Here is a 117,728-nt window from a genome sequence, read left to right on the forward strand (position 1 = left end):
AGGGCAGGTGTCAGTGGTGACAGGACGCTGCTCTCCGCAGAGGTGGCTCTTGGAACTTGTGTCCTCTCTTTCCAGTTGAACGAATTGTTGAGAAGGCTCACCTCGGCGAGGACCTTTCTTTTCCTTATTGGAGATGCTCACGACATTCAGCACATTCGATCCAACCCTGTGTCCAAAATAGTAACTCATCTCCCGGCCACACTGTAATTCCCTTTCTCCTTATGTAGTAACATCAGAATTCGGTTCTCAGTCTCAAGCTGTCATATATCTGGGAGCCACTTAATTGTTGGCAAACATGGTTCAGAAAATCTTTAAAAGTTTGTTTTTTTCTTGTTCCCGTATTTGGTGGTAGTTTTGTGGCCGGCCAGTGGGCCAAATTTGGAATCAGAAAGCTTGATTCCAAGTCTCCACTCTACCTCCCATTAGGCATATACAGTGGGGCCGTGACTTACGAGTGTCCCGACTAACGAGTTTTTTGAGATACCAGCTGTCCAGCTGTCTCTCCACCGATTTTTTGCATTGAGTTGATAGAGTAATTTGAGTTAACGAGCTCCTTAACGAGCTCAGTCTCGGACCGAATTAAACTCGTAAGTCAAGGCCCCACTGTACCCTTGTGCAAGTTACTTGATCTCAGACTTTCGTTAGGAAGCAGTGAAACAGAAATTAATACCTGCCTAGCAGTTATTATGAAGATTTTGTGAATGATGCAGCGTGCTTATTAGCACATAGTAAGGGTTCGTAGTAGCCATTATAAATGTGAATTTCCAAATTTAAGATTCACTCCGTTCCTCAGAGTATTCTTGTTAATTCTGTTCCAAATTTTCCTAGGAAACCTAGACTAATGGATTTTTAGGTATTCCCCTTACAAAGGTACTGATGACTCTTCAAGCAACTTGCAAAAAAATAATTTCTTGAGCTTTGAATAATCGATAAAGATGGCATCACCTATTATCCATTGCTTCAGCTTGCCTAGTCCAGACCAACTATGCTTTAATTGCAGGCTTAGAACAAAAGAGTCTGAGACCTACAATAGTACTGTGATAGGTATGCACTTGGAGATACTTTAAATTCCCAGACAAAATTTGACTCTTGCAAAGATTCTGACGTGTACAAATTGTTTCTTCTGTAAATTTGGTCACTACATGAGTTACCTTGTATATACAAAAACTCAGTCTCCAGTCATCTTCATTTCTTTTTCTCATAATGAAAACTTCTTTGTCTCTGTGTCTGGGTGTAAGGAGAATAAAGCTCTTAGGTTGTCTACCTCTGGGGTTTTCCCGCTACTTTGAAAATTAGTTTGAAGAAAGCTACTCATAGTAGTTGGATTTCTATTTCAGTGCTTACTCTGGGTAACTTCTAGCAAGAACACTCGTTGGTAGTAAGAGTAGGCACCAATATGGAGACAAAAATGGACCTGACCAAGGACAAACAAGCAGTAGAAAGAATAAAAATGTGGCTCAGGATCAGTGTGTCTAAAAGCCTGTTTTTTGGTGTATTACGCATTACCTTTTACAGATCTCATGAGCAGGCCACCTACCGGAAGAGGAAGGAAATCCTAAGGACCAGCATTTGCGTTCAGGCTGGGCAAGATCAGGGGTAGATGACTGTTGTTTTTTTAATTAATGGGATGATAATGGGCTAAAGCATCAATTCAAAATACAAGCATATGCCTAAGTTATATATTTAGTACTTTTTTTTTTAACAATAGTAGTACTTCTGTCAAAAGGGGGGGGGCGGAATTAAAACTACCAGCCCAGATACTGCATGGGGATAATTTATGATGCAGCTCCCTTTAAAGGTCTCCATGATTTAAGATCCAGTTCAGTAAGTAGCGACCAGTTGATTCTGTCTTCAAATCATATACTGCCATTAATGTTTTATACTGTTTCAAAGGTCACATATACATGTTCTCCCCAGTTCAAGGCTGTGTGCATTATGTATGCCAAGGGTTATGTAACTACAATTTCTGGAAATGGTCAACAGCTAAGACTAACCCTAAGAATAAATTCCTCTGGGATTTTTTGGTGCAAAAATCCATCTGCCCTCACTGCAGGTTCATTGTTACAAAAATCACTGTTTGGATCAAACCAAGGGACAGAAGTCATTAGACTCTTTCCTCTCTATATCCTATCCTTCCTATAAGTAGCTGGGCATACCTCTCTCTCCACCTGGGGACACACCTACACACTTTAATCTCAGGGGCTTTTCCTAATCCTCACTACAAAATGGAAAGAATATCTAAAGAAGGGGAAAGTTCATATCTTATTAGATTTTCATATAAGAACCATAAGCCAACTACATTGGCTTATTCATAGGTTGTCCCCACTCTTTCAATGATTACAAAGTCTCCTTTAGGCCTAAAACCCTTGTTATTCTATCATAAGTTGAGCAGACTTAGATATTCCTTTTTCTTTTTTTCGTTTTTTAGAGAGAGAAACATCAATTTGTTGTTCCACTTATTTGTGCATTCATTGGTTGATTCTTGTATATGCCCTGACAGGGGATCAAACTCACAACCATGGCATTATTAAGACGACGCTCTAAGCAACTGAGCAACCTGGCCAGGGCTAGATATTCCTTATTTTGGTTCCAAATAAACAAGCAGACAGTATTTACCTGGCTTCAAGGTTTGAAGAAATTTCTTCCTTGAGCGTTTTTGTACTTTTGGAACATGGGAAAATTGAACTAGGGGAGAAAATAGCATGGAAAACCCTTGAAAGTGGTAAAAATTAATGTGGTCTTTCTAGACTGAAGTTCAAACTGGAACACAACTCATTACATTTTTGTTTTTTTCTTTTTCAACTCATTATATTTTTAAGTAAATATCTAGAATCTATTACTTGCTAAACTTTTCTATTGTAGCATTTATATTTTCATTTAATTACATGTGGATGAAGTTAACAAAATTTAGTATTAGGAACAAAGATGTTAAGCCACATAGTAAAGATTATAGAAATGTCCCTTATCAAACAGTGCCAAAGGGCACTTCTGCATAGACTAGATAATTGACAGGGACTACATCTTTCTCCTCAATCAGGGGACTGTTAGGAATCATCTGAGTAAGAGAAAAGCTAAAGCTTTGAATCCAACCACTCTCACTTTTATGGAAGAGTGTGTATAAAATAGATCAGGAAGTAAAATTCATTTTGGCTAGTTAAGCCTTCCTCTTCCCAGTCACAGGTATACTTGAACAATTCACAAATTGTAACCAAAGCCCTATGACTACCCCTCATACATATTTCACCTTAATATGATTTCTTTGCTTTGTGTGAGAATTCTCCTTTGTATAGAAGATAAGCATGGACGTAATCATCTAGTTAAAATTTCCAATTACACTTTTCACTGTCTACAACTAGAAGTATGTTTTGTTTTGTTTTAATTGTTCAAATTCCTCTCTTGGTGAGATTTATGTATAAAAGGAACATCAACAGGTCAACAAGTTTAGCTCAAAGTTCTGGAATAGGAATTCATCCAAGGCTTCTGTAATTACTCGTAAGAAGCGAGAAAGCAAATTTTAAATCATTGAGTATTGACTTTTTTATTATTAGTCACTGTTCATAATTTGTTTCAACCAAAAGACAATACACACAGCAGAATTCTAATGCATCCCATGTAAATGTTTACATCCATTTTATTCCTCACTCGCCTCTAAGGCTTATCATTTAATTTTAAATTTTTTTTTACATCTCAAAAATATGTCTGCAATAATTAGAACTTCATTAGCTGTCCCACTTGGAAACAGCCTTTAATATTTTTACAGTAAAGAAGATGTGATGGGGCTTAATGAAAATGTAACTTACAATATTTTGAAAGAAAAGGGACTTTACAGGGACACAGTGGGAGTTCACAGAGGAAAGAGTTCAGAAGCTCTTTCCCATGAGGCCCCCAAATAGAAAACAAAAACAAAACACACAAAGCGCAACAGCAGGTTCCAAAAACAAAAACAAATAAACTCCAATGCTCCATCCCGAAGCCAGAACCGGCCCCGTGGAAGTTCATGAAGCAACTGTACAAGCTGCTTCAGCATTTTCTTCTGTTTAAATGTTCCCGGTCCTAGAACCCGTAGGTGGGACCCACTCACTGCTATTGCTTGAAAAAGTTACTCGCTTCCAGTTCTACCAGCAGCCCCACCCTCCTGAGCCAAAGCTGGTCAGAGTGTTTTAAACATCAACACATTCTGAGCAGTCTTCCCTTCGGTGATCCTTCCCACACCCCAGCGCATGAGAACGTGTACCACCTCTCCACCAACCAGTTTTTGAATATCCACTTTTTACTCTCCAGCTCTCAGTTTAGGACAATGTGGATAAAATACATTCACTAGAAAAAAAATATATACACATTCAATCGCTTTCCTTTAGTTCTCATGGCCCCCAAATTTTCCAATGCAGAAGATAATGATGTTGAATCTCAAAAACAGTATCCCCTAACTGCCAACTTCTAGAAGAACATAAAAATAGAAGGCATGTTATATAGATAGAAATACTCAAACCGTTAGTGCTCGACAGTTTTCAAAGTCTATTTTTTTATGTGAAGGGGACAAACAAGAGGTATGGACATCTTTAACCTAGCAAGAGGAAAGAATCCCCGCCCGAGTGTTACACTGAGGAATGTTTCTTTAAATGAGAAAGACCTTAAAATGAATAGATGGTCACCATACACAGCGTAAAACATTCCATGACTGTCCAAGTCACCTCAAGATAACAGCACCGGAGCATTATGGGAGAAGTTTCTCGGGCAGAGCACCCTCCCTACTGTTTTTTAAGATAACTTAGATGAATTCTCCCTTAGTATTACTGGGGAGGTGGGGGAGGGTTGGGAGGGGTTAGGACACAAACAACTCTAGAAGAGGAAAAAATGAGGTAAAAGTGCATGTGAAATTGTCCAAGTAAGTGTGTGTAGGCTCACTGCTATCACCCTGAAGTTATTAAAACAGCCACGGAAATCACTCTTTCCTCACAATGGCTCTAAAGTTGTAAATCTATCCAAATTTGCTCCCCCTTGAATGGTTATACTAGGGAAAGAAATTACTGAAATGTTTAAGTATTCATAGCAATTAAGAGATTTCTCCTTTTAGCAGCAAGGCCAAGTGAGGGAGAACTAGTTCCGATCCTAGAAACTAAGGCACGCTGAAGCTTTCAAAGATCCGATCATTTGAAACAGTCTTCACAACCATCAGTATCCTAGGCAGTAATCTGACCTCTAGTCCTTCAGTCCGGTGCTTGGTTCACTCTCTGAAATCACTTCATATGCTACACAGCACCCTTTGTGTTAAGGCCATGATTTTTATTCCTCCTAAACAAAGCTATGGATGATCATACAACGCTCTACCTTAAAACTATGATCACCCAAGGAGATGCTGTTACCAGAGCAGACCCTTTCCAGCTCCTTAGCTAGCACTGCCTTAGAACATGGTCTTCAGCAGAGTTCTGAAATTCAACTCCATTCAACTAAAGAAGCTTGAGCTGGTTAACTATAAACATGAGAGAGAAAATAAAGCCTCTACCACAAAGAGGAATGTTAGACAAATTCTAGTCAAGAAATCCACCAACTCTGTGTTAATCCTATCGTGTTTCACAGCATTAAGTATCCATCCAATGACATCAGTCTGCAAAGAAACCTTTAAAGGCTATTTTTCATTGCACAGGCAGAGCAGTTGTCTAAAATACATACTAGTCCACACTTACTTTACTGAAAACTACGCACAAGATAATATCCTGTTCTTGACTCAGTCAACCATTTACCCAGGGGAGTTAAATTTTAGCAAATCTTGCTCTTATATATTAGTAAAACCTGCAAGTTTCCCCTTTGGAGCCTTTATTTCAACTCCAGTTTGTCAAATGTAAGATATAGTCTAGCACCTGATACAGAGCTAGATTTGACAAGACACTGAAGATCTGAAGTAAAGGCTTGGTGAAATGGAGGGGAAATGGACATTTGTACCCAGGATTAAGACCGATGCCAAGGTAGTCATTATACTGTACTCAATACAGTAATGATTACCAACATTTTAAGAGCAAGGTGGGCCTGACTTTTCCTTTCTTCTTTAGTATATCAGACATGGCACCTGTGCACCTGAACGTACACAGTACATTCAACATGGGCCACAGGAGAATCACCCTACCTTATTCCTGCAACTGAGTGTTAAGGTTTGAAATCGCAAGGGTCCTTTCTAAAAAGCATTCGGCATTCTTCCTAGTTTTTAAAAAGCTCCAGATCTCAAGTCTTTGATGCAAATGTTCATGAGACTGGCCTCTCTCAAGAGACCAACTTCTCAGACTCAGGAAAGGATATCCCTACCCTATGGTGTCCATTCCTCTGACATAGGGGACAAGGAAGCTACAAGGCTTCGTTCCAACACCATAAAGTACAATATAGGAAAGATTTCTTTAACCGTGTGGTCTTTATTTCAGTGCCAGTGTTACAGATACAACACAAATGTTCCAGTTAGAAGAAGGAATTCAAACGGAATGCCAAGGTCCAAGCCAGGCTCAGGAAATAAAAAGGGACATTTGGAGTAATGGAGGATGACTCCAATATGCTCTAGGATGAGTCTGATACTCAACTCTTCCTATGGGCAAAGGTGCTTTTGGTAGAGAATCTAATCTTTAAAAGTGGTAAACCTCTTTCCACCCATTTACCATAGTTCATCAGGCAAGTTATAGGCTTAAGAGAAATTTAAAAATTTGTGGTGGAATAGGGGCATTAATAACTACTTATATATAATATCTTTTAGAAGTTGTCCACCTTGCACTTTAAGGGGAATCAATTTTGAAAATCATGGAGAGTATTCATCACTACAGCTCAAGAAGGGAGAAAGAAAGGGGAGCTGGAAGAGCCTTGGAAGTTTCTATTACAAATAGAGCACCATATCCTTCATGCCAAATCTCAACAAAAGCTCTTTTTAACTGCATCTGTCCAGTGTTTACAAATAACCTTTCAAAGTCTGACCAGTTCTTGGTAACAAGCATACATACATGTGTGTGTCTGTGTGAATACAGCAAAGCACAGAAAAGGCTACCAGGAGCCTATTGCCTTTCAAACATTGGGGGAACCAGTAGAAAAGGCAGGTCTCCCTAATGTCCATGGTGACATTTCCATTCTGAATGCCAGATGTAAAAAGCGCCTGATGATGGTGACCCAGCTAGTGAGGAACAAATCCCCACCTTGCCCAGTCCACAGAGAAACACAGTAGAAAGAAGGGGCAACTCTGCTGCAGAGACAGTGTGAGTGTTTTCTTGCCATGGATTCCAGTCCTCTCCTCCAGACCAGCTGCTTTTTCCTCAGGGGCCCAGGGAATGTTGATTCTGGCTGTTAACGTGGGAGGGGTAGAGAAGTGCAGAAAAAGGGAAGAGGAGGAAGAGTGCAAACTAGCCTCCAGAAGCAGCCGGCCTCAACGGTGGAGGAGAGGAGGTTAGTCTTTAACGATGCTTCAAGGTCAGCAATTACTTTAGGAAAATCCTCCTCAACAGTTCTCTTCAGCTCCTCGTGCCCATGGTACAGTTGGGGGGGACTTGCCAGCAATCACAACCTCCTTCCCAGAGTTCCTTTGATTGAGTGGGGTAAGAATGAGAATGGTGCCGGACCCTCATTGCCAGGACTGAGGGGGAAAGTTATTCACTTCTGCTAGATCTTGCATTGCTGAGCCCTTGTGATTATATGTGAGCTTGATCCGCATTCGTAGCTGTTGCTATGAGAAGAAAAGAGAATCACAAATTATACAATGAAATGAAATCTCTAGAATCTTTCCAGTCCACAAATACACTTTTTTAAAAAATACATATTTTATTGTTTTACAGAGAGGAAGGGAGAGAGATAGTTAGAAGCATCGATGAGAGAGAAACATCGATCAGCTGCTTCCTGCACACACCCGCACTGGGGATGTGTCTGCAACCAAGGCACATGCCCTTGACCAGAATCAAACCTGGGACCCTTTAGCCTGTAGGCTGATGCTCTATCCACTGAGCCAAACCAGTTAGGGCCACAAATACACTTTTAATCTTAGAGAAAACAAAATTATTTTAAAGCAAAGGTGTCTCTTAAAAATGACACACAGGCATCCAGCTGGTGTGGGTCAGTTGGTTGAACATCATCTCATGCACCAGGAGGGTCACAGGTTCAATTCCCAGTCAGGGCACATGCTTGGATTGCAGGCTCGATCCCCAGAAAGGGGTGTGCAGGAGGCAGCCAATGGATATTTCTCATCACTGATGTCTGTCTGTCTGCTTCTCTCTCTCTCTCTCCCTCTCCCCCTTCCTCTCTCTCCAAAATCAATAAAAATATATTTTTTTAAAAATTAAAAATCACATACTATAGGCAAACAGCAGCAGCAAAAACCACCTAGTACTCTAGCTATCAGCCACAGAAGCAACCTCATGCAGTCAGGCGTCTCCAGAACACATCGCTGGCTCTGATCCTAGAACTGCAGTAACAGGACAGAACCACGCAAGAGCATTTTCACGGTAACATTTGCTGAGTGCTTTTCAAAAAGATTCAACTCTTATATGTAAGTTTCTAGAAAAACGATGCAAACATATACTCATTTTATGCTCTACCTTCAGACATTCTATAAAACAAAAGTAAATGTGAACATAAACTTGTTTCATTCCCAAGGCATAAAGAAGGGGGAAAAAACAGAAAGAGTTAACTTATAGGTAACAGCAGTAGTTTTAAGGGAACTCTATTATAAGTGCTTTTCACTTTATGTGGCAGATTTCAAATATTAGTGCATTAAGAAAATTTTTATTCTATGTATCAGATTGTCAAAGGAATTTCTAATTGTGCTACAGGTAGATACTCAAAATACAGTGACTAGCAGAGAAAAGACAAGTGTTACAAGAGGATGAAATCATACTGGTATTTATGAGGCACTACCAGAAATCTTTCAAAGGAAGGAATTCCCTGAATCATTTCTAAAAACTGAAAACTAGTCAATTGATTAGTATTAAGTGGAGGCAACCTACTTCTTTGAAAAGATATAATAAAAGTATTGCTTAATTTTAGTTTCAGCAGCTATTTTTCCATTTGGCTGCTTAATTAAAATGTCTCCACTTTTGCTATGCATCCTTAACAATTACATGAAATATGGATTTTTGGTTCAACAAATGCTCTTACCCCCGACTGCAACTTGTGTAAAGGTTAGAATATCTAAGCTTCCCCACTCCTGCAAAAACTAGACCTTTAAACCTCTAAATAGAGAATTTTTTTAAAGCTGCATTTTATAAGATGCCACTAAATCATCTAATGTGTCTGGGCTCTGTTTATTATCTTCGAAAGAACAAGGTTAGACCAGACATTTTCACAGATTTCTTATGACTGTGAGTCAAAAAACTCCAGAGAAACAAAGCAGAATTTTATTTCAAGAAATATGCTTACACCTTTCTCAGATATTGTCTTCAAATGTGCTACTCACCTTCTGTGGGTTCAGAACTTTAATGACTTGTGTGATGGTCCCCGTATTAAATGCTGGGACAACGCTGCTGCTAGGAGACAGAAGCTGCAGCTGGAATGTCTGGGGAGAACAAAGGGCATCTTCAGAAAGAATAATACACTTAATATGAAGTCAAAGAAGGCAACAAATAAAAAAGTCAGTGCTAGCTGGTTTGGCTTAGTGGATAGAGAAATGGCCTTTCGACTGAAGGGTCCTGGGTCCAATTCCAGTCAAGGGCACTTACCCAGGTTTTGGGCTTGATCCCCATAGGGCAGTGGTTCTCAACCTTCTGGCCCTTTAAATACAGTTCCTCATGTTGTGACCCAACCATAAAATCATTTTTGTTGCTACTTCATAACTGTAATGTTGCTACTGTTATGAATTGTAATGTAAATATCTGATATGCAGGATGGTCTTAGGCAACCCCTGTGAAAGGGTCGTTCGACCGCCAAAGGGGTCGCGATCCACAGGTTGAGAACCGCTGCCACAGGGGATGTGCAGGAGGTAGCCGATCAATGATTCTCTCTCATCACTAACGTTTCTATCTTTCTTTCCCTCTCCCTTCCTCTGTGAAACCAATAAAAATGTATTTTTTTAAAAAGTCAGACACCCAGATGATGGTTCAAGTAACAGATTTACTTACTACTTTCTACTTGTTTTCCAGAAATCCATAATTCAGAGTATGTGGGTAGACTATCACTTCCTGGTATTTATAAAATTCCAGGAAGTCTTTGATCATGAAAACTAGCAATGAGCCATTCTTCCTTCCCTTTCTGGTAGAAAGAACCTTATCCTACTAGTTTTCAAAAGGTGACCAATTCTTGTTCTGGCAACCTCACTTAACAGTAACTGATGAACTATTCAGGTTAAAAACAGATGTCTGTGACTAAAAAAGAAGCTAAAAAGAAATGAAAAGAAAAGCTTTCTAAAAATAACAAACCAGCACATCAGTCACTAACTACAGGCGGGGATGCGGAGACTTGAACTTTTGCTTTCTAAAGCAAAATTGGACTGTGTCAAGGCCTACTCCTGTGTGACAGAGGTGAAGGAAAGGCTGGCAGAGCCAGTTTGTTAATGGATCGCTCCATTGGGCACACAAGGTCCTAATAGAAAAATCACATGCAGAACTAGTCCATAGAGGAAAAGACCTGGAAAACCAAAGCCATCATCTGTTGCATGCTGATGGGTTTTGTTTGTTTACAGGTAACAAAGGTGGAAGTGCTATGAGCAACACAAGTAAACCATAGAATTTAAAAATATCTTTCCTGAAAGTTCAGTCTTCTAAAATATTAAGGAGGGAGTAGAGAGAGGGAAAGAGGAGAGAAAAAGAGAGAAGTGAGAGAGAGAAGGGATGAGGAAAGAGAAAAAGGGGAGGAGGGAGAGAAGGAAGTCTATTCAGTCTTCTCTGAAGCCAAAAATTTTAAGAGTAGAGATTTAATCTCAATACACAGGCTTATTATTTCGTGTCATATTCATAATTCTATTGTCAAGATAAATTATGTAAGCTAAAATATTATTCACTTATTTATATTTATTTAATATAAGATGTCATCAATCATAATTCACACCATTATTTTATATACCACTGAGGGGGAAAAAACATGCTGCCAATTAAATTATGCCAAGGTATCAATTTTAAAATGTACCTCAATTTCAGAGATAATAAAAAGTAAAAATTAGTCATAGAATCTATGTACTATGTATGACATTTTGAAATTCAAGATATATCACTGTTATGCAAACAGGATAGTTTATTTATTCATTTAAAATATATTTTATTGATTTTTACAGAGAGGAAGGGAGAGAGATAGAGAGTTAGAAACATCGATGAGAGAGAAACATCAATCAGCAATGAGCCATTCTTCCTTCCCTTTCTGGTAGAAAGAACCTTATCGTACTAGTTTTCAAAAGGTGACCAATTCTTGTTCTGGTAACCTCACTTAACAGTAACTGATCAACTATTCAGGTTAAAAACAGGTGTCTGTGACTAAAAAAGAAACTAAAAAGAAATGAAAAGAAAAGCTTTCTAAAAATAACAAATCAGCATACCAGTCACTAACTACAGGCGGGGATGCGGAGACTTGAACTTTTGCTTTCTCTCCTGCACGCCCCCTCCTGGGGATCGAGCCCGCAAGCAAGGTACATGCCCTTGACCAGAATCGAACCTAGGACCCTTCAGTCCCCAGGCCAACACTCTATCTACTGGGCCAAACGGGTTAGGGCCCAAGTGAGTTTTTAAAAAATAAGCCAGTCAATCTTTATTCAAAAGAAAAAGGCAAAGAAGACATTGTAGTACCTTTGGTACCGCAGCCTGGAAAACAAAGTCCGTCATGTCCAGCTCTGTGCTGTTAGAGGCCTGTATCGTTATCACCGTGACACTGGGGTTGGTGTTTGACCGTTCAAAGGTGAATTCTATCTTCAAGCCATTCTTACTGTATGCTGTGATGGAGGGGATGCCTGGGAAAGTACAGGAAGCTTAGCCTAATTGTAGTCAGCCTAATACTTATAAAATTATTATTATTTTGCTTTCTTCAATAACTTTAATAACATCAGTAATTGTACCTGTAGTGATGTCATTGAAGAGAGGCTGTGATGAAAGCCCATCCAACAAGAAGGGGGGCTGGGATATCTGAGGGGCTGAGGCAGGGGCAGGAGCAGCAGTTGGAGCACCTACAAGAAACAGTCCAACGTTAAGTCAATATTACCCAGCATGACAAAACTCACCAAGAAAATATAGGAGAAAAATATTTTGACCTCAGGTTAAGAGAAAGATTCCTTAAATAAGATGAATAATGCATAAACCATAAGTGGAAAGAACTTAAAATTCAAACACTTTAAAATGAGCAATGTCTGTTCATTAGAAAATACTATAAAAAAATAGACCACATGCAGGAGAAAATGCTGCTACAAGACAACAAATGGAAGAGTATCCAGAACTATAAATATCTTCCTACAAGTCAGTAAGAAAAAATAACCCAATTTAAAAGTGATAAGAGATAGGAACTAGCTATTCCCAGAAGAAGGAATCTGAATGAAAAGGACATCTTATGAAAAAAGATGCTTAGTAATTAGGGAAATGGGATTTAAAGCCACATTGAGATACTATTCACATCCAGTTCAGTGGTGAAAATTTCAATGTGATAATACCAGATACCAGCAAGAACGTGTAGCAAGGGGGACTTCTAACCTGTCATAGGGATATACCCTGGCACAACCAAACTAGAGACAATTTAGCAACAATAGAGCTGAACATGAGCATATACCTAAAGTTCCTCAACCTCAAAACTCGTAACATTTGAAGCTAGATGATTCTTTGTTGTGGGAGGCTGCCTTGTGCACTGCAGCATGTTTATCAGCACCCCTGGCTTCTACTCATTAAATGACAGTAACATTCTCCAGTTGTGACAACTGAAAATATCTGCTAAGCAAGGTGGGCAAAATCTCCCCATTGAGAACCAGGGCCTTTTTCACAAACTCTTACATATGTACACAGGAAAACTTGTATAAAAGTGTGCATAGCAAGATAGTTTCTAACAGGGAAATGCTGGATACAACCAAATGTCCATCATCAAGATAATGGGCAAGTAAATTGTGGTACATTGATCAAAGTAAACACTACACATACACAACAGTAATACTGTTAATGCACTAGAAGTACAGCTGACCCTTGAATAATGTGGAAGTTAGGAACACTGCCATTCTGCGCAGTCAAAAATCTATGTATAACTACAGTCAGATCTCCATGTGAGGATTCCCAACAAAGGAGTTGACCTTTGGACAACTCGAGTTTGAACTGTGAGGATCAACTGCACAGGTCAATTGAAAAGAATCCACTTATAAGTGGGCCAATGCAGTTCAAACCCACGTTGTTCAAGGGTTAATTGTACATTTAACATGAATTATTCATAGATTATTCTCACAAATACAATGTTCAGCAAAAAAGCAAGGTGCAAAAGAACGCTCAGTTGGATATCATTTCTATAAAGGTAAAAATTGGCAAAACAATATTACACACTATTATAAAGAAATATACAGAAATGGTAAACACCAAAGCTAAACACTGCTTCAGGATAGACAATAGTTACCTCTGGGACCAAGAGGGAAGGAATTGAGGTGGAGGTACAAAGGGAATGTCAACTTCCATAATAATATTTTATTTTACAAGCTAAGTAGATCAAGGCATTTACTGAATTTTATAAATGTTAAATAATGCATAATAAAAATTTAACATATACACACTCTGGGAAAGGGTAGTATGAAGGAGGGGGATGGAAGGGGATTACCAGATTACCATTTTTATTTGATATTTCCCAATAAGAACAAGAAGGATCATACAACTGAGGGTAAATGATAGAATAATGGCCATGAACTGAGAGAAATCAGAATTCTAAGAAGAGGTATAAGAAAATTCTGCAAAATAAAGAATGCATTTTATATTTAAACAGATTTCAAATTACTTATAAAATTAACTGAAAATATACCAATAAAAAAACTAAAAAATAAAGGAAGGGTGAAATATCCTTTTAAAAAATACCCAACTACACTAAGGGAAAAAACAACAAGCATGCTAAAAATTAGCAAGGAAGGTAGAAAAACAGATGACTAAGCAAAGCACAAGAAGTTAAAAACAAATATGACACTGCAGAACATGCAGTCAAGCAGATTGCCTATGAAGTATACAAAGAAATATTCATATAGTTCTAAGAGTTTATATAAATCTAAACTACTAATTTTCCCACAATTACCATTTTCAAAACAATTTCAGAAACGTGTTCCCATGGAAATCAGAGGCTACCAAAATATATAGAAAACATATGGGTCCCTAGGTCCTTTAGATTTTGGCTTTTTTCTCTTCCAAAGGTACAATAGGTAGTACCTTTTGTACTACCTATTAGGGAAACCACAGAAACTTGCTGTACCAATTCCTCTAAGAACACACACTAAATTTATTTACAGATTTCCACTGATTTATACTACTGTGCTTTAGGATACAACTAATGATGGCTTAAGAATCTGTAACTCAAAAATGGGAAAATGTGTTTAAAACTCTAGACTTTCTGACACGTTATCATTTTGCTTTCATGTAACACTGGGAAAACAAGAAAGTAAGAACAAAAACAAAACAAAACATTAAGACTCCATGATAAATGAGTTAAGGACTCAAAAGGAATGTGGAAAAATAAAATTCATGTATAATGCAAAAATGTTGATATATATGAAACATGCCCTGTGAATGAAAAACTTGAAATTAACAAAATATTAGGGCCAATCTTTAATCTGCTAGGGCTTGTAAAAAAATGATAGTACACAATACTTATGATTTTATAGTGAAACTGGTGGCAATATACATGGAGATTAAGGTAAATAATATTTATCATGCAACTACCATGAGTCATACATGCACTAAGTCACCATTCCTCATAAATACTGAGGTTAAGTATTTGTCATCTTTATTTTAAACAGATTCAGAAAGACTAAGTAACTTAGTCAAAGAAAGTAATCCAAAATAAGGACAAATTTTTGTAACTATGTTGTTGAAGCATTAGTTATAAAACAAACAATAGTAAGGAATTGAATAAATAATGGTACAAAGTTCTTGATGAAATATTAGACAACCATTTAAAATTGTAAGTGTAATTGTAAAGACTACGTACTATTACAGAAATGCTAATATGTTAACAAATAAACTATACCGCCTACACACTATGTTTAAACTATAAGATTGTTTTTACTTTTCCATATTCCAGTATAGATTTGGCATTTGAGGACCTCAAAAGTACATAAGAAGTAACAGTTTAAAATTTTGTTTAAGAGCCCAGCCAGTGTGGCTTAGTGGTTGAATGTTAACCCATGAATGTAAAGGTAATGGATTCGATTCCTGGTCAGGACACATGCCCAAGTTTCAGGCTCCAGTCCCTGTAGGGGGCATGCTCTCTATCCCATTCCCTTCCTCTCTCTCTATAAAAATTAATAAAAACATTTAAAAAATAATAAAAATAAAAAAATTTAAAACACATATATAAACTCCGGGAGGCTGTTGTATTAGAAAAAAATAACTTAGCCTGTAATAGGCAGTCTACAGGATCATTCATCATCCTTATTCTATGGATAGTTTCTACTTGAGGTTAAAGTATAACTCTCCATTATACTTTTAAAGAAGTTATGTAAGCCAAAAACTATATACTACAGTGATACTCTCAGACTTAGGGATTCATAACATTGCTGAACACATCTACTACAAAAGTCTACTACTAAAACAAAAATAAGAGCCCTAACCGGTTTGGCTCAGTGGATAGCGTCAGCCTGCGGACTGAAGGGTCCCAGGTTCGATTCCGGTCAAGGGCATGTACCTTGGTTGCAGGCACATCCCCAGCAGGGGGTGTGCAGGAGGCAGCTGATTGATGTTTCTCTCTCATCGATGTTTCTAACTCTCTATCCCTCTCCCTTCTTGTCTGTAAAAAATCAATAAAATATATATTTTTTTAAAAACAAGAAAAAATTCCCAAATGAAAGTTATATTTGAATAATACTAGTATAATTATTAGTGATTTCCTCTTTCCATTGCTTTAATAATAAGAAAGAAGGGAGCTCTTAAAAACTAACCATGAGTAGAAAGAAACCTAGAGAAAGTGATGCCTTTGGACACTAATTAAAAGCAAAGGGATAGAGAAACCAAGATGGCGGCATAGGTTAACGCCGGAGTTTGCTGCCTCGAACAACCACTTCAAAAATACAACTAAAAGACAGAACGGACATCATCCAGAACCACAGGAAGGCTGGCTGAATGGAAGTTCTACAACTAGGAGGAACCGAGAATCAGAGGAGGCGCAGTGCTGAAGTAAAATACTAAGGTGCGGAGTGCGCGCGGCGCCGGCAGGTGGCTGAGGGCGTGGTTGTCTGTTTCAATCCGGAGGGAGCCTCAGACTCTGAGCTCCAGATCCGGGCAAGTCTCTAGGGACCCAGACTCAAACGGGAGAAGCAGGACTGTCTGGCTACGGTCCCTCCGAGGTTTGCAGCTGTTGCTGGGACAGAGAGGCAGAGCCCGTGGGGACGGACTGAGAGCAGCCATAACTGCTCCCTCCTCCGCCCAGTTGATCCCGTGGGACCCACCCCACCCAAGCCCTGCACAGAGGCATTTGCCTGATAGCCTCAGGCAAAGGCTAGATTAGCACCTCCCTAGAGGACACAAGTTCTTCCACTGCAGACACAGCTGATTATCACAGCCAGTCGGCCTGGAGGTCAAATCCCTCTAGTATTAACTATAACAATCAAGGCTTAACTACAACAAGACTGCGCACAAAGACCACTAGGGGGTGTACTAAGAAAGCGTAAAAAATGTGGAGACAAAGAAACAGGACAAAACTATCAAGGGAGGATATTGAGTTCAGAACCACACTTCTGAGGTCTCTCAAGAGGCTTCTAGAGGCTGTCGATAAACTTGATGAGATGTACAGGAAATCTAATGAGACCCTCGATGGTGTGATAAAGGACCATCTAGAAAATAAGCATACACTGACTGAAATAAAGAATATTATACAGACTCCCAACAGCAAACCAGAGGAACGCAAGAATCAAGTCAAAGATCTGAAATGCGAAGAAGCGAGAAACACCCAACCGGAAAAGCAAAATGAAAAGAGAACCCAAAAATACGAAGATAGTGTAAGGAGCCTCTGGGACAGCTTCAAACGTACCAACATCAGAATTATAGGGGTACCAGAAGATGAGAGAGAGCAAGATATTGAAAACCTATTTGAAGAAATAATGACAGAAAACTTCCCCCACCTGGTGAAAGAAATAGACTTACAAGTCCAGGAAGCGCAGAGAACCCCAAACAAAAGGAATCCAAAGAGGACCACACCAAGACACATCATCATTAAAATGCCAAGAGCAAAAGACAAAGAGAGAATCTTAAAAGCAGCAAGAGAAAGACAGTCAGTTACCTACAAGGGAATACCCATACGGCTGTCAGCTGATTTCTCAACAGAAACTTTGCAGGCCAGAAGGGAATGGCAAGAAATATTCAAAGTGCTGAATACCAAGAACCTACAACCAAGATTACTTTATCCAGCAAAGCTATCATTCAGAATTGAAGGTCAGATAAAGAGCTTCACAGATAAGGAAAAGCTAAAGGAGTTCATCACCACCAAATCAGTATTATATGAAATGCTGAAAGGTATCCTTTAAGAAGAGGAAGAAGAAGAAAAAGGTAAAGATACAAATTATGAACAACAAATATGCATCTATCAACAAGTGAATCTAAGAATGAAGTGAATAAATAACCTGATGTACAGAATGAACTGGTGATTATAATAGAATCAGGGACATAGAAAGGGAATGGACTGACTATTCTTGTGGGGAAAAGGGGTGTGGGAGATGCGGGAAGAGACTGGACAAAAATCGTGCACCTATGGATGAACACAGTGGGTGGGGAGTGAGGGCGGAGGATGGGGTGGGAGCTGGAAGGAGGGGAGTTATGGGGGGAAAAAGAGGAACAAATGTAATAATCTGAACAATAAAGATTTAAGATTTTTAAAAAAAAGAACTATACATAAATTATCATGTAATTTTAAAAAATATGTAATCAGTTGTAGAAAAATACATTTTTTTCAATGTAATATTCATTTTTTTCTATGTAAAATACATTTTTACATATGTAATCAGTTGTAGAAAAATACATTTTTAATAAAGGTCACGAATTCATTAAAAAAAAAAAAAAAAAAGCAAAGGTGACTTGGGATTTTTTTTTCCAGCCTGAAAGTTTTAAAATACAAGTAATTCTCCCCAAATTAAAAAAATGGACTTTAAGGAATCCCTAGTCTCTAGAGTGTTAGCATGGCACCTTATATCCCAGATGTTGTGAAGATTCTAATCTTGCTTCTGACTTAACTTCGCCCATCTTCAACTGATTGATGTGCTAGAAAGTCCATGTTCAGCGTAGTTTTTCCCCAAACCCTTATCCCTATCTCAGCATTAAATAATTCCACTCAGGCCTCACCTGTAAGGTTGATGTCTCCCAGCAAATCAAGAAGCTCTCCACCAGCAGAAGCTGGTTTGCTTGTAGGTACAGTTGGAATAACAGGTGTTATGTCATTTCCTCCCAACAAATCCAATAAATCATTGGCCTAAACAAGAAAATAATATCTCAATTTATTAATCATTTGCCTAGTCTACTTCTAATGCAAAGCTCTTTCAACACGTAAAAATGAAAGAATCATCAGTCAATCTAGGAACACTGAAGGGAATCAGCTAAGAGATTACAAGGAACTATTGATCATCAGTGTCCTCAGATAAGCCAGTAAAAAGCTACCTGGCTGGTAGGCTGTGGCCCAGAGGGTGGTGGTTTGGTCTCTAGCGGAGCTGGTTCTGTCTCTCCATTTGTCTGTACAATCTCCGTAGGACCATTTGTGGTCACTTTTTCCATGACAGGCATTCTCTCAAGCAGGGCAGACCTGAAAAAAATATCTGAAGTGGTTAAATTCCAGGCAGTTAATCTAGATTCCCTACCCAAAACAATCACTGTATGTACATTGGGGCCAAACATGAAAAGCCATCTCCCCTCCCCACGCAACACATACATTAAAATAGAAGGTGGATTATAACAATACATGACCTAAATTCCTGACTGGATTGAGGGCAGGCAAGAAACCTTGAATGGACAAACTATCCACCTAAATCCCAAGAAGTTGAGATTTCACAGTGGTAGAGAAGTTGGAATGAAATCAAGGTAAATCAGTAGATATTAACAGGTTCCAATTAAGATACTGTATAACAGAAGGGGGCGGTGACACCAAAATGTTCACAGTAATATCAGATGAGATTCTTTAGAGAAAAATACAGCTCTCACTTCTTAAACCAAATAAAATGGAAAATGAAGCTAAATTTCTGTATCAAAAGAAAGGGGAGACAAGGAATGAAAGACCAGTTAACTTCTTTCTTTAGAGATTAGGCAGAATAGGGAATGAACAAAACAGAAGCAGTCAAGCAATTAGAACTGAACAGGATAGTGAAGTCCAGTTAATAAGACATGAGGGATGAGTCTCCTTTATGGATTATGACAAACAGTTTGGGATGCTAAGAGGCACTGCATTGCTTAGTTTCTTTTACTTACCTCATATGGTCATATTTCTTAAAAAGTGCATTATATTCTACTGCCCTCTGCTGGAGTTCCACATCAATGCTGCTTCCATAGATGGAAACCACTTTCTTTATTCGGCTTTGGGATAAAATGACAAATGAATTCAAATACCCAAAAGAAAGTTCATAGATAAACAGAAAGAATAATTTTTAAACCAGAGTTTTCTGGTTAAAATTTTGAAATACCTTTTCTTAATTTACATAATCTTTCAAAAACAAAACATCTTTCCTTCATCTTCATTCATCCAACATATACACAACATATACTGAAGTGAAAACCGTCACAATCCAAGTTCCTCAGAAGAACTCATAAAGAACCACACTGGCTTCCTTGCTTATCCAGTGACCGGACGTTCCACAGAATCAACAACAAAAGAAAGAAAAGTGACCCCTACACCCAAAAAGTCTCAAAAGAGAAAGTCTCTCACACAATCTCTTGGATCAACAAAGGCCCAGAATTTGAATTCCTTTTGGGTGGGGATGGGGTGAAGAGGTTATAGTTTTTCAGAAAGAGCCTGGAATGTCTCATCCCATCTGTCTGATACCCTTTTGTAACTTGCCTTTGAGGGGGAAGGAAAGCCTTTGTTTACAGCTGTACTAACACTGAGGCCACAGCTAGCACCTTGTTTTGTATTCTGGGCTAAAACTCATTAAAAACAGTGCTACTCTTAAAAAACAAAAATCATATACATATATACCTCAACACCACCATCATCTCTCTCCCTCTCCCTTCCTCTCTGAAATCAATAAAAATATTTTTTTAAAAACTAAAAAACAAAACAAAATAGTAAACAGCAGAATTTAAAGACTTAAACACCACAACCCTCATGATTTTCTTACTATCCAGACATCTCAAAATATTATAAAACAGAACCTTTATGTGGGGAAATAACTTCTCAATTTGCTATCAAGTCACAGTTAAAAATGAAAATGGACATTAGAAATCTGATTTTAAAAACATCACAAGCTCAAAATAATCTACAATGGGGTGTGCAAAATATAGATGAAATAAGGATTAACCACAAAATGATGATTGTTATTGTGGTGTAATAGGTATATGCAATTCATTTTATTATTCTCTCTACTTTTGCCTTTGGTTGAAATTTTCCATAATAAAATGTTTTTCAAGATTACAAAACAATCTGTTCATCCTACTTTTTCTCCATACTCACTTTACAGTACAGGTGAATCGAGTAGAAAGCTTCATAATGGCAGTGAGGGCATAACCTCGTGTCACAGAGACGGACATATTAGAGATTAAGACACTTTCTAAAATATCCAACACTTCATCTTCTGTTACCTGAAGAGAAAAGAAAAAAAAAGACAATGTTCAATGAAATGTAAAAGTAAATATCTAAATTTGATATCAAGTCACAGGATGCCACCAGAAAGACAATCCTACCATCACTACCAAAGCTTCTAACACAATCTGTTCTTTGCCAGGATAACTGTCCAAACTGATCCATCAACCAGAAGCAGGTGGAAGGTATGTTTAAAAAAAAAAGTGGAAAATACCCATTGGGGGCTGAGAGGCATATTTAGCTGCAAGAGGCAGAAGTAGAGGAAGGGAAAAAAGTTACATAGAGTTCAAGTACTGTTGCCACAACTACTCCTAAAAGCTAGTCCTTTAATGAGCAAATGGAAATATGGCTATCGGTCTCATTTCTTCTTGTTTAAATCAACCAGAGAGTAAGAGAAACAATATAATTCCCTCTGACAAAGTGGGGAGTGGATCCCAAGGTAGTTTTTAAAGTCTCAAAATGGCTCAATAAGTTCCACTTCAAAAACTGACAGGTTTCCCAATATAATTCCAGTATTATTTCTTTTAAAAGTTTTTAAGAAATCAACCACAACTCCTCACTAAACATAGCCCGCTTATAACCGAAATCACTCTTTTCCCCATCTTTGACCAAGAGGAATAAGGGTTACCTGAATAGGCTCTTCCTCTTCACATTGGCCAGATATGAGAAGATCTCCATATTCACCTATACACCATGCAGCTACTTGTACCAAAGGTTGCTGTCAAAACAAAGTCACTGTTTGTCAAAGATTTTAATCCTGACAAAGAGTAATGCAAATCATAGGTCATCTCATCATAATCGTCAAACTGAGATACATCTAAGTGTTAGTAATAAGAACATACAAGAAAAATAAAGTGTAATTTCCTCCCAAAGCAGAAAAAAAAGGCAAATGAAGTACTTACTTGAGAATAATCACCAAGAATTGCTTTGTATAAGCGCTGGACAGTATAGGCATGCATCTCCACACTATTGGTTATTAACTGGATCAAGTTGGGAACTGCATCATCACGAACATAACTTCCTGCCTAAAAGGAAATGCAGACAGTTACCCCTAGAAACACACAATGATGATAAACGTCAGCTATTATTATCGCTGTTAAAAGGAGACTACTAAAAAAAACAAACCCTTCAAAGATAAAGTTGATTCCAATTCTTGGGTTCATAAGCAGCTCAAACTTCAAAGTCTTATTTAAATGAATATTCCAAATTTTTTAATTTTATAAAAAAATAAAATCTCCTCTTTGTCCAAAGTAAAAGAAAAATATAAAGACTTAAAAATTTCAAGAAGTTACTAGCTACATAAAGAATAGGTAAATTTTACATAGTAGCCTTCATTGTTATAATTCAGTTCCTTTTTTTTTTTTTAAAAATATATTTTATTGATTTTTTACAGAGAGGAAGGGAGAGAGATAGAGAGCCAGAAACATCGATGAGAGAGAAACATCGACTAGCCGCCTCCTGCACATCCCCCACTGGGGATGTGCCCGCAACCCAGGTACGCGCCCTTGACCGGAATCGAACCCGGGACCCTTCAGTCCGCAGGCCGACGCTCTATCCACTGAGCCAAACCGGTTTCGGCAATTCAGTTCCTTTTTGATATTGGTACTTTAGCCTCTGAGCCTATATCAAATATAGTAAAAAATAAATCCATGAAGAGTTTTTTTAAAAATTTCAAGAAGACCTTTTCTACACAAAGCAGATAAGGTACAGGGGTGGACAAAAGTAGGTAATTTATCAGCCATAATTACCTAAAAGATAAATCATAAGCAAGGATACAAAATAATAACAAAAAAACAAAAAAAAGAATAAAAAAAAAAAAGAAAAAAATAAAACAAAATAATAACAATAAGACAAATAAATACAATAATTAATAAATAATATAAGAATAAACTCTCTTTTGTGTGCTCAGAACTGTAAACCTACATTTGCCCACCCCATTTGGTATTTTAAAATTTAAGAAGTACATTCACTGGGAACTGAGTTACAACAAACTCTCCCATCCCACAACTCCCCGAAAAATGTTAAAATTATATGGACTAGCTAAAGTAGTCATGTTATATTGGAGGATGGCAAGAGAAGTGTACATGAATAGCTCAAATGGGGCATATTAAGAGTAACTTTTATAAAACTTGAGTTTATTTAAAACCTTGCACTGTTCTTTAAAGACTAGAATTTATAAATATTACAGAACTAACCATTAGTCCCAGGAGTAGGAATTATTCTGTATTTTATTATCCACCCTTTTTTATTACTTGGAGTTTTTAATGTCCTCTGGAGTTTTTAATAGTATCTCTGGAAGTCTGAGATACTGTTTGAATCTATGGAACAAAGTAAAGCTATTTAACCTATGAGGAACTAAATCTTGGCCTTGTCCAGGCATTATGACAGCCAGGCTCACAAGACATAAAACTGTGCCTAATATCAAGCGATCTTCATCAATCTCCAATTACTGGACAGAAGAGCGGATATGATTTACAACACTGAGCCAAGCCAAACCATATGTTGTTGGAAAGCACAAAAGAAAAGGGGAAAAAAATTCTCAGGTGATTGAGATACCCCACTTGTATTTTAAGAAATACAAAAACAGCCCTAACCAGTTTGGCTCAGTGGATAGAGCATCAGCCTGCGGACTGAAGGGTCCCAGGTTCGATTCTGGTCAAGGGCATGTACCTTGGTAGTGGGCACATCCCAGTAGGTGGTATGCAGGAAACAGCTGATCGATGTTTCTCTCTCATCGATGTTTCTAACTCTCTCTCCCTCTCCCTTCCTCTCTGTAAAAAATCAATAAAATATATTTTTTTTAAAAAATCAATAAAATATATATTTTTTAAAAAGAAATACAAAAACAGAAGGAGAAGTTTGGGAAAATGGTGAAAAAGAAAAGGTGAGAAGCTAAAAAGCAAAAAATTTGTGGTATAACTTAAATATTTGCATTCTTATGGGAGAAAACAGAGTGTCTGAAATAAAAGGATGCATCAACAGGATATAATTGACACTTATAGACTAATTCATCCAACAACAGCAGAATACAATTTCTCCAGTTCACATGCAACCTTCACCAAGACAGACCACACTGTGAGCCATAAAAAATACCTTAAATTTAAAAGGATAGAAATCATATAAAATTACACTAGAAAGCAGTAACACAAAGATAGCTGAGAAATCTCCAAATAGTTTGAGATTAAACATGGTACTAAATAACACATGGGTCAAAGAAAACATCGGAAAAATTATTAAAAACACCAGTTATCTCTCATGAACATAGATGAAAATATCCTTTAAAGATATTAGCAAATCAAATAAAATAATGTATAGAAAGAATTATATACCATAATCAGTGGGATTTATGGTTCAACAACCATAAACTGATTATAATAATCCCACACATCAACAAACTAAAGAAAAATCATATGATCATAGTAAGAGAATATAGGTCAATAGGAAAAATGAAAAGTAGGAGCATTTTTTTAAATGATTTTGAGTTCTGATAAACATTTTTCTTAAACTAATCAAATTTGTGAATGTTTACCTTCATGGTATCTACCTCTGGTAACATAATTACACACAGACAGTTATATTTCCTTTATATGCCACTACACTTTCATTTTTACTCTGACATCTCTAATCCCTATTAATCAAACAATAGAAAATCTCCAAAATTCTGGACAACTAACAAAGAAAAAATATCTTATAAAACTGTAATCTTAAATCCAGAACAAATGTAGTCATTCAAAACCTTCCAATGGCTTCCTAACACATTCACAATAAAACCCAAACTCCTGTGAGGCCCCACATAATCTCGCCCTGTGTTAATGTCACCAATCTCTGCCTTCACTTACCTTCTTGCTCTCCAAGCAGGCCAAGCTTATTGCTACCTAATGTCTTTGCAACCCCTGCTGTTCTCTCAGATTAGTATACTCCTTTCCCAAATCTTTGCATGGCTAATTTCACTAATTTCTCTACTCAAACATTAGCTCCTCTGAGTGACCTGCCCTGAATACTCCACCTAAAATACTTGGCCCATTGCCCCATATTCCATCCTCCTCGGCCATCATCGTAGTCCCTCATGCTGTTTCAGTGTTTCTTGTAACATTTTCCCTTGCCTGACAGTATAGTACATATTTCCCCATGAATTTCCTATCTCTCCCACTAGAACGTAAGCTTCGTGAGCATAAGGGCTTTCTCTGCCTTAATCAGCACATTCAGCAGTTAGTATATGTTGACTTAAAAAAGCTACTTACCGTTGTCAGAACACGCATAATTGTGTCTATATGCCACCGTTTGGAAGGTGCATACCTAAAAAAATAATGGCACTAGGTGAAGAAATTGGAACCTGTAAATTATACTGTGCTCAGTGACTTTCAAAAATCCTGCCTATTATCATAAGTGATTATATTTGGGGACATTTCACCTTCAAATCTAGCAGCAATACCCATTTCCCAGGGTGATGAAATGGCACACTGTCAAACTCAGATGGTCTACATAGCATTGCAATAGGAGTTGCTGAGCTAAGAAAAGAGACTGTTTGAGAAAAACAAAGTCAGATCAAGAGAGGATAGAGAAGAAAGAAGAAAAGGGATTGTTCCCAGACCCAGACAACACCAGGACTAGGAACTTGGTCCCTTAAATTCACAGTGGAAAGTATAGAAATAACCGTACAACAGAAATCTTTAGGTACTTCTTCCTAAAAGTTTTACACTCAACCACATTTAGATGCTGAAACATCTATATCCTCATAAAGAGGGCATCATGGATGAGAGGTTAAAGAACAGATTATAGGAGGATTATAAATCCCAGGTTTTATAAAAGAGGAATTTTTGGAGGGGGGAGAGGTCTTAGTATACTTAAATGCTGGCTATCATGGCCTCCTCAAAGCTAATTTCTAATTGGGAGCTTGAAATAAATGTTACATGTTTTAAACATGTTTACAACATTCTTCTCATCTTTTAAAAATGCTTTTAAATTCCAAGCATCTTTTATTAATGAAGGTAAAAATCAAATCTTACTTTTCTGCAGCAAGAAAGATTCCAGATGCACAGTCTGCTTTAAATTCTGGCTCACAGGAATCCAGAAAATAAAGTAACTCCTTCATCATGCCTCGGATATTATTCCCATTTACCAGGGCAAAACTCAATTCCATTGCACGCCTTGCAGGGGAGAAATTACAAAACAAAACAAAAAAGAAACCAGTTATAGTTACTGTGGGAATGAAACAAAGACCCAGGGGTTTTCTCTCCGAACACCAAGCACTGGCGGATGTGCTCATGTTCTTGCATGATCCTGTGATCCAATCTTTGCACACAAGATAACAAAAGTTATCAAAGTTAGTTTTTCTATTTTGAATCTTCGTCCAACACTTTCTTCAACACTAAGAGAGACACAACTGATCAAAAATGTAGTTTGGGTTCAATATTCTATTCTATAAAGCTGAAATTTAGAATACTTAAAAGGCTCAAAAAGAGTCAACAAAATTATTACCCAAAGATATCTCTCTGCATTTATTCCTTAAAAATGTAATATATAAAGTCATCATACTCTTTTATTACACTCACTTCTGTCCAAAGATGATGTAACACAGTTTATATCAAGGTATGTGGGAAATTTTCATAAACACAAACCTTGAGGGCATTACACTAAGTGCAGTAAGTCAGACCGAGAAAGATAAATACTGCAGGATATCGCTTAAATGTGGAAGCAAAAAACACACAGAAATAGAGACTAGAACAGTATTTACCAAGACCAAGGGGGTGGGGAGTAGAAGAGATGTTGGTCAGAGGGTACAACTTCCAGTTATAAGATGATTAAGTTCTAGGGATCTAATTGTACAGCAGAGTGGTTAAAGTTAGTAACACTGTATTATATACCTGAAATCTGCTAAGAGAATAGATCTTAAATGTTCTTACCACACACAAAATATACAGTAATTATGTAATACTAGAGACTCAGTGCACAGATACTGGCACCAGTGGGGTCTCTTGGCCTGGCCTGCAGAAATCGGGCCAAAACCGGCTCTCCGACATCCCCTCAGGGGTCCTGGATTGCGAGAGAGTGCAGGCCAGGGTGAGGGACCCCACCGGTGCACAATCAGGGCCGTGAAGGGACCAGGGGAGGGCTCCAGGGTATGTCTGGCCCATCTCGCCCAGTCCCCATCAGCCGGACCTCAGCAGCAAGCTAACCTACTGGTTGGAGCATCTGCTCCCTGGTGGTCAGTGAGCGTCAGAGCAACTGGTGGAATGGCTGAACGAATGAATGGTCGGATACTTAGCATACTAGGCTTTTATTATATAGGATGATGCAGTGTGCTAGCTAATGCTATGATGATAACTGTTTTGCAATATATGACTGTGTTAAATCAATACATTGCACACCTTAAATTTACAGAATGTTTTATGTCAATTATATCTCAATAAAGCTAGGGGAAAAAACTGAGAGAATGAGGGCCATGAAAAGGAAAAAAGGGCATGTGCTATGAGGGCAAATATAAGTTTTTATAACTGCCTATCAAATTTGCTAACCAAGGCAAAATGGAAATGTTTAACATAAAAGTTATAAGGTTACTATATACACCTTTTCATATTTGGTCAATAACATCAAACATGGTATATAGATTGACTTTCAAAAATATTCATTTACTAAGTAGAAAGTACTGTCATCTTAGCTAATTTATAAGCAATAAAAAAATCAATCCTTATAGAAATACAGTAACAGATAATTCTCATATAATGCTTAGATACTTTATTTATATTAATCCAGTTAATCCTGCATAATCCTAGAAAATGGGTTCTATTGTATGGGAATTTTACATATGGGACAACTGAAGCACTAAAAGGTTAAGTAACTAGACCACATCTATTACGGGCAGAGGCAAGATTCAAAATAAGGCAGTCTGGTAGTCAAGGAGACACAGATTTTACTTTTGAAATGCACAGGCCAGTAACAAGCTAGAGAAAAACAAAACAAAGTAGGAGTCAGAAGGCCTGCCTCTGTACAAGCGGTACAGTTTAGAGTAAGTCATTTGATTCCTTTGGGGACTGCATTTTCACTTATCTGTTAATTGAGAATAGAAGTAATTGCCTAGTCTCACTGGCTTGCTCAGAGAACTGAGAGGGCGTTCACAGATTGTTTACTTTGCAAGGCACTATGTGAAAGCTGTTATAGCTGAGTCAAGATCTTATCTTTAGATTGTCCAAGCATTTAGTACGTGTTCTCTACAAACAAAAGGAACTCAATAGCAATAAATGATTGTTAAAAAAAAAAAAATGTTTGCTATGTGAATGGTTTCAGAGATCATTTCAAATCTGATTTGTTCTGGATTTGAACATACAACCACAACTAAACGTTCACTGGACCAACTATAGCTAGGTTTTACAAACATCTATAATCCTCCTAAGAGGAGAACCAGTAGAGCTACTCCATGGAGAAAAAAATGTAAGCCGTTAGAAAGTGCTATCTACCTGCTTCCGAACATCATTCCTAGATGCACTGTTCTAAAAAACACAGCTGCTTCTAGTATCTTGGAGCATAAGTACTGTGAGAAAAAGTGTGCTGTCAGCAATTTGAGTTTCAGCATCGTGATAAAACACTTAGCCGATGGATCACTCTGTATTTTCATCCTCCAACACACAAAGCACAGTACTTCTGTTAAGTAACCTTTTGCCAAGCTTATCTCTTTATTGGTTTTATTTATCAAAGAACCAAGGACAACTCATTGTGCACTGAAGTCTTCCTTTTTGGCCTCCTTCATTAACCTAACCCCTTCTCCCTGCCAATCCTTTCTAAAAAAGGATTTACTCTGCAGAAAATTCATCTATGAAAATGAGGACAATACATAAAGGTCAACATTCTCACTTCCAAAACTATTACAAAGTTAGCAGGTGGGGTGGAGGCAAAGAACTATCAATAATCTGTTACCGTTTTATTGAGACATCCAAATCTTTTAGACAGTCCACAATGGTGCTTCTGTGCCTCTGCACTGCATTATGATCTGTCTGCACAGTCTTCAACAAGGATGTCAGAGCTACATATCTGCATGAAACAAAGTTGCAGAAGAACAGAATTAAAATGTAAAATTCAGGGTGGTTTTTTTCTGCCTAAAATAATGACAAAACATGTCTAAAGACTAAGGGAAAGCACATATTTTAAACATTTAAAAGAAAGACAATAACTATAATGGTAACATTTTAAAGGCATAGAAGACACATTAAGGTAATGACAACCAGAAGAAGCCTTGGATTTAGAATATTTGCATTCATGGTCAAGTCTAAAAGTGATTGACTCAATTATTTCAAGTTCTTCCAAATAGTACAACAAAATAAGCATATAGTATGCCTTTTCGGGCCTTAGCCCAAAAATGCAAAAGGAAATTATTTCAATTTTACCATTTGTATTTACTCTGCTTTTGAGACTCGTACCAAATTTTGAGTATAACATCCAAGTATTAAAAATTATTCTGGAAGGAGGAGATAATTCAGGATACCACAATAATTATTTCCACATTTTTTTTCAAGCTTAACATGGTAAGAAAAATGTTTTTCTCCTGATTAAAAGAGGGAAAAAGGCAAACTACAAATAAAAGATAATACTAATAAATTCATCTACTTTAAGTCGTCAGCCTGGCCAGTGTGGCTCAGTTGGTTGGGTGTCTGTCGTCCTGTGTACCAAAAGGTTGCTGGCTCAATTCCCAGTCAGGGCACATGCTCAGGTTGCATCCCCGGAAGGGGGCATGCAGGAGGCAGCTGATCAATGTTTCACTCTCGCATTGATGTTTCTCTCTCTCCCTCTCCTTTCCTCTCTCTAAAAATCAATTTAAAAATCTTAAAAACAAAAAAAAACACACCACACAAACTAAATGGAATGGCCAAACACGTACCATATTGGGTCAGTAAACTACAGGCTACCTGCAAATATCCAGTCCTCTGCTGTCTGGTTTTGTAAATAAATTTTTATCAGAACAGCAACATTCATCATTTATATGATCTATGACTGTTTTCATGCCAACAGGCAGAGCTGGGTAATTGCCACAGAGACCAAAGGCCCACAGAGCCTAAAAGATTGACCATTTGGTCCTTCACAGAAAAAGGTAATGACTCCTGATTTATAGTATAAAGACATGTAAAAATTAAACCAGAGGCAAATCCTCAAATTCTTTACAAAACAGTAGTTTTAAGACTAGACTAAAACAGAAATCCTGAGTTTCCTCAGCTGAAGTTCTAGATAAGTCACTTAATACATGTGTGATCTTGAGCAAGGTTACTCTTGAAAACAGACTTTATAATAACAAAATATAAGACATTTTTCAATTGCTTTACCTAATATTCTTGTCATTGTTCAATAAGAAACGACCCAGGATATTTATGGCTAGGACCTAAAGAAAAATAGCATAGGTTAAAAATCTAGAAAAATTAAAGATTTCTATTGTTTAAGGATCACTTCTGGCCTCTGTTGAGTGAAACTATTTATAGGCGGTAGTTGGTATTTTATGGCCTGGAAAGACCAGAAAGTTCATAAGATAAATGATGGTGTTTGATGCACAACAATGTGAATGTACTTAATGCCACTGAACTACAGACTTAAAAATTGTTAAAATGGTAAATTTTATGCTATATTCTAGCATTATTTTTTTTTTAATGAAGATGATCTCTATACATGAATATGGACTAGTTTCAATATAACATTAAGTGAAAAAAGTGCAGAACGATATACATGATATGCTACCATTTTGTTTGAAAGGTGGGAAGAGGAAAAGAACTAACCTAAGTTATTTTGGTTAATGTAATCTAAAAAGAACTATACACAAATATTGTATTATAGTAAGTTTATTTCTTATATGACTATGGACAAGTTATTCTTATATTAATAAATGATTGAAAGAATGAATAAAATCATGAGGGAAAATTCTTCCTTACAGAAGAATTTCAATTATTTAATGAGGACAATATGAGGGAAAACAGGAAAGTATCATTAGATTCACCGCCCTAACAACTGCTGCAGACAAGATCTTCTGATGAATAAAATTGATGGCCAAAAGTCTGAGGAGAACAAGATATCTGCATAGTCGTAAAGCATCTCCCCCAAAATATTACAAAGGGAAAAATAACTTTACAGTGGAGAGACACAGCAGACACCACCTTAACCAATGATCAAGTTAATATCATCAGTAGCGAGACAAATAGATATAGCATGTATCTCCTGATATGATATTAAGAAAGGCACATCACTTCTATGATAGTCTTGCCAAAAAAACATAACCTCAATCTAATTATGATAAAGTATCAGAGAGAGCCAAATTGGAGGACGTTCTAAAAAGTAACTGATCAGCCCAGCCAGCGTAGCTCAGTAGTTGAGCATTGATCTATGAACCAGGAGGTCAGGGTTCGATTCCCAGTCAGGGCACAAGCCTGTGTTGCAGGCTCGATCCCCAGTGGGGGGTATGCAAGAGGCAGCCGATCAATGATTCTCTCTTATCACTGATGTTTCTACCTCTCTCTCCCTGTCCCTTCCTCCCTGAAATCAATAAAAATATATTTTAAAAATAAAAATAAAAAGTGATCAGTGCTCTTCAAAGTGTCAAAGTCATGAAAGAAAAGGAGAGATAGAGGAACTGTCACAGACTGGCGGAGACTAAGGAGATGTGACAATGAAATGCAAAGTGGAATCATAGATTAGCTCCTGGAACAGGAAAAGGACATTAGTAAGAAAATTGGTGAAATCTAAATAAAGTCTATAATTTAATTAATGGCATGGTACCGATATTAATTTCTTAGTTTTGATAACTACATATAGTTATGCAAGATGTTACAGTACAGAAAGCTAAGTGAAGGGTGTACAGAAACTCAACTGTTTCTGTAAGACTAAATTATTTCAAGTAAAAAGATTTTAAAAGTGGGGAAGAGAAGAAATACACATATACAAACACATTTATTAAAAACATCTCTGAAAAAATACATTATAAAATGGTAACAGTACTTCCCACTAGTAGAATTTAGAGTCAACACGTGAAAGCTACAGGCAGATGTTTTCTTCCCTACATATCTTCTGTACTGTTTGAATTATTTTACTTTTTGTGTTTATTTCTATATAAAAGCAAATATTTAAGATTCTTTCCAAAAATTAATTTTCAAATGGAATTCATTTCCAAAGTGCTAAATCCAAATCAATTATTCTAAATGAAATGTTTAGGGAGAAGAAAATATTTTAAAAGACTTACTCGCAGTCCACTCTCTGACTTAATATCCATGATAGTCAAAACCGTTTCATAAAGAATAGCATTTCCTACATTTTTACTAGTCTCTGTATTAGTGGCAACCTGAAAAGACACAGAGGGCAGTACACAATGATAAAACAATGCTTCCAAAAAATATCCAGAAGTAACAAGAGACATTTTGTGATTGATTATAGTCACCAATGAGAAAACACAAATAAAAACTGCTCCCTATAAACACAATCATTCCACTCCCTGCTATACTAAGATGAACATTTAATATAAATATAATGCAAGTTTGGTCTACTCACCTGTGCTAATATATCATTCATAGCTTCACTTGAGTCATCATCATTTCGTCCTAAAATTCTTAATAACCGTAAAATTCGTACCTAATGTGCAAAATATGAGAAATGTCAACAAATTATGTCTGGAACAAAGGAACTTTTTGCTTGGTATGAAATTCAAGTATCTTAAATTAAGTCTAAGATCTCCCTTAGAAATGGTCAAAATTCAAACAGAAGAATTTTAAACATTATCTCTAGAGACATGACATGTGTTTCTGTGTCTTAATGAAGTTATTAGACAACCACACTGTGCCACTCCACAGCTAAAGGATGCCACCACCTGCAGAGCTGCATTACAGGCTTACCACGAAGACACTGAGGTTCAGTTCCAGACCACAGCAATAAAGTGAGTATTGCAATAAAGCGAGTGGTAACCTTTTTGCTGGTGGAGGGTCCTATTTTCAATTTGTAAAAAATAAAATGCAACATCTGCAAAGTGCAATAAAGCAAAGCACAATAAAACAAGTATGCCTGTATACTGATATCTCTATGTAGTACACAATTTTGATTATTACAACTATAATTTCATTCTATTAATCTAATAAAATACAGACTTGTGTAACTATTCATTTATTAACTATCAAATTTCTACCTGACACAAACTTAAAAGGGAGGAAATGCTCTATTCAAAGCAATTAAACTCAAACCATATATTCAAAGCTTTCTTTCAAGCTCACCTGCAAAAAGGGGTCACTGATACCAGAAACATCATGTTCTGGTGAATATCCGGACATGATGAGGTTCTTTAGAATACGAACTAATTGGGGCACAAGCTGCAGGGAAGAAAGATGCATCAAAAAACAGTGAACATCAAAGACTTTCTCATGAATAGGTAGGTAATTTGGCTTAGAAAAAGGGTACAAGGGTCTTAGTCCAAGCAAATTCTATTGATACAATATACTAGTATATTGTTAGTGTTGGTTAAATACAACTTAGGAGGCTCTAACCAGTTTTGCTCAGTGGAAAGAGCGTCGGCCTGCGGACTGAAGGGTCCCAGGTTCGATTCCAGTCAAGGGCACATGCCTGGGTTGCGGGCTCAGTCCCCAGTAGGAGGCGTGCAGGAGGCAGCCAATCAATGATTCTCTCTCATCATTGATGTTTCTATCCCTCTCCCTTCCTCTCTGAAATCAATAAAATTTATATATATATATATATATATATATATATATACACTTTAGAATTAAGATAATATATATATTATCTTTCTTAGGAGTATTTTTACCAAGAACAATTTAAATTCAGATAAAATTAGACTTTTTAACTCCAGAGTTATATATGCAAAGATACTACAATAACAGCCAGTCAGAAAGCCTATGGGAACTAAGTAAAACAGATGCCTATGAAGCATATTGCATTTCTACTTCTATAGATTGACATACTTAGGTGTGGCACAAACATGCTCAGTTTTTATCTGTTCACAACATTTGGATATAGTGCTCGCTTCACATATACAAACATCTGAATATAAAATGGTATCATACCCCAAATACTGGTGACCTTATTAAAATTATAGTTTTAAAACATACTATCTCAAATTGAGAAAAAAAAAATTTCTCCTCTTGAGATAGGACTAGTTATGTCTTTTTCCAACTAACAACAGAGAATACAAAAGCCTCCAACATTGACCAAGTGTTTAACATTGACCACACAAATAATTGTATCTTTTACCTTAAGATGATGCCAAAACCATGAATAATTTCCTTTCCCTATTCTCAACTCATATGACACCATTTTCAGTAAAATTTAATTTCAGCACCTAATTATACAGACTGATCTGTCACCTGTTTTCTTGTCTAATCTTACTAAGGAAACTCTACATTCCTTACGGTCAAAATTCCCTTCTTGTCCTTCCTATACTTTGTTCATTTAGTCATAACACAAGAAGAGGCAATTTTATTACCAAGCTGAACTTAAATATGCTTTAGATGTTATTATTCATTTCGTTCTATTGATCAATCATTTAATGTTAAAACCCTAATCCAATATGTTTGCCACAATAGGAACTTTTCCAGTCTCCAACTAAAAACTCAATTTAGCTACACAAACTCTAAATACCTAAAAATTAACAAGTGTCCACAGTGAACTGAATCACCTTTCTTTCTGAGGCAATCAGAACAGCCCCAACTTTGCTACATATAATTATTTTTTCTCATTGTATTTGGACTCTGTCTCCTCCCTACTCCCCAACTCTAAAAGGGAATCAAGATCAGAACAAAAGTCAAGAATGCCCAAGGTATACACTCAAAACATTTTCATAATCCTAAGACCACTTCTAAATATAAGAGAGCTGTGTAAATTTAAATAAGTTTGGCCATAACACTTTAGAATTAAGTGATTCATAAAGTTACCCACACAAAAATCTAATTTGAATGACTTCAAAATTAAAACAAATCTAAGCCACAGAAAGAAGCCACATTAAATGTGTCAACTGTGGGCAGATTTATATTAGAGGTAAAAATAATATAATTTTATACACTGCTTTAAAATTAACGTAATAAAATCAGGATTATCTAGTTAACAAGCTCTGTACAAAAAGTCTCGCCTTGCATACTTTCCAATGGCCTACTTTTTTGTACTACACATAACCCTAATTATTTTTTAATCTGGTTTAAATCTTGAAGAAGTCCTTTCTCCTTGTTTTATTCACTGCCAAAAGGCCAGCACACCACATCAGATCACCCTGGGACAAAAGCACAAATGCCTAAATGTTCAGCATAGTAAATCTTGGAACCCAGCTTTATTATTCAGACAAAAACACAAATTGCTAAAACTGATGACAGGACAAACAAAAAGTAAGATGACAAAGGGAAAGGCTGTAGCCATGAAAATCAGTTGATGCCCACCTGCTCCACCTCAAAAATCCTTTTTATATTCCAACACTTCTAGGCAAGATAGTGCAGGTAAGGGGGAAATAAAAGCTCTAAGTCTGAACTGAAAGCTCAGAAGTACACATGAAGCTTTCTAAAGTCTGAGGTTACCCACATATGGTTCTAAAATATCTACTTCAAAAAGTAGTGTTTGTGTCTAGGCTCCAAACTGATCTGGAATTGCCATCACCAAAACCACTGGGAAACTGCTCAAGGTTTCTCAAGCAAAGATAAAGGAAAGGCAGAGAAGGAGGCTTACAATGCAGGAAAGGCTACAACTGAAATCCAAGGCTGACTTTGGAATCGAGTTTAAGTGACAAGACAAAAAACTGGACTAGGGAGTTAGCCAAAAATGCTAGAACAAATAACTCACAGTGTTAAGCATAGCTTCAGCATTAGTATATTTTTAACAGCCACATATGTGGATGGATACACAAAAGCTACTAAGAACCTAATGCCAGCATGCACCATCTAAAAGAGGGTTAATTCTTACCTTTTCATTCTAACATACAGCAGGATTCCAAACAGACAACAGGAACAAAACATACAAAGCAAGCATTAGGGACAGATACAGGTCTCATACTATTTTACAATAATTTAATCAAGACATAAACATCTAAGGGGATGAAAAAGCAAAAAAAAAAAGAACTGCTATTAGAACCTCATCAGATCTAAAGTACAAAGTAAGCCCCACTTATGGAGTGGTCAGCGCCCTATTAAAAAAAAAAAAAGTAAATGCATGTAACTCAAAGAACAGTCTTTCTCTGAGTCCTCCTTACTACTGCCTTCTAAAAGTAAGTGGAGAAAACAAAAATTTCCACTTTAGAATGCTGTAAGAAAGGGAGGAAAGGAGAGAATTAACAAAGCCAGAGACTTCCATCACGGAAGTCAACAGCCTAAAATGAACAGTGGGGACCCTGTATTCGGTAAAAGTTAATGTCAGTCTGCAGTTTTCACCTTTTAAAAAAAAAAATGAAATCACCTGCCTAAAAGTAATAAATAAACCACACAAACACATTCTTGTTTATAATCTGACCGCAGGTTACATTTTCTGACTTTAATGTGAAAACAGCAGACAAAGCACATGAGAAATTGGTGTGTCTGCTGACAATGAGAGAAGATTTCTATTATAAAAGGTAAAAAACATTTTACTATTGCCCAGTTCTTATATGCCTAAACCTGGCTTCCAGCCCTAAACACAGTGGTGCTGGTTAAGTCCTTTATTCAGCTCCATAGCTTCCTTTCAAAAGAAAATTTATAAGTGAGAACATCATGTACTTTTCAGGAAAGTCTTTTTCAGAAAAGACTTAGGCATATCGAATGGCACCTACCTTTCTGAAATGTGCAAGCATGTCTGGGCTTCGCTCACACATTTCTGTGAGGAGGACTACAGATGTGTGAAGGACACCTGAAAGAAAAGAGCAAATGAAAACTAAAAATGAGGCTGTATTTATTAGTCAACTTTATAGAACAGGACTTTGAGATCTGAAGGTCACTTTCAAAAGGATAGTTGCTACTTTTGTTTTCTAATCTCCCAAAGAATCTAAGCATTAAGGTGAATACAAAGGAGGTATTTAATAGATGCTTAATAGTTAAGTCAGTCAAATTACAATATTTTAAACAATTATCTGACCAAAATAATTGCTTTCTAAAATATGACAACCAGTCCAGACAGCCAGTGTGGCTCAGTGGTTGACTGTCAATCTATGAACCAGAAGGTCACAGTTCAATTCCAGTCAGGGCACATGCCCAGGTTGCGGGCTCGATCCCCAGTGTGGGGCATGCAGGAGGCAGCTGATCAACGATTTTCTCTCATCGTTGATGTTTCTCTCTCTCTCCCCCTCTCCCTTCCTCCATGAAATTAATAAAAATATATTTTAAAAATTAAATAAAAAAGACAACTAGTACATGTGTCTCTCCATCTGAGAATACACATAAAGACATGCTCACAGTCAATATAAGCTAGGTATCATCTGCTCCATACTTAATATGCTCTTAGCTGAGTTCTGATAGACAATTCAAGAAGCAAACATCTTAATGAGAAGTTAAATTTCCAGATAAAATAAATCAGAACTTGAAGGTACAGTCATTGTGGATGACAAAATGAACTTGCTTGCTCCAGAATGACTGAAAAGAATCACACAATAGTTTCCACTAATAATAAGTGCCCTAAACTTTCATTTGTTCATTTTTTAGCCTTCTAGTTTTAGGACTGAATTAATCAAATTAAATACACCCTACCATTTTTTTCTCTTTGCATTCAGGACACATGCATTTTCTTTACTCAAAACTTGCTTCACTGACTTCCAAATAACAATAAAATGTTTGGGAAACAATAGTTACATATTAATTCCTCTTAACTTTTATATAAACATATCTGAGTACGCATTACAAATTCCTGTTACAAGTATCCTAAAAGGATTTTCACAAATCTTATACTTTTACCACAAAACAATAAAGAAATAGTTTTTTTTCTCTAATATAAAATAGCCAGGAAATCAAAGAATTTTACACATGAAAATTGAGGGTAGGATCATTTGTATATTACAATGAATATTAGTAACTTAATACAGTACTTTTAGTATAATAAAAGAGGACCAGAAATGAAAAACAAATTTACTATGAAGAAATTAATCTCTAATTGTAAAACTAGGAAATGAGAGTAGAAGAGAGATTGGGCTGATCAGCCCTTCCTGGAAAAGTGTCCAGCACAGCAGAAAGGCAACTCCACTGCACTGAGAAAGAAGGCCAACACTGCTCAAAGCTTTTTCTCTTTCCCCTTCTCCATCAGTACTTAACCAAATGCACCCAAATTACATTACCATGGTTCTTTTCATTCAGTAAGTTTTTTGTTGCTGGTAAAAACATCTCCATAAGTTCAGGAACCTTCCTGATGACATGAACAGCACACAGTGCTGCCTATAAAAAGAATTAAAAAGATAAAAGATTTATTTCAATTAAGACAGGGCAACCAATCTTATAAAGAACAACGACGAAAAAAACCCTTATCAACTAGTTCACCTACTAGAAAAATAAAGAAAAAAAAAGATATCAGATTTATTAACAGGTTAGGGCTTTCTAATTTGTACTATTGCATCAATGAGAACTTCTAGCTCACCTGTCCCTCTATTCATATATTGCAAAATAAGTAGATAAAAACTTTCTAAACTAGACCATGGTTAACATGAATTTACCAAGCAAGTTACATGTAACTTATGTGGACTTTCAAAGTAAAAAATAAAGTCTTCCATCTATGACAATCATTCCTGAGTAAGATGAGCAAACAAGGATTTTACAAAAACATCATCCAACTGAAAGATATATACTGCAGATTCTTGAAATCTGCTGTTACTTCTCATAATACCTATATCTTCCTCAAGTCACTCTCTCCTGACTGACATCAAGAAAATCATTTGAAAGATATTTAGCTAATCTCTCCTGCAGAAAAGATGGTCATAGCTTGCTCACTGGAATGAAAGGTACTTTCAGAGACTGATTTTGGTTACCCTATAAAGTTAAACTAACCATATTTGTTGAAGTAGAATACTATGTAAGTTTAGATATATTAACAAGAAAAGGTTTTAACTAATTCTTCCCATGAGAAAAAAGATTCCCCCCCCCTAATTTGCAGGAATGTACTATTTAAGGAAATAATGTACTTTCTGAACAAGAGCAGCCCACACATTCTTTAAGAGAAAGAACTGGATTTAGTTTACAGCCATCGTTAATAGAGTATGATCCTGGAAAACAGTTTAGGCCTTTCAACGCCTCTGCCTCACACCATTAATATAGAAAGGCACAGTAGTGTGTCTTCACTTCTTGGAGTTCTACATTTTATAACTTTTATTTATGAAGGTTTTAGGGTTCGAACACAAAAAGTAACAATAAAATGTTTACATCAACAAATAAAAAAAGCGGACAGCATTGTTATCCATTACTACTCCATCCGACATACCAATTTTAGAAAGTGTGTTCTTTATCATTCCCTAATAATTATCTAGGTCCCAATGGAAGTGCACTTCCACAGATTTAAAGGCACTAAGACAAAGGCATGGGCACTAATTATTAGGATGGAAGTAAATTTATAAATATTGATTCATTATCACTTTAATACTGTTTAGAATCAGGTAATTTAGGAAGCAAATATGCCATCTAGGATATTCAGTTACGGTTGGTTTATAAATCATTTCCCTGAAAAAAAGGAATTAAAAGAATTAAAGTGTTCACAATCACTTATCAACTGGAGAGTTAATTAGTAACCAAAAAAACCCCCTCCAAAATCAATATAAAAATAGATTTTGATTTACAAACACCTGATTCATATATAATCATTTAAAATACATTTACTGCACAGAGAAAGACATGTTACATATTAACATCTGAGGTTTCAAAGTGAATAATCTGCTTTCTCATTTCCATAATACTCCCCAACATTAACACAGACATTTGGTTTTATTAACAGTTACCTTTTTTCTTAAGTAAGAGTTGGAGGTTTTCAGGAGTTTCTCTACCTCTCCTGCAAGATCTCTGCACATTTCTGAGGAGCCCATACAGCCGAGGGTACAAAGTGCTAGCCCCTGTACATACTGCGTGCTATGATTAAGATCACTGCAAAAGAAAGAAAAAGGTAGAAATGAACGTGTTGTGTCTGGTGCTCCCCATGAAGAAGTTTCACAGACTAGCCCTGGCCAATGTGGCTCAGTGATTAGAACGTCGGCCCTCATACCAAAGGGTCTCGGGTTCCAGTCCCGGTCAAGGGCACATATCTGGGTTGCAGGTTCACTCCCTGTCCCCTTTGGGGTGTATGCGGGAGGCAACCAATCAATGTGTGATGTCTCTCTCACATCAACGTTTCTCTCTCTCTCTTCCCCTCCCTCCCTTCTACACTCTCTGAAAAAGCAATGGAAAAAATATCCTCAGGTGGGAATTAACAACAAAAAGAAGCTTCACAATCTAAAGAGGTAGCTCTGAATAATTCATAATTTCTCCAATAAGGAAAATGATTAATAGGGTTATATCTTGGGGAAAATATTTATTCTAACTTTATTACAAATTACCAATACTGCAGCCCTAGTCAGTTTGGCTCAGTGGATGAGCATTGACCTGCGGACCAAAGAGTCCTGGGTTCGATTCTAGTCTGTACCTTGGTTGCTCAGGTTCCTCCCCAGCCAAGGCCCTGGTCGGGGCTCTTGCAGGAGGCAACCAATCGATGTGTTTCTCTCACATAGATTTCTTCTCTCTGTCTTTCCCTCTCTCTTCCACTCTCCCTGAAAGTCAATGTAAAAATATCCTCAGGTGAGGATTAACAACAACAACAAAAAATTACCAACACTGCAAACTGACTGATAGTCCCTCCTACAGGCTTACAACTTGATGTTTCCAAATACCAAAGCAACAAAAATCAGACATTATCTCTTGGATATTAAAGGCAACCCACTTCAGAAAACTCAGCAACCCACTGACAATAAAAACTGGTAATGATAGAAATATGAAGCACAACTGTATCTTTGAAAGATGTTTAATACGCTCTACAACTAACAAAAATAGTTCAATATATATTAACCAAAACCTTTCCTCCCCGAAAAAGTCAGAAAACACAGGTAAGCCTACCACTTACGAGCAACAACTGATGATATTTGTTACCAATAACCAAGTTTGGAAAATTTGTATTACCACTATGAAGTTGACTTGTCTATCTACCAGTACTTTAACTCGGTGAACCAACTTTTTTCCAAATGCCTTAGGCATGATTAAAAATACCAAACTTTATTGATAGGTTTCAGATTTTACATTGTAACTAACCCTTAAGAAACTACCACTTGTGTAGTTTTGGTATACTATAAAAGACTATCCATAGTTATTTGCAAGATTATTAAAGTCATCTTCCTTTTTCTAACTACATTATCTATAAAAGGCTGAATCTTCATATACTTCAATTAAAACATAGCACAAGAGCCCTTGGCTCAGCGGATAAAGCATCGGCCCGCCGACTGAAGGATCGCAGGTTCAATTCCAGTCAAGGGCACATACCTGGGCTGCAGGTTTGATCCCCAGCCCCAACTGGGGCACATGCAGGAGGCAACCAATCGATGTGTTTCTACCATTGATGTTTCTCTTTGTCTCTCCCCTTCCCTTCCACTCTCTAAAAAAAACCACACACACACACAAAAAAAAAAACCATGGAAAAAATATTCTCGGGTGAGAATTAACAAAAACAAAAAACATATAAGAAATTGAAAACAGGAGCATCTACTACAGAGATTTTTAAAAACGTAAAATAATGCCATTCTTCTCAGTGAATTGTTTTTGTTATGAAAAATATTTGTTTTTTATTTAAAAATATTGTTTATTTTAACACGTAAGGGGTTCATAACTGGTCATTTTAAATAAACTAATAAATGGTTTCAGTCTTTACTGAAGAACAAAGGAAGGAAAAGAAGGCCAAACTGCCCTTTCCACCAATTTGAATACTTTAAGTTAAAATTACTGGTGAAATGAAGCTTACTAACCATGGCTTTACCATTTAAGCTTCCAGTTGCTAAGAATATTTAGTTGACTTTTCATTCATTTTACAATAATTAATTTGCATAATGCAAGTTCTTAAAATATATCAAATTTTTAAGGATTTAATGTCTTAGGAGTTTTCTAGGCCAATGAACAATGGGGTAAACATTCATTAAGAAACATAAAAACTGCTGGTACACTATGATGTCCTATAATACAAAGAGGGGGGAAAAGGCACACAAAAAAGCAAACAGAAAAATCCCATTCATTATCATGTTAAAAAAATAAACAAATGACCGAAGTCCTTCAAGAGATCTTACTGAAAGTGCCACATCAATTTCCAACTATTAGTAACTCTCTCCTAAATTCACTTGGTTTGGCTGGGTCTCATTATAATTAAACACAAAGATTTCTTGTTTGCTTATGTGCCTCATTCTTCAATTTTTACCAAGCTATACTTGAGTTTGGTATTAACTCTCTAATATGAACTTGCTGCAAGGCAGAACTGCCAAATTATCAGCATGTGATTGAAGGCTTGGATAATAAGGGCAACAGAGCATGAAAGAACAAAAATTTGCTGTCCAGAGTAAATGTATAAAAGAGTCATGCTGAATATCTAGAATGTAACCTCCATGACACCAAGAATCTGTTCCATTTTTTAAATTTTCCATCCCCATAGCTTACAACAGCTCCTGGCATGCATGCAACAGGTATGCAATAAATACTGGCTGAATAAACGAATCAACTTAGTATTTTCATTATTAATATTTATTTCAAGACCAAAAAAAAAGATTCTCCCAAAATTAAGTTCACAGACTCAATATATTTACATGATAAATGCAATATTTACAACCAAATCATAATTCTTAGTTTGGAATTTTTCATTGTCCATTGGGAAATTGTTTTTTTAATACATTTTTATTGATTTCAGAGAGGAAGGGAGAAAGAGAGAGAGAGAGAGAGAGAGAGAAACATCAGTGATGAGAAAGAATCATTGATCAGCTGCTTCTTGCATGCACCACACTGGGGATTGAGCCCACAACCCAGGCATGTGCCCTGACTGGGAATCGAACCGTGACCTCATAGGTCGGCGCTTAACCACTGAGCTACGCCAGCTAGGTGTCCATTGGGAAATTTTAAAGTAGAACATTATTTTTCACAGAAAATTATAAGAGTTCAGTATCTATAAATTTGATCACCTATATCCCCCCAATTCTATTTTACGTCAAATACACAAATACTGCAAATGAAATAGAAATCTAAAAAAGGAGATTAAACAAATGAAAACAATCCAAAAAGTACTTTTAACCAATAGGCCATCAGAACTTCTATGCTTTTCTAACAGAACTTTGTTATAAGAGAAATGCTGGAAAAAACTGCTAAATTCCCTGCTTGGGTCCTCTAATTTCTCCATAATGGCAAGCATTCCTCGGTTTGTAAGCTAAACAAATATGACTGAACTAGTAGATCAGTAAAGCACCCATCCAAAAAAAATGACTTGTACACAAGTATTCATAGGGCTACATATAATCCCACACAATGGATATCTTGAATTAGATCACAGACAAGATTTCTATTTTTATTTTTAAGTAGTGTTTATTCAGAATATACACTGGTAATTCTTTAATAAATATAAGATTTCATTATTCATGTTATTCAAAGTCCTGGAACTATAACATAAGAAAGCTCAGATTTACCAATGCCTTTTCTATTCTATGAAGGCCCAAATGTTAGTTCATTGCTAAATTGTGTTCTTATGCCTGAAGATGTATAGCAATACCTTTATTTAATTAAATTATCCCCTACAGAAGTTTAAAGCCTTTGCTAAGTTTCTTTCCATATAAGCTACAGAACCAAAAGCAATTGAAATATATTCTAGAAAGTAAATATAAAACCAGTAAATAGAAGATTTACTGATATCATATTATAGGAAAGACCTAAAATCACAAAGTAGTTCTTAGAAGGAAAGGTTAAGGCTTACTTCTTACTCATGAACACAGATGACAGTGTGGTGATTTTGGGGGAAGAGAGTGGGGGAGGAAGAGAGTATAGGGGGGATAAATGGTGATAAAAAAAAAAAAAGAGAGAGAAGCCGAAACCGGTTTGGCTCAGTGGATAGAGCGTCAGCCTGCGGACTGAGGGGTCCCAGGTTCGATTCCGGTCAAGGGCATGTACCTGGGTTGCGGGCACATCCCCAGTGGGAGATGTGCAGGAGGCAGCTGATCGATGTTTCTCTCTCATCGATGTTTCTAACTCTCTATCTCTCTCCCTTCCTCTCTGTAAAAAATCAATAAAAAAATAAAAATAAAAAAAAAGAGAGAGAGATAATCCTATATAATAAAAGCCCAGCGACTGAATGGAAGAATGACCAATCGCTACGAAGTGCACTGACCACCAGGGGGCAGACGCTCAGCGCAGGAGCTGCCCCCTGGTGGCCAGTGTGCTCTCACAAGTAGGAGCGCCACTTGGCTGACCAGGATGAGTGACTGCTCCTGCAACGGGCTGATCCCTGCAAGCTATGCCCCCAACCAATGCACGAATCCGTGCACCGGGCATCTAGTATATATATAAAGAGACAATAAAATATGACAAAGCAAAGTAAGAATTAATACCAAATAAATTAATTATATGACTTAAAAAAAAAACTTGGGGGGCGAAGGGGAAGGAGACATATGTAATACTCTTTGTAATACTTTAAGCAATAAAACAAAATTTTAAAAAAACTTACTTTTTGATACAGTTGGTCATGAGAAGATGGACATCTTGTCTTTCATCTAATAACAGCATTGCCCCTAAGTAGCCAATGCGTTTGTCTGTGAATTTTTGAGAGGCAATAAGCTTGAGGCACTCCAACTGCAAATAAAAAAAAGAAAGAAATTAAGAAATTGCTGCCACAATCAGGAAATGTTTTTAACCCAGATTAAAGTAAATAGATATAACTTGTATCATCAAACCATCTAAATGACAAAGATTTAGGATCTTTGGATAGCTTGATAGTAATCAAGTCTTGAAACAGATCATCTTGTCAAGGTTCTATGATATTTGCCATCCAAATAATCTGTGAGGCTTAGCTTAGTTCTACAGATTCATACAAAAGTATTATAAGATATTAACACATTGTGGACCAATTTTATTGCTAGCTTTACCCAGTGGCCAGATAAGTTTCTACTGAACAACTACAAAAAATGTTTTACATAAATGTTAAAGGCAGGCTTTAAAATTAAATACCCATTGCATTTTGAAGTTATTTATTACATGTTCTTACAAGCTAATATCTTTTTAAAGTATGATATTTTGTAAAACACTGTGTAATGTGAAGCAAGAATTCTCATGATCCATCCACAATGTGTTAACAAACCTAACTCCTAATTTAATCCCCAGGTTACTAAACGAGTACTTAACTCATTTAAAGACTGGTTCCTATTTTGAATATCAAAAAACTCAAAAACTGGAAATACATCAAAGTGCCAAAAATTGCTGCCCTGCACATCAGGAATGTACAACTGCAGAAGAGACAGACAATAACTAAATTTAATATAATGTTGAAAGTGCTATAGTCCTAGCCTGTTTGGCTCAGTGGATACAACGTCAGCCTGTGGACTGAAGGGTCCCAGGTTCGATTCCTGTCAAGGGCACATGCCCAGGTTGCTTGCTCGATCCCCAGTGAGGGACATGCAGGAGGAAATCAATCGATATGCTCTCTCCTCATTGATGTTTCTATCTCTCCCTCTCTGAAGTCAATAAAAATATATTTTTTTTAAAAAAAGAAAGTGCTACATTTAGAGCTTAAACCAATACTATGGGAGAAGTAAGGGTTTAAGAATCAAATATAGAAAAAGAAAAAAAGCCAGAGGAAAACTCAGTAGTGGAATTAACCTAAAATTTTTATATGCTTTTTTCTTTATATAATTGTTAGAAATACTCAGAGCTTAAGAGTCTTTGTAGTTACAGTTTGTCTCTCCTTAGTTTCTCTCTTTTTTTTAATATGTTTTATTGATTTTACAGAGAAGAAGGGAGAGGGATAGAGTGAGAAACATCGATCAGCTGCCTCCTGCGCGCCCCCTGCTGGGGATGTGCCCGCAACCAAGGTACATGCCCTTGACCGGAATCGAACCTGGGACCCTTCAGTCCGCAGGCTGATGCTCTATCCACTGAGCCAAACCGGTTAGGGCATTTCCTTAGTTTCTCTTGAATGTCACAATCACTATGCTGTATTTTATCATTCCATCTTGACTAACATGGAAAAGGTCAAACATACCGTCTAGAGGAGTGATTTTCTTTTTTTTTTTTTTTTTTTTTTTTTTTTAATTTTTCGCTTAAAGTATTACAAAGGGTATTACATAAGTATCCTTTCCCCCCCCCCCCTTGACAAACCCCTACCCTCCCTTACCCCCCAGTGTCTTATGTCCATTAGTTATGCTTATATGCATGCATACAAGTCCTTCGGTTGATCTCTTACTCCCCTCCCTCCTGTCCCCCAACTCTCTCTGGCCTTCCCACTGCAGTTTGACAATCAGTTTGAGGCAGCTCTGCCTCTGTATCTATTATTGTTCAAAAGTTTGTAATGGTCTTTATTATCCATGAATGAGTGAGATCATGTGGTATTTTTCCTTCATTGACTGGCTTGTTTCACTTAGCATAATGCTCTCCAGTTCCATCCATGATGTTGCAAATGGTAGGAGTTCCTTCTTTTTAACAGCAGCATAGTATTCCATCGTGTAGATGTACCACAGCTTTCTAATCCATTCATCTACTGATGGGCACTTAGGCTGTTTCCAGATCTTAGCTATGGTGAATTGTGCTGCTATGAACATCTGGGTGCATATATCCTTTCTGATTGGTGTTTCTGGTTTCTTGGGATATATTCCTAGGAGTGGGATCACAGGGTCAAATGGGAGTTCCATTTCCAATTTTTTGAGGAACCTCCATACTGCCTTCCATAGTGGCTGCACCAGTCTGCATTCCCACCAGCAGTGCACAAGTGTTCCTTTTTCTCCACATCCTCTCCAGCACTTGTCGTTTGTTGATTTGTTGATGATGGCCATTCTGACAGGTGTGAGATGGTACCTCATTGTTGTTTTGATTTGCATCTCTCGGATGATTAGTGACTTTGAGCATGTTTTCATATGTCTCTTGGCTTTCTGAATGTCTAGAGGAGTGATTTTCAAAGGGTGTACACAGTTAAGACTCTCCAAGAGTTTTTCCAACTATGCTCCCATTTACAATCACCACATTCCCAAAGGAAGGGGCTCAAATGCAGACCCATGTACACAGGAATCTAAGATCCTGTGAGACTACCTCCTGCCTGAATTTGCCTATAAGTTCAAAGGTAAACTTGAGAAAAGAGTTTACAAATAAAATTGTCTCAAGCTGTTTAAAAATTGTTCTCTTAATGTACCTGCATTAAAAAACACCTAAAGGCTGCAGAAATTATCATGAGCAAGTCAAAGAAGGGGAGAACCATCAGGATCCAAGACAAAAACTAAAATGTTTTCTGAGATTGACAAAAATTAGGTAATAACCATTTCCTTGCCCTAACTGGTTTGGCTCAGTGGATAGAGCATCAACCTGCGGACTGAAAGGTCCCAGGTTCGATTCCGGTCAAGGGCATGTACCTTGGTTGCGGGCACATCCCCAGTAGGAGATGTGCAGGAGGCAGCTGATCGATGTTTCTCTCTCATCAATGTTTCTAACTCTCTATCCCTCTCCCTTCCTCTCTGTAAAATATCAATAAAATATATTTTAAAAATAAATAATCATTTCCTTTCTCCTATACATTCAAGTTAAATTTTTAAAAAATTTCTGAAATAGATGAAAAGTCATTTTTACAATGTCAGCAGAAAAATTACTGAAGTGAATGAGAAAAATCAAAAGCTAAAACGTTATTAGAAAAATCTTACTCTTTCAAACTGAAGGTTTTTAAATCCTCCCATTTAGTAAGTCTGAATAAATATTTTAGAAGTGAAAGGAAATGTTCTTAGAATCAGGTATCACTGAAATTTTTATCATCCTTATTGAATCATGCTTCTGGCAAAAAACAGGCATTACACAAATAAATTATCCAAAAATATCTTATTAAGATAAACTAATGAGAAGGGCATTAACATTCCTTTGTATTTTTTAGGACCAAGTTTTAAGTTAGTCACATTAAAAGTCATCAGTGACTGGTGAGTAGAATTTGTTGCTTTTGTGATATTTATTTAAAACTTACCTAAAAACTAAACAGCAAAAAGATAAACTAAAATTTAAAAGAATACTAAATTAATTCTTTTTAATGTTCCCAGTGGTACAATGATTTTGCTTTAAGAATAAGAATTTATTTTTTAAAGGTGACAATTTTTAGGGGAAACAAAAGATTATATAGCTGGAAATGGCACTTGAAATACATCCTGTCATGAAAGATTAACCCTGATTACACTTCACACTTAGGTGGAGGTAGCCAGCAATAGTGCTGAGAATGTACCATGTTTTATCAGGAATGTTATCAAAGTTTTCATATGTTGAAAAAGAAAAAGGTTGGAGGGTGGTGCAATGGAATGTGGAAGGGAGGATATCCATTTTGGGGCCACAATCACTAAAACACAACTCAACATTCTGTGTGAGCTACACAAGAAAAACAGTAACCAAGTAAATGTATCCATTCCTTAGGTAACAATCGCAAATTCATCTAGTACTATTACTCCTCACTGAAGGCTCCTTGAAATCCCAGGTGAAACACTGCGAAACCACAAATCTAGCAAATGCTTTAAGACCCCAGTAAACAGCCCAGCTTCTATATTCATATCAGAAAACTTTTGCTTTTACCTGTGAGCAAAGTCAAAAGACAAATGACAAACTTCGAAAAAATATTAATTCACAGTCATGAAATCCTATGTAACAGAATCCTACAAATTGATTTTTTTTAAAAGACCAACAACTCAAAATAAAAATGGGCCAAAAATATGAACAATTCAAAGAAAACAAAAATAATTCAAACATAAAATGGAGTTCAATCTTTTCATAAAACAAATGCAAACCCAACTAGGGTTTTACTAAAAGAAAAAAAAATCATTGAATTGTACACTTAATAAAAGTGATTATATGATATACAAAAATGCCTTAGTGGGCCCTAGCCAGTTTGGCTCAGTGGATAGAGCATCGGTCTGCGGACTGGAAGGTCCCAGGTTCGATTCCAGCTAAGGGCACATACCTGAGTTAAGGGCTCCATCCTCAGTAAGGGGTGTGCAGGAGGCAGCCCATCAATGATTCTCTCTCATCATTTATGTTTCTCTCTCTCCCTCTTCCTTCCTCTCTGAAATCAATAAAGAAATATATATATATATTAAAATGCCTTCATGGGCTGGCTAGCATAGCTCAGTGATTGAGCATCAACCTATGAACCAAGAAGTCACAGTATGATTCCCATGTGTGGGTTGTGCACTCAATCCCCAGTGTGGGGCATGCAGGAGGCAGCTAATCAATAATTCTCTCATCATGTATGTTTCTATCTCTCTGTCCCTCTCCCTTCCTCTCTAAAATCAATAAAAATATATATATTTTTAAATGCCTTAGTGAAATTACAAAAAAAGAAATGCAAATCAAATCCATACTGAGATACTTTTGTCCTACTGTATTAACAAAGATAAAAAATTGTCACAATAGTGCAAGGGCATTAATGACAAGAGTATAAACTGACCCAAACTGTAATAAGAAAGATCTGGCCTATCTAAATACACATACCCTTTGACTCAACAACTGCACTTTTGGAAACTTATACTATAATTCATTCACACATGTGTAAAATAATGGATATTATTCAACTGTAGTATTATTTTAAACAGTAAAATTAGAAATAAATGTCCATTAATAAGGCATCCATTTAACAAATTATAATTCATACATATAATGAAATACTAAGCTGGATATACTATCATAAGCATGTCAAAAAACAACTGGAAAAAGGAAATGAGGAAGCTTCTTATATGGTGACTAGAGAGGCCTGGTGCATGAAATTCGTGCATGGGTGTGGGGGAGAGGAGAAGTGGGGGAAGTCCCTCAGCGAGAGGGCACAGGCCAGGACCCCTCGGGGGATGTCTGACTGCCAGTTTATAGGCCTAAACCGGCAGTCAGACATCCCTCTCACAATCCAGGACACTGCATGCACCAGTGACCATACTTTTCATACAGGTGAAAGGAATCTTGCTGTTGTATGGGCAGCTACATTTTTTTGCCCTGATTATAAAAAGTAGTACATAACATGATCCTTCTGAGGCAGTAGTAACATTTTCCCCATCTTATGGGTAGAAAAACTGAAGCAGAGAGAAGTTAAGTGATTGGCTTTGTCACACAGTTATAACTGTCAGAATCAGGACTGACCACAAAATATGCAAGCCAGAGTCCATGCAAGTCACTGCCGCATCATCCTGTTTTTTCAGTGTTAGAGTAGCCTTGCCAGGTTTTAATTTTTAAATCTAAGAGACTGTTCCCAATATATAGGGTAGGGTCCCTAGACCTAGCCGGCAATCAGGGCCATCTATGGGGCAACCAGCGGGCGGGGCAATTGGGGAGCCCCCACTGGCACCTGCCTTGGCTGGTAGTCTGGCACTGCCCACTGACTAGGCCCGCCCCCTGATCGCCTCCACCAGTCGCCTCCCTCTGGGGGCGTGTGCAGACGCTCAATGCAGGAGCTGCCCCCGGTGGTCAGTGCACGTCATAGTGACCAGTTGTTCTGCTGTTCGGTCAATTTGTATATTAGGGTTTTATTATATAGGATATGGGCTAATCTTCATGACAGATTAATAAAACAGTGCAAACAGTATTTGCACTGACAATATTTATTTTAAACGGGAAGGGGCGAGAACATATATATCCATTCCCTGAAGATGTATAAAATATCTCTGGAAGGGGAGCCAAGAAATAAATGCCAACCAATGCCTATAAAGAGGGAAACTAGCCTTAGCTGGTGTTGCTAGGTGGTTAGGGCATCGGCTTTGTCAAGGGCATATACTTGGCTTGCAGGTTCCATCCCAGGCCCGGTGGGGGGAGGGAGGAGGAGTGCATTCGGGAGGCAGCTTCTCTCTCTCTCTCTCTCTCTCTCTCTTTCTCTCTCTCCCTCCCTCCCACTCTATCTAAAAATCAATGGAAAAAATATCCTCAGGTGAGGATTAACCAAAAAAAAAAAAAAAAAAAAGAGGGAAACTAAGTGATTAGAAGAGAGTAGAAAGCAGTTTTCATCATCAGTGATCTATCATTATCTATTCCAAAGAGATAAATAAAATTGGACTAGGAGGGAAAAAATTGAAACTGCAGGATAAAGTGAACTTATATCTAACTTATGGTTAGAAAAATTCATATTATAATTTAAAAGGGAAAATAAAACAACTTAGGGAAATCATGTATACCCCTTCCAAATTTGAACAACATATATTTCAAAAAATAACAAAAAGGCATTTGTGTCTTGGAATCTTTCTGAAAAAGACTTTGAAAGTTTAAGACCAGAATCTTATAAAAATACAACTCAGTAAATGGAAACAATCAGTTTTTTTAAGATAACTTATGTTCATAATGAACAATTGTGCTATCCTATTATACTTGTGATACTCTAACAGCTTAAGAAGGATGTTCATTCCTTATCTCTAATCCCCAGGATGGCTATGCTTTTTCTTGCTGACGTTTGTTTTGTATTCTTCACCTACTATCAATTTCTCCCTGTCAACAACACTCTAATACACTTGCTTTTCCATAGCAACCTTCTCCCTCTACCCCACCTTTCATCCCAAAGGGCTGACTGTAATAATTCTTTGCTACTCACTGATTTTTTTAATATTTACTTTCCAATTGTTTTGGAACGCTGTGGCTTTGCTTTAATTTAATAAACTCCTGTTGTGCATACACCAGTATGTTCGACATTGTCACTGATACCCAGAAGGGCACATGACCAATAGTTGGATATGTATCATAAAATATGACATATAGCCCTAACCGGTTTGGCTCAGTGGATAGAACGTCGGCCTGCGGACTCAAGAGTCCCAGGTTCAATTCCGGTCAAGGGCATGTACCTTGGTTGCAGGCACATCCCCAGTAGGGAATGTGCAGGAGGCAGCTGATCAATGTTTCTCTCTCATCGATGTTTCTGACTCTTTATCCCTCTCCCTTCCTCTCTGTAAAAAATAAATAAAATATATATTAAAAAAAAATATGACATATATACTATGACAGTTATGCACAAGTTACTGTGAAAATGACTAGGGAAGGGCACCCAATTCAGGTTAAAAACAGTAGGAAAACATCAGAGAAAGATTCCTTCCTCTGTATTTAATACATACTGGAATAGAAAAGAAACTAATCTAAGTTAGGGGCTGTGCTGCCCTAATCCTATTTCTAGCTAAATTATTTCAACAAGCCTCAGGTTTCTTCATCACTAAGATAAGGAAGCCACATTGTGGAAGACAGCCCTAACATTCTCCACTCCTTGCCTAATTCTCTCCAGCTGACCCTCCAAGTGGCCTCAATTTTTTTTCCCCAGAAGCATTCCAGGCAGCCTTAGCAACAAACCGAAAAAACTGAAGTTATCAGCCCGCTTTGCAACAAATGCAGTGCCTTAAGAAGTGGTTTCCAAAACTGATTGATCAAAATCACCTGGGAGAGTTTTGAAATGTAAGTCACCCCCAGGATAATCTGGTGTAGATTTGAGGTAGAATCTGACAATTTAATGTTTACCAAGTTATTCTATATGACTCAATGTTCGAATTTTCTTTGAATGTCAAAGCAATTTTTAAAAAGAGAACTTTACCAGGTTTCTGGCCTTGTTCCATTTTTCTGAAGAAAGTACAAACACTGACTTTTACCAACATTTAATCTGTTTACCCTTAAGAAAAAAGCTAAACCCATTTTGTTAGCTTCTAGGACGATTTCCCACAAGGTCAATGCACATATACATTTGCTTTTCAATGTAACACTTGGGGGTTTTATGATGTGAACAATCATCTTGATGAAAAGATGCAATTAAAATACTATAAACATTAATGGATCTGCAACTGATAGGTCTTTTTTAAAGTTACCTTTATTTCATTTTAATACTCAGAAATAACTTTCTAATTCTCACACACACACACACCCTTTTGAAGAACAAGCTATAACCTGGCAACATAAACTCTATATAGACTAAGAACCTGTTTTTTCACCCTTATGACAGAAGAAAAGAAAAAACAAAACAAAAAACAAATTCAAATCACATAACACTCATTGACCCACCAACAAGCTTTACCAAATCTTTATGCCCTATTTATTTAATTTAAAATATTTTAATATTACAAATTTAAATGAAGCCTTCAATCCCATTTCCCTTCTCTCCACCCCAGGACTAATCAAAACTCAAAAGTTTTGTTCATCTTTGCCACGCTATATGTCCTTACTATACATGTACAGTAAAGACAATTGTTTTTTGAATATTTTAAACTTTATGTAACTATCAGATCATATTCTTGTGGCTTTCACTCAACAGCTTTGAGTATTACATCCAGACAAGAAGCTCCAATTCACTCATATTAGTATTCATTGTTCCACTTATGAATACACCACAACTTAACCTATTCTTTTTGTGGATATATAGATTGTTCCCAATGTATCCCTATAAGAAACAATGCTGCAAGGAATCCTATCTAATAATAGACAAACATGGTAATTGACCGTACTTTTGCTACGCCTCCCATCGGCTAACCAGCACGATATGCAAATTAACCGCCAACAAAGATGGCGGCTAATTTGCATACTGCAGGCAGGGCGGGACAGCACCATCCTGCCTGCCCTGCTGCCATCCGGGCCTGCTATCTGCGACCCGGGTCAGCAGGCGTCCATGTGCAACCCGACCCGGGGTGGCCGGGCAGGGCAGCAGCAATCGGCCGGCCTGCCCAGGCGTCCCGTGTGCAATCCAACCCAGGGCAGCGCCCCAACCCCCGGATCGGCCCTGCTGTGTGCGCAACCCAGGGAGACAGGACAGGCACCAAGGGATCGGGCCTGTCATCTGCCACCTGGGGAGTGGGCCTAAGCCAGCAGGTGGTTATCTCCCAAGGGGTCCCAGACTGTGAGAGGGCACAAGTGGGGCTGAGGGACACCCCCCCCCCCACCAGTGCACAAATTTTTGTGCACCGGGCCTCTAGTACTCTTATGTTTCTTTAAAACAGACAAGGAGGCATGATCAGATTCAAGTTTTTCAGTTTTTGTTTTGATTTAGCAAATACACTTCATAGGTGGTGGTATGAACTTTCATCAGAAGGCACATAATTATTTCTGGTGGTTGTCTCTTTTTTAAGACAGTAGCAGCAGTGATATCATCAGGGATTACAAAATGGCAATATAATTCTTTCATTCTTTCTTCATTTATCAGCTGGACTAGTCCTTTAAGAAGCAACTTCTCTACATATACCATTGGTTTACCAATAGCTCCTTCAGGAGGAATACTGGTAAGGAAAAGCAGGATCAATGTTTGTTTCTTTTCTTTTATTTACCAGTTTTCAAAAATAATGAGTGGATTTCCTACTATCTTCCAAAGATGACCAATTAAATTTTTTTCAAAATGTATCCTTTTTTAAAATATATTTTTTATTGTTTTCTTAGAGGAAGGGAGAGGAGGTAGAGATAGAAACATCAATGATGAGAGAGAATCATTGAATGGCTGCCTCCTGCACGCCCCACACTGGGGATTGAGCCCGCAACACAGGCATGTGGCTCCGACCAGAAATCAAACCATAACCTCTTGGTTCATAGGTATGGCTAATTTTCTGTTAATTATTATGAACTCACTGATGTAAACTTACTTGGTTTCAATAGCAATCATTATTCTTAATACTCAAATTTTCTCATTTGGGGGCATGATAGCCTCTTCTGGTGGCTACTGAATACTTCTAACATAATCTCTGTAGTCTTTCTTGCTTTATGGCATAGTAATATGGTTCAAGCTTATTTTGTACATTTCCTGCCCCAGGTTTGGGATCAGCCATCTTTCCAATAGGCATTAGCCTTTTTAGAGTAAAGTGGTATTATTTAGAGACTAAAATCTGGGCTTACGTGTGCTCAAGACAAGAATGCCTATTATCGCTGCTTCTTTTCAATATTGTACCACATGTACATACAGTAAGAACATAAGAAAAAATAAAACGTTTAAAGATGAAAAAGGAAGGGAACTGCCATTGTTATGTTGTTAAGTAGATGAAAATCAACCCTAACTTTTGGCTCAGTGGATAGAGCATCAGCCTGCGGACTGAAGGGTCCCAGGTTTGGTTCCAGTCAAGGGCATATACCTCGTTTTCAGGTTCGACGCAGGAGGCAACCAATGGATAATGGATGTGTCTCTCTCACATCGATATTTCTCTATCTCTACCCCTCCCTTCCACTCTTGCTAAAAATCAGTGGAAAAATATCCTCAGGTAAGGATTAACAAAACCAACAAAAAAATCAATTCTACTTCTATATATCTACATCAATAATTAATGTTTAAGGACGCTATCTGCAATAGAAGAGCTCCAATGAACCTATGAATAAATTTCACCAAAAAGGTGTATGAAGAACTTTAGAGAACCTAAGGCTGTAGAGTGCTATGGTATATTGACAGAAGGGAAGACTACTGTAGACAGGCAATTGGGTATAGCAGGCCAGGTATGAACTGGGAAATAACAGAGAATGCATGCCCAGCATGGAGAAGAAGGTCGCCAGCCTACTACTGCCATGTGCAAATATGGATCCAGCATTGTCAAATCCTCTGATTTACTAAGAGAAACTAGAAATCCAGATTTCTACGAGAAGTTCCTTTATTTTTATACTAGCGGCCTGGTGCACAAAATTCGTGCACAGATAGGGTCCCTAGGCCTGGCTGGCGATCAGGGCTTTTCTGTGGGGCGATCGGCAGAGTGATCAGGGCCCCTGATCACACCCACCTTGGCAGCCCTGGCGCCGCCCACTCGTAGGCCCTCCCCCCTGCTGCCGCTGGTTGCCTCCCTCTGCAGGGCGACCGGGGGCCCATGCTGGCACCCGCCTTGGCTGGCCTGGTGCCACCCGCTCGCTGGCCCTGCTCCCCGCCGCCGCCAGTTGGGGCCTGCAGGCTGGGGGCAGCTCCTGCATTGAGCGCCTGCCCCCTGGTGGTCAGTGTGTGTCATAGCAACCGGTCATTCCGCTGGTTGTTCCACCCTTCAGTCTATTTGCATTTTAGGCTTTTATTATACAGGATATTGGCAGAAAATTCTAAACATTTTTAAGTTTTGTGCAAAACAAACGAAATACATTTATGAAAGAATATGGCCCCTGAGCCACTGATTTTACTCCTGAAATATACCAACTTCTTTAGATACTCTACTTTATTTCTGGGTTGTGTTTAAGCCAGCATGAAAGGTTACAAACCTTATAAGAAATCTATCACTGCTTTTATTGTAAAAATGTTGAGAATACTGTCTCTCACATTTCTAAGAGACTACTGAACAAAAGACACACGTAAGAAAATCTCTACTAGAATTCAGTGCTTTTTCAAAAAATTTTGCTGTCCTTGAGGAAATTGTAAACTGAATAATATTTGACTTTTTATGTACAACACATACATATTTAACACTTATTTACTTAATCTTCATAATAACCATACAATGTAGTTTTTAGGATTGTTCCCATTTTACAGATGAGGCAACTGAGACAGGAAAGGTTAAGGATCTTGCTAAAAATAACACAGTAAAGTAATAAAGCCAGAACTCACATCCAGCCAGTCTGGTTCCTGCAGCTGAGCTCTTAAATTCTGGTAAATCACACATAACTGAATGATTTTGTTTCTTGCCTTAGCTGACTTGCCAACAGCAACTACACTGGCCTTGTGCTCTGCATTCTTCCTTCTCCCAACTCTTACTTTCTACTACCCTTTTTGTACTTTAAATAGACGCTGGTAACATATGCCATCTCAAATCCTTTGTACAGCAAGGCAGGACTAAAATAATTCAATAAATAGCTCATTAATAAACTTGATGCAAATAGCTACTTGTAGATTTAAATTAAACCAAAGATTGAATGGGTTTTAAAGTTATACAAGGTTGAATTCTAATCCCCTCCCTAATATTTACTAGCTTTGTGAGTTTAAACAAGTCATGTAAACTGAATTTCACTTTCCCTCACCTATAATATGAAGATATTACCTACTTCATAGATTTTGTTGTAAATTTTAAATAAGACTTTTTAAAATGTGGCTACTAGGAATTTTTAAATTACATGTTGGGTCATATTTTATTTCTGTTGGACAGCATCATTCTAAATACTGCAGTAAAAAGTAAAAAGAAACAGGTAAATTAGTGTTAATCATATTTTATTTAACCCAATATAGCTAAAATATTTCAACATATAATCAACATAAAAATGATTTCAACATAAAAATTAAGATATTTTACATCTTTTATACTAAGGCTTCAATTACAGTATGCATTTTACACTAATAGTATACCTCAATTTGTATACTACATATCTATCAAAAATATTTGAGCCGTATTTCATAAAATTTACAATTGATGAAGTAAGGTTCACATGCCCAAGTTGTCTACAATATATTTTAAACCTTTTCAATAACTGCATCAAGTACCCTCCCTGCAAAATTTATTTTCCTTTAACGTTTGCCTCAGTTGAACTAGCCACATTTCAAAAGACCAATGGCTACACAGCTAGTGGCTATCGTAATAATGAACAGCAGGTTCATTATGTAGTTCTTACAAATAAAATGCAGTTAAAAAGTGACTCTTGTTACACATAATTAAATGAAAATGACACTGTGATTCATACATGCAAGTGAGAGACTCCAGATAGGAACCTTTTTATGGGTACTTTATAAAGGAAATTCCTGTGGGTGGGGTACCAAATTACTATATGCAAAGGGCCATAATTTATTCAAATAAAGGAAACAGAATAAGGGATTTAAAATTATGATTCGTATTCCCACTCAAAAAAATCTTTATTTTTTGTACCAAAATTTAGTACAATTACCCTTGAACATCATTAACTCTTTCTACCTAAGAAGTAAATGTTGTATCAAACAATTAAGTTCCAAAACACCCAAAAATGCCACCTAAAGAGCATATACCATGTTACTAGTACAGAAGTAAATTCTAGAAATATATAGAGAGCTCTTTTACAAAGTAAAATATCATCTACGTCTTAAATCTATCCTATGATTTTAAGAGTCTATCTTCAAAGAACTCCCTTGGGAGTATGTAAATCTACTGTATCCAAGATGTTAACAGTGGTTATCTCTGAGTGGAGGACTTTTATAGTACAACATATCAGATTTCTGTAAATCTAACCTAATGTGCCTACTTAAAATAAACTACAGTAAAGTACAAAGAATATATGAACATGTTTGCTTTATATTAACTGTCATGCACCATATGGATAACTACCCGAATCAATTTTTGATGTGGTAAAAGCATGTAACATTTTTGTTCATAGGAGAACACTGTTCCTTCTGCCTGTCTAATATCTGGTCCTCCTTTCCTCTGCTATTAACACCTCAATTTTCCTTTGGTGAAGTAATGCTCTTCCACTCTCAATCATGTATTTCTAGAGAGGCTGATCTCATTCCCTGCCCCAAGATGAGCATAAAACTAACCCAAGTCACTCTAATAAGATTCAATCCCATTACTATTTTTTGTTTTAACTCAGGATTGGGGGAAACTGCTTCTAGGAGATACTAGTAAACTGGTGGTCGTGTTTCCTAATACATTACACATAACAAAACAATAATAGTTATCTTTGAATAATGGAAATATGGAAAGTATTTTTCTCCTCCTAGCTAGTATAGCACATTCTCTTTTAATTTTGCAGTCTTTTCCTTAAAAAGACTACGTAGCGCCCTAGCCGGTTTGGCTCAATGGATAGAGCGTTGGCCTGCGAACTGAAAGTTCCCAGGTTCGATTCTGGTCAAGGGCACATGCCTGGGTTGTGGGCTCGATCCATGATTCTCTCTCATCATGGATGTTTCTATCTCTCTCTCCCCCTTCCTTCCTCTCTGAAATCAATAAAAAAAAAAAAAAAATTAAAAGACATTCTAAGATGCTTTAAAAAAAAAAAAAGACTACATAGCATAAAATACAATTCTTAAATTAAGTGAAATAAAATTTAATAGCATTGCCCTAGCCAGTGTGATTCAATGGTTAGAACATCAGCCTGCACACTGGAGGATCACAGGTTTGATTCCCAGCCAAGGTCACGTACCTCATTTGCAGGTTCCCCAGCCCCAGTAGGGGCCCGTTCAGGAAGCAACCAATCAATGAGTCTCTCTCACATCAATGTTTCTCTCTCTCTGACTTTCTCTCTCCCCCTTATCTACTTCCACTCTCTCAAAAAAAATCAATGGAAAAATATCCTCAGGTGAGAATTAACAAAAAAAAAATTTAATAGCACTAATAAGAATTCCAAAGCAACCCACTGTATCCTCTGGAAAGAAGAAAGCAGTTATAATGAAGACTATCATGCTCAAAGCTGATACTGGCTATATCAATATGCATTTGTGTGTGAGAGAGGCTCAGGAGGCAGACCTGCATAGTGGTTGTAGCAATCAAAGAAAGCATGAGGTAATTAGGAGAAAATCTTTAATGCCATTATTTGGTAACCACCTAATTTCTTTTACTTAAAAACATCTGTCATGGGAGTTCCTTTTCATAATATGGTTCAGAGAGAAAATAATTAAGGACACATTTAGCAAATTTTTCTTAAATATTCATCATAGTCCAGGCCCTCTCACAGAACAATCACAATCTACTGGTTAATCCTGGTCAATTTTTAGGAAGCTAGCTGCTACCATCAAAACATATTCTAATCCACGTTAGAATATGAGAGATTCCCAATGGAAAGGACAACTGATGACAATATCACGCCTTTCTAGGTCTGCAGCTTTCTCTCTCAATTCCACCCTCAGTTCCACAGTGGCCATACTAGAGACTTCCAAAAGTATCCTATCCTCCCTGGTAGGAAAAGATTGAGTCTCTGAGTTACTGTCATTCAAACAAGAGTACCCTTGCTAGATGTGATCTCAGCCCAGCCTACCTGTCCAAAGTGAGCAGGATAGCCCAGCATGTGCATATATAGTAATTTTGCCACATTCCGACACCGGTATGTATTGTCTTCTTCTCTAAAAGATGACCGGATTGCAGCACATTCTTTCTGGATCATTTCTCGTTCTTCAGCTTGGGTCCGAGCTGTCCGGATGGTCCGGATCAGCTCCCGCAATCTGATGGGGGCTGGCATCCTCTGGATATGAAAAGACATTAAAGATGTTCACATATTTTTACTACTAAAACCATTCACACAACTTTCCAAATAAATTTCTGACTTTTAAGAATTCAAGCCTCAGCTCTCCCTCCCCGGAGCAAGCCGAACTTTTCCCTTTCTCTTCCCCCTCCCTGCCCCAGGCACATTACCATTAGCCTCCTCACTCCCAAGCTCCAAGGGCCCTTCCTTTACCTCTATAACTTGTTTCCTAAGCCCATTTCTTCTAGGAATTACTTCTTCTACCTCTATGATTTACCAAATAAATGTTCTCTTACATAGAAATAAATTTAAAAATTCAAGCCTTGCTAGTCCAGTGATACAAAGCAACTATTATATACAAACCCCTCAACTCAGTTAATTCCTGGAAAAAATACAAACTGAAGATGTTAAAGACATAGGATACACTAATATGTAAAGTCCATCACTAATATCAAAATATTTTAGGGACTCAACCCAAATCTTTACTCAATCATTAAAGTAATAAAGAACAGTTTATGACCTAATCTTAGAGAAGACAGATATTTTCTGCTCAGTTGTTGTTAAACTCAACATAGTTCAACAAAGTATCAGATGAGTACTGAATAAAATCATAATCAAAGCACAACTCAACAAATGAGACATTTTGTTAAGTTGAAAACACCAATTGTCAAGTTAAATCATCTTTCCAAGAAATGGTAATCTTCTCAGAACACTTGGATACTCTTTGAAAATGTGCTGAGAGCCCTAACCGGTTTGGCTCAATGGATAGAGCGTCGGCCTGCGGACTGAAAGGTCCCAGGTTCGATTCCGGCCAAGGGCATGTACCTTGGTTGCGGGCACATCCCCAGTAGGAGGTGTGTAGGAGGCAGCTGATAGATGTTTCTCTCTAACCCTCTCCCTTCCTCTCTGTAAAAAAAATCAATAAAATATATTTTAAAAAAAATAAAATGTGTTAAGAAAAATAATAAAACAATCTCAGAAGACTATTAGTGTCATATTCTCATGAGTATTTTTAAAAGTAAAAAATTTAAAAAAGAATCTATAATAGCCAAAGCAATCATTGGAAAAAAAGAAGTTGGAAAACTTAAGCTAATTTCAAGAAATACTACATAGCTACAGCAATCAGGACAATGTGTAACTAAATTTAAAGACAGAATTAGAGCCCAGCCAGAGTGGCTCAGTGATTTGAGTGTCGACCTATGAACCAGAAGGTCATGGTTTCAATTCCCAGTCAGGGCATATGCTGGGTTACGGGCTCAATCCTCAGTAGGGGTCATGCAGCAGACAGCCAATCAATGATTCTCATTGATGTTTCTATCTCTCTCTCTCTCCCTTCTTCTCTGAAATCAATAAAAATATTTTAAAAGTAAAAAATAGAGACTAATAAAGCAAAACAGAAAGTCTGGGAATAAACCCACACAATTATGCTAAATGGTTTTCAACAAAGGGATCCCAAGGTTTTTCATTAGGAGAAAGGTAGTCTGAACAAATGGTGCTAGCAAAGATGGGTATCTATATGGAGGGGAGGGGAAATTAACCCTGGACCCTAATCTCACATAATACAAAAAAATTAATTTAGGACTTCCAGCCAGATGGGTGTAGGTAAATGCTGTACTCAACTCCTCCCAGGAGCACTTCAAAATTACAACCAAACTACAAAACCACCATCTTTGAAAACTGTCCGAAGTGCACATGAAGAGAAGTCCTATCACTAAGGATATACAGAAGAAGCTGCACTGAGACTGATAGGAGGGGCACAGGCACAGATTAGTTTGGTCCCACACCTACATATGGCCGCTAAAAATTGGGAGAGTTGTCTCTCTGCTTCAGAAATCCTCCCTGAGGGGTGAGGTGTCCCAACCTCATGTTAGGTTCCCCAGCCCAGGCGTCCAGTGCTGGGAAGAGAAGTTCTCATAACTTCTGGCTGTGAAAACAAGCAGAGATTATGGCTGACTAAAACAGAGGGCTGCTGGAATCCCAAGTGTTCCTGTTAGAGCCAACACTCTCACATGCTGACAAACTCACTCACTTTCTCAAGAGGAGCTCGAATAATCTGGCTTCAGGGCAAGGGATGGAGGGACAGCTTTCTCCCAGACAGAAATGCTGGCAGAAGCCACTGTTGCTTTGATGAGCCCTCCCCTGCAGGCACAGGCTGGCACCATATCCCAGTTTCCTTCAAACTAGCTAACACTCTTTTGCCTGCCCTGGTGATTCCCTGAGACCTGACCAACCCAACTGGAAGGCCCATCTAGCCCATTTCCAGTGGCTTTTCCATACAAATAGCCTGTCTTGGCTCATGCTATGGGCTTTCCTGAAATCTCTCAAAGGTTCACAAACCCCAAACAAGCAGCATCCTGCCTCAGTTCACAGCTTAGCCTCTCCCAGGCACCTCCAAGCCCAGGACAAGTGGCAACCATCTACAGATTACTTTGTAGCTCATACCAGGTGGCAATGGGCAGGATAAGGCAGTAGCTGACCTTGGCCTGAACCTCCCAAGAGGCCCCAGAACCAACGTCCCAGGTGGCCAGCTTCAGACCATACCAGAGCAACTCCCAAGGACCCCACAAATGACACACTCAAAGGGCAGGCTCAGCAGGCACCAGAGCAGCTAAAGCAAATCCTGCTACCTAGGATCAGGCCCCACACAATAGTTCCTCCACTGCAGTCACAGCTAATCCTTACAACCAATCAGCCTGAGAGTCAATCCCTCCATATAGCCATCAAGGTTCAACTACAACAGGAGGGCACACACAACCTACAAAAGGGATACAACTGGAGCATCCAGTTCAAGTGACTAAGGAGACTGCACCCTGGGCCCCACAGGACACCTACTACATAAGGCCACTCTACCAGACTAGGAAAGGTAACAGGTCTGCTTAATACACAGAAACAAGCACAGGGAAGCAGCCCAAATGGGGAGACAAAGAAACATACCCCAAATTAAAAACAAAACAAACAGCCCTAACCGGTTTGGCTCAGTGGATAGAGCGTCAGCCTGCGGACTCAAGGGTCCCAGGTTCAATTCCGGTCAAGGGCATGTACCTTGGTTGCAGGCACATCCCCAGTGGGGAGTGTGCAGGAGGCAGCTGATCGATGTTTCTCTCTCATCGATGTTTCTAACTCTCTATCCCTCTCCCTTCCTCTCTGTAAAAAATCAATAAAATATATTTTAAAAAATGAAAATAAAAACAAAACAAACAAACAAAATCCAGAAGAAATCTCCAGGAAAAGAATTAAGTGAAATGAAGGCAAGCAACCTACCTGATACCGAGTTCAAAACAATAGCCATAAGGATGCTCAAGGAACTAAGAGAGAACTTCAACAGCGTAAAAAATATATAGAAATCATAAAAAGAATCAGTGAGAAATGAAGACTACAATTTAACTGAAATGAAGAATACATTAGAGAGAATCAACAGTATATTAGATGAAGCAGAGGGCTGAATAAGCGATTTAGAATATGAGGTAGCAGAAAACACCCAATCAGAACAACAAAAAGAAAAAATAATCCAGGGGGGTTGGGGGGAGGGAATGAGGACAGTGTAAGGAGGCTCTGCTCTGGTACAACTTCAAGCGTATCAACATTCCCATCATGGAGTGCCAGGAGAAGAGAAAGAGCAAGAAATTGAAAACCTATTTGAAAAAATAATGATGGAAAACTTCCCTAACCTGGTGAAGGAAACAGACATACAAGTCCAGGAAGCTCAGAGTCCCAAACAAGATAAACCCAAAGAGGTCCACATGAAGACACATCAGAATTAAAATGCTAAAGAGTAAAGACAAAGAGAGAATCTTAACCATTTGTACACCATAAGCATCTATAGACGCAAACGGCGGACCTTTTTCAATTAAATTCAAAATATTGTGGCAGTTAACTGGTTAAAAGCAGCAAGAGAAAAACAGTTACCTACTAGGGAGCTTCAGGAAACTTTCAGCTGACTCTAAACAAAAATGTTGTTGCAGGCCAGAAGGGATTGGCATGAAATATTCAAAGGACCTACAATAAAAATTACTCTCACAGCAAAACTATACAGCGGTCGCCAACCGATGGTGGTCCACAGACCACTGGTGGTCTGTGAGGTCTGAAAGGTTGGCGACTGCTGATTTAGAATAAAAGGACAGATAAAGAACTTCTCAGACAAGAAAAAGCTAATAGTTCATCACCACCAAACCAGTATTATAAGAAATGTTAAAGGGTTTAAGGAGAAAGAAAAAAAAAAATTAAATATATGAGTGAAAAAATGGTAATAACTACATATCTATTAATAATTACCTTAAATGTAAATGGGCTAAATGCTGCAATCAAAAGATATGCAGTGGCTGAGTGGATAACAAAGCAAGACCCTTACATATGCTGTCTACAAGAAACTCACAAGATAGAAAGACACACCAACTAAAAGTAAAGGAATGGAAAAAGATATTTCATAAAGATGTAAAAGAAAAAAAAAGGCTGGGGTAGCAATATTTATAGCAGACAAAACAGACTTTAAAACAAAGGCTATAACAAGAGACAAAGAAGGACCCAGCAATTGTACTTCTGGGTGTTTATCTGAAGAAACCCACAACACTAATTCAAAAAATCATCTGTATCCATATGTTCATTGCAGCTTTAATTATAATAGCCAAGATATGGAAGTGAGACAGGCCGTAAGCCAGGACAAGTGGAATAAGGAAACTGAGACAGATAGCTGAACAAACTGGCAGAGCAATTTACAGCAAATACAGAAGGTCACCTTCCTAGAAATAACATCTTAGGCCTCAATTGTATTTCAGCTTCAGACCCAGAAAACCAGCAGACCAGTTGTAATGACTAACGATCCCTGCTCTGACAGACCAATTAATGGAGACCACTACCCTGAAGGAGCACACCTAAAAAAAATTGATGAATGTTCAACTGAAACCCTCCCCTAAAATTCCAGCCTGCAAGAAAGAAAAGCCTCATGAAAAAGGATCCAGCAAGCCCTCTCCCTATGGGGAACAGCCCCTGCCATTTCCTTTCCCTTCTTCCCTCTCTTCTTCGCTCACAACCATGCATCTCCTCAACTCTAAAGGACCCCACAAGGCTTGCAACCAGGGGAGCAATGTGCAGGGGCAGCTCATCCCAAGCTAATTCCCTGAACCTGTCCCCAAGGCCCCCTTTTCTCTGACTTCCCAGAGAGCCAAGGCAGCCCAGCCTAGGCTCTCCTGTTGCTTCTTCTAAGCCCTTTCTTGTTTTACTGAACCCAGCTTTAATAAATGTTCCCTCATTGTCACGTGGACTTGTGTTGTAAAATTTTTCCTGCACAAAGTCAAGAACCCACACACTACTGGCTAGCCCTAGGTAGACCCACTCTGGGCCAGGTCCCCTTTCCAGTAACAGAAGCAACCTAAGTGGTCCATCAATGAATGAATGGATAAAGAAGTGGTGTATATATACAATGGAATATGACTCAGCCATAATAAAAAAGAATCTTGCCATCTACAACAACATGAGTGAACATAGAGGGTAATTTGCTGAATGAAGTAAGTCACAAAGAGAAAGACAAATGCCATATATAATTCCCTTATATGTAGAATCTAAAAAAACAAAAATAAACAAACAAGCAGAACAGAAACAGACTCACAGATACAGAGAACATTTTGACAGTAGCCAGATTGGGGGTTGGGCGGGGGGAGGCTGGATGAAAAAGGCAAAAGGATTAAGACAAATTGGTAGTTATAGAATACTCATGGGGATATAAAGTACAGCATAGTCAATAATATTGTAATAACTATGTAGGGCGTCAGATCTATTGGGAGTGACCACTTCGTAAGTTATACAAGTGTCTAATCACTATGTTGTACACCTGAAACTAATATAATACTGTATGTCAACTGTAAACTAAAAAATACAATTTTTTAGTAAGAAAATAGGATACAAAAAAATTTTGAGTTTTTTTATGGTTTTTTTAAAATATATTTTTTATTGCTTTCAGAGAGGAAGAGAGATAGAAACATCAATGATGAGAGAAAATCATTGATTGGCTACCTCCTACATACCCATTACTGGGGATGGAGCCCGCAACCCGGGCATGGGCCATAGACTAGAATCAAACCAGGGACCTTTCAGTCCACAGACTGACTCTCTATCCACTGAGCTAAACCAACTAGGGCTACGTTGTTGTTTTTTTAATCCTCACACAAGGATATCTTTTTATGGGTTTTTAGAGAGAGAAGAAGAGAGAAATATCAATCAGCTGCCTCCTGTACATGCCCCAAGTAGGGATTGAACTCACAACCTGGGTATGTGTCCTAACAGAGAATGGAAGGCATGACCTTTCGGTGCATGGGACGACGCTCCACCCAACTGAGCCATACCAGCCATAGCAGAGTAATAAATTTTTTTTAATTAATTCAAAATGGGTTATAGCCCTAAATATCAGCAAGGATTTCTATCCCAAATACAAAAGAAACTCTCAAAATGCAAATTTTTTTAATGGACAAAAGACTAAAACACACTTCACCAAAGGGGCATAAGAATGATAAGCAAGCATATTTGAAAAGGTGCTCTACTAATGTGGAGAAATGCACATTAAACCATAATAAGATACCTCTGCACACCTATTAGGATGGCAAAAATAACAAGCGATGGGGAGGACAGAGCAACTGGAACTCTCATATATTGCTAGTGGGGATGAAAAATGGTTCTGCTACTCTGGAACACAATATTGCAATTTCTTATGAATTTAAAACATATGCTTACCATATGTAATCTCACACCTAGGAATTTATCCTAGAAAACTTGTTCACAAAAATCCTATTCATGTATGTTTAAAGCACCTCTGTTCATAATTGCCAAAAAATGGGGAGAAAAAGGTAGTAAATAAAATGGAACAAAATATTTCTACACACAAGAAGCACAGCTCTAAGGCATTATGTCCAGTGAAAGAAAATGTCTCAAAAAGTTACATATTGCCCTAGCCAGTTTGGCTCAGTGGATAGAGCGTTGGCCTGCGAACTGAGGAGTCCCAGGTTCGATTCCGGTCAAGGGCACATGCCCGGGTTGTAGGCTTGGTCGCCGGTGGGGGACTTGCAGGAGGCAGCCAATCCACGATTCTCTCTCATCATGGATGTTTCGCTCCCTCTTCCTTCCTCTCTGAAATCAATAAAAATATATATATTTTTTTAAAGTTACATATTGAATAATTCCACTTGTATTTTTTCAAAAAGACAAAATTATAGTGATGGAGAAAAGATTAAATGGTTGCCAGTAGTTAAAGTTGGGGGTATTAAAAAGGTACAGCATGATATGTAAGAAAGTCCATTCTGAAAATTCCAGCCATTTCAAATCCTGCAGAAGAGAGCAAGAAATTTTTGTCTATATTTTGGCCAAAGCACTGAAAGGAGGAAGGCACACCACAGAAACTATGCATTGGAAGATGCAGCGATTAAAGTAAAACAATTACAAGCAAAAAGGAAAAACTACTAGGGTATAGAATCAGGCCTAGTAAGTTTGCCTTTCCTCCTGTCCCTTCACAAAGTCTTCTTACATTAATAAAACCTGGAGATCACCCTAGCCAGTTTGGGTCAGTGGATAAAGCGTCAGCCTGCGGACTGAAAGGTCCCAGGTTCAATTTTGGTCAAGGGCACATACCTTGGTTGTGGGCACATCCCCAGTAGGAGGTGTGCAGGAGGCAGCTGATCGATGTTTCTCTCTCATCGATGTTTCTAACTCTCTATCCCTCTCCCTTCCTCTCTGTAAAAAATCAATTAAAAAAAAACACCTGGAAATTATGGTTTTATACACACACACACACACACACACACACATATACATACATACACACTCTAGTGAATGAATTCATGCACAGGTGGGGTTCGGCTGGCCCACCTGCCCCACCCCCAATCAGCCCCTTGGTCGAATGCCTGAACTCCCAGTCAAGGGCATAATTTGCACATTAACCTTTTATTATATAGGATATTTTAAAAATATATTCTTTATTGATTTCAGAGAGGAAGTGAGAGGGAGAGAAAGAGAGAAACATCAATGATAAGAGAGAACCACTGATCAGCTGCTCTCCACTGGGGATTAAGCCTGCAACCCCAGCATGTGCCCTTGGCCAGACTCAAACCCAGGACCCTTCAGTCCATAGGCGGATGCTCTATCCATTGAGCCAAACTGGCCAGGGCTGGTTTTATATTTTGAATATAGAGTGGTGTGTTTTTTTAAATCCTCACTCAAGGACATACTTACTGACTTTAGAGCAGCAGTTCTCAACCTGTGGGTCTCGACTCCTTTGGCGGTCAAATGACCCTTTCATAGGGGTCGCCTAGACCATCCTGCATATCAGATATTTACATTACGATTCATAACAGTAGCAACATTACAGTTATGAAGTAGCAACGAAAATAATTTTATGGTTGGGTCACAACATGAAGAGCTGTATTTAAAGGGCCAGAAGGTTGAGAACCACTGCTTTAGAGAGAGGGGAAGAGAGAGAAAAAGAAACATCGATGTGAGAGAGAAACATCAATCAGTTGCCTTCTCATAGTCGGGATGAACCACAACCTAGGTATGTGCCCTGATCAGGAATGGAACCCACAACCTTTCTGTATACAGGACGATGCTTCAACCAAGCCATTCTGGCCAGGGCTTGAATGAAGATTTTTGAATGGTAGGTCAAAGTTCTTATCTTTCCAATACATCATCTTAGTACCATGATGTATTCCTCAGACAGTTTCTATAAATCATGGAAATCTCATTAAAGAAAAGAACATACTTAAAATAAATATTAGAACCAAAACAATAAAAGAAAGATCCTAATAATCAACTATCGTTGTCATCCAAGCAACTCAGGGAAAACCATCTGACTTCTCTAAGCCTCTGTTCCATCAACTAAACAATAAGGGCATAGAATTACCTCTAAAAATCCATTCGAGCCAAAACCGGTTTGGCTCAGTGGATGGAGCGTCGGCCTGCGGACTGAATGGTCCCAGGTTCGATTCTGGTCAAGGGCATGTACCTGGGTTGCGGGCACATCCCCAGTGGGAGATGTGCAGGAGGCAGCTGATCGATGTTTCTAACTCTCTATCTCTCTCTCTTCCTCTCTGTAAAAAACCAATAAAATATATTTTTAAAAAAATCCATTCGAACAAATATTTGATCAACACCTTACATATCACCCTACTTTCAGTTTGTTAATTTTAAAAGTATCATTCTCTATAAATCAAGTGTAGTCTCCCTCACAGATGAATACTGTCAAGCAGACCTCTACACGGAATCAACAAAATGAACTTCAATAAAGAATAAATGTATCATATACTTTACTTAAGTGAAATGCAGTTTAAGGCAGAATTCAGAGTTTTCTGAATTTTAGAAAGTGTATATACTATATGTCATAACTGGTCCACCATGTCTGGGGCAGCAGTTTTATTATCAAACAATCATTCTACAACACATATGAATATTCACAGCAAAAGAGAGAAATAAATATTAACAGCCTTATGTCTGGTCACATCTGAATTCAACACCAAGAGAATTATAAAGAACTCTTGGTTTTCAAAGTTTTTTGGATTTCAGAACTGAAATAAAGGATTGTGGACCTTTATCCTTATTCAATGACCCTTATTATTGTTTAAAATTATGACCCTGAAGTAAAATTACCTGGATTTGAATTCCAGCTCTATCACTTATTAACTGTGTCCTTGAGTAAATGGCTTAACCTCTCAGAACTTCCATTTTCTCATCTGAGAATACATGTGAAATTCTTAGCACAGTGCCTGGTACATAATAAGCACTAAACAAATGTTGGCCATAATGTTGGCTATATAAACTAGCCCTATATAAATTAATCTTGCACAAAAACAAGTTGCAGAAAGATATACAGCAACATTTATAAAGCTTTTTAAAACATGTAAAAGAACCTATTCTTTAGAAATATAAAAATGCAGCACGAGAATACGAATATGGATGTGAAAGATAAAGATCAAATCCAACACAGTGGCACCTCTGGGAGGGAGGGGAATATGATCAGGGACAAAGTGATACAGAAGAGCCCTAACGGCGTGGCTCAGTGGTTGAGCGTTGACCTATGAACCAGGAGGTCATGGTTCAATTCCTGGTCAGGGTACATGCCCCGGTTGTGGGCTTGATTACCAGTGGGGGCCGTACAGGAGGCAACCAATCAAAGATTCTCTCTCATCCTATATAATAAGAAGCTAATATGCAAACTGTCCCCTCGGGATTTCCACCAACCAGGTTTTTGACCGCTCGCTATGATGTGCACTGAACACCAGGGGGCAGCATGGAATGAAGGGCGGCCCCGGCCAGCAGCCAGCAGCCAGGAGCCAGCAGCCAGGGGAAGGAAGGCCCCAATCAGTCCTGATCACCAGCCAGGCCTAGGGACCCTACCCATGCACAATTTTGTGCACCGGCCCTGTAGTCATTGATATTTCTCTCCCTTCCTCTCTGAAAACAATAAAAACATATTTTAAAAAAAAGAAAAGGAAAAGAAGTGATATAGAAGATGCTTCAGCTATATTGGAGATATTTTATTCCTTAGACTAGGTTGCAGTTAAGTGAATGTTTACTATTATTCTTAACATGTTTTATCTCTGATATATTTCATATTAAAAATTTAATTCAAACACATCTAATTTGTGTAGACCATATAATCTAAAAAACATAATATACTTGCTTTTGTTATGTTGAAGATTTCCTTATTTTTTGAAAGTTTTTACTTGCTTTTAAAAAATACTCAAAAACCACAAGATTCCTTGAAATACAACAGCTTAAACACCTGTTATAAATAACAACGTTTATCTTTTTAAAAAAAATAAGGTATGAATGGAATGTAATGCCTCAGCTATACAGAACATAGCTGAGAATCCAAATCATTTTTATAATCTTGTGCAACCAGTACATAAAGAGACATACTAAACATCAACACACTAAAACATCTACTTGACAAAGGATCTCAAGGTCCTTGTTCAGCCTGTTCCAGACCAGAACAAATTAGAAAGCTGAAGGGGAAAGAGAGAAGGGTGGGGGGCCAGGAGATAAAAGCTGTTTTAGAAAAGGACACTGATGATAGTTTAAAATGTAACCTAACAGCAAGAGAAGAAACTAAAACAGCAAAACAAAAAACAAACAAATAAATAAAACCTATATATAGCAGAAATAAGCATTCAAATAGCATAATAGCAAGATTAATAAATTCTAGAGCTATACTATACAACATTGTGCCTAGTTAACAATACTATACTGTAAAATAGAAAATTTGTTATGAGGCTAGATTTCAGGTTGTTTTCTTACAATTAAAAAAATAAACGTTTGTGCCCTTACATTATAAATTTCTATCCTATAAAAAATTTTAAATAAGCCCTGGCCAGTGTGACTTCGTGGTTAGAGCATCAGCCCACTCACCAAACGGCTCGATTCCTGGTCAAGGGCTCTTGCTTGGGTTGCAGGTTTGATCCCCACACTGGTCACTTTGGTCGCCCTGATCGGGACCTGTGCAGGAGGCAACCAATCGATGTTTCTCTTTCTTCCCTTCCACTGTCTCTAAAAAAATCAATGTGGCTCAGTAGTTGAGGGTCGACCTATGTAACCAGGAGATCAGCATTTGATTCGTGGGTTGTGGCCTCAATCCCCAGTAGGGGGAGTGCAGGAGGCAGTCAATCGATGATTCTCTCTCATCATTGATGTTTCTCTCATCATTGATGTCTCTCTCTCTCTCTCTCTCCCTTCCTCTCTGAAACAATCCTATATAATTAAACTCTAATATGCAAATCGACCAAACGGCAGAACAACCAGTAGCTATGACACGCACTGACCACCAGGGGGAAGACGCTCAATGTAGGAGCTGCCCCCTGGTGGTCAGTGTGCTCCCACAGGGGGAGCACTGCTCAGTCAGAAGCTGGGCTCCCACCTCCGCTGCAGAAGGGTGGTAAGGAGCAAGGAGTCCCAACTGTGAGAGGAATGTCTGCTGCCAGCTTAATCCCCAGGGGGAGAGGGCCTAAGCTGGCAGGCCAACATCCCTAAAGGGGTCCCGGACTGCAAGAGGGTGCAAGCCGGGCTGAGGGACCCGCCCGTACCCTGTGCACAATTTTCGTGCACCGGGCCTCTAGTAAAAATATATTTAAGCACTAGCAGGTTTGGCTCAGTGGATAGAGTGTCGGCCCACAGACCGAAGGGTCCCAGGTTTGATTCTGATCAAGGTACATACTTTGGTTGCAGGCTCCTCCCTGGCCGGGACCCTGGTCAGGGCTCATGCAGGAGGCAACCAATTGGTGTTGTTTCTCTTACATCAATGTTTCCCTCTGTCTTTCCCTCTCTATTCTACCTCCATAAAAATCAAGTGGGAAAATACCCTCAGGTGAGGATTAACAAAAACATCATAATAAAAAAAAATTTTAAAAGATGACTTTATCTGTGGAATAACCCATTTCTAAAAATTTTATAGTTTAGATACTGTCTGCTCATATTAACTGAACTACCTGATCCATCAAAAACTGAGAAAGATATGTTAAGTCTAACATTATGACTGTATTTCTATTAATCTCTCCTTTTATATCTAAACATTTATATTTAGTAGTTCAATGATTTTTTTCAATGCCTAACTGTCCATACGTTTTATATTCACACTAGAAGTCCATTGCACGAAGATTCGCGCAATAGGCCTTCCTCCCCCTGGCTGCTGGCACCGGTTTTCCTCCAGCACCCAGGACCCGGGCCTTTAGTCCGGCCACAGGGAGAAGCCAAGCCTCAAGGCTAGGCTTCTTGCCTCCAGCTGCAGCGAGGCTTCGAGGCTAGGATTTTCCGCTGTGGCCGCAGTGAGGCTTAACTTCTCCGCTGTGGCCGCAGGGGAGAAACCAAGCCTCTTCGGTCTTCACTCTTCACTCTTCACTCTGGCTGGAGCCTTCAGTCTTCGCTCCACGCCTGCATATGCAAATTCACCGCCATCTTTGTTGTGTTAATTTGCATAATCATCCTGATTGGCTGGTGGGTGTAGTGGAGTGACACCAATTTGCATGTTTCTCTTTTATTAGTGTAGATGGCTTGTACACTGCATCAAATTAAAATGTCCCTCTCGCCCTAACCAGTTTGGCTCAGTGGATAGAGCGTTGGCCTGCAGACTGAAAGGTCCCAGGTTCGATTCCGGTCAAGGGCATGTACATTGGTTGCAAGCACATCCCCAGTAGGAGGTGTGCAGGAGGCAGCTGATCAATGTTTCTCTCTCATCGATGTTTCTGACTCTCTATCCCTCTCCCTTCCTCTCTGTAAAAAAATCAATAAAATATATATTTTTAAAATGTCCCTCTTTAGGACAAGGATGAACAGAGAACACAGAAAAATTAAAAATCTGACTTATTAAGGTATAGGGATTATAGATGACTAGAGGCCTGGTGCATGAAATTCATGCACTGCGGGGGTGGGGGTGCGAGGGAGGTCCCTCAGCCCGGCCTGCACCCTCTTGCAGTCTAGAACCCCTCGCTCCTTACCACCTGCCTGCAGCAGAGACAGGAGAGGTTCCCACCACTGCAACTGCACTCACCAGCTATGAGCCGTGAGCCGGCTTCTGGCTGAGTGGCGCTCCCCCTGTGGGAATGCACTGACCACCAGGAGGCAGCTTCTGCATTGAGCGTCTGCCCCTAGTGGTCAGTGCGCATCATAGCGACTGGTCGTTCCACCGGTCTTTCCGCCATCCGGTCACTTTGCATATTAGGGTTTTATTATATAGGATTGTATTTCTATTTTATTACTGATTATTTGGCAGATAATGGTGAAAATACAGAGGAACTTTTTGAAAAATTTCTATGCAAAATGGTTAAACAAAATGAGGTGTTGGAGCTTTAACTAAATTAGTACCCAAAGAATAATCAAAATGATAAATGATTACAGGAAATAAAGTTTTAAACAGAAGAGACAAAAACAATCACCAAGTCTCCAGCTGTGAGAAAGGCATCAGAACTCAACCCTGCTCAGTTAACATTCTTCCTACTTCTGAGCTCACTCTACTGGGCTGTGTGAGAGACTAACAGCCAGAAGTCAAGAACATATTAAGAATATTGATCAAGAACATATAACCAAAAAGAAAAAATGGGCTCCTGCTGCTATGTGGTCCTTCTTTCCCTAAACCTAAAGCGATTTTGAGCTCTAAATCTAAAGAGAATTCTAAATTAAAAGCACATTTTCAATATTAAAATTACCTCCTTTTCTACCCAACACAAAGACTATACTTGAATTCTTTCTTACTAAACTGTAAGATTTAAGAAAAGAAATTAGATTTCAATTAATTTTGCCAATGTTACTGTATAACATCTAGTCACAGATTTATAAGTATGGCTGAGATTGCTGAAGGGACCTAAGTTAACACTAAGCAAAATGCTCCAAAAAAAAGGTTCCATGCTTTCTTTCTCACATTCTCCATACAGACTATTATTTTTATATTATGCTCCATATAGAAGCCCTATTTCAGATTTTTATTCCATACACACACACACACACACACTTTAACAGCTGATAGCTCAATTTTGAAAATGAAATGTACTTTAATAAACACTGCCTTGCCCAGCCGGGTGTGGCTCAGCGTTAAAGCATCGACCTAGGAACCAAAGTGTCACCAGTTCGATTCCCAGTCAGGGCATGTGCCTAGGTTTCGGGCTCAATCCCCAGTGGGGGGCGTGCAGGAGGCAGCCGATCAATGATTCTCTCTCATCATTGATGTTTCTATCTCTCTCTCCCTTTCCCTTCCTCTCTGAAATCAATAAAAAATATATTTAAAATTTTTTTTTAAAAATAAATAAACACTGCCTTTATAATTATTCAAAGTATGTATATACATTTTGGGGAAATATATATACATATATATGTGTGTGTGTGTGTCTATATATATACATACATATATGTGTGTATGTGTGTGTGTATATATATATATTCCTTTAATGCATTTACAACTCGCAAAATCTATGACCAAATTAATAAGAACACTTAATAGTTAGGAAGCTTACACCAATTAATCAATAGTGTTATGCTTCAATCAGACTTTTACTTTCTAATATTATCTTATAGGTACCAACTGTCATTAATTAACTTAGCAAGTTTTTTTCACTGTCTTTGTGTTTTTCTTTCTGGGGGTGGGAGAGCAGTAGTACATACAGATCTATTTTCCCTGTATGAAGAAATGTATTTATAGAAGGGAAATGTTCTACAGAATGAAGAAATGGGGAGACTGGAGTTAGTACATCACTAATGAATGAGAGATTAAATCTGGAGATAAGTATTTTGGTCACTGAGAAGCAAACTCCATGTGGGACAGGGATAGTTCTTTCATCAGGTTTTAACTACAGCCTGGAAGGATGAAACACTCAAGACCACCCAACTTTATATGCTTTGGTCTCAGGCTCACAATGTAACTTTCTGAGTATTAACAGCCTTCTCAAGTACCTTGCCTCCCAAGTACCTCCCTACAAGGAACAGGGTGCCCTGGAAAGCTGATACAGGTAATTCAGTAGAAATGCCTAACCCCTTGTGAATCACAACACTGTCATTCTAACTTACACATCAGTGAGTTTGCTCAGGCTGAATCATCCCTAGGTGAAATACTGAAATTTCTGGATCTTCAAGGCTAAGGAGTAGGCTGTGAAATGTTCCACCACATTGAGATACCACCACACTGTCTACAACCAGCTGGCATCCCTCTAAAACATTGGTTCTCAACCTGTGGGTCGCAACCCATTTGGGGGTCAAACGACCCTTTCACAGGGGTCACCTAAGACCATAGGAAAACACATATATAATTTCATATTGTTTTTGTGATTAATCACTATGCTTTAATTATGTTCAATTTGTAACAATGAAACTGGGGGTCACCACAACATGAGGAACTGTATTAAAGGGTCATGGCATTAGGGAGGTTGAGAATCACTGCTCTAAAAGGTCTTAAGCTCTATTCTCCCTAAAATACCACAGTAATTAATATGTTTAATTATCCATTCACCAAACCTGAGATTTTATTTATTTATTTTTAATATATTTCATTGATTTTTTACAGAGAGGAGGGGAGAGGGATAGAGAGTTAGAAACATCGATGAGAGAGAAACATCGATCAGCTGCCTCCTGCACACTCCCCACTGGGGATGTGCCCACAACCAAGGTACATGCCCTTGACTGGAATCGAACCTGGGACCCTTCAGTCCGCAGGCCGATGCTCTATCCACTGAGCCAAACCAGTCAGGGCCAAACCTGAGATTTTAAAAGTAGGTGTATGTAAATGCAAATACACCTAGTGAACAATTCAACTGCATTAAGCTGCATGAAAAGCAGTAAAGGCCAAGCAGTCAATATCATAAAAGGCCTGTGGTCTTGACGCCTTAACGGCGTCACAAGCAAACGAGCAGCAGCTCTCACGGCGGGTGTGACGCGAGCTACTAGCAGCGGAGGGCTATGAGCAGCTGAGGGCGTCACATTTATCTGTCTATTTATCTACAGGATGGCATTAGAAAGTTTATTAATATGTGATATAATACTAAGATAAATTTTCCCTTGCATATTCTTCATGAATCCAAGTTCTGTTAATTCAGGTTACCAAGAAAGGGCTAGGGAAGGCAGGGGGAGGTTATAGGAAATTAAAGAACCTTTTTTAACCCACGTTTCTGACATTAGTTAGGAAGGGGGAAAGTCCCTTGACAACAGTGTCAAAAACTATAAAATATCTAGGAATAAATTTAGCATTAAAGGTATAGGAACTAGGTGAAGGAAACTATTAAATCAATGAATCCTTTACTAAGGACCTAAAGCTAAAACCAGACCTGAACAAATGGGAATTCATCATAATAAAGAAATATTATCATCATTAAAAAATGTCACACCTCCCAAAATTAATATATGAATATAATGTAATCCAAACAGTGGACCTTTTGAGGTTTTCTGAACTCAACAAAATTATTTTCAGTCAACATAGATATAAGGATAAATGTTTAAGAACAGTCATCCACAGCCTCTGCCTTGGTTGCATAAAATGTCTATGTACTCAAGCAATAAAATTATTGTTTTAACTAGGAAAAAAAATAATTGAGAAATTTTAAAAGTACAGTGATAGGTACTTAATAGAGTGTAACTTTCTATAAAGTTGTTACATTCAAAACAGTAAAATAATACCACAGGTAGAGAAAAACAGAACATCCAGAAATCGAATAATTATATATGGGAACTTGATATATGATATAATGGTATTTAATTCATTGAGGAAAGAATGGTTTATTTAGCCTGGCCGGTGTGGCTCAGTGGTTGAGCGTTATCCTCTGGCACCAAGAGGCTGCCAGTTGGCTTCCCGGACAGGGCAAATGCGCAGGGTTGCCAGTTACATCCCTAGTATGAGAGTGCAGGAGGCAGCCGATCAGTGGTTCTCTCTCATCAATGTTTCTCTCTCTCTCTCTCTCTCTCCCCTCCCTTCCTCTTTCTCTAAAGTCAATAAAAACATTTTTAAAAGAAAATTACCAAACGGGTTTTTTTAAAGAATGGTTTATTTAGGCCTGACACAGTCGGCTCTCTATACAAAGAAAAACCCTAAGACCCCCATACACTCTTCATACCATATAAAGTTAATTCCAGATGAGTAAATACATGTGTCATACAACAAAGAATTAATATATCATAAGGTGTTCCTACAAGATAAGGAGAAAAAGTTAAAAATGAACCAAGAACATAAATAGACAATTCTCAATAAAGGAAATCCAAATTAAAAAAAAAACAACAAAAAAAAAGCTACCTCTTGTCCTAGCTGTTTGGCTTGGTGTATAAAGCATCAGCCTGTGGACTGAAGGGTCCCAGGTTCGATTCCAATCGAAGGCACATACCTCAGCTGTAGGCTCAGTCCCCAGCCCTGGTCAGGGTGCACGTGGGAGGCGACCAACCAATGTGTCTCTCTCACATCAATGTTTCTCTCTCGCTGTCTCTCCCGCTCCCTCCTTCTATTCTCTCTAAAAATCAATGGGAAAATATCTTCGGGTGGGGATTAACAACAAAAAAAGCTAGCTCTTGCCCTGGCTGGTGTGCTCATTGGTTAGAGCATTGGCCTTAGCACAGAAGGGTCAGGTCGCAGGTTGAGGATTGGATTCCTGGTCAAGGGCACATACCTGGGTAGCAGGCTCGATCCCCAGCCCCGGCCTGGTGTGTGCAGGAGGCAACCAATCAATGTGTACCTCTTTCAACTCAATGTTTCTCTCCCGCAGCCCCTCCCCACTCTAAAAATATCAATGGAAAAATATTCTCAACTGAGGATTAACAGGAAAAAAAAGCTAGCTCCAGTAACAGTCAGAGAAATTAAATTTAAAATAAAACTGAGAAACCATTTATCACATAGCAGTCCAGTAAAAATTAAATAATTACATCTAATGATGTGACAATATGGAAAACCCACTGCCTGTAGGGGTGGAAATTATGACAACCTATTTAGAAAGTAATCTGACAATAACATGTAAAATATAATTCCTTTAACCCAGAAATCCCATCTTGAAGATCCTATTTGCAGAAATAAAAGCATCAGCAAATAAGATAATACAGTATGTACAAGGATAGTCACTGTAACACTGTTTGTGGTAGCAAAATCTAAAAACAACCTGAATGCCCACATAAAAATAGCTGAATAAATTATATATAGTACATCTATACTATGAGATATAACAGCAGTGTTTAAAAGAACAAAATAGAATTATATTTACTGACCATGATGTGTTAAGAAAACCCTGTAACAGAGTAATATAAAAACAAAGAAGCACCTCATATGTACACTTATGTAAGTATCTACAGTACTTGACCAAAGCATGGAGAGAAATAATGAGGTATACCTATGAACTGGTAAAATGGCTAGGAAGTAATAATAAAGGGGTTGAGGGAAATGAATAGCTTTCTTTTTTTTAAAAATATTTTTATTGATTTCAGAGAGGAAGGTAGTGGGAGAGAGAGATAGGAACATCAATGATGAGAGAGAATCACTGATTGGCTGCTTCCTGCATGCTCCCCACTGGAGACTGAGCCTGCAACCTGGGCATGTACCCTTGACCGAAATCGAACCCAGGACCCTTTAGACCGCAGGCCAACACTCTACCCACTGAGCCAAACCAGCTAGGATGGAAATGAATAGCTTTCTTAAAAGTTTGTCTTTAGCCCAGCCAGCGTGGCTCAGTGGTTGAGCATCAACCCATGAACCAGGAGGTCACGGTTTGATTCCCAGTCAGGGCAAATTCCCAGCTTGTGGGGTCAATCCCCAGTGTGGCCAAACACATATTTAAAAAAGTTAGATCTTGCAGGAGGCAGCCAATCAAGGATTCTCTCTCATCACTGATGTTTCTCTCTCTCTCTGTCTCTCTCTCTCTCTCTTCCTCTCTGAAATCAATAAAAATATTTTTTAAAGTATGTCTTTAAAACTTTTTTTCACTTATTACAATGGATACCTATTATTTTGTAAGTTAAGATGATAGATGAAAAAACAAAAAACCCTCAGCACTATAAAAGTAGATTATTCAAACACTAAGAGAGCGTCAGTAACAAATCAATGAACTATCAACATATTTCCATTTCAGGGTGGGGGGAAAGTCTGAAGTTCTCAATTCACTATTAGTTTCCTTAGCATAATAAATTACATAATAGACATTCAAAAGAAAAAAAGGTGGCAGGAAGAGTAGATTTCTTTGCTGTCTGCTGGAAGCGTTTGCATAAGAAAAAGTCTGAGTAAATCAAAAAGAGTAAAGGATAATATTTGAGAATTAAACAAATAATTTTCAAAGACGTGAAGATAAAGTTTTGTATACATTTTCTACACCTGAAAATCAACTGCAATGACATCAACTCTATCAGTCACAAGTGAATGACCTGCAGTAGATTCGCATAATTAACTCAGCACCCTGACAGCTTTTGGCTCTAGCACCGACCAATTACCATATGGCTGAGCACCTGAACAATTTTTTTCATATTATTTTCATTTATATAAACTATTCCACAGAGTAGCTACTAAGTGTCAGGCACTGTGCTATGTACTAGGAATACTACAAATTAGATGGTTCTTATCTTCTGAAGATATAGGGAAAGTAGACAATAAGTACTAAAAAAGGCCTGCACCTCTTTGCCTAGGGGTATAGAGAGAAGGAAGAACAGGTTCACTGGTGGAGGGAGAAAGATTCCAGGTATAGGAAGAACCGGTATAAGGAGAATGAAAGAACATGGAGTATTCAAGGAACAGTAAAAACTTCGGTATATGTAAATAAAAATAATACTAGATGCTAATAAAATCAGATTGTAAGCTACTTCCTCATTCTACTTTCTAAAATAATCAACATTTATTAAGCTTTCATCATGGAAAGTTTCTAAAAAAAATACAGAGGTCAAGCATTAACTGGAAGAGATACACATTTATAAAACACCACATATATTGGGTACTATCAGAAAAAAAGGTTCTTTCCTCTTACAATACTTTCCTTCAATGATCATACAAAAAAACCTAATACCAGCAAAGATTCAATTACTCTACACAATATGCCTAATTATTTTCAGTTAGTTTCAGCATTCATCCAAACCAGTATTTTGACCATATTTTTAAAGTATCATGTTTTCAAAATTTTCATAAAATGAGAAAGGAACCAAATCTTTTGTGCAGACTTCTAAAAAGGAATAAAAAATTATCTTCCCTTCCTTTTCTTCAGCTTAAAACTGAACAATTTCCCAATAGTGAGGTTTAGTAAATAGTTTCACTAAATTGAGCGGTAAAGGCACTAATGGAACTTCTTTTACTTTGAGGTGTACAACTGTGTGGTCATTTCAAGTTATATCTTATAACCAAATACTGTACATCTATTCTTCGGCAGTCTTTATTTTAACCCAAAGGCTTGTGAAAAGGAATGTGCAAAAATTCTACCGTTCCAAAGATTTAAGTTCATGTCTTTCTCATATTTAGTCTTCCCAAGAATCCATAACATTAACCACAAAGCCAGACAAGCTGAAAAGCCAAGGATGGTTGGTACAATGAAAATATAGTCAGCTACAACAAGCAAGCTGGAGTGAGCAAAGCAACTTTATATCATGTTACACAGTGACTGTCACTGTAACAACAGAGAAAGGGGGGTAAAAACTACTTGCCTTTAAGATGTCTTTAAGTATTCATAAAGTACAAAAGTCACAAATATCTTCACCTTTTAAAAAACTAATTTTTTTCCTTCTAAGTCTATTTTTCACTGACATTTATAACTTATTAATAATTTTCTCATTCCAGTGGTTTAAGTGGGCCAAAAAAAAAACAACAACACACACACAAAACTTCTAAGTACCTTGTGATAAAAAAGCATTTCTCGTTTCAATCACATTATTCTAAACCTTGCACTTTTACACAAATGTTAGTTGATGCTGACTCAAGTTTGGCAAGTATGTTTTTTATTTATTTACTTACTTACTTCAGGGCCCTTCAAACATGGATATGACTGTTCTAGTAACCAGAATTCATACCAAATTCAGTGTGTTGTGCTACTCCTTCAGTGAAGAAAAAAATCTTACACTACAAATATTTTAAAGACAGAAATGACTGCCTTAACAAAAAAATAATATTTTCTATGCAAAAAGGCAAATGAAAATATTCTGCTGTTTGACAAAGATGATTTTCAAATCCTATAAGCCAAGAAATATAAGAGCTTAGATAAATCTACATATTCTCCTAATTTTAAAATTGCTTACTACTTTAAATATTAACCTGAATGAAAGAACTGAATAAACTTAACAAAGGGATGAAAGAAAGCAAATAAAGATTGAATCACAAACACCAAAAACAGCTAAACAAGTTGTTGGATTTTGAAGAAAAGTTATTGTTGTAGACTTTCTGACACTAAACCCAATAATAATTAAAAATTTTTTATATCAATTAAGTCCCTCTATATACACAAAACTTTTAAATCCTCATCAAATAGGAATTAAGCATTTCAAAAATCTGTTTTGGTAAGTAGCTTCCAAATTCAATTTTTTAATTAAAAATAATCTTTTGAGCCCTAGCCAATTTTCTCAGTGGATAGAGCACGAGTACTGAAGGATCCGGTCAGTTTTTAAAATTAGGAGAACATGTAGATTTATCTATAGTCTTATATTAAATTCTGGGCAAAGGTACATCCTTGGTTTCAGGCTCAATCCCCCACCCTGATTGGGGGGGGGGGGGGGGGCGTGTGGGAGGCAACCAATTGTTTCTCTCTGAGTCTTCCCCCTCCCTTCAGCTCTCTCTAAAAAAATCAATGGGAAAATATCCTCAGGTAAGAATTAACAAAAAAAACAAACCTTTTGAAAAATACTTGTTCAACTTTTTCAATTGGTATAGAAAGTTTTCATAAACCACAAAAACCCGGGTTTGTTTCAGTACACCATTGATTTCATTCAAGACTACTTTAAAAAATAAACAGAAGGTCACCAAAGGTTTTGCTGGCTATTTTTATACTTTATAGTTTCACTCTCAAATCTAGAGCTTGCTGTCAATGAAACAGACCAAAGAACTGCTCCCAAAAGAAAATGAATTAAGGTTTCCTGAACAATAATTTAAAGTATAATTGCAACACGGTTAGACAAAGCAGACATTCAAGTCTGTCTGTTCTGATCAATCAACAGTGCACTAAACACCATTTTGCTTATAATTTGTAAGACAAAAAGACACTTTCTTCAGTTGAATGCAAAACATTTAAATACCAGTACAGTGTGCCACAAAATGAACTGAGTTAAATAACACCTATCTAATAGCTCTTCCAATAACTTGTTTTAAACCTATAACTCAGAGATGAAACATTTCAGTAGCAACTACAAGGACATATTTAGTAAATGAGTGAGTATTCCACAATGTTTGGTATTTGACAGTTGCTTTAAATCAGAGGTGGGGAACCTTTATTCTGCCAAGGGCCATTTGGATATTTATAACATCTTTTGATTTAATTTAATTAATTTAATATAAATTTATATTGCTATGAAAAAAAGCTCCTAGATTTATTGCATTTCGAGCCCTGCCTGCGGTTGCCTTGGCAGGGACAGACCAAATGAAGGGCCTGAAGTTCCCCACCCCTGCTTTAAACCAAAAATAAATAAATAACTCCATAGCTTCAGAGTAAATACACAAATAGTAACTAAGATATTTTTTTTAAAGTCTCCTTAAAACAAATAAGAACACTGACTATTTATAATGAAAACATTCAGTCTTCTACTGAGACATCATATGACCAGTACAGGAATGTACTACCTGATAACTTGACGATAAGAAAAATGCATTTGTACATGAATTGGAAGAATTAAAAGATTTGCCCCAGTTCAAGTTATACATTTTACTTTCAGCAGTCACTGGACTGTAATCGCAAATAAATTATTTCTCTTTTGAAAATGTAAAAACCCAGGCTAAGATGACATAGAGGTGATTCAATTACACATACTAACTTGAAATGTGGGAAACCATCAGAGAATTACTGTGAAATGCTTTTTATTCAAGCATGCTATACTGCAAACCTACTTCAGTGTAGAATAAAAGCGGTGATCCCCCCACCTCCCCTCCCCCCGGTGAGGCTCAACAGCTTGAGCGTCCACCCAGGAACCAGGAGGTCGCGGGTTTGGTTCCTGGTCCGGGCAGGAGCCCTGATCCCCAGTGGGGATGCGTGCAGGAGACAGCCAGCGATGTTTCTACCTCCCCGTCCCTCTCCCTTCCTCTCTCAAAATAAATAAAAACATTTTTTAAAGTGGTGAGATTACGGGCACCTGGAGGATCTATATTTTTAAACTGAAGGTTAACATATATATAGTCTGGCAAATATTACCGGGAGCAGAGGACGTGACTATTTAAAATCCAACTATTCCCAGGAAAACCCAAGTATTTTTTAGAACCGGTCAGCAAAGATCATTACAGGGCAAAACACCTGAAAGTTAAGATCACTAAGAAATCTTCATTCACTCCTCCCTCTGTTCTCTGAACTAATCCCTACAGCAGCCAAAAGAAAAGTTACATTCCTTTCTACCTTTATCAGATTAAGATTCTTCTTCACAGGCAGATCTTCATGCCCAAAGACATATAACACCAAGGAAAATACATTAAGTGTCCATAAGCACCAAAAAGCTAAACGTTCGGCACCAGAAGGGATTCCACACATGAGAAAACACCTGACAGCCTCCTCCCTACCTATTCCCCCCCCCCCTCCAAAAAAAAGCCATTTAATCAGCTTCATAAACATTTACTGCACCAGTACACTCCGAGCGAGTGCTTCGACGGATCTCCTACCTACACCAAAGCCGAACAGGGAAACAGAATCAACCGCCCCGACGCTTTCAGGCGGTCGGGAAGATCGGGAGAATTATTAGAAACGGACGTCCGCAGGATCGGGAGTGAGACAGGGGTAAGCAGTACACTGGAAGGTGAGTTTACACACACACGCACGCACGCACGCACAACGGAAAATTAGGAAAGAAGTTGGTCGGAAGATTAGGAGGAGGCGAGGCCGACGTCCGCTTCTGAGAGGACTCCTGGCACTGCAGGTGCAGACAGCAATTAACTTAGCATGTGGAAATGCCGAAGAGTTCTACGGAAGACCTGACTCGGGTGCAAGATGCAAAAATGTGGATACGTGGCTCCCCGAAGGAGCCCTCAAAGAAGGGTCGCAGCCCGACCCAGTCAATGGGTCCAAGGAGGCGGGCACCGGCCGGGCAACTCCACCGCGCGGAACGCAGTCGTGCGCACAGCCTCCCGGTCCGGGGCCTCGGGGTCCGCAAGCAAGAAGTCGGAGCAGCCCCTGGGGCTCCGGGCCCCCTCCTGGCCCAGCCTCTCTGTCCTCGCTTCTCACCCCCCACAGCCTGGGACCGGAGCCCTGGGAAGCTTCCGGCCGAGCGCTCCCGGCAGGCGTGGGGCAAAAGCAGCAAAATGCTCTTAGCGCTGTGAGTGACACTCACCGGCCCGAAACCTCGAATGAAACCAGCAGCTCCGGGGGCGGCGGCAGCAGTGGCAGCAGGAACCGAACATCCAAAATGGCGGCTCCCTCGGCCACACCACCGCTACGGCGGGCGGAGGGATCCTTAGGAGGAAGGGAGTGTTTCCCTAAGTTCGCACCCTACCGCAAAAACCTCGGTCCCTATCTTCCTCTCCTTGTCGACTCCGCGTCCTCTGACGGCAACTTCTCGGGCCCCCCCTCTCCTATTCTCCAAGAAAACTCGGACCCTGCCGAGGACTATTTGCCAAGGAGGAGGTGACTGCTCCTGGCAGAGCGACGCAGAGCGTAGCAAGGGTCGGGGCTGTCACTGATGACGCGAGACGCTGCTGCCGAGTCACCGCTGCGAAGAGTCTGAGCGAGAAAGATCCGGCTGACCCTGGAGCCGACGGACATTGGTTCCGCTTGGGTGGGGCGGGGCGGGGCGGGGCGGGGCCACCAGGAAGCGACCCGGCCACCTGAAGGGGGCGGGGCTAGCAAGGTAGCCTGGGAAGTGGGAGAAGCGGAGCAGGTGGGGCCCCGGAGCGCTGAGCCGGGCTGAGCCGGTCCTAATGCACGAGATTCCTAAACTCTTTCCTCTCACCTTTGAAACCTTAGCTTTCTCTTTAGGTTCAAGTCAGGAACGTGCTCCAAGGGGTCTTGGATTCTGTGGTTTTATGGTATCCTTGCAACATATTTTATTTTTTAAAATTAGAGAATGACAGGAGAATGGATTCCAAGCCCAGATACCGTCGCAACCTGCATGGGACGAGTTGTTTAAACTCTTAGGGCCTCAATTTCCTCATATATCAAAAGAGCTAAAATCCTTGCAGAATGGGCTTTCGGACTGACTTCATGAACTGATGACCTGAGCCAAAGACAGTCTAACCAGACGGTTACTGGCTTGATAAATAATTACTAACACCTGATAACGAATATTTTCCGTGTGAACATCAAGACAAACCATGATGTCTTGGCCCATTTAAAGGAAAGGTGACCTACCTAAACGAAAATCCTTCAGGTGTATTGGCAATGAAGTACCCGCCAAAGCAAATAAAGTACAGTACCTGGTTAGATGCCAGTGATAACTAAACTAACCACCAATCTGGAGTTTAGGACCTGTCATAGCCGGGCTCATTCAGGGATGTCAAAAGGTTTTACAGAAATTGGACTGAGTACAATTTTGTTCTTGCACTTACTGGGGCATGTCAAGTGGCTGGGGGGGGTGGGGAAGGCCAAGGACATAATAATAGTAATTATTTTTTATTATTAAATATTGATACCACACACTGCTTATAAAAGCGTTTTCATATGTATAATATAACTTGACCTCCCAACAATCTGAGTCAGACTAGATAAGCATATATAACTTAGTTTTACAAATAAGACTGAGGCTCAGAGAAACTGACATGCTGACTCTCCCTCTCCGGTCCCCCTGGGGTTCTGTATACCATGCCACCTTGCAAATCAGAAAAGGGTACCTGCTCTGGCTGCTGTGGGTGGCTGCGGTGGTTGGGTGTCATCCTGTGGACCAAAAGGTTGCTGGTTCGATTTCCAGTCAGGGCACATACTCAGGTAGGGGGCGTGCAGGAGGCTGCCGATCCATGTTTCTCTCTATCTCTCCCTCTCCTCTCCTCTCCTCTCCTCTCTAAAAATCAATTTTTAAAAAAATCTTTTCTTTTTAAAGCTACACACCCACCCACACCCACAGGCAGGGTAGAATCCACCAAGGGCAATGGTTTGGGGAGCAGAATGCTTATGGAATTCAGTCGCCTCATACCCACTCCATGCTCTAATATACAGTGCAACTCTGGATCACAAAGCTAGTAAATATGTACAGTTGTACAGCTGACGGTCAGTACCCTTCGGTTCCTCACAGGAGGATTCAACCAACCACAACTGGAAAATAGGTGGGAATAAAAATGTTATGTTGTTGCTGATGTGTACTATGTAGTCAGGCCTACAATGGTTGACTCGGTAACTAAATATGTACAACTTTTTGTCATTATTCCCTAAACAATCCATCATGACAACTAGTTATATAGCATTTACATGGTATTAGGTATTATAAGTAATCTAGAGATGATTTAAACCATAAGGAAGGATATGCATAGGTTATAGGCAATTACTATGCTATGTTATATATGGGATTTTAGCATCCTTGGATTTTGGTATCCATGGGGGTCCTGGAACCAATCCCCCACAGATACTGAGGGCTGACTGGTAGTGGTGTAAAATTAGAAGACCATAATTATGTCTTGACATGGTTTCCTCTGAGGTATAGCTATGCATGAACACATGTTAAAATACTAGTTTGAGACTCCCATAAAAGTAAGGAGTTTGCAGGTTGCAAAGCAGTTAAAATATTCCATTTGCAAGGTCACAAAAATTTGCTTAGAATTCAAATTTAAGTGTTTACCATTGGGAACCACCAAAGAACAGTTAAACCATCTTATTAAGAAAGAGGAAGGAGCTTTTTTCTACCATTCCAAATGGAAGATAATTAAAGAGAAAGGGCAGACATTATAAAATGTAAAGCTCTTCATGTATTTTTTAACATATTTATCTTTATAATTACCAAATTCCTCCTTTAATGCAACTGAAACTGAAAGCAATTGACCAAATATAATAGCATAGTCATCATTATCCTGGGATCTTTAGTTTCTGAGGTTAGCAGTTGAAATTTTGGGAGATTTACTCCCCACCTACTCAAACATAATCCCTAATTTCAGATAAATTTCAAATAAATTACAGCACATCAATGAAATGGAATACTATGCAGCCAATAAAAATGAAGCTATAGCCCTAACTGGTTTGGCTCAGTGGATAGAGCGTCGGCCGGCGGACTGAAGGGTCCCAGGTTCGATTCCGGTCAAGGGCATGTACCTTGGTTGCGGGCACATCCCCAGTGGGAAGTGTGCAGGAGGCAGCTGATCGATGTTTCTCTCTCATCGATGTTTCTAACTCTCTATCCCTCTCCCCTCCTCTCTGTAAAAAATCAATAAAATATATTTTTTAAAAAATGAAGCTATAGCTCTAACTTTATCATAAACTGACAGATACAGATTTTTTAAAACATATTACAAAATGGAATAAATGAGCTTGTAAAAAGTGTCTACTACTGTATATACATAGGAAGAATAAAGCTAAAATATAAAAATGGTCATCTTTGAAGAGTAGGATTTAGAGGACTTTTACTTTATTATGTTTTGTTGTTGCAAGGAGCATACTGTGTTTTTATTTTTTAAAATAAGACTTTTTACATATTTGGGGAAAAGTCCTTGTAAGATAATGCAGTTTTACAGGTCTAAATGCTTAAGGAGATTTTTGTTTTTTAAACAGTAACAGCCTAAAAAAAAAAAAAAAAAAAAAATTTAAACAAACAAACAAAAATAAATAAGAAACAACAGCCTGAAAGAATGAAACAAATTTCCAGGGAGAGATAATGGTTAGGAGAAAAATCAGTATTTTTATGGTTTTGTTTATTATTGATAACCTGGGCATTACAACTTAACAAATAATAACAAGCAACAAAAACAAAACTTTAGTTTCTGGCCGGGAGTCAGACCACTTGAATGCCAGTCCTGGCTGAGTATAACTCACCTTGTGCCCTGAGTAAGGTGCTTACCATCTCTGGGCTTATTTCCTCAGCTAACCAATATTTATTTATGACTAGTCCTATAGCATAGTAATTAAAAGTGTTGGTTTCTGGTGCTAGATTTTTAGGGTTTAAAACTCAGCTCTTCTTCTCTTTATTGTGTGACTTACAGCAAGTTACTTAATACTATATCTGACCCCTTCTGAACCTCAGTGTACCCATCTGTAAATGGAGTTAATAGTAGCATTGGCATCTTAAGGCTGGTGTGATAATTAAACGAGCTGATACGCTTGAAATACTTAGAAGGGCTCAATAACTACTCGCTCTCTTTAGGATAAATATTATCATCCCCAGTTTAGACATGAGAAAACAGAAGCTCAGAGAAATTAAATGATTTGTCACACCTACATACAGCAGAGACCAGACTCCAGTCTAGACCTTTCAACTTTGAATATACCTTTTGGCCTATATAGTAATCATTCAGCAAACATGCTGCCTGACTCTTTCCACTACACCACACTGTCCTGGGGTTTCAGAATCTGTAATGGACATTTCAAAGGAGACTGTCCCTACTCTCCAGATAATGATGATCTCACTGAAGAAAACTAGATTTTTAAAAAATCCTCAAATACAAAACAAAGTCAATGATATTATTACTCAGTAGATAAATCCTAGTTCCAAAAAAAAAAAGCAGAGAGGTGAGAGATCAATGACTAGGAGCCAGAGCAGTGAAAAGGGGCTTTTGAGAGACATGACATGCAGTTGGAATATGCGGTACTGGAGGGGGGTGGGGGGGACCCTTAAGTGGCTGAGTATCATCAACGGAAACCATTTGACCTTTACAGCTGATGAGGAAAGCCCTCCCTGCAGAAATACGGTCAACGTCTTTCACAGGGAACTCCTCCTACTCTCCATGTGCCAGAAACCTCAGCCAAGAAAGGAGAGGGAAGAGGCGACACAACCCTGTAGGAAATACAGGGGCATAAGTCCAAGAGGTTCCACTGGCCTGTTTTGTTATGGTCTGCATCGCCCGAAGCTCTAAATAAGCCTGAAAGTCAGAGAGAAATGAGTCCCTCTGTTGTGTATGTAATGCTCTTGCAAATGGGATTTTTACAGTTATTTTTAGCATGGTGCCTAATCGCAATTTATCCTGGCCTGAGAAAAGGGTTGAGGAATTAATCCTTCAGTTATGACAAAAGCCAGAAGAGAAGTAAAAAAATTAAAATGCCACCCTGGCCGGTTTTGCTCAGTGGATAGAGTGTTGGCCTGCAGACTGAAGGGTTCCAGGTTCGATTCCAGTCAAGGGCATGTGCCTTGGTTGCTGGCACATCCCCAGGAGGGGGTGTGCAGAAGGCAGCTGATCGATGTTTCTCTCTCATCGATGTTTCAAACTCTCTATCCCTCTCCTTTCCTCTCTATAAAAAAATCAATAAAATATAAAAAAAATTCTAAAAATTAAAATGCCATACACTCTTTGACCTCCTACCAAGAACATTAGGAAATCTACTACATGTTCCTTCAGAGTAAAGGCCAAAGCCCAGAGGATATCAGGCTCAACCAGTCACTTTCTTTGCTTCAGAGATATTTTAAAAGAGGCAGCCCAAAGTGCCACCTGAGAAGTTTTGCATCATATGCATGTTATATTTGCATGTGGAGTAGTTAGACTTTGCTTGTAAATGAGTCTGTAAATGAGTCTATATGATCCTGAAAGGGTCATAAATTGCTTTTGTTCTCCTCTTTAAAAATTTTTATTGATTGATTTTAAAGATAAAGAGAGGAAGAAAGAGAGAGAAACATTAATTTGTTGTTCCACTTATTTACGCATTCATTGGTTCATTCTTGTATATGCTCTGACCAGGGATTGAACCCTTAACCTTGGGGTGTCAGGGAAAACGCTCTAACCAACTGAGCTACCCGGCCAGGGCCAGTTTTGTTTTCCTTTAGGTGCAGAGCCCCATCCTTGTTTCTTTAAAAAAGTCAGTCCGGCAAGTTGCTTTAAAATTAGCCTGGGAAGTCCAAAAGGTGTCAGGACAGGTTACTAACTGGGGCCGCCAATTCCTGGTACCCAGTTCAGAGAACAACAAACTGCTTCTTCACCAAGCCCCTCGCCTGTGCCAGAGGATGATCTATGATTCCAAAATGGTGCCGGGGTGAGGCATTTACTCCTAGGCGTTTCCTAGGAGAGGCAGCCAGCTTGCGGTGCAGGTCAGTCCCTGGCCTTGGATTTCAAAGATCCTTCTAAAGCGGTCAGGGCTAACCCAGTACTCTTTGAATAAACTTGTTTTTTATCAGAGAGGAAAATCCTAGAATGAAACATTCAAGACAAAACTGATTTTTTAAAAGAGAGAATATGTATTCAGGTATCGCTCCTTTCGCATGCAAAAGGGGCAATGTAAACTCTCCTGGGCATATAACCGAGGATCCTGAAATGAAGATTCTGCATCACCAATAATCGCATTTAAAAATTAATTTATCGCCGAAACCGGTTTGGCTCAGTGGATAGAGCGTCAGCTTGCGGACTGAGGGGTCCCAGGTTCGATTCCGGTCAAGGGCATGTACCTGGGTTTCGGGCACATCCCCAGCAGGAGGTGTGCAGGAAGCAGCTGATCGATCTTTCTCTCTCATCGATGTTTCTAACTCTCTGTCTCTCTCCCTTCCTCTCTGTAAAAAATCAATAAAATATATATTTTTTAAAAAATTAATTTATCTTTTTTCTTCTTTTTCTTTTGAGATTTGATGATTGTTCTTATGCATTTGTTCCTCTTAGAAAAGTCTCATTTTTGACTGGAATCGGACTTAGAGGTAGAAGCTCCCAGAGAGGACTCGAGGCAAATCTTTTCTTTGGCCTCCTTCATTCTCTTCAGCCTTTCTGTGGCCTCTTCCTTCTTTTTCTTATAATGTTGTTTCTGCAGAGCAACACGCTAACATTTGTGTTGCAGGACACTGGGAGTCACAAGACACTGAATCTTGGGTGCTTTGGTCTGAGGTTTCTTTCCTCTTCCTCCTCCTCCTCCTCCTCCTCCTCCTCCTCCTCCTCCTCTTCCTCCTTCTTCTTCTTCAATATGTTTTTTATTGATTTTTTTAGAAAGAGAAGAAAGGGAGAGGGAAAGAGAGAAACATCCATGAGAGAGAACCATCGATTGGCTGCCTCCTGCACGCCCCCCACTGAGGATAGAGCCCACAACCCAAGCATGTGCTCTGACCAGAATGGAACCCTCCACCTCTCAGTGCATGGGTCAATGTTCCACCAACTGAGCCACACTGGCCAGGGCCTTACCTTCTTAGTTTAGGGGCTGTCTCTCAACATATAGGCAGACATCATCTTCTTTAGAGAGATTGAAAAGTTTCCGGATTCTGCTAGCTCTTATGGGTCCCAGGCGACATGAGATCAGGAACATCTTTCTCCCCTTTTTTAAACAATGACCAAGCTGAGAACACTGAGTTTGGCATCTGCAACGTAGCCCTGAACAGATCTGCACTTCCTCTCTCTCCAGTCCTCCTGGGTCTATAACAGGAACAGCCCTTAGCAGCAGGCAGACACAGCCGTGGGTCAAGACACCCTGCTTCCTGGGGAAACCTGGTTTGTCATTCCCACCACTGCTTTGAGTCACATAACCCTTTCGTTCTTCACCCAGAGCATCAGCAGCAACTTCTTTCTTTTTATTTTATTTTAATTTTTAAATATTTTTTTATTGATTTCAGAGAGGAAGGGAGAGGGAGAGAGAGAGAGAGAAACATCAATGATGAGAGAGAATCATGGATCGGCTGCCTCCTGCTCACCCCACACTGGGGATTGAGCCCACCACCCGGGCATGTGCCCTGACCCAGAATTGAACCGTGACCTCCTGGTTCATAGGTCAACACTCAACTATCAAGCCACTCCAGCGGGGCAGCAGCAACCTCTGTGGCCATACGCTTCTCATAAAAGGTACAAAGTTTGCGTTCATCATCCACTTCCATGAGTTTCTGGCAGCCAGTGGCTGGAAAGAGAGAGATGTGCAGCTTCTTCCTGAAGCAGCCAACCTTGACATTTTTCTAAGAACCTAAAACTGCTCTAAAAAAAACAGTCTCTTGAAAAGAAAAACAAATGAACAAAAAATACCAGTTACACAAGAAACAAACAAAAATATAATTAATTTTGCCATCTTGTTTTCTCAGCTTCTCCTTTACCCAGTCTCATAGAATCATTAATATATAGTCCAATAGAACTTAGCGGGGAATAAAAACTAGAAAGAAAATTCATGTTTATTGAGAACCAACTGAGTGCTAAAAGGCTTTACATAGGTTATTTCTTTTAATCGTCATTATTTCCCCCATTTTATAGGTGAGGAAAAGAAAGCTTACAGCTAGTAAATGTCAGATTCAAAATTTTAACCGAGGCATACAGGATTCCACTGATTTCCAGAAAACCCTTTTCTTATTCACTCTTAGTGTTTGCACATTCCTTAGGATACTCATTTTTTTAGAAGACACACATTCCTCTAGTTCTTTAGCTCTCTCATGCACATCTGACAAGAGAAGGTATCATTTACCAAAAGTCTTGTTTATAGCTAGTAAGTACAGGGATGAGATTTAAATACACACCCTTCTGCCTCCCTGGGAAAAACAATAATTACGCGAGAAATAAGAATCTCAGAGAAAATGAAGGTTTATTGGCTATTATTAATAGAATTCTGTAGGTCAGGAATCTTCATCTAAGAATTACAGAATTTTAAGGAACGGAATTACAAAATTTTAGAATTCCATAGAATTTTAGAACTTTAAGAAACAGGAATAATTATATGATTATATGTAGATGCGCACAGAGACATACACACACATTATTACAGACAGAGAACCATAGAATTTAAGGAATGGAAGAAATTGTAAATGAGAAAACTTCAGACCCATACATCGGTGGCCATATTAAAATTTGTGCCCAAGGGTTCTAATTCCCAGGCAAGTACTCAATCCAGGATTAAGGAATTATGTGGTTTTCTTCAGCATTTCAAGTCTCCGGTCAAGATCTTCAAAGTCAATTTCCTCAGAGTCATAAGGGTCAATGGAAAGACTTGCTTGAGGTTTTATATCAGGCAAATCAGGCAGCATAAAGTTATCAAAACCAATCTTGGTTCTTGATGCTGGCTTTGGAGAAGTTTGAGGGTTGAATCCTGGACCTGTTCATTTCAAAAAATGTAATTAAAAGTCACAACAATATGTCCCCCAGAATGAAATCCCAGCCTCAAAGACTATTAATGCCTTTGAAAGAACAGTATATAATAGGCTGGAAAACTAGACAATTTCCCCAACATGGAAATGGTGGTAATGGTTACACTGTGTTGGCAATCTTCTTCAAGGGCAATTGGAAATTTTTTTAAAGGCACAATTATTCAAAACATGTGACAAGATGATCTAGTACAGTAGTGGTTTTAAAACTTTATCTGTATTAAGATCTGTTTGAGATCCATATCCACTTTGATAATTGTTAACTATTATCAGGGAACATTCTGTACTCCGGGTAAATCACTAATAAACTTCTCTCACCAATGGAGGAATGACAGTCTTATAACAACTGAAATAGCTTCCATGACTATCAAGCAATTCCAACTACTACCAGGATTCCTTATACTTACCAGGAACCAGTATAGGACGCAAATCATTCTTAAAGGAGTCATTCTGAAAGAAAAGAAAGATCACTGGGAAGCAACTGGTTTGAGTTCCAAACACATATTTTGTTCATAGTAAGCCTTCAATAACTATTTCTTAAAATTAACTTAAGTGAACTTCATCACAATCACGCTGCCTTCTCGTTTGAGGCAAAGTGTACGGATGCCTTCTGGAAATCAGCCTTAGGAGTGACTATGGTTTTTGCTTCTTCGGTCACCTGTGGCCTCATACAAGAACGGGGAAGTCTTTTATCTTCCAGTCTAGAAATGCTGCTTGTGAAGAATGATTCAGTTTAATAAAATCAGAGGATTCTTTCTCCAACAAATAAATAGCACCAAAAAAAAAAAAAAAAAAAGGAGAGGTGGGGAAAAGGAAGTATTAGAGATTAAAGAATTAAAGAGACATATCAACTGAACATAATGTGTGGATCTTTTTGGATCTTGATTTCAACAAAATAACTGTAAAAATGCATTTTTGAGGCAATCAGAGAAATTTAATATGGGTTGAGTATTATATGATATTAAGGAATTGTTTTTCAATGTGTTAGCTTTCATAATGACATTGTTTTATATTATAAAAACAAAGGGTTCATGTTAGAAATATATATTGAAGTATTTACAGGTAAAATTATGTAATGCCTAATATTTGCTTTAAATTCCTTCTCTCTTAGGAAGAAATAGGTAGATGAAATAAGAGCAGCAGAATGTTGATAACTGTGGAAAATGAGTGATGAGTATGCGAAAGTTCAGTATATTGTTCTCTCTAATTATGAATATGTTTAAATTTTCCATAAAGTTTTCTTCTTCTTTTTTTTTACAGAAATGTTATTTTTAAAAATACAGCTAAAGAGGACAAAGCTGCTCTAGCCGGTTTGGCTCACTGGATAGAGCGTCGGCCTGGGGATTGAAGGGTCCCAGGTTCGATTCCGGTCAAGGGCATGTACCTTGGTTGCAGATACATCCGCAGTAGGGGGTGTGCAGGAGGCAGCTGATCGATGCTTCTCTCTCATCGATATTTCTAGCTCTCTATCCCTCTCCCTTCCTCTCTGTAAAAAAGCAATAAAATATATTTTTTTTTTAAAAAAAGAGGACAGAGCTGCGTTTAATTTGTAATAAGATTTCAATACATGCACTTATTATTTTAGGCTAATTTTCCCAACTCCAACTTTTGTGATACTGTCCTATTACCACACAGTGCCAAAAATCAAATAAACCCATTAGCACAATATTTAGAATCATTATTAGCAGTATCTGGTAGTTACACTGTCCTAGGATAGAATGAACTACCTCAGTAGCTTCTGAGGCTAATACATTTCTATCACCACAATTACTTTAGCAAACCTGATTGCCTCCATTTCTGCAACATCATGCAGAGTTAGTGATTCTTCTTTTTATTCTTAAATCAGAGGACTTGTGCTCTTGGTGGTATTGCCAAGTGGTTAGGCCCACAAACCGAAGGGTTGCAGGTTCGATCCCCAGTTGAGGCTTGTGTGAGAGGCAACCAATCCATGTGTCTCTCTCACATGGATGTTTCTCTCTCTCTCTCTCTCTCTCTCTCTCTCTCTCCCCTCCCCCCATCTCTTCCTCCCCCCCCCCCCCTTTCTAAAACTCAAAGGAAAAAATATTCTTGGGTGAGGTTTAACACACACACACACACACACACACACACACACAACCAGAGGACTTGCACTCCAAAAGTAGAAGCTGAACAATACACAGGGTGTTAATTCAGACAAATAATTTCAACAAGGAGTTTATGCCTAAAACATAAAATCTCAAAAACAGCTCCATGGGGCCAGATATGAATAATAAAACAATTTCTTTTTACTTCACCCTGAAGGAACAAAGAGGGAAGAAAATTAATGCCCGTGGCTCTTTACTTTTTACGTATTTGACTTCTCTAAATTTGTATATACACCCAGTTATGAGATTCTTATACTATTTTCATGAGAGTAAACTGTTTCCACTACATATAAATTGAATACATCTCATCTGAAATTCGAGCCTAAATCACTGTACATAAAAGACTTTCACATTTGTCGAGCTCGTACAAATGTTCTTTGCAGTCTATACCGTGGTATTGTCCAGAGCTTGATGAAAGGCTGTATGTGGCCCTATTTTCTCATGAATTTCAGCACAAAAACACATTAAATATAAGCTAAATAATTGCCTTAAAAAAACCTCACAAAGATCATTTTATCGCTCAAAAGGCCCATTTAGAAATATATGCTAGCAGTACTGACAGTCTCATTTCAGATTCAACTTCCTTAGCCATACTGACCTGTCTTCCAGGAGGAAGGGGTGAGAAACAAGGGACCGGGGATGGCACAGGTAAAGGCTCTGGCGCAGATATTGGTGATGCCCAAACTGGCTGCCCAGGTCCTGCTACAGTTCCCCCTCCTCCGTCAAGGGCGCCTTTCTTGACCTCCTCGGTAAGTCCAACACTAACCAGGTCTGCCGGGGCTTCAGCCTGAAGCATGAGGGCGAGAATAATATCAGGTCCTCGATTTATTACACCTTTGTTTATCGCATACCTACTATAGGCCAAACTCCTTGGAACACACTGGGGAAGAAACAGTGAGCAAAGAGACATGGTTCCTGCCCTCAGGAAACAGAATATAGTGTAAGTCAGGGACGGCGAACAGCAACCTCAGGCTTTCTGGCAGACACGCTTCTTTTTCCCTCTGTTTCAATGACTGTGTTCTCAGGGCCTATGAGGTCAGTCACTGTGGCCCACCAGTGATGCAGAGCTGAGCATAAATATGCATCCTGATGTCTGCGAGAAAGTGCAGCAAATCGTATCAGGGGTAAACTCTTATAAACCAGGCACAGTACTGGGGATGCCACAATGAACACAGCAGACAAATGTCCCTGCCCTCCTGGAGCTGATGATATTCCAGTGGGAGAGACAGATAATAAACAAGATCACTGTGTTAGATAAAGACAGGAGTGATAGAGAAAAAAATATAAAGCAGGGGAGAGGGAAGAGGTGGACATTTTAGAGAAGGTAGCTAATAAGGGCCTCACACTGAGAGTGGGTGTGGGCAGCCTCTTCAGTCCTAGGAAAGCCATTGTCTATTATTCTAAGTGAAAGAAAAAGTCACTGGGTGGGGGGGCGGGGGGGGATTTAAAAGCAGAGGTGTGACATCATCTGACTTGGGTACTAACCAGATCTCTGAAGGCTGTATTGAACATCCATTAATGAGGAAGAGGAGTAGAGAAGCAGGAAAAACAGTTAAGAGCCTCTTGCAATCATCCAGGGAAGAGGTTAGTGCAGGTTAGCTCAGGATACTGTCAGTGGAGATGGTGAGGAGGGGCAGGATGCTGTCTATATTTAGAAAGTAGAATAACCAGGACTTGCTGAAGATTGGTTGGGGGCTAGCAGTTGAGAGAAAGGGGGGAGTCAAGAGATATCAAGGTTTTTTGCCCTAGCCTAGAATCCCCATGCACTGTAGAATGAATGGGTTCTTGGAAGGGGTAAGTCTTACCTGGTAAGAGCACATGTTAAGTTTGAGATGCCTCTGAAATATTCAAGTAAAGGTATTTATATCAAGAAAGTGGGTGCATATATGGGGATGGAGTTCATACCAGCCTAGAGGCCTTAGCTAGTGATATACTAGTATGACTAGCAAAGTCCTCACCATGAAGATGGTATTGAAAACCAGGATGTAAGATAAAATCACCCAGAGAGTAGGGAAGAGAGAGAAGAGGTCCAAGGCTGAGCCCTTGGGCACATCTCTACTATCATTTCATGTAGCGTTTACTTCTTCACAGTCCCTTTTGGTATTATCTATATTTTTACAATGTGTCATTTTTTTCAAAAAAACATATAACTCTTTGAAAGAGAAAAAAAATGGGTAAAAGAGTCCCTATCAGGAAACCATCAGGAACAAAGCATCAGAAAAGACAAGCGTGCCCTTTAACCACAACCCAACATGATGCATGCTGCTCATCCATTGGAAGGCAGCCCAGTAGGAACACAGAGGACGGAACAGACTTCCCTTGTGGCTTCATGCCTGCACTGAGCACACGTTTGGTGCCTGAGGACAAGGCTATCCTTTATAAAGTTACCACAGACAATTTTATCAATGGCTAAGATAAGTCACTTCCCATATGAGGTGATTTGAGAGGCGTTAGGGAGAAATCCCTCTGGCCTTAAAACAGTCCATGACCACCTTGTGGAAGCTTAAGCCACCTTCTGTGATAATAACGATGATGATAAAAAGCAAAATTTGATTACATCTGTGATGGGCCAGGCATTGCATTTAAATCCCTTGTACGTGTTAGCTCATTTAATCATCTCGACAAGCTTATGAGATTTGTTAATAACTATTAACTATTATTATCTCTCTCCTATTGTTAACAACTTAGAAGGGTCATCTGATGGTTACCAGAAGTCAAACTCTGTTAGGAAAAGTATGTGGGCGGAGAAAAGGTACAAATTTCACCTGATTTACAATCCTGACAGCTACCCCGAGAGCCACATTCATAAGTAGAAAAAAAAAAATCTTCCAGTGCACAATAAAAACCTCAGCTTTAAATCAATCCTCCCTTCTTGAAAGTACTCACCTTGATGGTTGCCTTGGATTTATATGGCACATTATAGTTCTTAGCAATTTCTATCAGATACTGTTCCACTAAAACCTGGGGTAGACTGTTCACATTTAATTTACACATTAGCTGCAAAATAAAGAACATAACAAGAGTTGGTCACACACACACACACACACACACACACACACCTACAAAATAAGAAACAAAAAAAGTTTAGGTGATTTTTCACCTCTGCATCATTGCTCTTCATCTTTCTGGTCACTGTTATTTAAGATGTATGATTTTTAAAAGAAATATAACTTAACGCCCTGGCCGATGTGGCTCCATGGGCTAGAGCATCTTCCCATGCAAAGAAGAGTCTAGGGTTTGATTCCTGGTCAGGGCGTGTACCAGGTTGTGGGTTCAATCCCCTTAGGAGTGCATATGGGAAGCAACTGGTAGATGTTTCTCTCTCACATCTCTCTCCCTCTCCCTTCCTCCTTCTCTATAATCATTGAAAACCATATCCTCGGGTGAGGATTTTTAAAAAAAAAGATATATAATTTAACAACAACAAGGAGGGGCCCTCCTTATAAGACAGCCCTTTCCTGGGGTGAAGGAACCTCAAACCAAGTAGAATAAGAGAAAAAAAAATAGACATAAAAATATTGTGAATCAAGAATTCTGATTTTATGACAAGCAATTGAATTATGTCAGAGGTACTATTCACCATACACAACAACCAGTACAGCAAGATATGAAGGAATCAGAATGGATACCCTGAGTGGTGAGAATGTCCAACAGCCTGAAACAACTACTTCAGCCAGATGCCTGCGTCCAGCTGAATGTCAGTCCCAATTATGTAAGATGTTCAAATTTTGAAACTTCAAAGTTGCAATAACTTCTTTTGTATTATTAGGCCAATTACATTTAGGAAAATGAATGTTTTCTTAATAAAGAATCAGCCCAGGTGGTATGGCTCAGTGGTTGAGCATCAACCTATGAACTAGGAAGTCATGGGTTTAATTCCTGGTCAGGGCACATGCCCAGGTTTCAGGGCTCGATTCCCCCTAGGGGGCGTGCAGGAGGGAGCTGATCAATGATTCTCTCTCATCATTGATGTTTCTATCTCTCTCCTCCCTTCTCTGAAGTCAATAAAAATATATTTTAAAAAATAAAGAATCATCTCAGTTTTATTGACTCTAGTTTTTGTTTTGTTTTTTATCCTCACCAGAGGAGGGAGGATATTTTTACCATTAATTTTTAGAGAGAGTGGAAGGAAAGGGGAAGGAGGGAAGAGAGCAAGAAACATTGAAGTGAGAGAGACACATCGATTATTTGCCTCCCACATGCTCCCTGGGGATTGAACATGCAACTGAGGTACGTGCCCTTACCTAGGAATTGAACCTGAGATACTTTGATACGCAGGTCGACACTCTAACCACTGAGTCAAACTAGCCAGGGCTACTCTAATTTTTCTTAATTGAGGTAACATTGGTTACTAACATTATATAAGTTTCAGGTGTAGAACATTATAAATCAACTAGAAGCCTGGTGCACGAATTTTGTGCGGGGGGCGGGGGGGGGGGGAGGCGGGGGGAGGCAGGGAGGAGGGGTCCCTCAGCCCAGCCTGCACCCTCTCCAATCTGGGACCCCTCGGGGTATGTCCGACTTCCGGTTTAGGCCCCAGGGATCGGGCCTAAACGGGCAGACGGACATCCCTCTCCCAATCCAGGACCGCTGGCTCCTAACCCCTCTGCCTGCCTGCCTGATCACCCCTACCTTGGCCCCTGCCAGCCTGATCGCCCCTACCTTGGCCCCTGCCAGCCTGATCGTCCCTACCTTGCCCCCCTGCTGGCCTGATTGCCCCTAACCACCTCTGCCTCGGACCCCTCTGCTGGAGGCGACCTGGCTGATCAGGGGAAGGCACCACCCCCATCACCTCACTGCTGCTGCCACTGGTGGCCACCATGGCTGCCTGAGCCTCAGGCCAGCCCTAGGCAGCGGCCATTCGCAGCTTGCCTGAGCCTCAGGCAGCCGCTGAGGCTTTGTCCGGAAGGACATCCACCCTAATTAGCAATTACCCTTTTATTAGTATAGATATCTGTATACACTATAGGGTGCTGACCATCAAAAATCTAGTTCCTATATATCACCATATATTTTACCCCCTTGAAAAGATCTGAGTCCCCTAATCCAAGATCTTTATCCAAGTTCCTCCGCCTCCAATGCAAAAATTACTTCTATTATTCTTTCACTCTGCACAGAATTGTGTGTTCTGAGTTTGCTCAGCTTTTCCCAGACTTCTTGGTTTAGAAAAATGTGCCTCTGGAAGTGGTACTACCCGAGAGCTGACAGTTCCAATCTCAGTGGTTCGACACAGCTGACCATACTTTTGGCTGTACTTTGCACACAGCTGATCAGATACCTGCAGCAAACCATCACCAAGAAAGAAAGAAAGGCAAAATGCGTCAAGTTATGGCAGATTTGCTTTCAATAAAGAACAACCGAAAGAGCGAAAACCACTTTCATGTTATCTCCCTGGAATGATGTTCTTTTAGCATCAAACAGCAATGACAAAATAAGCACTTTGCGTCCTAGCCGGTTTGGATAGAGCATCAGCCTGCAGACCAAAGGGTCCTGAGTTCGATTTTGGTTAAGGGTGCAGGAGGCAACCAATCGATGTATTTCTCTCGCATAATATTTCTCTCTGTCTTTCCCTCTCTCTGAAAATCAATGAAAAAAATACCCTCAGGTGAGGATTTAAAAAATAATAAAGGCAAATAAGCACTTTGCTTTGTTTTTAAGTATCTGATAAACCTCTAATTCTAAACACCGTATAAATTATGATACCCTTTCCCCCATAAAAGAAACTTACTTTCAAGTTTTATTTTATTTATTTATTTTAAATATATTTTATTGATTTTTTACAGAGAGGAAGGGAGAGAGATAGAGAGTTAGAAACATCCATGAGAGAGAAACATCGATCAGCTGCCTCCTGCACATCTCCCACTGGGGATGTGCCCGCAACCCAGGTACATGCCCTCGACCAGAATCGAACCTGGGACCCCTCAGTCCGCAGGCCGACGCTCTATCCACTGAGCCAAACCGGTTTCGGCCAAGTTTTATTTTTTTAGGCAAGGTCCCACCCCTCCCCCCCTACATTGTCATTAAAAACAGTATTTATTTTTCAGTTAAAGACTAACAGAAGAAAATACTTTTGGAGGGGGTTATTCTTTAAGAGAAGATAGGATTCCCCAAGTCTAAATGAGTAACATTAGTGATACTCTCACTTACAATCACGGCACATGTAATTAAAACTCATCAAACTTACTATTTTCAGCTCAGGCACCTCTGACTGGAGTCGAGGAGCTGCCCAGATTAGTGTAGACACAGATTCAGCCAGACCAGAATCCAGTTCCCTAAGCAAAGCACAAAACCATGAAACTCAGGGCTTTCTGCTTCCCTCTTTCACTGCTTCAAAGGTAGTCCGTGGACAAAGTTCAAAATATAATGTTATAATAAAATTTTTAAGCTGAAATTAGAATATGGACTTCTATGTACATATATGTATGTAAAAGTATATAACACACATACTTGTGTTTATACACACATACATACATATAAGTATACATATATAAACTGAAAGGAAATATACCAAAATCAAATCATCATTCCAGATTTGGTGATCATGGATTTTTTTTGGCTGTATTTTCCAACATTTCTACTACAAGTTTATATTATATTTTTACAGCTGGGGGGGGGGGGCATCTATTTGGTTCATTTTTAAATGGCTCTTTGGACTGACATATTCTTTTCAAGCAGAGACAAAGTCCCAAAAAGTTAGAGCCATAGGGGGCAGGGATGCCTTATCACTCCTTTGAGCCTGAGAAACAATGCCAGTTCAATAGGTCTCACTTTGTGGCCTGGATCAAGCTAAACCGGGCCAGCAGCAGGTCACAATACAGCTCCAGGATCTCCATGGCCTCCACGAGGTAGTCTTCCCGTATAATGTGCTCCACTCGGATCCGAGCTCGTTCATCTTTCCCAGCAGCCAGATGGTCAGCGACCTCCTTCCTTGCTTTCTGGGCCTGCTCGGCTGCAGCATAAAGCACACACTTAGAAAAATGGATGTGTTTCAGATAAATGCTAAGCTGCTGTTACACCCATCCTAATATTAACAAACATTTATTGTGTGTCCAGGTTATAGTTTGTGTTACAAATAGAACCCTGGAAGGTCAAGATTATTATCTCTTTTTAAAAAAAGAATCAATTTAGCCTGGCTGTTGTGGCTCAGTGGTTGAGCTTTCATGGTTGGATTCCCGGTCAGGTCACATGCCCGGGTTGCGGGCTCGATCCCCGGTGGGAGGCGTGCCAGGAAACAGCCGATCAATGATTCTCTCTCATCATTGATGTTTCTATCTCTTTCTCCTTCTCCCTTCCTCTCTGGTAATCAATAAAAACATTTTTTTAAAAGAAATCAATTTAAATAAGACAGGGCTAATTTGCTTTATTTATCTCAACTCACTCAGGTACTTCTTGTTTAAATTTCTTCATTTGTAAGAAGAGTATAAAACTTATCTAGATAATAATATGTATCACTGGATTATCAGGATCAAATAAAAGAATATGTGAGCATGCATTTTAAAATTCACAAGTTCTGTGGATGTCATCAATGTCATCTTCATTGTTCATGGTAACAAACGGGGAACCACTGGATTTGGCTAAATTTCATTTATTTGGGGTACTTTCCTTAGGCCCCTAATACCTACATAATGCCCAAACACCCGCTGCCAAGATTACTTTGGCTAAGTAATGCCCCAAAATCAATTTGAAACTTTGAGCAACTACTACCTCTCTACCAATAAATTATACAGGGTGTTCCAAAAAAGGTATATACACTTTGACAGCTGATAGCTCAATTTTGAAATGAAATGTATTTTAATAAAGACAGTCTTTATACTTATTCAATACATTTTTTGGGACACCCTAGATTTCTGGGGGCACTCAGAAAACTGCATTTATGTACAATACTTATTTCACTGGAATCCTCCTCATAATCAGAGATCATCAGATTTTCTATTTATCGAGGGGTTAACCACTCATGTGACCCACTGGAATGAGGAGAGAGCAAAAGGCAACAGAAAATACTAGTAAGTTGGACTTAAAGATAGAAGATTAAAAAAAAAAAAAGACGATAACACGTATTACCTCTATGTATGAGTGTAATGCTACTTGAACTGTCTCCTGATAAAAGAAATGGCATGGGTGGTGGTGGTGGTCGGGGGGTGATATTTGAAAAAGGATAAGGAATCCTTTCCAGAAAAAATGTGCCTGGGAGTTCAAACTTTATAGCTACTGCACATTTGAAAAAGTTTGACTAGATAAAGTTCTCTGCCTCAGTGGAGAGAAGTCCAGTAATCGGGATATTGTTTTGCATTTTAAACCTTTGGAAACATATTTTAAAAATTAAACTTTTTTTCCAGAGGCATGGATGCATAGAACAGACTGACAGATCTCAGAGGGGAGGGGAGGGAAGAGATTAACCAAAGAACATACATGCATAGCCCATGGACACAGGCAATATTGTGGTGAAGACCTGGGGAGGAGGAGGGACTGGGTAAAGGGGGAAGGATGGGGGACATCTGTAATACTGTCAACAATAAATTTTAAAAATGTAAACTTTTTATTTTGAGATCATTGTAGAGTCACTTGAAGTTTATAAGAAGTAATACAGAGAGATCCCAGGTACACTTGACTGAATTTTCCCCAGTGATAACATCTTGTAAAACCAAGATAGCGATATTGATACAATCAAGATATAGAGCTGACACTGGAAATTTTTTAATGATTTGATCACTGTAATAATCATTCCCACATTCACCCCAGTCAGAAACATTATTTTAATTCCAAAGTTGGTGTTTCCCTTTCTCCTAAGCTACAAGGGCCCTTCCTTTGCCTCTGTAACATGTTTCCTGAGTCCATTTCTTCTACACTTCTACAGCTCACTTCTACCTCTGTGACTTTCTAAATAAACTTTCTCTTACAGTTTGAAAACATATAAATTCCAAAGTTAGTTAGTAAGGTCTTAAGAGGTATATCAGCTGGCGCACTGGAGTTGAGGGGAGATTGCACAGTGATCAGAGAGGCAGCTGGCTGGCCTGCCTAGAGTATTACTCACTTTTCTTTCTTTCCAGGAGTTTTAGGCGATTGACAACCAGTTGCAAGTTGACTCGAAGGCGATCAGCTTTGAAGACAGAGCCGAACATGATTTCACCACAAGGCACAGCAACTCTGAGCAAGTTTCCCAGAGAAAGAGAGAGTTTATCAGTGTCATGGGAGCTCCAGTTTCTCAACATCCACTTCATTCATTCAACAAGCCCCATGGAATGAATTCCTGACTGCTCGGTAATGGCCTGGCTGCACTTGCTTCTCCACGGACCCATTCCACACACATGACTCTTGCCATTCAAATAGGGGTTATGTTTCCTCCAATTTATTCCAGTCGTCAGTGTTTTTGCTGAAACTTTTGAGAGTTCTGCAGGAAGTTTCTGACAAACATGAAAGTCTTTGGCAAGTATCTAAGGAAGCAGACAACAAAGTGTGATTCCCCTCCCCACAGGACATATTACTCACTAATGGAGAAATTGTAAGTCCCCCTTCTAAATAAAATATTAATGAATTTGAAAGGGAAATCCCCATAGGAGGAGATCATATAGCATTAGAAGCACATGGGAATGAGGACATAGAATTTTTCAGAGAATTAGATAAAACACAAGCTTAAAACATTGCACGTTTCCATATTTGGACATCCAATGCCAGGCACCAACATGTTCCTAGGGAAAGCTAAAATCTGCTCAGTATCTCAATAATTTCAATACATGCTTGAGGCTAGTTGTTGTCTTCTGCCACTGGCATGCAAAGTGGAAGCTCCTTTCCTAACATGACACCTGTACATGCTGAAGCACACAAGCAGGAAGATGCGACAGCAGGAAAAATGCCACCTCCTCCCCTTGTTATGACACACATGGTTTCCCAAGTTACAAGTACTTCTCTCTGGTTTGGTCCCTTAACGTCAAAAAAACAAAAAAACAAAACACCAAAAATAAAACCAAACTGGGATAATGGTCTGAGCTTTCCATGCCTGCGGTACAGGTCTAGAAAAACCACAAAGAGGAAACAGGCAACACGGAGAGCTGGTTTGAAACTCCTGCCTGCTCAGGGAGCAGAACCAGCCCGGCAGGGTTTTGTCGTTATTTTCCTACCAACAGGGTAGCGTAGGCTCTCCCATCACACAAATTCAGTCTGCACACATCGCAGGAATTCAGTATGAACCTAGGGGAAGAGAAGAGGTGGGAAAAACATTGAAGTTTAATTCTCCAGTCCCCAGATATCCCAAATACCTTTAAAAATCTCCTTTCAGTTCATCAGTTCTTTAAACTCTGTGGGGGGAAGAAAAAAAAAACTTGGTGAAATAAAACAGAAAGACTCTCAGATGAGATTGAGAACAGATAGCAAACAGGTTAACTAGGTAAGAGTACATAAATGAGGAAATGGGAGCAAAGGAATTAGCAAGGAAGGTCTCCCGGTGTGGGATATCTTTGTGAAATTTCATTCAACAACTATCTATTGAGCCAGTTACAGTGTTTAAGACCCCAGGTTTACTTAATAGAAATAACTTACATAAAGAATTATCCAGATATCAGAGAATAATACAGATTTTTAGAGAGATAAGGTAACTTTTGGTTATTTGGTTATTTTAGTGTCTTAAGTCTAAAAACTATGTTAGTTTACTTATCACTATTATTCCTGTTAAACAGACACGATGGAGCTTCCTACCATCGAAATGTACGACCAAAGAAATCAGGATTGCTTGGAGTAAAGATTTCTAAAACAGGAGACAGCAGAGAGATGACCCACCCTTTTGCAACTGCAGCACCAAACCAGGAAATCACCTGTGTTTCACCAATCAGAACATCCTGTTTTTTTTTTAACCAGACATGCCTTTGCACCACGTAATTGTAATTAATGGCTGGTAGTCAAAAACATTTTTTTTTTTTTTTTTTTTTTGCTTGCATCTACCTGTGTCTGCTCTTTCTGAAAAACAGACCTCGGAGTGTGTATCTTGATCTGGGAAAAATGAGCTACCCTTGAATACGCCTGGATGGTTCAAGGAGGTCTGTTTTATAATCTTAATGCCAGTTTAGTGAGCTAAGCAATGAACCTAGAAACCAGAATGCCAGCTAGTGCTAAAACAGAATCACTGAGTGACCACAGGACTTCCTTCTTGGCCAAACTGAGAGAGATGACTATCATGAGTAATATTAATATTCATGAAGCAAAGCCCTCTGATTTAGATGGCTACACATCAGTAGCTTCACTATGTTTTACCCACGGGTGCAAGGGGTGTGTGTGTGTGTGTGTGTGTGTGTATGTGTGTGTGGGTGTGGGTGTGTTTGTGTGTGCAGTTCAATAATTTTGATGATTCTTTGTCCCCATCAAGGTGAGAAAATATTGAAATTGAGATCTAAGGATTCCCTTGAAAGAATCTTAGAGGTCATACACTTTATTTGTATTTCTTTATTTTTATTTTAACTTATTTTAATATTTGTAAGGTAATATTTTCATTAAAAATCCAAACAATAACATAAGTTCCTTTTGTTCCTTTCGGCCACCATCCAATTCCACTTTCCTCTCCCAAAATAACCAGCATTAGCTAGTTGTTACACATCCTTCCACTCCTTTTCTATACAGATACCTATGCAACTACAATGTTATGTCTTTTAACATTAAGTACATGATATTGCACTGTACATGTTTGCCTATTTTTTTAACTTAAAATTTTTAGAGCTCTTCTATTTACATTTTACTCCCACCCCTTCATTTAATTTGAGCTTCTCATTTTGCAGAAGTGCAAACCCAAGTCAAGTAGTAAAATGACTTTCCTAAGGCCAGATAGGGACTCGTAGGGACCAGGGCACAGTCAGTACTTTTTAAATCAGCCAAAAAGCAATGATTATTTATTGAACAAAGTTTGCAGAAACTGCAAGGGGAAAAATCCACTCAGAATCCAATGTCTCTCCAACAGGCAAATGTATTTTTTTCTCAATTTAGTTTGTTTTTGTCTGTATGCAGAACTACTTTTTTTTTCATAGATGTATTGTAATCGAAGCACCAATTCAAATGGTGTCCATTTTATTTCAGTTAAGTTCATCAGAAGTTCACGTTACTACGAAGTTGACTAGTAGTTCATTGGCAATAAAGGATGACCTAACTGCATCACATAGTCAAGCCCTCTTCCATTAAACTAAGCTGCTCCCCATTGTACTAAACCCCTTCCTCTCATTTCTCACAAATCTCCCACTGCTTGTTTCACTTTCCCCCTAGATCCCCTCAGAGAGGTTTCTGAATTCTTTTTTTCCTAATATAATTTTATTGGTTTCAGAGAGGAAGGGAGAGGGAGAGAGAGATAGAAATATCAATGATGAGAGAGAATCATTGGTGGTGCCACCTCCTGCACGCTCCCTACTGGGGATCGAGCCTGCAACCCGGGCATGTGCCCTTGACCAGAAAGGAACTCAGGACCCTTCAGTCCGCAGGCCGACGCTGTATCTATCCACTAGGGCCCTTTCTCCACCCTGGGTCTCCAGGGGGATGTCTTTATTCTCCTGGGCCTGGTGGCCTCCAGGGTTTCAGAAATCAGGCCCAGGCCCTAGCTGGTTTGGCTCAGTGGGTCCCGGGTTCGATTCCAGCCAAGGGCACAAGCAGGGGTTGCTGGCTCCATCCTCAGTGGAGGGGCTGCAGGGGGCAGGCGATCAATGATTCTCTCTCATCATTGATGTTTATCTCTCTCTCCTTCTCCCTTCCTCTCTGAAATCAATAAAAATATATTTAAAGAAAGAAAAGGAAAGGTAAGAAAAGAAAAGAAATCAGGCCCAGAAAGCCCGGGATCGCCAATGGCCACACCCCAGGGTTCAGCTCAGGAACCCCTAGAATTTCCTGGAGTAGCAAGACTGCGGGGTCATTGTGGGGTCAAGCTGAGGGGTCGGCCCAGCCCTGTTCACGTGACCCCGCCCCATGGGGAAGATCTCATTTTCCCATCGGAGCGGGCGTGGAGGTGACAGGCAGATGGCCAGCCCCCTCCCGTCTGGGGTTGGGGGGTGGGGGTGGGGGGCGGACTCCGGGGCGTCACTCTCCGGCCCAGCTGTGACGCCATCTCCGCGCGCCTGGGGCGGGACGCGCTTACGTCATCTCCGGGCGCCCGACGGGGGGGGCGCTGGGTGTGGGGCGGCTCCGGGGCCGGGGATGGCGGCGGCCGCGGTGGCGGCGGCTCCGGCACGAGCGGGTGGAGCCCGGAGAGCGCCGTGAGATGGGCCGGTGAGTGTCGCCAGGAGCGAGGGCCCCGCGGAGGCCAAGCGGGCCTGGGCTCGGGGCTCCGGAGGAAGCGGCCCCCGGAGCCCGCCGCCCCGTCGAACCGCGGACCGAGGCGGCGAAAGAGGCCGCGCTCGGACCCCCGCGCACTCCCCGCGGGCGCTGCCCCGGGGGGCGGCCTCGGGCCACGGCGACCCCGCGGCTGTGGTCCCTCTGGCCGGGGTGTCCCGAGTCTTCGGGGCAGGAAGGGGCTCCCAAACAAGGAAGCATCACCTGCGGGCCCTCGCCCCTGCCCCTCTGCTGGAAGGGACGACCCCTCCCCCCCTAAACGCCGAATTCCCCATCCGGGTCCCCACCCTTTTTGGAGCAAGGGTTGGGGCGTCCCAGGAAGCCGTGCCCCCTGGGATCTTCCAAGCCCCTCTCCTCCTGGCGGGCGCACCTCTCGCCCTCCGCGAAGGCTGGTCCCTGGCAGGGTTCAGCCTCTTGGTTCCTGGGTTCTGCTGGCAGCTTTGGCAGCCTCTCCGGAGCAGCCCCCCTTCCCCGTTAGCGGGGCGGCAGGCTGCGTCTTCCCCTTTGGAACACCCCCGGGAGCCCCTCCGGAGGCCGAGGTTTCCGACTCCGAAATGGGTTTGGCGTGGCGGGCACTCGGTACCCAGGCTGGGCCCTTTGTTGTCATTCCCGCAGACCCTTTGCCTCTTGCAGCCCTTCCAGGAGCTTGTGTTTGGCTAACCCCGCAGTGACCTGGAGGCAGGTTATTTTCTTAAATGTTTTAGTTTCAGGGAGCCAGGCTCATGCCTAGGGTTGTAGGTGTGACCCCAGTGTTTTACGGGCATGAGGGAGAAAGCTGACGGCTTTTCCTTTACTGGAACTGCCCAGCAAAGGAGGGATGCACGACTTGTGCTTCTGGTGTAATTCGTGTTTGTGGGACTAAGAATTTGTCTTTCCACCTTGGTGTCTCCTCTCATCACCTTCTTGTACTAATATATATATATATATCCCCACTGGGCCAGTCTTAAGAGAAATGTTGCCTTCAGTTTGGTTCTGTAGGACTTGGGCGGGATAATGGGTAGTTTCTGAGTCCTGGTCAGTACTGCTTTCTGTGTTTTCAGGGATGAAGGCTCTGTGCTTCAGCACTTGATGTTTCTGGCATGTGTAGATTCAGATTTTGAGTTTGGCAGGAGTTTGTTTTCCCACGGTTAGCTGCATGAGGAGCAAGGCAATGTTTTTCATTTTTGTCCTACCTGATTCAGCACTTGTACAGAGTTGTCACTCAGAAAATTTTACATACACACAGGAGACCTTTTTTTTTTTTTAATCCTGAAAATCTGTTAATAAGGCTTCCCCTTGAGTAACTCCCCCTTGACCTCTTTTTCTGCCCCAGAAACATAAATAATTGTTCTTTTCTCTCTAGTGCCGCTTTTCTCATTTAAATAACCTCCACAACCGTGTTTTCATCAGCTCGGAGTAAAAGTGAAATCTGTGAAGTTGATTTTTCCTGCTTCCTGTTGTTCACTTGGGAACAGTGTTGAGTCTTCCACTTGTATTTGTGCATTTACCTGAGATTGGGATTGGAAGTAAATTTAACCTTTGGGGAAGAGGTACAGGTAGAGAATGAAGGATCTAATGGTAAGGCAAACAATGAGATTTGACATGGGAAGTTTTTTCCAGGGATGTCTTCCTACAGATACATGTGCTGTTGCCTCTAGAGAAGAGTACTAGGCAAGGATTCATGGAGTTTAATGTTTTTGTGGCTCTTGAATTACTTTTCTTGATGCTCCTGGGAGGGGTCAGAGGTGAGGCTCCTTCTCACTTTATCCCTATGTCTGTTTTCTAGGCTCCCACACCAGCGGGGCAAACACTGCTTCTTACTACAGCTGCTCAGAAGCACCATTGGAAGCTCAGGTATTACAGGAGCTTTGGATACCTTTTTGCAAAAAAAAAAAAAAAAAAAAAAAAAATCTGGGATTCAACAGTGGAAAACAGAACAGACTGTAATATAGAAATCTCTTTTCAGATCTAAAGCACTGGAGCCTGATTGGAAGAAATAGGTGACAAAGTTCATATGCATTGAAGTGTTCAGACCAAAAAGATACTTTATGACAATGGACAAAAGCATGTATGAAAGGTGACAACAAGAGAAAGGGGAGAAAGAACTTTCTTACCAATCATACAGACCTAAGATAGTAACAAACAGGCATATTTGGAGAAATGGAATCAGAATTTTAGGAAGCGGTGCCTAGAGCAGACCTTCAGTGGAAAAGGAGCCATTGACAAAAGAAAACACAAAAAGAAAAAGGAAAGGGAATGAATGAAGAAGGCAAATTGCAGGTGGTCAATGAGAAGAAAAGAAGTCTTGCCAGACTAGGGAACACGAAGTCTATGTGAGGTCAGACGAGTTTTGTTGCTCTTTGGGGAGGAGGAAAAACAAATAAATGGTAGAACACTATTACAATCACTCTCCCCACAGAGTCCAAGTTTGAATGTGGTTATATCCTGGAACAAAGAAGATACTAATGTTCATAACAGGTTTAGGGAGCAAGGTTTAAAAAAAGAAAGACACAAGCAGACCTGAGTACTTATTTACACCTGGGTTCTTGAGATGGTGGTGATATGAGGCAAAAGAGAATGAGAGTTTAATCAGGCCTGAGGTGGTGGACTGGGAATAGGTGAGATCATAATCCAAATGAGGCTGGCAAAAGGAAGTGAGGATGAGGTCATATGTTCAGCAAAGAAGATAGCACAGTAGTCTTTGGTGTCAAAAGGAGAAACTTAGGAGGAAAGAGCCAGCAGCAAAGACCATGTGTTCAATTCCCTCTTAGGGAAGAATGCTGAGAATAGTCAAGGTCCCCATCAGAGGCACAACTAATCATGAAGCTGTTGGTCTCTGGGTTTGTTGAATGCTTGTCCTTGTAGCTCTGTGGTTTTATGACTGTTTCTTTCATGTCCTAGGCTGAATGAGTAAGGAGGGTAGCATCCTTGTCTGGCCCTCTCTCATACCTCCTTTTTTCCAATAGTCCTCTTTGTTACATCTTCCTGCGTGGGCACAGTTCCTGCTGTTTCCTTTGATTTGGTTCACCCCTAGGTTACTTTTCTTTGCCTCTGATTTGTTCCCTAGCAGATGTGGGCGCCCCAGCCAGCAGCAGAGAGGGTTCAGGGGAGCCACAGAGAAGCCCCTTCTGATGCCCCAAGGAGCAAGCCGACCCCTTCCAGGCTCCAGGAACATCACAAAGCAATATGAAACCTGTTCATGAAAGGAGTCAGGAATGCCTTCCACCAAAGAAACGAGACCTCCCCGTGACCAGCGAGGATATGGGGAGAACTACCAGCTGCTCAACTAACCACACACCCTCCAGTGATGCCTCTGAGTGGTCCCGAGGGGTGGTGGTGGCAGGGCAGAGCCAGGCAGGAGCCAGAGTCAGCCTGGGGGGTGATGGAGCGGAGGCCATCACTGGCCTGACGGTGGACCAGTATGGCATGCTGTATAAGGTGGCTGTGCCACCTGCCACCTTCTCCCCAACTGGCCTCCCATCTGTGGTGAACATGAGCCCTTTGCCCCCCACATTTAATGTAGCGTCTTCACTGATTCAACACCCAGGAATCCCCTATCCCCCAATCCACTATGCTCAGCTCCCATCCACCTCTCTGCAGTTTATTGGGTCTCCTTATAGCCTTCCCTATGCTGTGCCACCTAACTTCCTACCGAGTCCCCTCCTTTCCCCTTCTGCCAACCTTGCCACTTCCCACCTTCCACACTTCGTGCCATATGCCTCGCTCCTGGCAGAAGGAACCACTCCTCCCCCCCAGGCGTCATCCCCGGCTCACTCATTCAACAAAACCCCCTCTGCCACCTCCCCACCTGGGCAGTTGCCACATCACTCCAGTACTCAGCCACTGGACCTCGCCCCAGGCCGGATGCCCATTTATTATCAGATGTCCAGGCTACCTGCTGGGTACACCTTGCATGAAGCCCTTCCAACTGGTGCCAGCCCAGCTCTTACCCCTCAGGAGGGCCAGTCTGCTCTGGAAGCAGCCCCTGCCAATGGACAGAGACAGCGAGAGAGAAATTTAGTAAGACGGGAAAGCGAAGCCCTCGACTCCCCCAACAACAAGGGCGACGGCCAGGGACCGGTGCCAGTGGTAGAATGTGTGGTGGATGGACAGTTGTTTTCAGGTTCTCAGACTGCACGGGTAGAGGTGGCGGTGCCAGCACACCGAGGGACCCCCGACACCGACCTCGAGGTCCAGCGGGTGGTTGGCGCTCTAGCTTCTCAGGACTATCGTGTGGTGGCAGCTCAGAGGAAGGATGAGCCTAGCCCCCTCAACCTGTCCCATCATACCCCTGACCATCAGGGTGAGGGGCGAGGGGCAGCCAGGAACCCAGCAGAGATGGCCGAGAAAAACCAGGCCCGGGGGTTCTGCCCTCAGTCCCATCAGGAACTGGTGAAACATAGACCTTTACCCAAAGCAATGGTTGTAGCCAATGGCAACCTGGTGCCCACTGGAACTGATGCAGGCCTGCTGCCCATGGGCTCGGAGATCCTGATGGCATCAAGTTTGGACACGCAGGCCAGAGCCATCTTCACAGACAAGGAGCCAACGCCACCCCCCATTACCTCTTCCCATTTGCCCTCCCATTTCATGAAAGGCGCCATCATCCAGCTGGCTACAGGGGAGCTGAAGCGGGTGGAGGACCTCCAGACCCAGGATTTTGTGCGCAGTGCCGAAGTGAGCGGGGGGCTGAAGATTGACTCTAGCACAGTCGTGGACATTCAGGAGAGCCAGTGGCCTGGATTTGTCATGCTGCATTTCGTGGTTGGTGAGCAGCAGAGCAAAGTGAGCATCGAAGTGCCCCCCGAGCACCCTTTTTTTGTCTATGGTCAGGGTTGGTCCTCTTGCAGCCCTGGGCGGACTGCACAGCTCTTCTCTCTGCCCTGCCATCGGCTACAGGTGGGAGATGTCTGCATCTCTATCAGTTTACAGAGCTTGAACAGTAATTCAGTTTCTCAGGCCAGCTGTGCTCCCCCAGGCCAGCTGGGTACCCCCCGAGAAAGGCCTGAGAGGACAGTCTTGGGACCCAGAGAGCAATGTGACAGTGAGGGGAAGAGCCAGCCATCGGGCGAGGGCTCCCGAATGGTAGAGCCCCCGCAGCCAGAGCCTGGTGCTCAGGCCTGCTGGCCAGCTCCGAGCTTCCAAAGATACAGCATGCAAGGGGAGGAGGCACGGGCTGCGATGCTCCGTCCCTCTTTCATTCCACAGGAGGTAAAGCTGTCCATCGAAGGGCGTTCCAATGCAGGAAAATGAACCTCTCTCCCTGACCAGACTGGGGCTCTACCCCAGAGCTGGGCCTCACCGTGAGCAGGCAGAGGATTTGCACATGTCGAGCAGGGAATGGCTCTCTTGGCAGTGAGATTGGGGGCGGGAGGTGAGGGGAGAGGAGGCATGAAGGCAGCCTCCCAAGGCAGGGTCTGTTGCTCATTACCCTGTGGCATCCTTTAGGACAGCCCCAGAGGATGCTGTGATGGGGAGCAGCAGGCCTGGGCCAAGGAAGTAAGGGGGTGCATGCAGAATAAGAAACATTCCAAATATCAGGGCCTCCCTGTTCTTTCCTCCCCATTCCTAGCTCCTGAAAGGGGAAAGTCAGGTTTGGGGAGCAGGTGGCAGAGGGAGGGAGCAAAGAAAGAGCCAAAAATGATGATCCACAGCTTATAGTAGCAGTTCGACTGTCTGAAGTTTTTTTTTCCTTTTTTGTGGTGGGAGGGCAGGAGGCCCCATGGTTGGAATAAGGGGGTTCCCACCCAGAACTCTTCTTTTGAGAGCTGTGCACTTTAAAGGGTAATTTTGTTACACAGATGTCTATGGCTGGTTTGTGGGGGAGGAGTACTCATCTGCGGGACTCTGGTTGATCCTGCTTCAGCCCTTTTCCATTTCTCTTCACCATTCCTTCCACAAGCTTCTAGCACCAGGAGAGAGAGAAGCCCCTCCAAGGTTCAGAGTGAAGTAATGCTTTGGCGGGGACCCAGTCAGGGGACTTTGGGAGAAAGACCTTATGGCCAGACTGACCGGGCTCTAGGCAGGTTTTTTGGAAAGGTAGCTGACCTAACAAAGCTCCTCCTACCCAGCATGCCAGACCTGCTACAAAATTGTACTGAATCTAGTTGGTAATGGTAACTTCTGAAAGAACCAGTGGACCCTTTTCCCCAGGCCCTGCACCCCTCCTCTGTCTGTGTTGTGCCTAAGTGCCTGCGTGGCTCCCACCCTTCTGCTGCCCTAACCCCTCTGCATGGTTTCTTGACCTGGGCCTAATTTGTAGCTGCACTGCCTTTCCCCTTCTGCAAAACTGGTTTTGTTTACTTTGACCAAGACCTCTAGTTTTTGGTGTGTAGGGGTCTCTTTGGTTTCCCCTTCAATTATATTCTCTGTTTTTAAAAACTCAGAAAGAATCATGTACCCTCTGCAGCAGAACAGCTTGGTGGAGAAACAAGAAGAGAACTGTGCCCTGGGTCGGGCAAATACACCTGGCAGGGCAGTTTTTACACAACTCCTCCCATTTTAATTCCACTTCCTCTCCTCGCTGTCCCCTGTTACAGCCAGCTCTAAGGTTCTGGGATAGTCTCGATGACGTTCAATACCTGAAGTCACCTAGTTTTCATTTTGTGGTGGGGTATTCCTCTGCAAAGAGTATTTTCAATCTTAGTTGCATTTGCCCCTCTGTGTCTTAAGCCCACATTTTTTTTACAACTTTTAGCAGCAGCTCAGGCTGTGGGATTCTACTGGGTATTGAGAATTAGGTTCCCCCACCAGCTTTCAGGTGAGTGGGTGGGTTTTTTGTTTGTATTTCAGGGGTCTTTAGACTCTTGAAGCAACTCAGGGTATTGTCCACCTAGCTCTCTGGTGAGGCTTCTCCCAGGGTACGATCCTGGCATTTCCTTTAGAAATGTCTTTGGATGGGTCAAGGCCTGGCCTGTCATCAGGAGTCTCAAACCTCTGAGGTCTGATCTCTGCTCTGTCAAAGGCTTTAGGCAAGTCTTGTGACCTCTCACTCTTTCACTTCCTCCCCAGCTGCCAAATGGGGATAAATAATCTTACCTACCTCCTGGGGGGAGGGGGAGTTCTGAGAATGGAGTCATTCTTAGTGTTCAGGTGCTAAAGGTTGTTCTCCTGGGGGAACAAAGTGGCTGAAACTGGCTTGTTTTTTACAAGCCCTACACTCCACTCTTTTATTCCTTGAGAGCAGTTACCTGGTCAGTCGCCTTTTGGAGGCTCATCCAAAGGAAGCTGCTGACTTGACCGCAAGTACTTAAGTCTCTGGTTCACTCAGAACCAAACACCAACCTTGTCTGGTGAACACTCAACCTTGTACTCATTTGGGTTCATGCCCTTTCCCTTCTCTGTTCCCCCATTCTCTCTGAATGCTGCTTTCTTTGGTTTATTTCCTACCGTGGGGGCCTCTGGGGCTGAGTCTTGAGGAATCTTCTCAGAGGATGGCCCTTGGAGAAGGTCTTCTCTCTGGCTGTTCCAGGAGCAACTCATCCCTAGGGATTATTGTTTGCACGGGTTGCTCAGAAACATCCTTCCTATAGGAAGGCTCATCAACTGAATATAGTGACGTGCACATGGTAGACACTCAAGAAATGTCCATCAGGGACACCAACTGAGCTTCCTTCTCATGGGAGCAAATCTATATCTAACCAGATAGATACCTGCCAAGTAGTTTAAATCAAATAACCCTCCTCTACCCAGCCCGGTAACTTCCACTTAATCCTGGAAAGAGAAAACCTTGTGCACCTTGACAAGTTGGGCGCTGCCCTTTCTGCTGCTGTTCCTCTTCTGTCTCTTGCTGGGAAAGCAATGCCAGCAGCTCCCCTGATACTGTGCCGTGAGCATGTAATTAATATAGTAATACTTGATTTTGCCGAGCTGCAGAGGTGTCTTTTGTAAAATATGGTCTCCCAGAAAAAGAAGCTCTGTGCTGTAATTCTTGGTCAGAGCTGTGGCATTCCCTTTGCCTTTTCCCTCTGGTTCAGTCTTCCAGGCACGAGGAGTAAGAGTAACTTATAGCATGTCCATTCTTCCTTATAGGAATTTCATAAGTTTGCAAGAGATCTAAGTGGTTTTGAGAGAGTGAGCATTTTAGTGGGAAGCTGTCAGCTTTTGGGAAAATAGGCAATTGAAGAAGGCCAGAGCCGGTCCCTTGTCAGGGGTAGGACATTCCCAGAGCTTAGGGATAGAAAGGAGGACTGCTAACTTTGACACAAAGTGGAAATGACTACACCACTTTGAAAGGAGGGGAACCAGGTCAAGGATGGGTATTGCCATCACCATTCCTATCAAGATTAGTGTACATGGCAGTGGGAGGGGCCTATGTGGGGAAGCAGAGCCTGAGAGTTCAGAGCTGAGCACTCGTATCTATGCGGAGGGGCCCCAGTGGATCTGGACTGACCCTTCTACACTCTTGGTCCCAGTTAATCATTATGCCAAGGGCTTTGGTCTGTGCTGCTTTGCCACTGCTGCTGTCTGCTCATTGTCCTGCCTGCTGCCCTTTATAGCTCTGTCCTTCCATGTCTCTGGCCATATACATGAAATCCAGGCATCCTTTTAATTCTCACCTGTGCAAGTGTTACTTTATAGCAAAGTCTCGGTGACTAGGAAT

At 39.8% G+C, this 117,728-nt stretch overlaps 3 protein-coding genes, 2 non-coding genes and 1 pseudogene across 17 annotated transcripts; 1 reads left to right on the top strand and 5 right to left on the bottom strand.

Moving 5' to 3' along the window:
* Positions 1 to 3,512: 3,512 nt before the first annotated feature.
* Positions 3,513 to 85,240, bottom strand: AP1G1 (adaptor related protein complex 1 subunit gamma 1). Of its 2 annotated transcripts, XM_070398750.1 has the most exons (23): positions 84,918 to 85,240; positions 59,817 to 60,020; positions 44,509 to 44,633; positions 39,743 to 39,884; positions 38,099 to 38,195; positions 36,608 to 36,684; positions 33,087 to 33,182; positions 32,374 to 32,454; positions 32,069 to 32,167; positions 30,171 to 30,226; positions 28,774 to 28,887; positions 25,869 to 26,009; positions 25,104 to 25,158; positions 21,765 to 21,887; positions 21,491 to 21,580; positions 20,734 to 20,861; positions 19,536 to 19,640; positions 18,735 to 18,876; positions 18,423 to 18,549; positions 11,990 to 12,097; positions 11,724 to 11,884; positions 9,410 to 9,508; positions 3,513 to 7,687 (listed from the first exon to the last, which is right to left on the bottom strand). In XM_070398750.1, the coding sequence occupies exons 2-23, from the start codon at positions 60,015 to 60,017 to the stop codon at positions 7,586 to 7,588; spliced, it is 2,469 nt and encodes an 822-aa protein (XP_070254851.1). In that variant the 5' UTR covers positions 60,018 to 60,020; positions 84,918 to 85,240; the 3' UTR covers positions 3,513 to 7,585. The 2 variants fall into 2 exon arrangements, with proteins under 2 accessions (XP_070254851.1, XP_070254850.1); XM_070398749.1 differs by lacking the exon at positions 84,918 to 85,240 and having other exon boundaries at positions 59,817 to 60,038.
* On the bottom strand, positions 28,402 to 28,487 carry LOC138997469 (small nucleolar RNA SNORD71). The gene has a single exon (XR_011468936.1). It is a non-coding gene; the product is annotated as a small nucleolar RNA SNORD71 (small nucleolar RNA).
* A 6,063-nt stretch (positions 85,241 to 91,303) lies between the features above and the next one.
* On the bottom strand, positions 91,304 to 93,433 carry LOC138997352 (small ribosomal subunit protein eS6-like; annotated as a pseudogene).
* On the bottom strand, positions 93,191 to 106,628 carry LOC138997031 (IST1 homolog). Of its 8 annotated transcripts, none has more exons than XM_070398404.1 (10): positions 106,547 to 106,628; positions 106,111 to 106,149; positions 104,889 to 105,001; positions 102,626 to 102,806; positions 102,042 to 102,129; positions 101,052 to 101,135; positions 98,744 to 98,854; positions 96,456 to 96,644; positions 94,142 to 94,184; positions 93,191 to 93,685 (listed from the first exon to the last, which is right to left on the bottom strand). In XM_070398404.1, exons 3-10 carry the CDS (start codon positions 104,974 to 104,976, stop codon positions 93,495 to 93,497), a joined length of 975 nt encoding a protein of 324 aa, XP_070254505.1. In that variant the 5' UTR covers positions 104,977 to 105,001; positions 106,111 to 106,149; positions 106,547 to 106,628; the 3' UTR covers positions 93,191 to 93,494. The 8 variants fall into 8 exon arrangements, with proteins under 8 accessions (XP_070254505.1, XP_070254502.1, XP_070254500.1 ...); XM_070398401.1 differs by having other exon boundaries at positions 104,889 to 105,288; XM_070398399.1 differs by having other exon boundaries at positions 104,889 to 106,042.
* Positions 95,436 to 95,564, bottom strand: LOC138997506 (small nucleolar RNA SNORA66). Its single transcript, XR_011468965.1, has one exon. It is a non-coding gene; the product is annotated as a small nucleolar RNA SNORA66 (small nucleolar RNA).
* A 2,350-nt stretch (positions 106,629 to 108,978) lies between the features above and the next one.
* On the top strand, positions 108,979 to 114,924 carry ATXN1L (ataxin 1 like). Of its 5 annotated transcripts, XM_070398836.1 has the most exons (4): positions 108,979 to 109,084; positions 110,913 to 110,980; positions 111,093 to 111,464; positions 112,197 to 114,924. In XM_070398836.1, exon 4 carries the CDS (start codon positions 112,313 to 112,315, stop codon positions 114,377 to 114,379), a length of 2,067 nt encoding a protein of 688 aa, XP_070254937.1. In that variant the 5' UTR covers positions 108,979 to 109,084; positions 110,913 to 110,980; positions 111,093 to 111,464; positions 112,197 to 112,312; the 3' UTR covers positions 114,380 to 114,924. The 5 variants fall into 5 exon arrangements, with proteins under 5 accessions (XP_070254937.1, XP_070254936.1, XP_070254935.1 ...); XM_070398835.1 differs by having other exon boundaries at positions 110,913 to 111,464; positions 112,194 to 114,924; XM_070398834.1 differs by having other exon boundaries at positions 110,913 to 111,464.
* Positions 114,925 to 117,728: the final 2,804 nt, after the last annotated feature.

The sequence above is a fragment of the Myotis yumanensis genome, unplaced genomic scaffold (genome assembly GCF_028538775.1).
Source record: "Myotis yumanensis isolate MYYU_CA2020_CCGP unplaced genomic scaffold, mMyoYum1.0.hap1 SCAF_18, whole genome shotgun sequence".
Lineage (NCBI taxonomy): Eukaryota > Metazoa > Chordata > Mammalia > Chiroptera > Vespertilionidae > Myotis > Myotis yumanensis.

Coding starts and splice junctions, on each gene's coding strand:
- AP1G1 (XM_070398749.1), bottom strand. CDS start 60,038: ATGTCTTTTCATATCCAGAGGATGCCAGCCCCCATCAGATTGCGGGAG. Junction 38,196..39,742: donor ACTCTTACTTAAGAAAAAAG/GTAACTGTTAAT, acceptor TTCTTTTTATAG/GCAGCACTGTGTGCTGTTCA. Junction 33,183..36,607: donor TGCTTGCACATTTCAGAAAG/GTAGGTGCCATT, acceptor TCTTCCCTGCAG/CTTGTGCCCCAATTAGTTCG.
- LOC138997031 (XM_070398401.1), bottom strand. CDS start 105,075: ATGAAGTGGATGTTGAGAAACTGGAGCTCCCATGACACTGATAAACTC. Junction 101,136..102,041: donor AGGTGCCTGAGCTGAAAATA/GTAAGTTTGATG, acceptor GGTTTGCTGCAG/GTATCTGATCAGCTGTGTGC. Junction 98,855..101,051: donor TTGGAACTGTCAGCTCTCGG/GTAGTACCACTT, acceptor TTTATTTTGCAG/CTAATGTGTAAATTAAATGT.
- ATXN1L (XM_070398835.1), top strand. CDS start 112,313: ATGAAACCTGTTCATGAAAGGAGTCAGGAATGCCTTCCACCAAAGAAA.